The following is a 142,706-nucleotide window of genomic DNA, read 5'->3' as shown; positions in this document are numbered from 1 at the left end:
CTCAAGTCCTCGAGCTTAAAACCATGATTTTCGAAATAGAGCTTAACTTGCATCTTTGGTCTAAACAAGGGGTGTTAACTCTTTGGTAAGATGTTTAGCCAAGCGGTCTTGGCAAAAAGCTTACCGAGGGCTCGTGGCCTCCTATGTGTTCGACAAATATTAAAAACAAGTTGGTTCGTCTCCGTTTAATCACATCTTTCGTTAAACGAAGTCATTAAAGCTAAGTCAAGGGTTATAATTGAGAAATGGTAACGGCTTAAGTCAAGGGTTAGACGATCCCTAGACTTGCCTCTTTTAGTTTATAAAGCTCGTATCTAAATTGTTGCTTTAGCCTTTCCACCGTTAAAAGCAAAACCAAGTTGGCCGTCTTAAATGCCACAATCCACCATATAAAACCTACAATCCGATTAAGTTATATTCGAATTCCCTGTGGTACGATCCCGGACTTTCCGGTTATTATGCTACCGACGACCTAGCCCTACGCTTGGGGTTTTCAACCTTATATTTGAAGGCGAGGTTTGAAGGCGAAGCACCAGTCAACAATCCAGTAATCTACCTCGTATTTCCTCTCAAGCCTCAAATGATCCTACAAAGTGACTAGTAGTATGCCTTGTGACAGTTTCTGGGACTGTTTTTTGCTAATGCTAGGTACATTTATTTTAGTAATGCCTTAGCTTAGCTTGTCCTTTTTGTTAATGCCTTGTGAATGGCTAATGGCATCAGACATTTATTTTGGTAATGCCTTGGTGTAAGGCTTATGACTTGATGAATGTAATGCCTTTGTGTAAGGCTTATGGCTTGATGTTTGTAATGCCTTAGCTTAGCTTATCCATTTTGTTAATGCCTTGTGAATGGCTAATGGCATCAGACATTTATTTTGATACTTTTGGTAATGCCTTGGTTTAAGGCTTATGACTTCATGTTTGTAATGCCTTTGTGCAAGGCCACTGGATTCTGATTTTGGTAATGGCAGTGTACAAAGCTTATTTGCTTTAATGATATATTGTAATGCCTTTGTTTATCCTTTGTTGGGCATTTTCAAGTGAATCTATAATCATAGGAAAAGAGTGACGGTTAGTAAGCCATTCATGTTAATACAAACCACATGAGTGGTAACACAAGTTTACCATAACACAAAGCACATATTTCATTGCATTAGGGTGATTACATCTTCCACAAGTTCATGGCAGGTACAACATCCCACCATAGGTGTGTTTCCAATTAGCCAACCAAAGTACCAAAAGTACACCTATAACTACCATGCCCAGCACATTGCATTTCCACATCACTTCATTTTTCTTCTTCAATTCATTGTTAATTCGCATCAGCTTGTCCATCTTCTTCATCATCTTTTCCAGGTCCTTTTCCATAACTTCATTCAGCCTCTCCAGTTTGTCTTCCTTTTTTTCCAGCTCTTTGATCTTTTCCTGCAAGTGTCTACTGTAATCTAGTCCTCTAGCGCAAGTAGGAGGATCAACCCATATGAAAAATTTGCATGCATTTGTCTCCTACAAACCCATTAAAAATAAAAAATTTAGGACAAAGATTTCACAAAACTTAGGGCAAAGATTTCAGAGAAAAGAGAAATTAGGGGGAAAATTGGATTGTTATAGCTATAACCCACCTCGTAGTTGATACACCCCAAGAATCTCCTTCCAGGGTTGGCATACGTATTTGAAGTCCTCAATGGGGCTTTTTCCCCACAACCACAATATGCATCAACCCAATTGGAGTTGTAGTTGTTACTGCGGCTATGGTGGTTGTTCTTGCTGTTCTTGCCAGCTTCCATGGCTGCTGGAGAGAGAGAGAGAGAGAGAGAGAGAGAGAGAGAGCGACTGATGGAGAGATAGAGAGAGAAAGAGCGACTGATGGAGACTGAGGTTTGAAAGGGGAAGAAGAATCTATATATTGGTGTTAAAGGGTATTTTCGTCGAAAAAAGCTTAAAATTGGTGACATGTGTTCTTGCAACAAACGGAAGGGGTCACTTGGGTAACGGAAGGGGGCAAACTGGGTAACGGTTATATATGAGGGGGTAACTATGGTCGTTTTTAAACGTTAGGGGGTGTTCGTGTCCAAACCGTATAGATGAGGAGGTCTCCGTGTAATTTCACCAAAAAAAACTACAGACCTTTTGATTTTTTTTTTCTGGTGAGACCAAATAAAAAGGAATTTTTTCATTTTCATTCCAACGAAACCTTTTGTGATGAATGATGATGAATGTGTTAGAAAATGGAATTTTACCAAAGAGAATTTGGTGGGACCCACACCGTATGAGGTGGGCCCAAAAGCAATGGACAAATTTCATTAAGAGATAAATGAAAAATTGTCTCATTATGGAAATTGAAAAAGTAAGGTACGCACACGCGCTCATCGTCGTCGAACATCTAGATGAGACCTGGGCCTGGATCGGGACTCAGGATTTTTGGGCTCGCGACGTGTGGTTCGAGGTCTGTGGTCTGTGGTATGGTCTAATATAGATTGGTTTGGAATTGATTGTGCTTTTAATGGATCTGAACCATTCACATTTGGATGGTCCAATTACAGAATCAGTTGTGCGCAGTAGAATGCCTAGAATAAAATCTACAATTTCATTATGGGATTAATTGGTGGATTAATAACTGCATGAGTTTTTTTTTTTCAAAAATTGAATGGATATTGAATTGACCCTATTGAATGGTAGGCTCCCCATATTGAATTCTCATATTCAATGAGAAGGCTCCTCCTCGGCTATATAAAGAGAGCCTCTCCTTTTGTCTCAAAACACCAAAAATCCGAAGTTCTTCGCCTTCTGTAATATTGTTCTTCCTTCTATGAGAGAGATAGTATAGACACAAGTTCGTTCGACGGGTAGTCTATGGCGATGCTCCAGCAGCTAAGTGGTAATCGAGTCAACCCTGGAAGACAAACGCCAACACAACATCCAGCACCGATGAGGCGGTAAATTTGTCTTAATGGCATCGTGGAGTAACACGGGTCTCGATTTGCATATTTCTATTCCTTACTTACAGTTTATGTTTATATTTATGTTTCATATTCTATCATTCCAATTCATGTAATTTTTGTTCATTTGTAAATTTCCAGATAATTACTAAAATTCATTATTGTTTTTTCGCACTATTTTCCTAAAGAATGATGTGCCCAACAAAGAGATATGTTGTTTTGACAAAAGTGTGAAATCTAGTCACCTAAAACAGAGAAGAATGCAACTTAAAAAAAAAAATCAAGTGGGTTACGTACAGTCTACAGAAGCAAAAAAAAAAAGAAAGGAAAAGGAGTAGTAAAAAAATTAATAAGAACATACACACACAGAGAAAGAGAGGGAGGTGGGTATCATGTGAAGTTTGCTAACCTGTCCAAAATTTAGTCCCCAAAAAAGTCACGAGTCCCATTAAATGGCTTCAGATCCTCTAAAACGAATTTTTGCGCCAACTCTCTGCACCAACAATAATCTTGACACAAGTCCACAATTTAAAAGTTATAATAATGTGATAGGGGAGAGTAAGAAAGAAACAATAGTGTTATACGTGATGAGATTACAAATTTTAAAATGCTATCATAGTTTTTTTTATTTTTTTTGACATGGTCATATGCTATCATAGTTTAGGATAAATAAAGTCACGTGAGAAATTTGAGTGATAATACCCCAGCAAATAACGTGAATCCTTCAATCACATAACAAAGAAAAACATGCATATTAACTCAACGCATCAAGAGCTAGTGGATTTACCCCCCCAAAAAATGCATCAATAGTGATGAATCGATTAAGCATCTTCTATTTGGTTGTCAATGGGCTAAGGCTATTGGGTTTGGTTGTAGTATGTAACTGAATACGTGATCATGTTGTTTATCGTACGAAAAGTATAATTAAAAACAGAATAATTACAATAGTGGCAAGTACTCCGAGTATCATCCTCAGGAAATACGAAGGCTAAGTTGCAGTTAATTTAATTAATTCCTAACTTAATTCGAAAAAAAGGTTTGATTATGTGATTTCCTAAAATTATGCAAACTAAATCAATATAAAGCAATTAAAAAGTAAGAGAGATTATAAAAGAAAAAACCTAGGGTTTCGAATTCACTTGATCCCTCGTAATAAAATTTATGCAATGATAAGGCTATCTATTCAAATCAAACTGGACACCGTAGGATTCGCGGCCCCACGGGGGTGTCACTTAAAGATAATCGCAAATCATCGAATGACATGAGATATTGCCGCCTAGCACGAACCATTTTACTAGTACGATCCGCCTCATATGCACAAATTGTCTAATAGCACGGCATCTACGAAGTATAGTCCATTTCACCCAATTATCACGAATTAGTAAAACTATTGTATGAAGTGCTTGAAATCTAGAAAAACAAACACAATAGATTGAATGGAAAGAATTATCAATAAATAAATCCTTAATTCAAACAACCATTGTTCGAATAGAAAAACCCTAAACAAAATATAAACTACATTACTCGAAGATCTTGCTTCATCTATGCCCTAGGAGATGGTCTAGCAGGACATCGGGGTGGAAGGCATAGAAGTTGTCTGCTTCAAACGAATGTGATTTTTGTCCAAGGCCAAGGACTGCCTTTCCGTCCCGAACCCTTGCCCACTTTAGTAGGCATAAAATTGTTATATTATCTAGGGAGGGTTTAATGTACTAATTACATGAAAAGTCCATTGAACTTCATGCAATAACAGAACAATCTTTCAATTTTTAAACACTTCGCACTTGACTCCAAACTTCTTTTAACTTTCGTTTCTTTCCAAAATATTAGACAATGAGCTCGAACAACCTATAAACACAAAAGAATAAAATAAATATTAATTAACAAGAATATATGACTAACAAATGTAGTTTGGAGGGCCAAAATTGTAACGCTCCGATTTTTAGAAACATTAATTAAATCTTTTTTAAATGATTTAATGTTTTTAAAATTTTATTTAGTAAACAAACAAAGTTAAACAGCGGAAGTCTTTAATCATTAAAATTGAAGTCGACATAATTAGGTCTTATATATTACCGAATAAAATAGAGTTTGACAATTGTGCAAGCATCTTTGGAATTGAAATTATAATACTAAAAATAAACAGAGCTTCTTCCAGTAGTTCACCCACGATTCTACAAACTCTCCTTCTTGGTTCGGGAGGTCTTCGACGGGGTACTGTTCCTCAAGTTGAACATACTGCTCTTTCTCAGTACCTAGCATAAAAATATTGTGAGTCAACACTCAGTAGATAAATCCCTACCCTAATAACCTTTTATTTTACAACTAAGTAGTTGAATAATACAACAGTTGATATTAAAATAAGGTACAGAAATGTTGGCTGCTATATCCTCTTGTGCTGCTTCATCCTTATACTTGATCTTTGTTGCCCTTTGGAATGGCTTGATGTCAAGCTCTATCATATTCTTCACCCCAAGCCAAGCTCGGCTGTCCATGAAAACACTAGGGAGAGAGAGAGAGAGAGAGAGAGAGAGAGAGCGCTACCAACACTACAAGAAAAATGAAAATTGGTGACGAAAAAGTGGCGATGAAATTTAATTTCGTCACTAAATGAGTATATTTGGCGACGAAAAAATAAATTCGTCACTGTTTTGACAACTTTGGTGACGAAATTATTTCGTCACCAAAGGTACCCATTTGGCGACAAAATACATTTTTTGTCACCGAAAGCTTAAAAAAGGTGATGAAATTATTTTTCGTCACCAAAGATTATCATTTGGTGACAAAAAATATACTTCATCGCTAAATGAGAGCAATTTTGCGACGAAAAATAATTTCGTCACCATTTTAACACTTTCTACGACGAAAAATATATTTCGTCGTCAAATGGGTACCTTTCATAACGAAATTTATAAATTGCGCTTTGTCACTAAATGTATTTCGGACATAACTCTTTACTAAAATCTCCGATTGAGATAATTCAAATTGGGTTTGAACAATAACTCAATTGCCTACAACTTTCATGTTTATCAAAATTGCTAATTTTAATGTTTAAAGTTTCAAAATTACATTCGAAATATATTTTCATGTTAAACATATGTGTTATAAATTAGATATTTCAAATATTTATTGAAAAGTGTATGTAGTACAGTTGGCCGGAGCTTGCTCGAAAAATTCAAGGGACTCGGGTTTGAAACCCAGCAGGAGCAAGAAAGACGGATTTCTTTTCGCATATGAAAACATCTTTTGCAACGAAAAATTTCGTCACCGATTTCTTATATTGGTGACGAAAATTTTCATCACTGATATGACCCATCGGTGACGAATTTTTTCGTCGCCAAAAGGACTAATTGATGACAAAAAAAATTCGTCGTCAAAAGCACAATAAGCGAGGAAAAAAATTTCATCACTAGTTATTCACTTTTTGGTGACTAAATATTTCATCATCAAAAGACACTATAAGTGACAAAAAAGAGATTTCGTCACCAGGTAGGAATCCTTGACAACCTTTAGTCGACAAATTTGTTTTTCGTCACCTATATTATTTGTGACGAAAAATATGTAATTTATGACGATTTTCATTCGTCACCTAATTGAATTTTTCTTGTAGTGCAACTGAAGACCGCAGACAGGCCTTAAAAGAACTATTCGACAGATAATTCATCCAGACAGAACTATAAAAGAAGAAAGAAGTATTGAAATGAGCAGTGTGTTTAATCATATTCTTTCCCTTTGTTTTACTTTTTGGGTTTTGTTAATGTGTGCCCCTAAGGCACATGATAATGCATTTGATAATGTTCATTAAATGAGGACAATTAAATTCCACTATTATAGAAAGTAGTGAAAGTAGTTGAAATGTTGGATGAAGAGAAAAAATTATTTTTGAGACCAAAATACCCCTTAATTTTTCCCTCCACTCTATTTTGTTTGTGTTCCATCCTTTTTTATTTATTTAACTGGGATAAACAAATTCAATATTTTTACAACAAATTTAACCCAAAATTACCGGAGACATTGAAGAATCATGGGGAAGCAAATGTAGGAGTGTAAAAAAGCAAATATCGATTGAAAGAACGTGTTTGTACGTTGGTGCACATACAGAGCTTGTTCTCCTTGGGTTTTTTTTTTTTTTTTTTTTTAATACTTTTGAACGTTTAGATGTCATTTTAAAAAAAAAATTGGGTTTATTATTTTGCGCTAATTTTTTCTGGATTCGGTTAAAGCACGGGTTTTGAAATTTATCTTGAATATTTTGGAAAATATTTGGGTAAAAGTCAAGAAGGTAAAAGGGCAAAATAAAAAAAGAGGGAACCCAAATGAAATGGACTGGAGGGAAGATTAAAGGGTATTTTGGTCTCCAAAACAAAATTTATTCTTCATCCAATATTTCAACTACTTTCACTACTTTCTATAATAGTAGGGTTTAATTTATCTCATTTAATGAACATTATCAAGTGCCTTATCATGTGCCTTAGGGGCACACATTAACAAAACCCTTACTTTTTTAATGAGTTCAATCGCATTCCAAATCCATGATCAAGAAATTGTTGAAAAACAAACTGCTAAACCACATCCCAATGTTCAACATGTTCAGGTCCAAAAATAAGAATTTCAAGCAACCTATGTTTAAATTTGGAAGATACGAGCATAATAAATCCTTCAACTGATATAAGTTGCTTACTAACCTACATAGACCTTTTCAAGTACCTCAATTACGATTTTCGGACACTAGAATTGCCTGCATTTGCACTGTATATATATATATATATATTCAATAAGTGTCATCCACCTAATAATCATGTCTGTTACTTTGATTTTCTCAGTACCCATGCAAAAAGGGGGTAAATTTCAAATAAGATGCTTATGTTAGTTACTGACACTATCTTTACCTTGGAAATATGTGAATAACATCGAACATATAGACATCTAGTCGTGTTCTAGATGTCCTTGGGATCTCCCTTGTTATAGGGAATAAAAGTAGCTGATACCTATGCACATTCACTCCAATATCCGAATAGTAGAGTCCACCTATGACCTAGCACATATTTTTTTAAAAGAAAGCAATTGGAAAGCTACTAGAAAACAAGAAGACCAATCGAAAAAAATTACAGGCAAGAATACCAACAGAATTTTCATAGCAAGAAAGAGAAAGAAAACCTTTTATTTAATGGGTGTTCAAAGCAGTTCGATCTATCAGTAATGACTATGTTCATTCAAACCTATTCCCCAAAACCATTGGATTTTGGGACGGGTGACAACTACAAGGAGGTATTCATCGGACGGTGACTGCAAATGCCAAGAGACTAAAGAAACAAACCGCATACTGTGCCATCAACCATTCATCTTTCAAAAAGTGAAGGCTCAATTTGAGCAAATTTTGATGCACTGCCTCAACCAATTGAAAAGGCAAATATATCTAGAAGTCTTGTTGATTTTTCTCTTTATCTACTCTCTAGTCCTCCTGCTACCGAAATGGTATTATTGCATTAAGAATTGTTATCCAACCCAGGGGCAGCAATCAAAAGGCACTAAATAGCCATTTCCAAAACATTTTACTAATATTGAAAGAATATTGCCTAAACCTATTTATCTATGCTCTAGAGTGAGTGTTTTAAGATTACATTAGATCAAAGCCTTCAGACTCCATAATTACATTATGAAAATAGTACTCCGTATTACTTACCTTTAGCGATACTTTGCGCGCTTCTTGCAACTCATCATTGCTCTTCGATCATTCCCTTCACTGTAAGAATATTATTGAGCAATTCCAGTTGTTCAATGTATTTGTCCTTTTTCTTTTGAATCTTGGTGACTCGTATCCTTCTTGGTCTTGTTCTTGCATTCCACGTCTCCATCCCTCTTATCCTTAAGCCTCAGTTCCCCATCTTCATCAAACTCTCTAATGACTTTCAATACCAACTCAAGTACAATACTGGAATCAAGTTTCTTTTGCAGTGCAGCAACCCTTTCCTGGAGCTCTTCTGTTTCTATCTGCAATAGAAAGCCATCAACAATTTATGAAATAATCAAAATTGGTAGAAAATCGACTACATAATTGTTGTTTTAGTTATGTAGCAGGCCAAGCTCAATTGTGATTCCACCACGAACCACCTATACCCTGCTTCCACCGCCAGCCGCCGCCGCAAGGGCAGCTTACCCATTCCTTCTAGGCTCGGCATGAGCCGAGGCATACCAGTCATCGGCTCTGCTTTTGACTTGCGTTCGGCGACGGAGATGATCCACGCCAAGATCGGCCACCGTTTGGGGGCGGTCCCATGGACTGTTGCCTAGCCCGAATTCCCTTCAGGCTCGGCTTCCCCTCAAGCTTGGCAACCGGCAGGTTCTTCCGGGAACGGCCGCACGCCCACCCACGTGCAGAGGCGGTTATGCCAATGGATAATCATGAGCGCACATGGGAGTGCCAGCTCACCCCCAAAAACGGTTACCAGATTTGTTCGGTGACGTCACGGTAACGTCGCCTGGCACGTGCCCGTGCTTGGAGAGCAAGTCAGGGAGCTCTATAAATACCAAAGGATAACGCCTCTGGAAAGGTACGCACTGATATACTCGACTACCCACTAAAACCCTAGTTTCTTCCCTTTCTTCCTACACAAACTCATCCTCTCGCCGGAGGGCCTTGCCGGGCAACCCCCGGCCAGGTCTTAGTCGTGCGCTCTCTGTGCAGGCTAGGAGAAGAAGTCTCAATAACCATCAAGCCACCAGCGGAGGAAAAGATCGAGGATCACGGGCCACACAATTGGTGAACCCGACGTGAAACGCTTCTGATTCAAACGGCTCTCACATCCTCACAACCCCCTGACTCCTTTGTGAAACGACGACTAAACCACTCACCATGGGTGGAGATCAAACGGATGTAGCCATCTCAGGGACCAAAGACGCTAGCGGAAATGTCATCCCCACAACACCCCATGAGAGGCACATGTCCATGTCCCTAGCCCCAGGATTCGGTCTCTCACCAGTCGCGGACGATGTAACGGCAGCCTATATCCGTTTGCTACAGCGTCGCGACGACGAACGCGATAACGAGTTGGTTGCGCTAAGGGCGGAGGTAACCCAAATGAAACAGCATATGCACCAAGACACCACCCCCGCCACATCCAGATCTGGTGGAGGGGGAGGGGGGGTAAGAGAAGGCGAACATCACCTCCACCACCACCACAAAGGCGTCAGAATGAGGGAGGCCAACGCGAATCCGTAAAAGACCGCCTAGGCTTCAGCCCGGCACCGGGCGACGCCAGAGAAATAATCCTTTACAAGCAACCCACCGCATCTAGAACACACCGCTCAAAAGAACACCACGATCGAACCAACATTAGGGATACCGAGTCGTTTACAAGCACATACTCCACTGGCCGCGCAGAATTCTCTCGTACAACGGTTTCCCACCGTAGCCGAGATTCCGTGGAGACCAGACGCCATGTATCTGAACGACTCGGGGAAATCCCTGCAGAAAAGTTCGACAACAGCAACCAGGCTTGACGGAACGGAAAAGGAGTGCGTATTGACGAACCAAACAACGAGACCAAATCCCGTAAGGACAGAGGAGAAACGGTTGACGAACATCGCCGGATGACAGCAGATTTACGAGACAAACTTCGGCATCGAAACCGCGAAAAGTCTCCAGATAGAGACTCCAAGAGAACAAAGACGGATGAGCACGGCAGGCCGCCACGCCCTGGTTTTGAGCGGCAGCTGAAGGATCTCGGCGTTTCTCCCTTCACACCCCACATAATCAACACGACGGCCGAACCCAACTTCCACTTGCCAAAGTTTACGAAGTTCGATCCTACCACATGCGAAGCCTACACCCACCTTATCCACTTCCGTCAAACCATTGAGCTATGCACCACGAGGGACGAAATCAAATGCAAAGCGTTCCCATCCAGCCTCGGCTCCCTTGGACTCTAGTGGTTCAACAAATTGCCCGCTGGATCCATACGGAACCTGGCCGACCTTGAACACGCTTTCAACACTCGCTTCATCACCAGTAACAGGACAGCCAAAGAGCCTGAGTCCTTGTCCCAGATGAGGAAGCTCCCAAACGAAATACTCAGACACTACGCCGAGCGTTATTGGCAACTTTTCAATGAGATCCCCAGAATCGACGAGTACTGGGCCCCGCGCACCTTCAAAAATGGGTTGGAATCTGGCAGCAAAATACTCGACGAGCTAGCTATTTGACCTCCGCACGGCATGGGAGAGTTGATGCGTGTTGTGGAACGATTTTGTGCCCTTGAGGAGTTCTACGCGGACCGAGCCGCTCAGGGGATCCCCAGTTTAACAACCTACCTACCGACAACGGCTCCTCAGCTGCAGACACCAGTCGTAACTCAACAATCCCAGCCAAAGAAACATATCAACAACATCAAAGAAGGGAAGAAACGCCAGCCCAAAGAGCACGACTACGTGGCCGAAACCACCCATTTCAAAGAACCCATCTGGTCCTTCCTAAAAGAAATCATGAGGCAACCATGGTTCGAGTGGCCGCAAGGCAAGCTCGGCACGGACAATGGCCAAGCGGATCAGAACCCGAGGAAAAAGTGTTCCTACCACAACGAACTCGGCCACTACACGACAGCCTACGCACCATACAAAGCCCTCCTGGAAAAACTCGCAACTCAAGGTCACCTCGATCAATACATCGATAGATCAAAAATGCCCGCCCGGCAGACAAATCCCAACCCCAACGAACAGCGCCCACTGATACACGTCATCCACGGTCTGGTGATGAAGGCATCCGAAACCGCCCTCAAGGCCGACATCGATCACGCTTCGACATCCAAACAGATACTCTCAGTTGGTTGCGGTTCCAAGCGTCAACGACCACAGGACGTACCCAAGTGGACGATAAGCTTTACTGAGCGTGACCTTGAACATGTTCAAACTCCACATTCGGACGCCCTCATCGTCACCATCCAAATCGGCGTCCACGACGTAAAGTGCGTCCTCATCGATCAAGGAAGTTCAGCAGAGGTCATGTATTACGACCTTTTCAAGAAGTTGGATCTACCAGAGTCAGCTCTACAACCTACCGAAGTACCCCTCATCGGCTTCAACGGTGCACCTGTCTGGCCACTTGGTCGAATCTTCCTCCCAGTCGTCGTCGGCTCAAAAACTCTGACCGTCGAATTCATCGTCGTCAACGTACCAAGCCCATACAACGCCATCTTTGGCTGAACTTGGCTCCACGGAATGCAAGCCATTGCTTCTACCTACCACCAGGTCGTCCACTTCATCGGCGCCACAGGAAGACAGGAAGATTTGCGAGGTGACCAAGTAGCCTCCAAAAAATGCTACGTCTCTGCCGTCCACAACTCCGCCAAAGCCAAACAAGTACAATGGGTTGAAGTCCCCGACATGACCGTAATCGACGACGTCGGCCAAAAAGGCGAAGACAAAGCAGAGGAGGACCTCGTCCAAATGCCAATCAACGAGGATGGCTCCCAATTCTTTCTTATCAGCTCTTCCATCAGCGAGGCTGACCGCGAAGAAATGTTCCAATACCTCAAGAAAAATATAGAAGTCTTTGCCTGGACCCCCAACGAAATGCCGGGGGTCGATCCCAATTTCATCAGTCACTCCCTCAACATCAAGAAAGACGCTAAACCTGTCATCCAGAAGGCACGGCGTTCTGCAGCCGAACATGCCGACGCCGTCATCGAAGAGGTCAAGCGTCTGCTGGAGGCCAATGCAATCCAAGAAGTACAATACCCGACATGGCTATCCAACACTGTGGTCGTTAAAAAGAAAAACGGCAAATGGCGAGTTTGCGTGGATTATACCAATCTCAACGACGCTTGTCCAAAGGATTGGTTCCCACTGCCGAAGATTGATCAACTCGTAGACGCAACGGCAGGCCATGCTTGGCTTAGCTTTCTGGACGCCTACCGTGGCTACCACCAAATTGCCATGGATCCCGACGACATGGAGAAAACTGCTTTCATCGTGCCATATGGCATCTTTTGCTACCGTGTCATGCCCTTTGGACTTAAGAATTCAGGGGCAACGTTCAACAAAGCAATATTCAAGATGTTAGAAGAACAAATCAGCCACACCGTGGAGGCTTACATTGATGACCTGGTCATCAAAAGCAAGAAGGAATCCAACCACCTGCGAGACTTGGCCGAAGTTTTTGAAATCCTCAAGCTACACAAGCTACGGCTGAATCCCAAAAAATGCGCGTTCGGGGTGATCGCTGGGAAATTCCTCGGACACCTGGTCACACGAAGAGGCATTGAGGCCGACCCCAACCAAATCAAGGCTGTTAAAAATTTGCGCCCACCAAAGACAATCAAGGAAGTACAAAGGCTCACTGGGATGGTAGCAGCTCTAAACCGATTCATTAGCAAATCCTCAGACAAGTGCCACGCATTCTTCAATGCCTTGAAGGGAAAAAGTCGACGCAGCTTTGAATGGACCCCGGATTGTGACTCCTCTTTGGCCGAACTAAAAGACTACTTAAATTCAGCACCGCTGCTAGTAAAACCTAAAGAGTTTGAAACTCTATATCTCTATCTCGCCGTGTCCATCCACGCAACCAGTTCTGCACTTGTACGGCGGGAAGGTACCGATGACAAGCCCATCTATTTCACAAGCAAAACACTCCTCCCAGCTCAAACTCGCTACCTACCACTTGAAAAGTTAGCCCTTGCTCTTGTTTCAGCGGCTAGGAAACTCCTACCCTACTTCCAATCACACCCTATCGTCGTCTTAACAAAACACCCCCTCAAAGCTCTCATTCGGAAAGTAGATCTCTCCAACCGGGTCTCGAAATGGGCCGTTGAACTTGCCAACTTCGACATTAGCTTTGCGCCACGAACGGCAATTAAGGGCCAGGTATTGGCCGACTTCATAGAAGAACTCACTCCAGCAGACACAGCGGCACTCAATGCTCCAACCCCACCAGACGTTGCCGAACATAGCTCCGTGACCATTCCATGGCACCTTTTTCAAGGCGAGACTTGGCGACTTAATGTCGACGGGGCTTCCAACAGCAACGGAGCAGGAGCGGAAGTAGTCTTAGTCTCACCCTGTGGAACACTTCATGAAAGCTCCATCACCATCGACTTCCCAGCCACCAACAACGAAGCTGAATATGAAGCCCTCCTTGCAGGTTTACGCTCAGCCATCGCGATGGAAGTCACCAACCTCGTTGTCTACTGCGACTCCCAACTCATCGTCAATCAAGTACTCGGTGACTATGAAGCTCAGGACCCTCGAATGTTGAAATACCAAGCCACGACAGCTAAGCTCATCTCTCAGTTTCAAAATTTCGGCATCGAACAGATCAACCGCGAACACAACGCACACGCGGACGCACTTGCAGGCCTCGCCTCAGCATCCACAGCCTCTGAATTCAGAACCATCAACTTCGGCAGCATTGACCGCCCGTCTTTTGAGCCAACTCCAGAAGTACTTACTGTCGAACTCGGTCCCAGCTGAATGGATGAGATCATTGCGTTCCTAAAGCACGATACCCTGCCCACAGACAAGAAGGAGGCTTACCGTGTGAGAAACAAGGCCGCTTACTACTGGCTTTCTGAAAGCGGCCAACTATACAGGAAATCCATCTCCGGACCGTATCTCCTCATTGTCCACCCCACCCAAGTGCCTGAAATTCTGACAGAACTTCATTCAGGCAGCTACGGCTGCCACTCTGGCGGTCGGTCCCTTTGTCAACGTGCCATGAGCCAAGGCTACTTCTGGAAGAACATGAAGAAAGACTGCGAAGAAGTTGTCCGCAAATGTCGATCGTGCCAGCTGTTTTCACCTATCCCGAAACAGCCTGCTCAGAACCTTTCCCCCATCACTAGTCCTTGGCCCTTTGCCCAATGGGGGCTTGATATCGTGGGAAAGCTGCCAACGGCTCCTGGAGGCTTCAAGTTTCTGATTACAGCAACGGACTACTTCTCCAAATGGGTTGAAGCTGAACCCCTCACAACAACAACTGAGGCTGATGTTCGAAGATTGGTCTAGCGAAACATTGTTACCAGGTTCGGCGTCCCATACGCCATTGTCTCAGACAACGAAACTCAGTTCGTCGGCAAGGACCTCACCAACCTTTGTGCCGAATTTGGGATACGTTTCTTCAACTCCACACCAGCCTACCCCCAGGGAAATGGCCAGGCAGAGGCCACAAACAAAACCGTCTGCGCCGGCATCAAGCGTCGGCTGAACTCCAAAAGAGAAAAATGGGCTGAAGAATTGCCACGCGTTCTTTGGGCATACTGTTCTACCCCAAGGCGTTCAACGGGCCAGACACCATTTTCAATGGCGTTCGGCATGGAAGCCGTGATCCCATTGGAATCCAAATTTCCAACTCTCAGAACAGAAACATTTGACCCCAAGACAAACGACGACACTATGGCGCGAGAGCTGATTTTGGCAGAAGAGAAGCGTGGTGACGCTCGCCTACACCTCGCTGAATACCAGCAGCAGGTGGCCAAGGGATACAACCGCAGCGTGAGAGTCAAAAAGTTCAAGCCAGACGATTTGGTTTGGCGAAAAGTTGTGCAAGCCAGCAAGAAAACAAAATTCAAGCCCAACTGGGAGGGACCTTTTCGTACTGTCAAGATTGCTGGTAAAGGTGCCTACGTGCTGGAGGACATGAATGGGAAAGTTCTAACTAACCCATGGAATGCACAGAACCTCAAGAAGGCATACATGTAGCCGAAACCCTTATAGTGTGCCTCATGTTCGGCCACTGACCATCCTATTTTTCTTTATTGGCTTCTGCCCAAGTCTTTACATTTCAACTTGTACTTCATGTTTGAGGAGTCAAAGAAATTATATGGCAGTTGTCATTTGCAATTCCAAAGATCCTTTTTCTTACTTTATATTTAAAGTAGGCTTAATTTGTCACACCCCGCCCCGCAAACGACACCCAAAGTGGGCCCGAGTCGGCGTGGCCACGTGGCATTCCACACAAAAGACCACACCACACTCTACAACCAATCAGAATACAACTTAGCGGAAGACTTCTCACATAAAATAAAAATGAGTCAACGCCAAAAACTCAACTCACAAGTCATAATAAATATCCCTCTCTTCAATTAATTACAAAACATGTAGGTTAACTTCTAGACGAATCAGCTACACAACAATCTAACCAAAAGACATCACCCAACACGAGTCCCAGCACTCTCCAAGGCATGGACCAGTAGTGGACCCACGCTAAGCCACGTGCTATCTGGCAATCCAAAAAGGACAACCAGAGTGTGTGAGACATAGAAGTGCTCGATAAGATATCACAATACCCGAAGGAATATCAATAAGAATATTCACCACCAACATAACTGCAATACCCATATGAGTATATTAGTTATAACCACCACATCCGCCAAACATAGCAATATTATCAAATAAACAACCACATAACAATAACTGAATTAATGACAGCATGAATGTAAATCACACAAGCATGCAATGACACGTTTGCCACATTCCCATGTACCCAAGGCATTGTGTCCCGCAAACCATGCTCCCAACTTCCGTTAATTAGACGGAATGGCATACGACATGGCGTGACTCACTCCACAATCCTTTCGCGGGTACAATCAACATACAACAAGCACGCATACCATTGGCTAAAATAACATATAGCATGATATACAATTTCGACCACATATATCCATATCAATAGCTAAACCTCGATTAGCATGATATCATTGATATACAATCACCTCCACCGCATTATTTACATATCGATAATCATAATGAAAGCTAAAATACCATTAGCAAGATATATACATACCACCATAGCAATATCTTATTGAGAAGAACTATATCAGACACACTCACCTTCGATTCGACTGGAGTATGCCAAACTTACGGTTTTGACACCTCCCATCAGACCATCCTGCTACCTAGTCACAGGCTAACTCATATTAGCATACTTCTCCATTGGAATGATCAAACAAAATGTATGATAACACTCCAAAACATTTTACTAAGCTAACACATGCCAAAAAGTTAACCAAGTCACCAAACATCCCTAAGGCATTCAAACGAATGTTTAATATCAAGTTGTAGAGCTAACTAGGTATTAAACATTGCCCAACAAATACAAACATGTCCATCTCAAAGACCCATATGTGTATCAAAGCATACATAAAGTTAGAGTAGCACTTAATCTCCAAAATCTATATGGAAACTTATAACCATTTCACCATATTTTGACCATAACTTCTTTTAGGATTAGAATTGGGTTTTGAAACCTCCACCATTAGAAAGTACGTTTTGAGTACATCAATTTCGATATATAATTTGCCCAAAAAGGAGTTCGGATGAAAAAGATATGATCGTCCGAAGTTCCACAACAATTGCTGAAAAGTTACCCGAGAGGTACGGGTACCACAAAACTCAGTACCGGTACCCACCCCAAAATCGACCCAAATGTTTCAGCTCTGATCCGTCGGTACAGGTACCACCAAAAAGTGGTACGGGTACCGACTGGGTTTTCAGCGAAAATTCAGCTTGTTCATCCTCCGATTCCTAACTTTTTCTCAACTTAAATTTCATCTAAAACTCACCAAAAATTTCACAAAATCATGCTCAAACTCATACATAACAAAGAGCTACTCAATAACATCAAAACCCACGAATCAAATCAAGTTCTAAACGCCAAATTCAAGAGACTTAAGACTCGATTCCTAATCTTTCCAAGAACTCCAACTCACATCCAAATTAACCCAAGCCCATCTATTCTAGGCACGAATTCAACCCCCAAACATATGATCTCAACAAATTAAATACAAGAAAACATGAATTACCATGTTAGGACTTCAATTCTAGGAAAGAATGATCATCCACAAGCAAATCCCCTTCTCTTCTCTTTTTTCTTTTCTTCTCTTCTTCTCCTTCTCCTCTTCTTTCTCCCAGTGTCTCTCTCTCTCTCTCTCTCTCTCTCTCTCTCTCTCTACGAAAAATATCAGGGAAAGGGGGAGGAATGAGATATTTAAGAAATATCTCCCTTTGAAAAATTATGTGGTGTAACCACACCACCCATCCACTTATGCAACCGACCAATAGCATTTAGTTAAATTCCCATCAAATAATAATTAACCCTGTAAACACATAATTCAATTAAAATATGAGTTTAAAATACTAAATATCCGGGACGGGTATTACATAATTGTTGTTTAACCTCGGCTCAATTGGCCAACCACAAACGTTGACCTCGGTCACACCCACAAACGGCTCCTATGCCCCTGCTTCGGCCGCTATTACTGCCCAAAGAAGCAAAACGGACATCAGGTCCACCGAGCCCAAAGACACAATATGGCTGGAATTTGGGCTCCGGTTCGGCTTGGCAAGACTCTGAGGTCGGCCACAGCCGGGTTACACTCACATTTTGGTGAGCAAACCACCCACAAACATTACAACACTTCACAACCTTGGCTAGGGGCTGGCAACTCGACCGAGCCCCAAACAACAAGTAAGGATACTCCACAATTTTTGGCGACTAACCTAAGAATCATCCACTAAACTAGCAAAGTAACCGAGCACAACATCACGCTCGGCACACTCTCCACTCCATTCTTCTACTCTACTTTGGTCCAGGCTTGGCAATACCTACAGCTAGCAACTTCAACAATTGGACAAACATTACTACCACTAAGCCGAACCCAAACCAAAGTGGGGGACTACGGATAAACTTCACATGAAAAACAAGCTAGACCATCAAAACTTTATGAATACATGAAAGCAATCAATCAAGCTCAACTCAAATAAAGGCGTTGCAAAAGAAGCCAGGCATTCCACTTTCAAAAAAGAAAAACAAGTGTTACTAAAGACCCTAAGCTAAGAGGTACGGCGTAGTAAACCGTTCGGTGCCGACCCCTCATTAACAATTACACCTGGCACGGCAAAACTCCTAAGTTCGGAGCCGTCCAGTCCAACAAAAATTTTAAAAGTTCAAAAAAAGGAATTCTAATCTTGTGGAACGACATCAGCAACGACATCAGCTGCCTTTCCACTCTCGACCTCAGCAACCTTCTCGCCATTCTTATGGGCTTGCTCGGCTGCCTCAGCCACGCCACCTTCAGCATCACCTGCCTTCTTTCCACTTAAGCCATCCCCACCAATGCTGCCCCCAGCGATGGCGTCGGCATCAACTTCTGTGAGGTCTTCAATGTCATCCTCGCTCTCGAGAAATTCCTTTGGCGGGAGAGGTGCACACTCCTCTTCAGTATATGGGAGGACGAGCTCGGGAGTTACAAGAGCTGGAATTGATTTCGTCAAATTCATGTCAGCCTCCAGCTGCATAAATCCACAAGCGGCCTTCACGCCATCCTTGTATCCCGTTCGGTAGGCGATGGGGATCCTCATCCTGATGGCGTCATTTACCATGGATCGAGCCTCCCGCATGTACTCAGCCCCAACTCTATCAAAGCCAGCCTGATACGCAGCCCCATCAACCTCCTTCATCTTTCTCTTCTCCCTCCTCAGAACTTTGGCCACCTTGCGCTCGGCCTTCTTCATTCTCTCCTCCATCTCATCTCTGTCCTTCTCTAGCTCGGCGACCTGCGTTTTTACCGTCTTCAGACTTCCCTTGTAGCTTCTCACTTTCTCTCGCTCGACCTTCAAGTCATCATGAAAGCGAGCGCGCTCGGCGAGGACGAGCTCGGCATCTTTTGATGAGCGGAGCAAGGCCTGTCCAGCCTGATAAACAAAGAGCGTCGGCATGGAAATACTCAGATCAAAATGATGAAGTAAAAGGACCAAGGTCAGATATTACCTGAACAAGATAAGCACCAGCATGAATCAAGCTCGGCTGGAGGCCCTCAGGGATTTTTTGCATGTCCTTCGGCAATGCTAGACCTTGGAGAACGGCAGTGGCCAGCCCAGGTTCAACTTTCACAGAGTCCTCCACCGTCACGACTCTGCCTTCAGCCAAGGCATATGAGGGAGCGAACTCCTGAGCAACGACACGGCCAGTCGAACCTAGAAGTTGTTCGGCTGCCTTTAAGCCACCAGCGGCTGATGACTCGGTCTTCTCCTGCTCGCTCGGATGAGAACTAAACGGCTTGGTCGGGAAAAAGTCGTGGGTGACTTTTTGCCTCTTTTCAGCAGGCTCGGCGAACCCGGATTCCTGGCGGACCGCTTTGCCATCCCTTATATTGACACGGACGACGTTCCGTCGGCCCATTTCACTGGTATGATCGGGCACAAGTGTTTTTAATGGAACGTTAATGCCCGGGTGCTCGGCTTGCTGACTCTCTCCGAACCAAAACTCGGCCGGCTTTCTGAACGTCGGTAACTTTACTGTAGGCTGCTTGCTGCCTCCTAACGGCCCGGCCTTCTTCCCTCGGCTCTGACCCTCTCTGCTCGGATTAGTCTCCTTTCCCCTCCTCATCAGCTTTCCCTTGTAAGACGGTTCGTAGCCAAGCAGCGTCGGTGCGTCTCTACAAGCTTGAGACAGAAGGGTGCCAACGTGCGCCTCAACAGACAAAGATTGCTGAGTCTTTGTTATGGCTCGGTGATCTGCAGGAGAAATCAACTATTAAAAAAATCACATGTATTGACAAAAGTTGACGTCGGCAAAAGCAAAAGAAGCTTGACTACCTCGAAAGTCTTTTGTCTTCGGCACCATATACTTACGTACGGTTTGGTCGCCGAACTCATAATTCCCGCTCACTTCGACGTAGAAATTGGCCCATTTATCAGTATCGGGTAGCCCATCTATTAAGGACTCCTTATCCCTACGTGTTGACAAGTACCGACGCTCGGTCTGGCTGTGCTTGGACATAATGTAGGTGTGGAAAAGGTCGGCGACCGTAAACTCTACGTTGTGAAGCTCCTTCAACCTGATCACGGACATCACTATCCTATAGCTGTTTATAGCAAAAAAGTGTGGGACCAGACTGAACCGAGCCAGCAGTTCTCTCAAAAATGGGTTAAGAGGGAACCGCAGCCCAGCCTCACAGATGGCCATCAGGGGGACTGTTATATGTTCGGGACGGTGCTCCTTCTGGTCTCGGATGCTGTTGCTGGCCACTTGGCTTACTACCACATCGTCGGGAATGTTATAGTCTCGGCAAAACTTCTCATACTCACTGGGCTCTCCACTAAAGAAATGGGCGTAAGGGCAAACTTGGCCCCTCTCGTAGAGATCGGTAAACTCTCTACCCTCGGATTGGATCGCTATGCCTTGACCGAGAAGACGTGGTGGTTTCGGCCTGAGGGTTGAATCTCGATTCGGCTTCTGGCCCCGGATGGGGTTCGGCCTCAGAATGGGTCGACGATGTGAAGGTTATATCAGGCTCGGTATTAAATCCATCGGCGCCGTACTCATAGTCACGTTTGGCATTTGAGTCGTTAGAGTCAGAAGACATGTTTGAGGCGATGGACAATATTTGGTGTCGGCGTCTATGTTTTTCCAACCACTCGCGGAAAAATGAATCTTCAGAATCTTCCCCCGAGCTTTCAGAGTCGGAAGAAATGACTACAACTGGGTGAGCCAGACCTATCAACACAAAGAAATTGATGAGGAACCTCGTCGTCGGCGAAAGGCAAGGATCTCACTACGTTCGGCTACCCTACTGGCTCACCCGATATCACTCTACAAAAACTCAAACTCGGGAATTTCTAACACTAAAGATAAGGGGTTCGGCCAACCCCATCGTCGGCCAAACCCACCTACAAACAAGTGGGGCTCGGCCAACGCCACGTCGGCTGAGCCCAAGGCTTAGGTTCGGCCAATCCCAACGTCGGCCAAACCAACCACTGCCTCTATTGAAGCTCGGAAGAACAGGTTGAATCTGGAAGATGAACAGGTTGTTCATCCCCAGCGTGGCACTATTCATACAACACAAAAAATCCCAAAAACGAAGGAGAAAGCGCATAAAAACTACAGAAAGGTGAAGAGAAATAAGAGTCGAACATATACCTGAAGTTTTTAGGAAATCTGGAGCTGGATCGAAGCTGGAGGTTGAAAGGGCGTGAAATGGAGCTCTGGCTATGGAGTTCTAGAGAGAGAGACCACGTCGTCCTTTATATAAGGCTAAGGTTGGGAGTTCGAATTTCCCGCCCATCATTACACCGCCGAACCAGTAGCCAGTAAGAGCTCGACACGTGGCAATGATAGGTTAGCTTTGCAGAGCTGCACGCGTGCCAACCGTCCCCTGTCAGCCGTACTCAACCAGTAATAGACACCTGGCGCACCTCCATTGGTTCTTGTCCATGGCGGATTGTTGAAAGTGATTTGGGCTCAGCCAAAATTTGCCCAGTAACCGTTATTCATGTTCGGCGTTCGACAGACTCGGCCAAAGTTTGAAATCAATCCCAACCACGTGCTCGGCGACGGCTGAGATTGAGGGGCTATTGTAGCAGGCCGAGCTCAATTGTGATTCCACCACGAACCACCTATACCCCGCTTCCACCGCCAGCCGCCGCCGCAAGGGCAGCTTACCCATTCCTTCTAGGCTCGGCATGAGCCGAGGCATACCAGTCATCGGCTCTGCTTTTGCCTTGCGTTCGGCGACGAAGATGATCCACGCCAAGATCAGCCACCGTTTGGGGGCGGTCCCATGGACTGTCGCCTAGCCCGAATTCCCTTCAGGCTCGGCTTCCCCTCAAGCTTGGCAACCAGCAGGTCCTTCCGGGCTCGGCTGCACGCCCACCCACGTGCAGAGGCGGTTATGCCAAGGGATAATCATGAGCGCACATGGGAGTGCCAGCTCACCCCCAAAAATGGTTACCAGATCTGTTCGGTGACGTCACGGTAACGTCGCCTGGCACGTGCCCGTGCTTGGAGAGCAAGTCAGGGAGCTCTATAAATACCAAAGGATAACGCCTCTGGAAAGGTACGCACTGATATACGCGACTACCCACTCAAACCCTAGTTTCTTCCCTTTCTTCCTGCACATACTCATCCTCTCGCTGGAGGACCTTGCCGGGCAACCCCAGGCCAGGTCTTAGTTGTGCGCTCCCTGTGCAGGCTAGGAGAAGAAGTCTTAATAACCATCAAGCCACCAGCGGAGGAAAAGATCGAGGATCACGGGCCACACAAGTTACAACATAGTTACAAGCGGAAAACAGGGCATATTACCTTTCGGGTTTCTGCCAAACTTGAAGACTTTTCAAGTTTCTTTTGTAGCACTTCAGCTTCAGCATTCCTTTCATCGGGCGCTTGTTTTGCTTACTACCAGAGAAAGTCATAAAAAGTTATACAATAACACAAAACAAGTAGAATTGAACTACATAATCATAATCTAGTAACAAATAATAAAATAGAAACTGGGCATATCACCTTATGTAATTTTGACAGCCTTAAAAGTATTTTCAGCTGTTCTCTTTTCGTCCAAGATTGCTCTCTCATTCTGGAAACAAAATCAAAAAAAGGGACAGAAGTGCACGTTGGCTTTATTTCACAAAACCGTCAGCTATGTCCCAGGTAATCAATTGCGCGATTTTTCTTTTAACCAATCCAAGTATTAAAGAGTCCGGTACTTATTTCTTCTCGGAGTCGAACTGCTTTCTCTCCTCTTCCAACTCTTTTTCCCGTTTCTTAAGGTCTTTGTCATAAGCTTCTAATTAAATGTTCTGTCATCTTTACGTACATGCCCATTGAAAATCTTTTCCAATGCGTTCTTTTCCATCTTCCTCACATCTAGTTAAAATTAAATTCTACAAAACAGAACAAGAAAAACATCCATTGTGAATAAGTAAATTTAAATGAAAACAAATTCAAAAAAATAAAAAAGCAATTATCATAATTATCGCGCACCGGAGACAATGTTTGAAAATTTTCCAACCGAGGGCTCGCTCGCATCTTTTTTGTGAGGCTTAGTCGTATCCATTGCAAATTCTGACAATTACACCATCACAATAAAAGATATATGAACATTTCATACCACTGTAACAACGAATAGTACTATTTGTTTCCGTTTAAAGAGAACAACAAATATTCAAACTCTTGGTCATGAACTACAACTTTTGTTTTTTTCCACCATATTTAATTTTTTTACTGAAACCGAACATAAGACATTTCCAAACACAAATTAAGGGAAAAAATTACAGGTATAGTGGGTTGGGCTACAGCCCAGGTCAACTTTGGAAAAACAAAAAATTTATACGTAAAATTTAGCCCATATAATTTTAGCTCAATCCATTTCACCCATCAACCTATTTTAGCCAGGGCAGATTATATTCATGGTTCCACCCTTACTCGTACCACGTAGAGAAGTAGAGAGATATCCTACCGAAAAAGAGAACAAACAAACAAAGACATAAAAAAACCCATTTTCAAAACGTACATCTTATTTAGTTTATTGAGTTATTTAGCTATTACCCCTTCATATCATACAACTTTGTTCGGTATAGTATTATCAGTTTCATGCATGCATGTCGATGATCATTGATCAATATGAATTTTACGCAGAGACCATATGCCTCATTGAGTTTTTTCGGTAGTACTAGTAGACCCAAAACCATGAATCTCTATAGACTAGGGTGGAGCATGCTAGAAGAAAAAATTAAAATGGTGGTGAAATCTCACCTCAACCGAGAAGATATACTGTTTGGTCCAACTCCGATATGCCTTCGATCTTTTTACTCTCATGCACAAAACACAGTCTCTCTCTCTCTCTCTCTCTCTTTACTCTCATGCACAAAACACAGTCTCTCTCTCTCTCTCTCTCTCTCTCTCTCTCTCTGAAGATCATCTAAAAGCATGTCCCTGGCTAATTCTCTCTCTCCTCTTCCCCTTTAGTCTTTACCGTCCTTAAACACACGTGTATGAAATATAAGAATACGACCCCATTCTCTTGAATTTAACTTAAACTTAACTTAAATTTGAAAGTTTTGTACTTATTTAATTTTTTTCTGCATTTGTTAATTTTGGGAATCAAACTTTTATAAGTTGGGGAGGATGTAACAACCCTGATTTTAATTATACATAATACGTGAATATTTGGCATGCTTTAAGTGAAGTTATTCTAGTTGTACGGGGCGAATCATATTATATGCTTTGGATATCACCAATTGGCCAAAACTTGATAAGGAGACACGACGACACGTGTACATGGGATAATTTTCCTAGGAAGATAAAAATAAGACAATACGTGTATTGTTCCTGTTAACCTCACCGCTTCTTCACCTGGCATGAGAGAGAGAGAGAGAGAGAGAGAGAGAGAGAGAACCGTAGGAAGAAAGAAGAGAGAAAAAAGAAGAAAGGGGGAAACTAAAGGAAAAAGGTTTGATTGTTTAATTGAAGCTTTGCTTTGGTAAGTTCTGCTCCTTGTTCTTAATTTCTTCCCTAATTTGTAGATGTGTTCATAGAATTTAACTCTTGAAACTTTGCAACCCTAGCTATGGAGTTGGTGATGAATTTTTCATAGAATCTCCCTCATTTTTATTGATTTTAGTAGCATGTTTTCATATATGTAGCATGTGTACATAGCAGATTTTCAGACAGCAAACTGGATCGGATCTCAATTTTTGGGTGATTTCTTAATCGTAAACTTCGAAGTAGTTGGTTCCTTTGTATGATAGAAAGTAGACTTAAAGCGTGTTCTTTTGCCGCTGGAATTGCTGGAAACCATTGAGAATTCAATTTATAGTGATTTTCTGAAATTTGGGTTGCAACTAGAAAATCTGCTCTCAGACAGATTTGCGAAATTGCTGTATTTGCTCGTTTTCTCATCCTTAAGGTTAGAATTTGACTTTCGTTCCTTTACAACTTTTGAAGTACATTCTATTCCACAACTTGGGTGCAGGATTCTTCGAAAAGCGCACGCTGACTCGAAGACCCGGGACCTTGGCTTAGCAACGAATGAAAGGAAGCTCTTCGAACTTTTTCCACCAGCGGCTCATGTGTAGCATCTCAATATATGACATTAAATCTTTGTCCACATCCCGTACAAAGTCAATCTTGGCCCCATGGTGGACCTCAAACACAAAGCTTGTATCAGTCATCCTAAACATGCAATTTACAGATTAAAGAAAAACACTCTTTAGCATGGAAAATACTTAAACATGCAATACATATAAGTCAAAGACTAAAAAATTAAATACAAAATAATTATTCACCATTCCCACTAATTTTGGTGGGTAGGAACATTTATACATGCATTTGGGACCACATCAAACAAAAAAACACAAAGAAATGCTCTCAAACATTGACTACACCAACTTTTCTAAGTCATTTAACACTCAACTACTTCTCTAAATCATTGAATACTAGTGTATACAACCAAATAATTCATCTTTTCGATAAAAAAAAAGTGACAAAAGTCACATACCTTTCAACTAGATAGAGCAGCAGCTGAGCACTTTTAAGGTTAGGAGCCCACAATTGCTTTATATATTAAGAAAAGTGCAGGGAAATGGAGCACTATTTTGGCGCGGGGTAAAGGGAATTTTGGCCCACATGTATGTATGAATGTATGTTGCAAAATCAAAGGGGTAATAAGGTAATTTCAGCACTTCTGTACGAAAAGTTCACGATTTCAAAGATTGGTAGTTAAAGGGGGTTAAGTATTGAATTTTGTAGTTAAAAGAGACAATGTGTGGCTAGGTAGTAGTTAAAGTGGGATTACTGTAATTTCTCGTTAGTTATTTTATAACAACTTCTTTTATTTATATATGTTTAATCATATTTTTACTTAATGTAATACTCTAGGTTAAATGGTACCTTTGTGTAAAAATAAAATTTTAAAGTAAAAATAATATTCTTTTAATTTACATATATTGTTTTAATAAAAGGTACAATTTATTTATTAACTCTATTATTTTTATTACTAATATTACTATTATTTTGTCATCAGTTACTTACTATAAAACTCGCCATTTATATTTATTATAAGTATGATAGCTATTATATCAATCCTATTTCTATTCAGCAATTTTATCATTTTTTTCAATTATTCTAGCATATTCATTATTTTATGATATTAAAGTTGAGTTAATGTATTCATATACACATTAATATCAACTAAATTTTTTAATCAAAGTCAATTTCATCGTAACATCCATTTATCATCCTAGACATTAATATGTAACAATTAGTGGTAAAAATAGGTCACATATTGTTTTAGGTTCAAATTTAGATCTAAAGTAAACATAGGGAGGCAACTGTAATTTTAGTACATAATTTTTAAAAACAAAACGTTACTGCTACAGTAGCGTACATTTTTTCATTTCTAAAACGAAGCACGTATGTATTCAATGGTTTTTGATGCGTAGATGGGAATGGTCCAGCTAAGATGGTGGTGAAGAAAACAGCAGTGAAGATGGCAACCAAATGAGATTTGTCTCTCTCTCTATCCTCTCTTATTTACATTAATGCCATTGGGTATTTTATAACTAATGAATTTGGGTAAAAATTTTGTATTGGCATGGGAATGCTCCTACCCAAATTTGATATTTGCTCAAAATTTGACTCAAATTTGGCAAAAAAAATGGGTTAGGACCTGAGATGCTGCTTTGCCATGTCTGGTGACAAGCCATCGGCTTGTCATGCAATGGCTAGACCGATTAAAAGAGCATGTCATTTTTTATCTTTTTTTCGAGCATTACCCACGGAACTCGAAAGCACGAGCAATTAAAGGCAAACGGTCAAGAAAATCTAGTTTTTTGCTTGATAGAGTCGTCATGACTTGCTTTGCCCAATGACTAGCAATCGGCTTGCCATGCCTTGACTAGAGCGGTTAAAAGAGTATGCCTAGCATTCCAGTCCTAACCCATTCTTTTTGTCATATTTTGAGAGAAAATTCAATTTGAGTAGGAGCATCCCCATGCCAAAATACAATTTTTACCCAAATTTATTAGTTTTAAAATACTCAATGGCAATAATGTAAATGGGTTCTTCTGGTACGATCTTGCGCACAAATGCGTATAAGTATTTTTCCACGAAGTCCTATTGCGCACCTGTGTAATATTTTTCTCTTCTCTTTCCTCTCGTTGTCACCACACACGTTGTCCTCTCTCGCAGTCCCCCACATATTATTTCTTCCATGGTAATAGTGCTCCAATTATTAGGTGATTGGTTGATACTGTAGGGTCCATGTTGTTTTGTGGGACAAATTGTCAAGTGGCAATTTTTGAATAGTGTGTATTATTGCTCCACCACCAACAAATGGAAGATGATACATCCACCGCGGCTCCCCCACCGCACCGCCCACCGCACGCACGCCGGATCCATTCCGGCCACCGGACGGCCGATCCGAGCGGTTCAAAAATTCTAAAAAAAAAAAACCGAGTGTGTTTGTGCGAAAATCAACGGCATCCGACGTATGTAGGTCTTCGATCCGAACTTTCAAAAATCAGATGATCTAAGACGTTAAAAATAGAAGTTCGGATCGAGCACTTACACACATCGGATGCCGTTGATTTTCGCATAAGCCCACTCAGTTTTTTTTTTTTAGAGTTTTTGGACGGCTCGGATCGACCGTCCGGTAGCCGAAGTGGGCCCGGCGTACGTGCGGTGGGAGAGCCTCGGTGGGTGTATCATTTTCCCCAACAAATAGCTTTTCCAGAGAGAGGAGGGACCGCGACAATTGAATGCGGTGAGGAATTCAATGGGCATTAAATGCGTGCAAGAATAGGAAGAGGCATGTGGGGGTTTTGGGGGAGGGCCTAGTGGGATATGAAATTTTATGGGAAGAATCCCCGAAGCCATGAAGTAAAAAAATAGGACTAACCAAGAATTATCTCTAATGTAAATAAGAGAGGAGTTATAGGTAAATTTCACGAACAAACCGTAACACTCTTTTTATCTCTAATGTAAATAAGAGAGGAGTTATAGGTAAATCTCACGAACAAACTGTAACACCCCGATCCAAAATTCATACACAACTCGATTAAATGTAACGACAAAGTTGTGACTGACTCAAAAATTATTTAGTTTTATTTTTGAAACAAAACTTGAAAATATTCTCACATGGTACGCATAAAAATAAATGTATATATAATTAGACACATTACTAAGAAGGCATATGCCACATATATAAGTAATAAAGTAATGTGCCGAAAGAAAAAAGAAAAAAAAAATGAAAGCTCGATTACTTTCTAGGAAACAAAAAATGCCATCTCATGCTTAGAGAATGACACCTAGACATTCATGTGCCCAAATTAGATTAATTAGGCAGCCGTGTGTCAAAACTAGACTAATTTGAAAAGTCTATAAATAGGGGTTCTCCTTCAATAGTATGGGTCAAAAATAGCAAGAGTCATAAATCCATGCTACTTTAGTGTACGGAAAAAGGGAAGAGAGAGAGAGAGAGAGACAGAAGTGGGAATATAAGACAATACTAATAAGTATTACAGGCTTAAAGCTAGCAAAAAAAAAAGGGGAAGGAAAGAAGTAGTACTTTAGCCGTGTACCACTTTTCGGCATCAAGCTATCACCACGTCATCCGGAGTTTTGCAAGTCTCAAAAGTGAGATGCTTATACTTTAGTTACATGAAATTTTTTTTTTTATAAAAGTAGCATGATTTTGTGTTAAGAAAAGATTACGCGTGCAATTTTATTTAAAGATATGCCATGGAGAACAATGTGATAAATTTTTCATGTTAAAGACTAGAAACACGTCAGACAAAGGTGATGACACTGTAAAGTTTAAGCTTAGAAAATGAAAGCGGTTAGACAAAGGAGATGACTTATTGATACATCCAGACAGTTGTCCCGAGTTTAAAGGACACTTAAAAAGATACCATAACACAAAAGGGAGTTATACGAACGGAAAAAATGTGGCCCTAGTGGCTAGTGACTTGATCATTTCACACAGCAAGAGGGGTTGCTTCTCTACAGAAAGATAAAACTGTTGGATGAACATCATAAGATTATTTGTTTCAAATTATGCAGGTATTTATGTTATAAAATGTTTCTATGGTAAAAACATGCAACTTTAGCATTTGTATCTCATACGAGCATTCGGCTTATGAAAATTAATATTTTTCCGAAGATAATGAAGAGTAAAGACGGAACTTCTATTGCCCTGGGACAAGTTCGTTCTTTTTTAAATATTGTAAAAATACCCTCTTTTGTGAATAAAGACAACTTTGTAGCAAGAGTTTTTGGAATAAATTAGTTATGTTTTTCTAGAGTCATCGTCGCCAAGTATTTATTTTAGAAAAGAGGCCTAGATGAGCGATAGGACTCATCTGTCACGGTGACTCGACCAATCTTAGGTTCGGAGTTGTGACACAAACCCTAGGTATGGCCATGGATTTCGGTGTCTCCATCCAATTGTTCGTAAAATCTTGATATCATTGGGTCGTGAAATTTTGATATTATTTGGTATGCACAGATTTGTAATTTATTGGGTCATCTTTCTTATTATGTTGTTAGACTTAATTTGATTTGGGGAAGATCGGCATGCCTCCAGGCCTTCTACCCAGCCTTCCTTTAAGCAGGCCTCCAGGCCTTCCGCCCAGGCTACCAAGCACTATTCTAAATAATTAGGCCTTAGCCCCATATGATTGCAACCATGTCCAAAAATAGGAACTATTTTGTTTCCTTTCTCTCTCTAATTTCAAACACGGGTCCAAGCCGTATCCTTCAGATTCTCTTAATTCAAATTACGTACATATCTTTTTTATACTTATATTTATATTTTGTGTGTACATTAAATTGAATTTGGTCCACTGAATTGATTTGAATTTGGCAGGATTTCAAATTAGTCGTATTCTTGATTTGAAATATCTATAAGTGGGGATTTTGCCGTTAGATACAAATATTCGTGGTGGGCTTTTTCAAATATTTCTTGGTTATTATATGCTGATATATATCCTTCGTAGATATGTTGTATGCTCTATTGACTTTGTAGCACAAAAGAGATCAAGGCATTAAACCCTTCTGATTGTTGAGCCGTAAAGAAGAAACACATGAGTAAATGAGATGAACGGTCATCGGAAGACTTTGTGGAACTCATTCATGGCCATTTATAGAGGAGCTATCTTCACTAAAAACCAAGTCTTGAAAGCATTCAAAGGATACAAGTCTGATACATTCATCGTAGAATCTAATACACTCTTTGTGTGCGAACTTACACTTTTATATTCACCATTTCTTAGAGGGAATGAATCACACCACTTAAACTCACCTTGTGAGAGAGAGAATCCAATACATTGTGTTGTCAGTTAGAATTTTGTCCATTCAATAAATTGGGTATATTCTGAGTTTGTATGCTAGTCTGTGTGTACCGATGTTGAGAGTTGGTGAACTACATGTATCAGAGTTGTAGTTGTAAAGGGGTGTTGGCTCCTTTGAAATTCAACCCTATTGTAAGTACTGAGAACATAGTGGATACTAGATACCAGTGAGTGTTCAGGAGAACATCACTGAAGAGTGGACTAAGCAATTAGCCGAACCACTATAAAAATCTTTTGTCTCATCTCGTATTTATTTTTAGTACTTTCATTATATTAATTACCCATTGATTTGCTAATCAATCTACTTGCAAAAGAAAAATTGTCTATTACAAAAGTGAGAAAGAGCTCCAGAGGAGCTTTTCCCATTCTCGTTTTCTCATTTTCAGTTTCCATCCACACCAAAAGACATTCCTACCCTCTCAGTTTTGGGATAATTCCACAAAACCCTCATTTGGATCTCCAGAATATCTTGTATTCACATGGCTATAGAGAGAGAGAGAGAGAGAGAGAGAGAGAGATCAACAGATGGGTATGAGTTGTTTTGCTTCTTGAAACCCCTTTCTTGCTCTTTCGCACGATTTTCTGGGAAAAATTTACAGTGTACTGGTTAGGTAGCAAGGAGTAATTGAAAATTGGGTTTGAAACCCAGTGTGATCATGAGTATTCAATAATTTCAGTGTTTTTGCTCTGGTATTCACTAATTTCAGGGTTTGAAATCCAATGTTTTTCTCTGTAAATTTTTGTTGAGAGGAGAGAGAGAGAGAGAGAGAGAGAGAGAGAGAGAGAGAGAGAGAAATGGTGGAAGAAAAGAGGAAGACAGAAGAGAGAAGAGGAGGATGAGAGCGAGACGCAATGAAAATAATCCGGCCCTCTGCCCCAAGGGCAACATGGTAAAAAATCAACTCATAATATATTTTCATCACACATCTCCCAAACACTATTCTTGTTGCAAACAGTATTCTATACATATCATCCAAATACTCTACCAAATTCAAATTACATTCTGACTATAATTCAAAAAGCCAAAAAATTAAAAATGAAAAGTCAAAAAGTAGGCTCCCAAACACTCCCTAAATCTACTAGAGAGTTAGGAAACTAAGATTCCTAGCAAAATATTAAAATTGAATATACTAGTTTTTTTAATAAAGTATTATTTCAAAATAATAAACTGAAATTCACTATATTTATAAATTATTGGTCTGCATCATTCTCGTCTGCTTGAAAAAAACTCGTCCTCGAGTTTATATAGTTGAATTCGCCAAAACTTGTCCGCATCAATCTTATACTTCAAATTAATATTCTCAAACATAAATTTCAAAGACCAATCTTCAAAATTAAATGGAACAATATCACCAAAACAAGTCCAAAACACTTCAATCGGAGGCCAGTTTGCCAAAGGCTCAAATAAGTTGTTAGCATGTCGTTACTTGAAAGACCCACCACCCATATGGAACTCATTATTCAGCGAGATGAATTCAAACTCTCATGTACCATCGACGATTTCAGTATTAATTGGGTATCCCAAATTCAAACCAATAAAATCCACTAGATCTTCATCATCTACTAATCCAACATTTGGTGTAAGAAGACTATAAATTTGCACCCAAAATAAACTCCCTGATGAATGTCCTCTCTTTATCACCCAATCAGAATTTTGAGCGGGCAACAGATTTATGCATGTTTCCTTCTCACCGCTTGTTGCAGGATGTCCTAAAAACATCCCATTAATGGGCTGCAACTTACTAGCTGGCAAAAAACTGTCAACAACATGTGGATTAACCTTTTCACCATCACTTATTCGAGTAACTTCTTCAGTAGCAAATGATTCTTCATCAAAAATAGGTGGATTATTCCAATCCACAACTGGATCTGGAATAGATTTTAATGTAAAGGGCCACTCACCAATAGTATTGTCCACTGTATCAACTTCTAGGATTTTTTCTGGGGCCATACTTCCCTGGAACAAAAGAAAGTTAGTCTTTGAACCAGATTCCCAAAGTCATTGATCATGATTACAAACCACGACTGCCTTTGTCCTCCCTTTCGACTGATGGTTACCCACTAAAGGATTGGTGATAGAAACATTATCCGACACCTCCTCCTCTTTCAAAAATTGAGGTTGAACTGGATGACGGCAAGATGGGTTTCCACCAGCAGACAAGGCAGCAATCTGATCCATCCACTGCTCAAGTTGTTGAAACCTCTCATCCATTCGTGTTTCTCGTGCAACTTTACTTCGATTATACACATATTTGCACTACTAGAATAATAGATAAAGATCACAGTAAAAACATTAGAAAGATCACAGTTTTGATGAAAACGTGATAAAGAGATGTGAGGTGAATTTTTAATGTCACTTTGCTAATAAAACCATGATAATTAATATTTATTATCACAGTTTTAATAGAACCGTGATTATAACTTTTTAATTTAACCACATTTTGCTACAAGCGTAATAAAAATGTGTATTTAACCACATTTTTCTATAAGCATGATAAAATGTGTCTATTGAAATCACGGTTCGTTACAACCATGATAGAACAGTGTCTATTTTAAATCACACTTTCTTATAAGCATGATAAAATGGGTCTATTTGAACCACACTTCGTTGCAACCGTGATGAAATTTTTCTTGTTTGATATAACTACATTTTTTAAAAGCTTGATTAAATGTATTTGCTTATTTTAATACACTTTGATTACAAGCGTGATAAATACTTCATGGGCGCCAACAAGAAACCAAATTTGAATCCATGAAAATTTGAAATTATTAGGGTTTTACTTTCCCCCCAAAATAGTCAGTCGCCTCTTTTTTAGGTAAATATATATGGTTGCCCTCTTTCTTCTTGGCCTCCATACCATAGATCTTACACCCCTCTCTCTCAACTTTCAGGAAAACTGATGTCGCTCATGGCGTAATTCCAAGCACAACCCTTCGACCTCCAATCGGGCACAACCATAGGCTGATCTCCACCCGATCATCGGTAAATCGTTTAATTTCAGTCTCTATCTTTTTTTGGCTCGGCAATTTCAGTCTCTATATATCACCATCTCCTTACGGCTTGCAAATTGATTTTGTTTCCTCTTAGAATATCATAATCTTGGTCTAGGATCGAAGGGCCTTTTACTCCCAATTTTAATACTCTTTGTTCCCTTTGAATTGGCAGCGTAAGAGGTGGAGACCTTAATTAACTAAGCATGTACGTAGAAGGATGGAGGAGGTGAGATATTTTGAGCCTTTTACATGTATTCCACCTTTAGATTCAAGACACAGCGTTCTTTCTTTGTTTTGATTTTTTTTTTTTGTATTCGCATATTCTAATGAGTTCCCCATTTTTATCGAATGCAGTACGTACCTACACTTGTGACTTGCCATGCGATGCAAACTTTCTGGGTTGAAGAAGAAGTTGCTTGAGTTGTTATAATTTTTTTTTTAAATTATGTTCTTATAGCTTTTTAGTTTTGTTTTAGACCCGAGTTATTGTACTAGTTGATATATATTGTAAATGTACCATACTTTGAAAGATTGATGAGTTAATCAATAAATCTTTTCCTTTTTGTATAGCTGTTATTCGTATGTATCATGGTGTGATCCAGAGAAATTTCTTTCAATGCTCTAGGTGTAAAAATAATGCGGTCAATTGGGAAAAATTAATAATCAGGGTACAGAAATCATTTTCCCGAAAAACAAAATCCACCATGGTTATTAAACAATTGTAGTCTTTTACGGGTAAATAAGCACGATGTTTCTATAGAGGCGTGATCTTTTACTACTTATAATCACGGTTCTTCAGTTGACTCGTAATCTTAATACATATTCAAGCACGGTTTTACACGAAACTGTGATCATATAAATACAAAACGTGATCTTATATTCTCTTTAACCACAGCTCTTAACACAAACCGTGATCTTATTTCGTGTATAATCATGCCTTTTTAGTTTTAATATCAGTTTAAACCAACTTTTAATCACAGACAAAAAATGTGATTGAATCTCGCTGCTTTTTTATAACGGCCCGATCCATCACAGTTTTAAAACCGTGATTATACTATAACTATCACGCGTAAAGCCCGTGATGTTTTAAGGTTATTCTAGTAGTGTTGGAAGCAGCAACAACAACCATAAGGAACTCCTTGTCGGGCCATGATTCGGAATAGAGCGCAATATCTTATACCAACCGATGCAGGAAAGTGTGTTGAAATAGAAAAACGCGCAATAAAGACAATTACGAATAAATTTGAACTAGAGATATCCTCTCTACAAATAAACGATATTGAAAAAACTTCTCAAATTTTCATTAATTCAATTATAAATAACTGATTTGCCCTAAGGCTACAATCTTATTTATAATAGAAGGAACCCTAACAATGAAATTAGAAACTAACAATTCTTCTTGAGCAAGCAAAAATTAAAAGGAAACTAAATCAACTAGAGAATTAGAAAATTAATTACTCTAGTATACTTATTTTTTTAATTTGAAGATTCTAAGCAAAATATTAAAATTGAATATACTAGTTTTTTTTAATAAGATATTATTTCAAAATAATAAACTGAAATTCCTATATTTATAAATTATTGGCCTGCACAACCCTCCCCGCTAGGTTGTTTTATCAATTTGGTTTGTCCTAAATTTGGATAAAGGAATAGATAAAACTCAATATGGAGAAGGACTTGGGTAATGCATTAGAGATGAGTTTTGAGGTTTTTGCTCAAATTTTAAATTTGGGTCATAAAATGGTTAAGGATTGAGAATGGTCCAAGAACATTTCCAACCCAAATTTGAGTAAAAAGTTTGGTCAAAAGCTTTATTTGGGTATGTCTTATAAAATATTATACCCTTTTTTTTTTACCCAAATCTTGTGTTTTTTACTCTTTCCCTCCAAAATTTGAATCAAAATGGCACATTGATTAGTATTAAGGACTGAAAAGAGGTGTTGAAAAAAATTGGTTCGGGTTTGGGTCTTCCAAAATTTGGATAAGGAAAGAGTAAATCTCAAAAATGGGTTGAAAAATCAGTATAACATTGAAGATGAGTTTTAAGTATTTTTATCCAAATTTTGAGTTTGGGTACGAAAATGGGTAAGGATTGAAGATGCTCTGAGGAATGATATCAAATAATAGATTTTTACTCAAAGGGTTGGAGATGCTCTTAGACTGTGTTTCTCTCAGGGAAGGATCCTGTCAAGTTTTCTACGGTTCATTCTTGTTCATTTGCAATTTTTTTGGGCCCCGTCTCGAGCCTACAACAATGATTGAATCCGTTCATTTTTTAGAGCTAGTCGAGACCTTCTACCATGGAAAAAATCATGTTTGTCGGTTAACAATCGACGCCTAATCGGAACATATTTTCTTTGAACAAATGGGTCCAAGTGATAAGTGCACATATTCATAGAAAAATGTGTTCCGATTAGGCGTAGATTGGTAACCAACGAATATGATTTTTTTCAAGGTAGTCGGTCTCAACGAGCTCTACAAAATGAACGGATCCGATCATTATTGCGGACCTAGGACAAGGCCCAAAAAATTACAAATGGACGAGAATGGATCGTAAAAAACTTGACCAGACCTTCTTTCTCTCTTGTCCTAATGAAGGCCGGAGCTCACGACTAAGGGTCATCATTGGGGTGGGCAGGTCAGCCCAACCTGCCAAGTCACTACCTAAGCCCATCCATGAGCTGGGCAGCTTGGGCTAAGGTGGCTTTTTTTCTTTTTACGAGGCGGGCTGGGCTATGTATCTTAAGTTGAAGCCCAAGCCCACCCCACAGACTAGCCGGTGGGCCAACATTCGTGTGGGTGGATGGGTTGTGTACACCAAATGTACACTGCTTACGTGGCAATGCCTTGGTTAAGGAATGGAGCCCACCCCTCTTTTTGATTTGCAATTCAAAATTTGAAAAGTCTATGGGTAAATACACGTATACATACATCATGTACATACGCGTTTTGGATCCATATCGGGTCCCAAAAAATTATCCGAGCCACTCATTTTATTTAAAATAGTTTGTTTAGGGTTCTTACAAAAAATAAACTCAATCCAAATATCATTAAAAGTGTTTACAAAACATCTAACTTTGCTTTATAATCTAGGCCTAGTTTATGAAAAAAAGTGGGATGTTTCGTGTATGTCTTTACCAATTTCAGATAGAGTATTTTTTACAAGTGGCCCTTAAACAACCCATTTTGAACAAAATAAGTGGCTTGGATCAATTTTTGAGACCCAAGATAGGTCAAAAACACGAACGCAATCTATGTACCTCTAACAAAGCTCTTTAAAATTTGACTCACTTGAGCATCTCCAACAGGCTCCTCACTTCCCCATTTTCGTCTCTTAGACGAGGCAAACCATCCAAAACCCTCGCCCGACAACCTCGTCAATAGCCTCGTCTCTCAGCCAACTGCTATCACGCTAGCCCTGCCGAGGTACTGTAGCGCCCCCCCCCCCCCCCCCTCCCTTCCAATCTGGGTTTTCAGTACTCCAAATGAACAAATCTCTCTCCCTCTCCCTCTCCCGCTACAATCTGGGTTTTCGGTGCTCCAAATGAACAAATTGATTTGGGTTTTTAGTGCTCCAAACGAAAAAAATCAATTTGGATTTTCTGGGTTTTCCAATTGGCGGCTAGGTTTTCCGTTCACAAGTTTTTCATTCTGGGTTTTCAGTTCTAGTTTTTGATTAGAAGGTGGGAGTATGGTTGAAGTTTTGACGATGGCTGTATAGAAATGTATAACAGTTTTTTTTTGAGAAAAAAACTGTAATAGTCATTGTAGTTAAGTGTTCGTGTCAATTTGGTCCCTGTAATTATAATTGGCTCGATTTACACTATGTACTTTCCATTTTGTTTCAATTCGGTCCAATTACTAACTTCCGTTAGTCCGCCGTTAGTCCTTTAAATAGCAAAATCATATGGCCCCCTTTTTTTTGGGTTAAAACAGACCTATTCGGCTAAATAAGCCAACTTCCTTATTTTTTGTCCTTATTCAAATTTTTTTCGTATTTATTAGTTTTTGGTCAATTTTTTGGGGGTTATTGTATCATCATGACGAGAAGAATCTAAAAAGTAAAAAATTATTATCGAAATTCAATTTTTTTTTTGAATAAAGACGAAAAAATTGGCTTAGGTTTATTTTTTAACATTCCTAGTCAGGAATCAATGCATGAGACAAGTGTAGGAAGATGAATGGAATGACAATTTTTTGTAACCACTTGGACTGTTAAGTTAGGTTTATTGTAACATAGTTGAGTGGTTTGTTATGTCTATGTATTAGGTTATGACATGGTAAATTTGGAATTGAGTTTATATAATATTCTGACTTTTGGACATGGTTATTTATCATATTGTGACTTTTGGATCTATATCATGTTGTGACTTTTGGACGTAGTTCTATATGCATTTTTAGTACTTTGCAGAACAATAAGGCATCTCAGTATTTGTCCACAAGTTGAACATGTAAACAATATCAGTGGTTATGATGCCTCATGGCTGATCATGAAAATGCTAAATTCGATGGCCACTTTTTGTAGAAAATTATAATCAAATTTATTCCCAAGTGCCTCTTTATCAATGGAGAATGGAAGAATGAGCTGTGTTTTGGTTCAGAGGTATATTAGGGCAAGAGGGGAATGAGTAACCTTATTCAGCTAAATAAGCCAACTGGCTTATTTTTTTGTCCTTATTCAATTTTTTTTCGTATTTGTTAGTTTTTCGTCATTTTTTTGGGAATTATTGCATTGTCATAATAAGAGGAATTTAAAAAGTAAAAAATTACGATCGAAACCTAATTTTTTTGAATAAAGACAAAAATAACTCAATAAATCAATTTTTTCGTCTTTATTCAAAAAAAATTAGATTTTGATCATAATTTTTTACTTTTTAGATTCTTCTAGGTTATGATGATGCAATAACCCCAAAAAAATTAACGAAAAACTAACAAATACGCAAAAAATTTCAATAAAGATAAAAAAATAAGCCAGTTAGCTTATTTAGCCGAACAAGTCTATTTTAACCTCAAAAAAGGGGGCCATATGATTTTGTTGTTTAAAGGACTAACGGAAATTAGTATTTAGACCAAATTGAAAAAAAATGAAAAGTATAGAGTATAAATCGAGCCAATTACAACTACAAGGACCAAATTGACACAAATACTTAACTACAAGGACTATTTCAGTTTTTTTCCCTTTTTTTTTTATCTGACATGGATGTGTGAAATTGATTTTGTGATTTTGATACCCCTTATTTGGATGTGTATTATATGCACCATCATTGAAACACATCAAAATGTTATGATTCCCAAAATGTTATGAATCTATTGCTAAAAAGTTACGAATCGTATTGATAAAAAGTTACGATACGAAATAAAATGTTATGAATGACTGGTTCTACAAATAACTTTTTATGAGGTGACACAATATGAATCACACAATAAATATTTGTGGTACACACTTTAAAGGAACATGTATCGAAGACTTTTCCTTCTTTTTTTTTTAAAGAGTTTTGGAACTTGAGTAGCCATTTGCTTAGGTCGTTGAGAGGGGTGTATTTTGTTACTCCGTACTAATCAAAATAGAATTTTGGTGTCAATTTGCTGAGAATGCCATTGAGGTTGTTGTTGGAGTCTTGGAGATGCTTTAAAGTTTAAACTACTCATACCCAACACCCTCCAGACGCCATTTTCGCCGACCCCTGTCGACACCGGCCACCACCACCACCATCGACGTTGGCGATTTCGGACTATCCCGAGTCACGAGGCTCCCACTTCGGTCTCTACCTCTGTCACTGCTCTGCTTCTCTCGCTCTCTCTCTAACTGTAGGTTTTACGAGGAGCACTCTTGCCGGCAATCAACGCGGCCCCCCCCCCACCCCACCCGGGTATCTCTCTCTCTCTCTCCCTTTTCCCTGTTCCTCGCTACCCAAATTCAATCCGCAGCCATACGTGTTATCTAGTGTCGGAGCCACTTGGTCTGATTTTCCAATAATCCCTGATTCTTTTTTGGTTTGGCACTCAGAGTTTCTTTTCTCTAGAAATCCCTGATTGTTTTCATCTGTTAATCAGATTTTGTTTGGTGCTAGGAATCCTTGAACTTTCATCTTAAGAAAGTATGGAACGAGAACCTAGCTACCCTTTGATTGATTCAATTCAGCATGGTATAATACACAGACAGAAAACAAAAGCTACGGATGCAAACATTCTCGCGTACATTGTCATTGCTACTTTCTCCTTTTCCGTTATTTTTAATAGCGGTTTATCATTTACTCTTAGTACTTAGCAGCATGGCATTTCATCCTGACTTGGTTCAACTGCTTTTCAAGGTATTAAAAGGCCCAGTAAAAATAAAAGTGTGTCTTGAGCTTCCGAAATGTGAAATGTAAGGACACCTTAGCTCAGAAATTGTTTGGGATATCGTTGCGCTATGTTGAAACTATTTTGAGGGATTTCCTTTCAATTTTTGTTGGAGGGTAGGCATTTTTTTCCTAGCTAACTATTCCCATTGATGCTATAAGAAATTAATGGTCAATTCATTATGAGCCAGCTTGGTGAGAAGTAAGTAGTTTAATGATATGTTTTTTCAGAGAGTTAATTCCAAACTTTATAATGATCTTTCAGTGTTAGGTTGGGTGATGCCATTTCTAAAATGAAACGACCAATTTTTTAATATTTGTAGTTTCTATAGAATTGTGATAGGCCTAATTGTTTGTGATATCAGTAATTGCAGGCCTAATTACTTGTCTCCTTTGCTGTAAAAACTGGGCGGTGTTTTAGTGTAAAACCAGATCCTAGCTATGAGGACATGTGTCTGAAGTAGCCACTATGCACAAATGGTGATGATTTGAGGTGTGGGTCTCCTTTCTTATGCCCTTCATCATACTTGCTGATATAATATGTTCTTGTGTAACTCAGATGATAAACTTCTTCAGTTAATATTTTTGATGCTGCTGATAAATAAATAAAAATTTGATGCAATTTATTTGGAATAAAAAATTTGAATTGTCGTGCATAGCTGGTTTGTTAGATCTCTATTTGTTCAAAACTTTAAATTGTTAGGAAGGTAGTCTGAACAATGATCACTCAATGAACATAATTGACCATGGTGGCGAACATGTAAAATAGAGTACAAAAAAGTACATGAGACTTGGACTCAAGATCTTCTGGACCAGCAATGTCATAACACACTAGACAGTAACGATTTCGAAGTCATTATTCATGGATATCTAGGAGTCATACTATGCTTTATTGGAATTTTGACATGACAATATGACATCTCTTTGAGCAGCCTATTGGATGCTTCAACTAACAAACATCCAATTGATTTGTAACTTCCAATATTGATTAGGTTAACATGGTTCACTTAATAGGAAACATCCCTTACGTCCTATATTTTTTTGTCCCGCAGGCAGTGATAGCCATAAGATGATCTCATCACAACCTCGGTACCGTGGCACTACTTCTATCGTAAACCAAGTGTTGGCTGTGATAATCCAACACAGGCCATTTGATGCCCAATTAGCTGCCTCAGCTATCACTGCTCTCAACAACCATCCATGGAATGTTGAAACTATTTCTGAGGTGTTGAGATCCATACCTAGATTCTTATTCCAATCCACTAGGTCCGTTGGTCGTCAAAAAGGTTTCAGACACCGTGCTCCTCTCAAACAAAGAAGCCTTAGAGAAGAGTATAATAAATTTCGCAAGGGGGTGATTGTTCTTGGTCCCGCTGCCTATAGAGACCCTCTGAAAGTCAAATTAGGTTTAGACAAAGCAATGGAGTTCTACTATTGGGTTGAGACCCATTTTGGGTTTACCCATAATGAGATTACTTGCAGGGAGATGGCTTGTGTGTTGGCCAGAGGAAATAAGTTGAAGGACCTCTGGGAGTTCCTCAAAGAAATGGCTTGGAGAGAGACTGGCGGGCTTGTAACTACATCTACAGTAACTTGTTTGATGAAAGTTCTTGGAGAAGAGGGATTAGTCAATGAAGCATTGGCTGCATTCTATAGGATGAAGCAGTTCCATTGTAAACCAGATGTTTACGCCTATAACACAATTATTTATGCTCTTTGTAGGGCAGGAAACTTCAAAAAGGCAAAGTTTTTGTTGGAGCAAATGGAATTACCAGGGTTCAGATGCCCACCGGATACGTTAACATACACGATACTGATTAGTTCTTACTGTAAGCACAGCATGCAAACTGGGTGCAGGAAGGCCATTAGGAGGAGGATGTGGGAAGCAAACCACTTGTTTCGTATCATGCTATTCAAGGGTTTTGTTCCTGATGTTGTAACTTACAACTGTTTGATTGATGGTTGTTGTAAAACTAATAGAATCGAGAGGGCACTAGAATTGTTTGATGGTATGGTTAAAAGGGGGTGTCTCCCAAACCGGGTCACGTATAATTCTTTGATTCGATATTACAGTGCTGTTAATGAGATTGATAAGGCTATTGAGATGCTGCAGAGAATGCAAAACATGAATCATGGAATGCCAACTTCAAGTTCGTACACTCCAATTATCCATGCACTGTGTGAAACTGGAAGAGTGCTGGAGGCCCGTGATTTATTGGTTGAGTTGGCTGATGGAGGCTCAGTTCCTAGAGAATATACATATAGGTTAGTATGTGATGCGCTGAACATGGCAGGAGAACCTGATTTGCTGGATGAGGGACTACGGCGGAAACTCAAGGACGGTATTGACAGTAGATGTAGGCAAGTGATGAAGGTGAAACCAATTATGTCCGAAAAGTTAAAATTTAGCATGGGCAGAGTTCAATAATGGAAAACATGATATCCTTCACCTTCACTCGGAACATCACAGGGCAAAAGCATATGAGGTAAATGTCTTTTGACTCAGGTTCCGAGTACATCTGGAAATTCACTTCCAAATTCTTATAAATGTTTGTTTCAAGTTTCTGTTAAAGGCGGTCTATAACTGTTGATTTTTTTTCCTTTTTTCAGCTGGGTCCCCTATATGTTGTTGAATTTGGTCTGCCTGGAGGGTATGCTTAATGAGTTAATACTAATCCTACTCCAGATGCACCTGCTTCCTTTGTGTAATTCAAACTAAGATCTGAACAGTAATATTAGTCTCATACCTTGTGAATATTCTTAAACTTTTGTTCCCTTCCCAAGTGGGCGATTTTTTTATGCTATTAGACGCCCTTTATGGATGAAAATTCTTTCCAGCAAGTATTATATGCAGTTGAGGAGCATTGTTGAATAGTAAAATGGCGGGTAGGCAGAATTACATATAGAAATATACGTGCTCACCAAGTAAATAGTTATGGGAGTATTTTCTCCTTATGCTTGCCTTCACCAATTTATGGAAGGAAGTATTATGTTCTGCAATGAGGAAAAATTTAGCATGCAACATTTTGTGCCCGATCCGACTACCAGATTTGTTTCTATTATCGTTTTTGTTATTTCGGAAGTATGGTAAGTTGTCTAAGATGGTTTCATCCCACTACCCTTACTCTTCGTTTTACCTTTTTCCAGCTGTTTGTGATGGAAAGGTATTGGAGAGGCAGCGTATCCAATGTCCCATGTGGAATTGTAGAGAATGGATCTGGAGTCTGGACTACTGTGTCTTCTTATGTAAGTACTCTGAGTGCATACCTTGATTTGTGTACTTGGTCTGAGATGATTGATATGAGGGCTCAGTACTGCAACATATTGGGGTTATCTGTTTTCGTTACTTTTCACTTGTCAACTGTTGTCTCGGTAATCAGTATACTATTAGCCTAGGAAGCTATTAGGTATTAAATTTCTTATATATATAATGATGGGGCTTATTCTCTGTTGGAAACATATTCCTCTTTGATGGGGTCTGTGATTGCCGGAGCAAACACCATCTGTTATGTTAAATTCAGGTGTTAGATTCAGTGGCTTCACCTAGGGATGGTGAGATAAGTAGTTGATGCTTTCTTTCGGGTTCCTGCCTCTTTCACCTCCCTGGTTCCTATGGTTAACTGTATTTCAAAGAGGTTGTTTGTCGAACTCCTAAAGTACGTTCTTTGACCCTTTCGTGGAGCTTCTTTACGTAGTGAAATTTGCTAGTGAAATTTGCTAAGTGTAGATCACTTTGTGGTTGAAGGAGATGATGCGAGAGTCCTAGAGTTTATTTATCTGGAGGTGTTGTTCTTTGCTATTGTTTTTCCAGATTGGATTCGTTAGCTTATCCTGTTCTTTATAGTCTATTTATGTTTGGCCATTGGGTAAAATGAGATATTTCAACAAATTGTTTTACTAGCTAAAGTATTTATATGTTTCAGCTTAGAGAACTCCAATACGAAGTTCAAATTTGTATTTAAACTATTAATTCATTGTACGTGTTTTATGATATCGTACATTGTGTTGAAGGGAACTACTTATTAGTAAAACCCATAAATGTGTTACGAGCTTGTTGGAGTAATTTATTTCCTTTGGAAAAAGGTTAAAATCTGCTATGAATCAATTCAGTATTATTTTTTTGGTAACTTAAATTCATTGAAAGCACAAAACAGAACCCACAGGGCATATAGCCCTTATGAAAACAGCCCAAACGGGGACAGGGCAGGGCTGCATATAGCAGACTACAAGCAACAAGAAACAACTAAACAAAACAGGAAGCAATCCACTAAGAAGCAAAATGCTGAAAGGAATCAATTCATTACTTATTTATGGAAAATCTAGTTATCTACTTAGCCTTATATGATACGACGTAAGGTTTCAAAACGTATGTTGAAAGAAATATTTTTTGCTTTTGTACTTGGACAGTGCCCCTTGGCATCTTCTTTATCTTGATTTTGCTCACACTCATTGATGGAATCATAACAAATAGGAGTGCAGTTTTACTTATCAAAAAACAAAAACAAATAGAAGTGCAGTTTTAGATCCTAGTAAGAAATTTCTTCTTGTGGTGTTCCCTTCGCCCAACAAGTATTTGGATCAAAACGATTGAAATTGCCTATGAGACTGGTAAAGCAGCTTTTCCAGGTGGTGAAGTTATGGGACACATCTTGATAACAAGTTGGTCATTACCAAGGAACGGACATTTGATTTAATGCGTGAACATATACCAAGTTTTCCTTAATGTTTTATTTGATTGCTGACGTTCCGTAAGTAAAAAAGTTCTGTTTGATTGCTGACATTCCGTAAGTATATAAAACTCGAATTCTCCAAAGGAATCCTACCCCAGCCCAAGCTCTCATGGATTCCAGCTGTTCATTTCATCGCTCATGAAATCTCACCAATCAGACATCACAAATGATAATATGTTCAATCTGTGGCAGTTTGTGGATGGATCACTTGTGGGTTCAGCACCTTCAATTGGAAGATAACCCACACACAACCACATTTACACAAAGAAAGTCATCATGTCATTATTCAAATGCTCATTTTACAGAAAGAGGCATTGCAAACCTGAAGATGTGCTAATTCGCCGCTTCATCATTAGAATTGGAAGTTTTGACATTGGTATTGTAAGTTAGAGATGCCAGACAAATCAAATCTTTCCCTTATGTATCTCAAAAGTCCTTACCCTAAAATAAAAGTTCAACTTTGTTCTTTGCCTTCTATACCAATCATTTTTGACGGAATGCCTTTGTGGGTGAATCTGAGGAATTTTTACACAATTATTTGGTTAGAGATGAAGTCGAGAAACCAATTTTATATCACTCCATTGGGGGGTCATGGATGAGTGTGATCCATAGCATCCATTGCCCTGTTAAGGGAAAGCAATCACCCGCTATGATTTTGGGGGTACCCCGATCAAGGTAAGTGATTACTCTAGAGGGAAGTGAGAGAGTAATCAAGTAGTTTAACGAATAGCTGCTTTTCTCCTCAGAAGCATCATTCTAGAAAAACATTAACGTGGACCATAACTACAGATTCTGTTGTTAGCAAAGTATTATCTTCTTGTGTGTCTGAGAATGGTGGTTTTTCGGCCATCTCATGGAAATGCTTTTCCAATATGGTTTTAGAAGATACAAGAGACCATGTTCGGGGGCCTCAAATAAGATTGACTAAAAATTTGATGGAAAACTTTGTATTTCTATTTAAATACGCTGTGGTTGGTTCCTTTATGTTTGGAATCCACAGGCGGATTATTCATGTTTTATTCATCTCGTTTATGAAAACGCTTCAACAAAGTCAATCATACCATGATTTCTACCAGGGCAACTTTCCAGGGCAAAGTTTTCTACCATGATTTAGGCTGTGTTCTTGCACGACAGGAACAATGACCATAACGCACTTGTTCATCGGCTTTTCTAGTATCTAACTGAGGTCCCCATTTTTTTACTGGTGGATGCGGGAGTTTCATAAGTTGGCAATGAAATGCAGTTACAGGGTTATTAGCGGTGCAGAACATACCAATTGGCAAGCCTGGCGACTTGTGCTGATTTTCTCGGTAGAATTTGCTGCTGGTCGATTCATTGATCTATTTTTTCCCCTTGTCCTTGTATTTTTCTGCTACTGCCAATGGCATAACTGCTTCTTAAAGCTACAATGTTATTCCTATGACTTAACGATTTTTACATTTTCCGACTTTAATAAAGTACTTGTTCAATCTATTGGATAGTCGGTGTATGCACTTTTATTGGCGTTTTCGGCTTTCACAGTTGAAAGTTCTACGTTTAGTTTGGTGACTTGTCCATCTTTTTGCCAACATTGGAGTCTTAAGTTAATACCCAAGTATAGAGATGATCATATTTTGATGACACGAGGGTATATACATGTAGATCCATGAAAGTTCCCCTCAGCAGGTCTTGTTCTGTTCCTCCTTTGAATATAGGAGGGAAAAGAAGCTTCCTTTGGTTAGAAGACCTGGAATTTTCTATTGAGAATCTGCATTCCACCTGCCGCGGACTGCAAGCACCAGGACCTTGCCGTGTGGAAATTGTGGTCCTAAAAAGCTTGGAAGTTTGTAGTATCCTTGTCCTACGGGGGACAATGTTTTCAACTGCTTTGAACACACAGCCTCTCTCTCTCTCTCTCTCTCTCTCTCTCTCTCTCTCTCTCTCTCTCTCTCTCTCTCTCTCTCTCTCTCTCTCTCTCTCTCTCTCTGTGTGTGTATCTGTGCATATATAAGTCCATTCTCAATAGTTATGGTGAGAAACAAGTGTTAGCAGATACCTAAACATGGGTTTGGCAACCAAGCGTTTCATATTCCTTCTGGTTGCAGTTCTTGTAGCCTCAACACCAGAGGCTAAGAGGCCCAAGGTCACCCATATTGAGTTCTACATGCACGATATAGTTGGTGGTCCGAACCCGACAGCCGTCCGGGTTGCAGGCCGTGCCTCCAACTTCTCGAGCTCAGACCCAATCGCGTCCATGTTCGGGTCCATCTTTGTGATGGACAACCCGCTCACTGCCACTCCGGACTTGAACTCAACTCTGCTGGGCCGGGCCCAGGGGATCTATGCCATGTCGTCGCAGCACGATGAGTTTAGCCTCTTAATGACGCTTACATATAACTTCATTAGTGATGCTTACAACGGTAGCTCGTTTAGCGTGGTTGGTCGAAATCCGGTGATGAGGGAGGTTAGGGAAATGCCGATTGTTGGAGGTACAGGAGTGTTCAGGCTCGCCCGCGGATATTGCTTGGCGAGGACATTTTCCATGAACCAAATGGATGCGGTTATTGGATACAATGCTACCTTAATTCACTGAGAAATTGTACGAAAAATTGGCGATACAGAATTTCTATGTCATGCGATATGAAATAATACATAGATTTTGCGAACTTTTTTTTGTCGTTGCGTAAGAGTTTGAACGTTAATATACGCTAATAAAATCTCTATTCCAGTGTTTTTTTTTTGTGTGATGAGAGTATGCAATAGATTTGAATTTGTGTTCGCATTTAATTTGAACTTGCCATATATGTATCTCCTCAATTTTCTCTTCTTTAACACACTCGTAAAAGTCATTATATATATTGATAAACATTTGTAACTTCCCTTCTTCATGGAGTCTATTTTCAAATTCAAATTGCCATAATTCCCCCATTCATCCATCTGTCCAACCTTTTTCTTCACTTGTCTTTCATCATTTCAGGTGCCTCTCTCTCTCTCTCTCTCTCTCTCTCTCTCTCTCTCTCTCTCTCAAAATGTGCACTCCATGGACGATAAGGGATTGGGCAACATGTTTCTCTGCATGCAAGTTTCCAGTAGGTAACCAACACCCCCCGAAAATCTAATTTCATGCAGAGTGAGAAAAAATTACATTACCCAATTATATTTTCGTTTCTGTTGAAAAAAAAAAATTTTCCTTTCGTTTTTTCTTATTATGTTATTTTGAGTGCTTGAGCATAAGCTTAATTAGCTTAAACAGTTGAAAGGAATGGACTACCATGCATCATGATTATATCAAATACTCCGTATAACAGTTTCTCTCATGATCTCTGTCTGTTCGATCACGATCTCAAAGAAACCTCCCGTTTTATATGTATAATAAATCAAAAGACCAGATTTCTTTTCTATGAAACTCGAAAAATTTATTTTTTTCGGTTTTTATTAAATCATTTCAAAGTGACTGCCATTTGCCTTTACTTGACTTTACTCGAGTATAGAAAATGAAGAACCCGATACTACTACATTTTGCTATTCATCAGCTCAAGTTCCCAATGGAGCCATGGGTTTTACCCGCAGGAGGAGCAGTAATGACAACAAAAGCCATGGAATCAACAAAACGGGATTACATGAAAACAAAAGCGATCAAGAGAGAGAATCAACAGAATCCACCGATGAAGATTACATTGTTTTCTGTTTCAGAGAGGATGGAGCGATTCATGTGGTCAAGGATGGAGAAACGGAAGCATCCGATCAGATCGATCGAGTGAACCAGAGTTCAACAAGGCATGTTAATCACAGGGTGAGCAACTAATTACCATGTTAATTACAGTATTCAAATGTAACTTATACAAATTGAGCAGAGATTAATACTCAATGTTTCAAAGACTGAAGGCAATTTTTGGTGTTATTTGCTTGGGCATTTTCAGAAAGTTTGCAGCAGTAGCCATGATTCTATGTTAAATGAAGATGAAGCAACGACAAGTGAAATAGACTCTATCATCTGCAATAAAAAGGTGAATTGCCTCTTGATTTTTTTTTTTAAAAGTAATTTTTTTGAACTGGAAAAAACTCCCAAATTAAGGCAATTGCCTCTTGAATTTGTTTTACACTCTTTGTTCATGTCACAGAAGAAATTATGCTTCTTGATAAATTGAACAGAAGCAAGGGAGACTGTTCATAGGATAAAACACATTTAGAAGATCCCATAATGAACACAGGTAAAAGAGTCCATGTAACGATATTAGTAAAACTCTAAACGACAGTAAGTACTAAGTACTGTGAGGTCGCGGGTTGAAATCCTATGAAGAGGATCAGTTTGATATCTATTGTGATTGGTTGGAGTGGGGTTAGCATAAAAATAGGTTCTTCTATCATATATTATGTAAATAATAGCCATCTGTTTTGATCTCTAGCGCGTTACACATATCATGGGTTAAGCTATGTAACAGGATCCTCTCTCTATATTTTTGCACCTAAGTAAACTTGGAAAAAAAGTATACCTTTTTTTTTTGTTTTCCGGAACAATAATTCTATGTACCTACCCAACTTATCCCGAAATTACATTAATGGTCCGCATGAATTTCCCTTTTTGGGGTAAGTTTTATGGATATGTAGCATTGCCTGGAAACCAATTAACCAAAACTCAAAGAACACCAATGAAAAAACAACATAACGCGAGCATGATAAATTACTATCATATAAGGTTTCACATGCGGTCTAGATTTATTAGTTTGATAGCTCGGTGTATTTTGGACAACTTACGTTACGGGTATCTCCCAAAGTAGTGTAAGTACAACTACACGGATGATGTTATGGTGTCCCCGGTCATTTTGGGGACACCGTAATTTTTGGCATAACTTTACAATCATGAGTATAACTAAAACCTATTACAAGCATAACAGAACCCAAACAAAACATAACCAAGGAATATCCAAAAAACCAACCAAGGCGTAACCAACCCCAACTAAGGCATAACAAACAAGTTATGCCTTGCTATGGTTTTTGTTATGTTTTGCTATGGTTCTGTTATGCTTGTAATGAATTTTGGTTATACTCATAATGGTTTTGTTATGCCAAAAGTTACGGTGTCCTCAAAATGACCGGGGACACCAAAGTCATTCCCGGCTATAAACCGGAGCTTCGTGTACAGGGGAAAGAAAAATGGAGCATTAACTTGGACACGGCACCACCAACGGCTGCGCTCAGTGGGAAGAACCATATTGAGGAGATTAAAGTGTGCGAAACTTTGACTGCAAATTCAAGTGATTCTAATCAATCAGATAGCAGCTCTGGTTCTTTTGCCTTCCCAGTGTAAGTTACAAAGTTTTCCAAAATCTATATCGCGTATACATTTTTAATCTTGTGACGCTATATAAATGTAGTGTTGGGAAATGTGCAGATTGAGCTGGGAAGGGATGGAGAGTCCTGCGCAAATGCCAAAACCGGACGCCCTCCAGTTGCGGAAGCACCACCAAAAGGCTGTCCGGGCTGCGCTTCTTCAATGTTGTAGATTCTGAAAGTCGCATCTCTCTCTCTCTCTCTCTCTCTCTCTCTCTCTCTAGATTGATGTATTTTCTTGCGTTGAAGATTGAACCAACAGAACATGAAGTAGCCTGTTGATACAATCAGACTCTGTTTTAACACAAAACTACCTACCTCTGTTAATCCTGTTTCAAGTGCCCTCTTTATGTATGTTTGGTAGCTGAGAGTTTTTTGATCATCACAGTTCATGGTTAGGTAAATCTTGCTAGAAAATAGTTGAAAATTAAGAAGATAAAGGGAGAAGATGAAACGCTCCAAGAAACTGGTTTTGTTAGATGCGGCAGCTGTCATTATTTTGCAAAAATGCTACTCACACAACATCTCCCACACAACAACTCACACAACCGCTGATGTCATCGAAAAAACGACATCGTTTTGCTAAAAAAAAAAGAAAACATGTCGCACTTTCCCGGTTTCCTCTTTCCCTTCCCTTCGCTCCCCACATTCACAATCAGAGAAGAGGATATCGAGAGAGGGGGCCACCACCACCACCGATGACAATGCTTCCCACCTCCACCAGCGACCACGGTTCCCACCTCCACCACCAGAATCCAACCCCAGCGCTCCCTACCACCGGCGAACACCACCACCACCGACTTCTGGGCAGTCCGACGTTGCCCCACCACGAAGGTCTCTCTCTCTCTCTCTCTCTCTCTCTCTCTCTCTCTCTCTCTCAATTAGTATCCTTAATTGAGTTGTTGAGTTGCTGGAAAAAAAACCCCTAAATTAAGTTGCTGAAAAAAAAAACACTAATTCGAAATTAGGGCTTCAATTCGAAAATTAAAGTTTCATTTTTTCTGATAGTGAGAGTTTATATTTTGGATGGCTGTTTAATATCGAGATATGGTTGAAGACCGTGCTTGATGATTTTGGTATAGTGGAAGACAATATTGGTGGCATGCAATTGGAAAATCCTCTTATCAATTTGTTTTGGAATCATGCTAGCATTATCAATGGCTCTCATAAGTGATACGAGGATACCAATAGACGCACATTAACACTTACTCCATAAGGAAAGCAAGAAATTACCTCCATGTTCTTATAAGCTGTAATCTAAAATTCTAGAAGCTTGTTTCACGCGAGAAGCAACCTCAAAATCCTTTCTATTTAAACGTTGCTGGAAGAGTCGCTAAACAATTGTCAACTAAATGATTGGCAAGGTGAGCAAGCTAAGCAGGAGAATGCAACTGATGGTAGTTTTCATGCATTCCTATTTCTTTACTTCTATTAGTATCGTAGGAGATCAGGTTGACTTCATTAACTTCATTTAGCTAGAAGCAAATCCCGTGGCATCCCCTCCCGCTCCATAGTCAAAGCAACAATAAGGTTCTCCGGGCTACCTTTACTCCGTTTATCTAGCAGTTGGCCCTGTAGTTGTTGAACCGGTGGAGGACCTATTCATAGCCACCTTACTATGCATCCCTTTAGATTCTTTAGCTTGTTCGAGATTTAGTGCCTGTACGACAAATCTGCTTCATGGATTTTCCCTACTAGTACACTTGTAATGCTCTCTTTCTTCACTTACAAAAGGGAGAAGTAAAGTCTACACAACCAATTTTTATGCATAAAAGAGAAGTAATTTTTTTGTGATAAGTGTGAAGCAATACTATCACCTCATAGGGAACTTTCTTAGTGGATTTTCTTTTCCTTCTACAGATAATTGGACATGTGGGGAGCAGGACACTGCCAGCCCGATACGTTACTTAGCATCACTCTATCCAAGCAGGACCTGCAGGACCTGCCTACATGCAGCCGAACTCCCAAAATGTAAGCAATGGAGGGATTTTTACTCTGCTGTCATGTGGTTTTATTCCTAGTAATTTTGGTGTTTTCTTTATTGCCCATTGTTATTCTCAAGTTCTAGTTGGAAGATTGGGAGGGTAGCTTGATTACATGCATCCAATTACTCATGTAAGATACGGTCATTGTGTGAAGTTGAAAAGATGATAGACTATTTTATTATTTTGGATTCACTTTGGAATTTCACACCCGAGCCAGAGTAGCCATTGCTTATTCCTACCCAAGAAGAGTTTTTGTTTGGAAAAATCTGCAGCGACCAAGATGATTCATGAGTTTAAATAGAGAGATATCGGCATAGAGATGACTCCGCTTGGCAATTCAACAACTTTGAGATGCCACAAGCCGTTGAAAGAGATTGAAGCTATTCAAGTGAATCAAATGCCAAGAAAATGATCAATTCTAATTTGGAATATGAAGTTGTAATTTGTTAGAATATCAAGTTGTAGCTTTATATCGTGTCCTGTGTCCTGTGTCCCCTTTTGTGTCCTTGTAATGACCTTTCATGAAGTAGATGTTTTGGAGATTTCTGTTTCAAGTTGACTTCTTTAATTAGATGCATTCTACTTTTGTTCATAAAATTGCGCCACTTTAGTTGTTGACGATGGGTTATTGTTTTTGACTAATGGAAATGGACATAGGCATATTAGAATGTCAAATTGGTTGTTTGTATTCTTTTTGCTCCTGTTTTATGTTGAGATCATGATATTTTATTATAGAATCATACTAGTGTATTTGGTTCTAAAAAAATTTCGGTATAGTCTTCTCTGTTTTTCGGTCCTAGCCCGACGTCTCACGTCTTAATCAGTACAACAATAACAACAATAGAAATAACATGAGGTTACGCAGAAGCCCATGCCGGGCATTTCTCATTCTAAATCACCATTCACAAGCCACATTCATAGGCTACAATTGAAGTTAGATTTTGCAAAACTAAAACTTGAAGCTACAACTTGATATTCCAACAAATTACAACTTTATATTTCAAATTACAACAATTGATCATTTTCTTGGCCTTTGATTCACTTGAATAGCTTTAATCTCTTTCAACGGCATGTGGCATCTAAAAGCTGTTGAACTGCCAAGCGGAGTCATCTCTGTGCTGATATCTCTCTATTTAAACTCATGAATCATCTTAGTCGATGCAGCTTTGCAGGCTCCAAGCATCCGTATTTAGGGAAATTGGGTCCAAGTTTCTTTGTTTGCTGCGAGCACTAACAGTTCTTTCTCCTCGAGTCCTTTCGGTGGTTCCATGCTACTTGAGCAGGATTTTGCTGAGAGATTTCTCTAAAAACACAAAACAAGATTTCTCAAGTACCTCTGCTAAAAATTCTGAGGCTAGAACTCCATAGGTGGTTAGTACAACATCATTCTAAGCAAGAATTGTTGCATCCTTTGGTCTTCTTTGTCCATAATGAATATAGACCAACAAAGACCCAAGCTGTGCATGAGTTTCAATCTCTGTTGTAGACACTCCAATCTGGGCCTCCGAATAATCTTTAAGTTCCCCGATGATGAAATAAGGAAAAATATACCTTCGAGACATGGATGATGCTCCTTTGTTACTCCTTCTCTAAACTTCAAGAAAATCACTTTTCCAAACATATATGGTGGCCCCCGGTTCAATTGCAAAGAGAAAAATGCGTTTGCTTAGTCAAAAACAACTTTTTCCATGACGCACTGATAGTAAAATGGTCAAATATTTCAATGTATAAAACATCTTTGAATGAAACTAATTGGGTTAGAAAGAGAACTTGACAAGCTTTCCAACGCTTCGAACCACGCCCAAATCCGAGTTCGGGAGTGTCCGGAGCGCCCCCGCGAAATTCAGTGTGCTGAGCTGTCTTGAAAAACCGCGCGGCATTTCAGAAAATTTCAAAAAATTACTCCACCGCACGGGATTTCAATATGCAGCACAGCATTTCTCATTGTGTCGCACGACGTTTTGGAAAAAGTTCTGACAGTTGCAGAAAGTTATCGGCCACGCTTGCAGGTGCAGAGAATAAATTTTATTCGGCCTAGAAGCCACCTTCCCTCTTTGTAGTGTTCATCTTTGGCTCTCTTGCCTATAAATACACCCCCCCTCTAGTGGAGAAATACCCCTTCAACTCTAAATAAAGTTACTTTGTCATTTTCTAGACTCTCACTCTCTCTCTCTAAAAATATCCTCATTCTTCTTCTCCTCTTAAGTTCAGTAAACTACTGACTTAGGTGGACCTCCACCTCAAAGCATCCAAACAACCTCACATCCTTCAATCACCATTCAAGTATTTCAAGTCCAAATCAACTTCCATTCCTCCATCTTCAAGCACATCCAAGCTTCGATCCAAAGGTATAAATTCCTTCGGCTAAACCACGTTTAGCTTTGAGGGGAGTCGATCGAAGTCATTCTCGGTCTTTCTATACTGAGTTTGGGTCTCAAACGAGCTTTATATTCAAAAAGCACAAAAAAATAATTTATGCACTGGATACGCTATATCGTGCGGCATTTTACAACACCGCACGACGTAGTGTATTATACCATGCATTATTTTGTTTCTTGTACATACTCCTTCTTATGTTATTATGTTTAATTTGTTTATTACTTTTTTGTGTGGGTACATTCCGTAGTCAAGTTTCATGTTAAAAGTTATTTTTTTTATTTTATTAAATCTTTTAACATTTCAAAGAGCTTTTAACATTGCTTTACATGAGAAAATGAACAAAAGGGTCTCGTAAATCATTTTTCAGAGATTCGGGAAATCTAAAAAACTATTTTACGGACCTATGGTTTGTTTTGTCATGTAAAAGCGAACTGATACTTGAATGTGTAGACGGGTGCACCGCACGATGTTTTAGTTACACAGTGCGACGTATTCGAGTCGTCGTGCAGTGTTTCACATGATATTGGCGAACTGCTGTAATGCTGTTATTTCATTTTATGTACATTGCTCATCCATTTCATACTGTACAGTTTGCACCACAAGCACGCCAATATGTTATATTTAATCCCGTGTCCCTTTCCCGTACATGTTTCAAAGTTAAGTTTTTCAAATGATATTAACTCCCCCATTTTAAATGCTTAGTAGAGACCGGTTTTTACCGGGCGAGTGGGGTGCTTTTTCAACAAAACCTTCCTCGCTCGTAACGTGGCTCCCGGATCCAAAATCTTGACGTTTTCGCTAGACCAAAGCCTTTTTTCTCTCAAACAATCTCTCGGTTTCTCGGATCATCCATCTCAAAAATCCGGATAGCGACTCTTTGATCGCGCCGGGCGGGAAGCCCACATCTACCTATCAATAGACAACAAGAAATAAAATATCAGACTTCCGAATGAAAACCATCTCACTGTAATCTTGACACATCCATTTCAGGGTGTCGTGGAAAAAGTTAAAAAGGAATGTCAAAATGAAGTATGTGCACCTTCCACTGGCCCAGAAGCATCATGGGACATGCAATCAGATTGCCACCACCGATAAGGGAGTTCTTTCGCTTCACAAGGTTATCAAAACCAGAAAATTTTGTTTCTTTACTCAGAAAAGTTGGAGATTCATCTAAAATACCATCGGTATTGCTATTTTCCTTGAAGGCTCTACTCGTGGAAGGACTATCTAATGATCCACCTCTTTTTGAATGAGCAAGAAGGAGAGCTATGGTCATTATTGTCTTCCCAAGTCCCATAGCATCTGCCAAAATCTAAGATGTGCAATAAAGTCAAAACCTCAAGAATTAGAGAACTATCAATTATTGTAGTACCAGATGAACCAGAAAGATTAGAGAACAAAATGAAATATCTTATTGGCATAAAAGGAGATCATGTTTAGTAGTTCCCGAGTGGATTAAAAACGTATGTGAACTTAGAAAGGTGCTCTAAAAATCCATAACAGGACATGGTTAAACAATGTTCTGAATGCAGCATATCCAAACAAATAGCAAGTAAACACAGTCACCACCACATTGTGCAAATCAGAAACAACCATGCAAAATTTTTTTGAATCAAAAGGCATGCATGCATAGGTGATAAGGGTCGAAATCTAAATCCTAAAGAAAACGAACAACAAATATTCTTCCTTAGAACAACCAAAATCCTAAAGAGAACGAATACCCCAAGCCACTAACTGTGGTTTGGTCTAAATGTACAAGTTCTTGCAAATCATTCATATAGACCGACAAAATGGTACAGTATCAATTTACAAAGATTATCAACACATTAAACCACTATTCTGGGGGTTAACAACTCCAATTTAGGGTTTCTCATATTTTCGAATTAGGGGTTTCTCAAATTTTCGAATTAGGTTTTTTTTTTTTTGCAGCACAACAGTTTAGGGTTTCTCAAATTGAAACCCTCTAATTGATGAGGATGAGGAGTAAATAGTGGGGGTAATCTATCTATCTGAAACAAGAAGAGAAAGGGAGAGAGAGACCTTCGTCGTGGACAACGTCGGGGTGCCCAGAAGCCGGTGGTGGTGGCGGTCGCCGGTGATGGGGGAGCAGCTGGGGTTGGGTTATGGTGGTCGCCGATGGTAGTGGTGGTGGGAGCCCCTCCCTCGCTTCTGTGGTTTGTTTTTTGATTGAGGGAACGAGAAGGGGAAAGCGTCCCTGTTGTTTGCGACCTGCGCGCTTTTTTTTTTTCTTCAAAACAACGTCATTTTGAGCTGACGTCAGCAGTGGTGTGAGTTGTTGTGTGAGTAGCATTTTTGTTATTTTAGCGGGTTCGATTTCGATTTTCGAATACCTATGTCTTATAACTATCGGTATATCATTTTGTAAGGTAAATATTCGATTTTTTCGCAGGTCTACTCGCTATAGTTTTTTTTCTCATTTTTTAAAATAACTTTTTAACATTTTAATTTTTCACGTTTTCATAAAAGAACGTTCAAAAGCAATTATTCTTTTCAAATGTATACACATGCGCAAAAGTTTGTGAAAATTCATAAAAACAATATTACTAATTTACTAGGGGTTCTGTTCCCCATACCCAACTAGGCTTGAAAACTGAAACGAAAGAGAGATACTTAAACTGTTTCCCATACAGATTGCACAAGTTTTCCAGATTAGTTTTTCTCTATTCATAAAAACGACACGAAACGGTAAAAGTGCTCTGTTCTATTCTAGGTACTACTTCAACTCTAATGCTAACATTAATCAGATTGCATTTCGATAGAAATTGTTGTGATTGCAAAACCGCATTAGTTCCTGTTTGGGCCACATTTGGACCTCTCCTATTCCTATCAAGGAGATCCGTCCAAGAAAGTAAGGAATTTATGTGGATATACATCCTGATATTTCCTGACACAGATACCTCCATATCATAGCAGCAGCACAATACCTTAACCTTCTGGAAACAGATATCAGATATATCTCTTTACACAGATACCTGCCTGTTGCCATGTCAACATGATTTCTCCTGCCATGATACCTCATGAAAACAGATATCTCCTGAAGTATGTGAGAGAATATCTATAACTGCTTTTAAATTCATGGGGCTTAAAAGTTAAATTAAGGAAAGTGGTTGAAATAATGGGGATCTATAGTGGGTCCATTTTCTAGATCATGTTGAGCAATTGGAGAAAGTTACACAAAAAGAGGAGAACACGGGACATGTGCAGGAGATATTTCGGGGCTGTTTTCCTATATTAATTCCTATGTTTAGGAAATTAATACTATATTTTAGTTATGATCATGAATTAATATATTTTAGTTATGATCATGGAAAAATAAATGATCCCACCCGCTAACAATATATGGTTGAAGGAAGTTACTTGGCAGCTCAAGGTTCATCTTTGGTAGCAAATAAAGAGGATGGACTTGGTCAAATGGACACATGACAGCTTAGGAGAACTTCTTTAGAAAGTGGCAGGAAATGTGCATCATGGGGTCCAATGTTTTCTCAGCCCACTCAAGGAGAATGGTGCCTGTAAATATGAAGCTTAGTTGATTTCGCACGGCTCCTTGCACCAAAAGCTCACAGCAGCCATATATAATTATATATCTTAAAATCTAGCTGTTCAAAAAAAAATAGGGGGCGACTATTCGCAGCCCCGTATTTTCTCCCTTAGCCTGTTAAAAATTTCCAATTATACTCGATAGTTAGTTACCGAAATTGAAATACATTTTCAGCATACAATTACCGAAATATAATATTTTTTTCAACAGCTATTTACCGAAAATGTATGTTCAGCAGTTGTTTACCGAAGGTTGAATATATTTTCGACATGTAGTTACCGGAATATAATCTTGTTTTTAACAACTATTTACCGAAATGTTATGTATGATTTTCAACAACCGTTTACCGAACTGTAGTGGGCTAAGGGAGAAAATACGGGGCTACGAATAGTCGCCCCAAAAAATATCTTAGAATCTATTTCAAGCCTCTCATGGCTTTTGATTTTAGTTTAATTAATATCATCCTATCCTATCTAGGTAGAAGAACCAATCCAAGTAGTTAGTTATTTTTTACTCCTTCCGTCATTTTTTAAGTGTTCATCTTCGTAATTCCAATTTATTAAAGAGACACAATCATTTCACTTTTCACATGAACTTTTATCTCCACTTTTCCTATTTACCCTCTTTGAAAATATCATAACTACTCTTCTACTCATTAACTTTTTAAAATGGAATCTACTTTTAAGAATAAAATGAAAAATACACCAACTTTTACCTACTAACTTTACAAAAAAAAATACTTATAAAATGACAGTCCAAAATAGAATACTAAATTTTTAAAAAGGGATGAAGGGAGTATTATCTTCTTCCATTCAATGCAAGTAGTTTATTTCCTTCACACTTTGTTAGTTAGTTTCCTGTTAGATTAGAAATTCTCTTCATTAAGGCAAGAAAAAGAAGTCACAATGCCTGAAGGAGATTCAGATTAGGTGCAACATTCACCATCAACACTTGGAGCAGTCTAGCTCCTGATACGCCCGCAATATCTCCTGCAACACTTGAAGCAGTCTAGCTCCTGACACGCCCACAATATCTCCTGCACCCGCCACAAGGCATCCATTCTCTCACACGCTGACTCTCATTGGAGCTATGTTTCTCCTGCTTCTTGGAGAAAAAGCGTGTCAACAGTTCCGAATATGGCTCACATCCTACATTCGTACTTAACATTTTAAAGCGATAATGAACCCACATGAGAAAAGCTTGACACATAAGTTTTGCACTAAATATCTGAAACACATTATATAAATAACTGGACAACAAAGAGTTCATTCACTAGTGAACAATAAACACACATCTACAATCAGCAGCCAGCTAAACTAAAGTACGTTCTCAAACTAGGGACCTCCCATGAGCCCTGAAAACAAAGGACTGAAGATATATCCTTGCACTGGCAGCAGCAGCAATAGAATCTTCATCTTGCTTTTCTCTTGCGGTGGCAACAGCAGCGATGTAGGCTTCTCTGGCCTCCTCCATCTCCGGCACCTCAGCCTCGTCCCAATCATCCTGTTCAAACAAACACTTAGTTTTTCAGCCAATCAATAGTATAGCAACCTAAAACACATAACCACGAATTGGTGGTTGACACACATCAATTGCTATGACCTTCGAAAAACAGCTAATTGCATCTAATAAATTCCAGTCCATCCATTTCAAGTTTTATGCTGTATATTTTCTGCGGAGTCAAGTCAAACATAAGCCATAGGCATAGTCCATGTAAATAGTATTGGTTTGATAAAATTCCAGTAGCAACAGATTCATACAATATTTTATATTCATAGAATATCAAAAAAAAGCTAATACGAGTAAATTAAGATAAATGTAAAAACATACTATAATGCAATAGATGTGTGTTTGTGCGGTAATGTCTTTTTAGTTGATGAGTAGCTATAACAGTTATCTTATCCAAAGAAACAGAAAAATTAAAGAATGTAGTGATGGTGGCTAGGAGCTTACTTCCTGATGGAGATGACTAGAATAATATGGTGCGACATCATAATCTTCAGCGGACACGGTCGAAGGATTCTTTGCCAAGCCTTCAACTAACAACATAAATGATGAAATCTCTCCTCGCGTGGAATCTAGGTCTTCTTGTAGCAGTTCCACTTTCCTGTTGGAAGTCATTGCTTCCCACTGTAATTTTTCTAGTGCTGCCTGTTTGTCAGCCAACTTAACCTGCAGAAAAGGATGTCCACATTCTCCAATGAAAAAGCTGTGCATCATTTGAGAGAGAGAGAGAGAGAGAGAGAGAGAGAGAGAGAGAACAATCACTTACATTGCAATGATTGCACATACTCAATGGCAAGGAATTTAAGTAGATGGGTTCACCCAATTGTTGATAGGGAAAAAACTTCTACACTAGCGGACAACTAATATTTTATCTCCAAGAATCCACATTCCAAAAACTAAATAGTGGGAATGGTTCATACGATGAGACCCGAGAGCTTTTGAGAATCTTCCGAAGGGGTTGGGGGGATTGGTTAATTGGAAAAACATCCCTAGTGACAATTATTTGGTTAATGGGGAATGTCTCACATGATTTCATCCTTGGTTAGATATTCTGATCCATTTTTGAATCTGCCAAAAATTATCAAGTGCTTTGCAAAACCAGGGTCAAATTTTGAAATATGTAGATAATAGTACTAAAGTATTTGATTCTCCTGTTCCTTTCGCCCTGCACATACTACGCAATCATCCGCCAATATCCTTAAGAGTTTTCAATTGTGAAGAACAGTTTTTTTGAAGTGAAAAGAAAAGACCCAATAGGCTGTTCGCAAATAAGTGGGTTCCTCAAGGAAGTGGTAAACGATTGGTAGAAATGGAGCTAAGAATCCTTTGTTTTCTGAGTGTTCCTAAGCTCACTTCCCTAAATAGGAAATTCCTATCGAAAGTGTTGTTTATTGATAGTGTACAAGTGCTATCCAAGAGAAAATCATTTGAAATGGCCACTCTTTTTGAAAGAGAGAATCATCACTATGTACTAAAACTTTCTGAGAGCAACCACTTGGTGCATATGTTGTAAAAAATTAGGTCTATCTCCGGTCCTTCCCTGCCCATACCTCCAACGATTGAGGATTACATGGGTACTGCTAGTGTTGTTGCATTGGTGTTTAGTTGTAAATTAAAGCATTAATTGATAGTGATACTGAGCGAAAATGAGTGCATAACCAAAACTAACTTGGCTGACTGTAAACTAAATTCACTGATGTATGTGGAAACTTCAAGAGAATCAAGACAAATGAAACTATGGAAGAGCAAAAACCTAACATAAACACGTCTATGAGGTGCTTGATGACAACTCATCTGTGCAGGCTACACCATCATAGGCCTCTGGCGTGCACAAGAACCAAGCAAAATATGCCTTACAAAGAACTGAAGCTCTCTATGCTTCATGCGATGCGGCCCTTAAACACTGCTAAAACCCATGAAATATGGATAGTTCTAAAACCATGTCGTACTTGACCAATAACGTACTGGGTACTACTGGTACTTTATAAGGTACTTGTACATGTTTATTGGGTGCAGAAAACACGTGCTAAAAATTTTTCCTTTGGTTTTTTTATGCAGCCCAAAATTAACCTATTATGCACTATTGCACTTGATTCGTAGCCCATCTAGAACAGTATTTTATTTTTTATAGTGAAGAAACTAATTTGATAAGATTTTTATGTATACTTAGCACGATTGTAGACATAACATTTTGGTCTATAGATTTTTTAGTTTAATGACAATAGACGCAGGTTTATGCCTTAAGTTTGGAGTTAAACTGCGGTCTGCGGTTTATATGTTAAATTCTTAATCACCTACCAAACCAAACCAAACTAGGCCTTGTTGTCCCAATCAATTGGGGTCGACTACATGAATCCTATTTTACCATTGAGCTTTGTCTGGAGCTACCTCTTCGCTCAGATTTTATTTCTTAATCACCTAAAGTCATTTAATTTTGTCCATTATTTTATATGCAATTATTACATGTAATCTCTAAGAGAAAATTTCTTTTATATCCCTTCGACTTTGACCAAAAATTCATTTTGGTCCTTCACCTTTCAATTTCGGCATAACAATACTTCGACTTTCCAATTTTTTTCAATGTCATCCTTTAGGGATATATACACATATACACGAAAAATAGGGTGTTTGGATCAAGCACCCTACACACATCGGATGCCGTTGATTTCCGCACAAGCCCCCTCGTTTTTTTTTTTTAGAATTTTTGGACAGCTCGGATCGGCCGTCCGGTGGCCGGAGAGAGCCGAACAGCCGTCGGTCCCTATAGTAGGACTCAAAGAAGACAGATTTCTTCTAAAGGATGACAATGAAAAAAATTGGACAGTCGAAGTATTTTTATGCCGAAATTGAAAAGTGAAGGACCAAAATGAATTTTTGGTCAAAGTCGAAGGGATATAAAAGAAATTTTCCCAATCTCTAACAATAAATATAATGCCTTTGCTCACTTACCATTTTTGAGAAAATTATTTTACTCTCTGCACGATTCACAATAAGTTTGTCTATGTAACTCTCTCTACTTATTACCACTCATTACATCAAAATTATTTTTCAAAACTTAAAACCAAACAAAGGCATTGTTTACAGTCGCACTCTGTAACCGTCTCATATTTCTTCAACCTTTGCCATATCGGATACAACCTTTGCCATATCGACGTATCCGTGTCATACCCGTACGCTTCATAGGCTAAAATCAAATCAATCTATCTTGCCCGGAGATTCACCAGCTGGCAAAAAGGGCCAGTGGCTGATTTTGAGGCCAAACTGGAGAAAATAGTGTAGGTTTGCAGGTACTATGCTATCAAACCACGGAGTTTAACAGTAACATCCGCAAATGAAGTTACAGAAATAACCCATAAATAAAAACAAAAATATGGAATTTTACTGCATTACAACTCTAGAAACATGAGAAAACTAATTCCTTGCCAAACCAAACTAAGCCTTAAGTCAAAATTTCATCCTACACAAACCAAATGTCAAAGCTTGAGAGATAATCTGTTACCTAATGCCTGAAAACAAAGATTAAAATTAAGAGAAAGCACACAAGCATTAGACATGTACCTTTGTATCAGAGAGTTGTTGTTGAGTAGACTTGATTAAAGAATCCTTCTCTGCAGCCTGGAGCTTCAGCTCCTCAAGTTTTGCATGAATAGAACTGAACTGGGTCTTCAAAATCTCTGCTGATTTCAGAAGTTCATCTTTCTCTAATAATTTCCTTTGAAGATCTTCCACTTGTTCTCTCAATGCAATCAACTCTTCTCCGTCCTTATCTGATTGCAATGCCCTTGATGAGAAAATTGAGAAGCTATCACAGCATTCATCTTGGTTATTACTTGAGTTCCTTCCTTGGTCCTTGTCTGTGGGGTCCCTTCGTTTCTTAGTAGGAATAGATTGAGCTGCATTCCTTCCTTTTGCATCACTAACCTGCAATGATTCAAGCGTCCAACTTCAGCCCACACTTGAAGGCACATGACAGAAATCCAATTCACCTTCCAAGAAACTAGGAGCAAACAGAAAGTTCACCACTTGCAAAGAAACACCAATTTATGAAACAAAGTTAACGTCAATATGAAGTCTTGGGAAATTCTACCCCACCCGAGCACGACAAACAAGAAATTAAGCTCGCTAACAACTTCTCTAATACAAACAATTTGGAAGTTATTTAAACTTCTCTAATACAAATCAACAAGACAACAAAAATCCAAACGAATATCAAAGGGGGGAAAAAACATAAACATGATTACCAGCTAATGTGGCCATGAAAGTGGAGCTAGCAACAAGCAACCTAGAAGCCAATCATTGAACAAAGAAAATTGTAACAAAAGTTTAGTACATTACTAGGGAGAGGGTAATGAAAATGAGTATTTAAACTCTTCTCTCTTTCTTTCTTGGTTACATAAACTTCAGCAGAAGAACCTTGGCGCCTTGATGTGCCCAGACCTTTTTCTTCTTAACCTTATGCCTATTAGTTTCACCAACAAACAAGTTCTCCTCTTCCTCTCCCAACCACTTTGTAATTAATCATCAAGCACCTCTTTCCCAAAGGAGGCATCCCAAAAATACCCCATGGCCATCAATATGGTCACGTCAAACAGTCATTTCCAGGTTACTGAGACAAATCAAGTTTCTATTTTGTAAAGTTATACAAGCACAATAATGTAGGAAATACTTGGAGACACTGCGTCTAGTACTTTATTGGGTGTGTGAAAAATAAAGGAAAGCCTTTATTTGTAGAATTGAAAATCAATTAGGATTAGGGATTTAATGTTCTACGAGATAGAAGACGACTTCTCTGGTTTCTATTAGGAGATGATACATGCAAAAGTTCAGATTCATCCATTCTCTGGTTGCATGCTACAGATTATATGAGACAATTAGACAACTAAGGATTGGGTTGCACACCATTGAATCACAGTGGGTTACCATTATAGATTTCCCTTATTCTCTACTGCTATTTATGGATTCTCTACCATAACTCAACACTATTCTATACATAGGAGTCATCTCAACATAACTAGGAATACCTGAGAGTTTACTCAACAGTTATGTCCCACTTAGCAAGACATGGGTTTTCCTTTTAGCTCTTGATGCTATTTAGCTTGTTTTCTTCTCTTTTTTTTGAAACGGCAAAAAGTTCATTAAACCAAGGGTTGGATTCTTTGCAATTATTTCATTATATCCTTACCAATTGTGGGACATGAGTCAAAGGCACATTAACAAAACACCATATTTTTAAGCCAGCATTTCACTCGATGATTAGAAGTCATAGGTATAAAGCATATCTGTGCGACTTATTGAAAGGAGTATATCAATGTAACTTAAGGTGCACATCCTTATGACCTCATCAAGGCCAAACCAACTCAAAAAAGGCATTGTGGCATTTCCAAACTTGCTTCAATGGATTAAATTTAGGGAATTCGTAGTTAAAGTTGGATACAATAGTTGCAACAAGCTTCTAGCACAATTAGATCTTTAAACCTGAAGTACACTGTGTTACTTCATCATCATACATAATTGGGAAAAACAGGCTTATTAACTAGAAAAAGTGCTCTTATTTCCCACTCTTGCACGGAGGAGATATTATACAGCCAAAACTTGACACAAGCAAAACATAACTGCACTCTCCAACATAAATAAAGCCCAAACTCTGGGAAAATCCGAAAAGCAACCTTTTTTCTGAATATAAACACAAAATTAAACAAAGGACCCAAGTACCTTCCTGTAGAGGGATTCTCTCGAAGGTGTCTTAGTATAGATCATTGTACCACGACGGGTGAACGATGAACTCACTTTCCGATCCTACAAATTTCGATAAAACAGAGACATAAAAATGCGCCCGAGTTAACAAACCTGTTACAGAATTAACCCTTGCTCAAATTCTAATCTTTTAAATCCAAGAGAGGGAGACAGGGGCAGCTGCACCTATATAATTTGATTTTTCTTGCATATTTTGGCGCTGAAATTTGTGATTATGTAGATAATATACTCAACAATAAAAAAAAGTAAATTAGGTCAATTCATGAAAATAAATATGTTTATTTTATATATACAGTTTTGTAAGCAAAAAATTTCTTCATGTTTTTGTCCCCGCAGAACTAAAAAACGCCCTTGGAAAGAGAGAGAAAATAAAAAAACCAACACTTATCAGCTGACTTGCCAATTTCACTTTTAACCCAATCAGATCCAAAAGTTTCTTTTAATTTCGTCTCAATTCCCAATCCTCTGTACAAAACCCTAAGAAAATAAAACAAAGCTAGCAAAAACTTGAGAGAGAGAGAGAGAGAGAGAGAGAGAGAGAGAGAGAGAGAGAGAGAGAGAGAGAGGTTACGATGAGAGACTGGACGAGGGGGACGATCTCGACGAGGTCGTTGAAGAGGACGCGGTCGACGTTACTGGGAGCGGCGTTGGAAAGAGAAGACTGAGTTGGGTGGGCCGATGGGGAGAGAAGTACTTCTCCACAGCCACTAGAATTTTCCTGTAAATCTGCAAAATGCTGGGGCTCGTACATTTTTATTCAAGACCTAAGTGAAGATCCAAGTTTTGAGTTGAATTAGTTGGGAAGAAAGTTAATGGTGTGTTTTGATTTGGTTGGAAGAGCTGTGAGAGTGAGAGTAGAGAGAGAGAGAGAGAAAGGAAGGTTTTTGAAATAGTCAATTTTCCGGCAAGGGATATTTACAACGGAAAACCGGACGGATTCGGATTTACGAGAATGACCCCGGCTTGCAATTTACGGCCCCTAGATTTTGGGGTTCAGTTTTTGTCCAGTTTTTTTTTGGGTCCAGTCCGGTTCAGTTGTGGGCCTATCACGGGCCCAAAATAATGATCGAAATCGTTCATTTTGTAGAGCTCGTTGAATATGTCATCCATGCCAAAAATTAGCTTGATCATATAACAATAGGTACATGGACGAAACAGAATTGTACAAGAAAAAAACAATGACAAAAATTAAGTTGAAATTAATAATTGCCCATTTTTTTCATGTACAAATCTATTTCGTTCATGTACTTATTGATGTTCGATCAAGCTAATTTTTGGCATGGATGACATATTCGACGAGCTCTACATCATAAATGATTCTGAACATTGTTGTGGGCCCGGAATGGGCCCACAACGGTCCAAAATTGGACCGGACCGAATTGAACCGTAAAGAAACTGGACAGGAACTAAACCCTAGATTTGGTATGTGGCCTAATAAATTAAATGTTTTTTTATTTGTTAATTTTTTGTCAATTTTTTGTGGTTATTGTTTCATCATAACGAGATGAATCTAAAAAGTAAAAAATTACGATCAAAACTTTTTTTAAATAAAGATAAACATAAGCCAATAAACTAATTTTTTTGCTTTTATTCAAAAAAATAGATTTCGATCGTAATTTTTTATTTTTTAGATTTTTCTCATTATGACGAAGCAATAATTAATAAAAATTTAAAAATTTAAATTTTTTAAATAAGAACAAAAGAAATAAGCTATTTGGCTTATTAGGCCAAACAACTGGCTTGTAAGTGGATTCACCTCCAAACCGGGGTTTATCTAAAGCCTAAAGAAGTGATCCAAACCCTTAGTAATCACATGACAAATGAGATATTCTAAATTACAATTTCAAGATCATATTGGCCGTTTATTTTTTTTTTAACAATCTTTTTCGGTCACTGAGCTTGCGGTATTAATCGACCTGATTTTTGCAAACTTGTTTAAGTTATTGATCTCAACAATGTGAACGAATCGGGCTCAGGAAGAAACTCGTGTTGAACTCAAAAATAGACTATTGTGTACTGATCGAGTACATAACAAGAATCTCTCAGCCTCGTCTTAAATCTTCTCTCAAGTTTATAGCTTTTCCTTTCCATTGACCATAGAAAACAAATTATGTAGTTTAAGTCTAAATTAGTAAAATTTAACACATTTTAAAAGTTACTCCCTCCGTCCCTTTTTAAGTGTCCTGCTTCGTAATTCCAACTTATTAAAAAGACATCATCATTATACCTTTCACATCAACTTTTTCCTCCACTTTCTCTACTTATCCATCATCATTACACTTTTACTCACATACTTTTTAAAATGGAATCTACTTTTAGGGACAAAATAAATAATTCACCAACTTTTACCCACTAACTTTACAAAATGGACACTTATTAAGGGACAGCCCAAAATGAAATACTGGACTATAAATAAGGAACGAAGGGAGTATTTTAGTTGGGCTTTCACCTCATTTCAAATGAGTTTACAGCAATCAGTGTGAGATTTGAGTTACAGAGATTGGAGCGACAATAACTTGAATATTTATAAACTATATATATATATATATATATATATATATATATATATATATATAAGGGCGGTTCCGGAAACACCTAAAAAAACACCCCATAGCTTCCGATCAAATTTTGATGATCCGAGTCACTCAATGTGATCAGAACGTGATTTTAAGGGTACCCCTAAAAATCAGGAAAAAAATATGTAAGCGGATCAAACTCAACAAATAGTAGTATTCGATTATTACAAAAGGCAATGACAAAAAACGCAAGGCAATGAGAGTTGATAATGCAAATTAAATAAACAAACATCTGACGTCTTCGTTGCAAAGTTGTTTACGGACTAGGGGCACCGGTGGCCTCTCTCGCTTTCTTTCTTGCTTATAAAATTTTTTTAATGACCCATTCATTATTCTAGACCGCAAAAGTCGAGTCGAGCTTTAGAATGTTTTGATATGATCTTGTTCCTTCTTTAAATTTTTAGCTGAGCTTGTTGATATTGTGTCGTGTTGCGCATCTTCGAGCCTTCGGATCATGCATCCGACGGTTCGGATCTCATCTTGGCAATTAACGAACGAGAACCGTTTCGTTCATTGCTGAGATGAGATTCGAGCCGTCAGATACACGATCCCCTAATTGCAGCACGGTACTGTGCACACCACTGCACAGAACCATCCCCCAATTCTATAAAAGGGAGAGTGGTTACAACAAAATGCACACCAACTAATAAAGAACCAGACCGAACTAAAAACACACACAGACTCTGGCTCAAAATAACGATCACCCACACCACAGAACCAAGCTCGATCGCCCTCTGCAAAACAAAACATGAAGAAGAGAAGAGAAGAGAAGAGGCAAATTAAGGAAAACATAATTATTAACCAAGTCCTTACTACCACCGATCGAGCATCTTCCAATGCAACGCTTCCCTTTCCCTCCAGCAAGTGGGGCATATATGTATGCAACCCAAAAATTAAGGACTATTAATTAATTTACTTGGTTTAAAAACTACAGTATTAATAAAGGCGCCTCTAATTAATTAATACTAGGTCACAATAATTTTTCCTTGATACTGCAGTACCTAACAAGATAAGATAGAGTGTTAATTTTAGTACTAGCTACCATTTTGATGCGTGCTCTTTACCAGCTTCCTAAATTTACAAAGCAAATCGCCTAAAACTGACATTTTGTTTTTGGAGAAAAATCTATGAAAGATATATACATAATACTTTCCTCACCTTCTCCTTTCTCTTGTTAAATCTTACTGTAATAGTATCTAGTTCCCAAGAAACTAGAAGGCTTGCTAGGTTTTAGTAGGGGTGGGCATCACGTCGTGTTTGGATAATGCCACTTTTCATTTGAGTTAAAGTGTCTGTTAATCTAAATCGACTTGAATGTAATCGTATCGTGTTCAAGTTGATATGATTAATAAATACATAAAAATGTAGTATTTGATAATACTTACATGGATACAATCCAGTTAACATATAGTTTAGTAAAACAAAGACTGTTTTTATACTTTCTAAAATTTTATCTTTATTGTTCATTTAAACTTTTTTCAACTTCGATCCACGTAAGTATACTTCTTCCATTCAGCTCATGGAGTCGCGTAACTAATCTTAAAACTTTTTGACAAAAAAAAAAACTGAGCAAACTATAACTGAATTTCAATAACATGTGTAATCTTTACATACAGTGGCAAAACTATGTATGTTGTAAGATGTGCCATGGCACCCCTTGTCTTGATAGAATTCCCTAGGACCTAGTTGTAATTTATTTTGTAATGCACCTAACTTCAAAAACTCTCCACTTTGGCACTCCTTATCATTTGGTGAAATTGTACTGTAATGATCTCAAACTATCTTTTCTAAGATAATGTCTTGACATTTTTATTTTATTTGTTAGTCCTTGCGCAGCAAGCTAGCGTAATATATACTCCAAAACAATATATAACATTTATACCTTTGTTCCATCAAAATTAATCCTTATATCGATCCTGAGGTACATTTCCCTTCCATCCACAAGTTATAAATACCGTCGTAACAACTTACGATGTAATTATATTCCTTCAATTTTTTTTTCTCATTTTGCGACAATCCTGTGACAAAATCCAAATTCTGCCCTTGTTTACATTCGTAAAAATTAAATTACTCCAAACTCTGCCTTAGATAAACCGAGTAGCAAGATTAGGCTCACTAAGCAGTAGTATTATTATAGGAGAAAGAAAAGGCTAAAATGCCGGCGAAGGTCGCCGGGATACCATGTCTCCGGCGCTGAGAACAAAGTAGAGACTACAAACATCAAGGAAAGGGAAATATTTGGTGTCTACCTCCTAAAAGGAGACACCGTTATTTTTGGTATAACCGAACCATTATAAGTATAACCAAAATTAATTGTATGTATAACTAAAACATAACCAAAACCAGAAAATTGGTTTCGGTTATGTCTTGGTTATATATATAATTAGTTTTAGTTATGCTTGTAATGGTTTAATTATGTTAAAAATTACCGTGTCTTCAAAAGGAGGGTAGACACCGGAAGCAATTCCCTCGAGGAAAAGTGGACAATTAATGCTTTCAACTGTCTGTCCATTGTTTGTTTAACAGGAAAAAGAAGCATTAAAAGTGAACTAAAGTAATGCACTTTGAAACCATCGCACTTGTACTTCTCTTCTACAGGAGTTCATTAACTTCGTTTTGAGATCCCCAAACGTTCCCCTCTCTCTCTCTCTCTCTCTCTCTCTCTCTCTCTCCCTCCATAAATTATGTTGTGGGAGCTTGTGTCCATGCATGTGGTGATCACAAAACTCTTTTGTTTCATTGTTTTGGATCCTCAGGATTCTGTTCTTTCTTTTCTAGCTACTAACCTCAAAGTTTTGTGTCCATGCGCGTCTATTCCTATCTACAGGCAAAGCTCAAGGAACTTGAGTTCTAAAGTTTCTTCACTGATTAAAAAAGGTACTTTATTCAATCATTTAATTTATCCATGGACGATTCCTGTACGATTGTATGTCACTTCCTAGTCATTTAATTGACTACAATTTGTTTTTCTTGCGTGACAGAATGCATGAGATGTATCCAAGTTCATTAATATGGTTTGTTAGACTTTCTCTCACATTGCTCGCGAATTGGTTTCAGATTGGAATCCTCTAAATAATCTAAATAGTATCAGAGCTAGGTCTTAGATGGCTTCACCTCACGTGGTCTAGTCTCCATCACCCAAGTCAAATCTATTGGTCTCCTCAATTTGTACCTCCAAGTACATCCGGGCTGCACATGAGGGGAGTGTTAAATTTTATCACATATTGTTTATCTAAGCCACCCAAGCTTGGTTAATATATACTTAAGGCTATTTGCCAATTAGTTTTAGGTTGGAATCCTCCAAGAAATCTAACAGCTTGCTCATAAAATTTTATAGAAAATGGAGGAAAAAAAGTTTTAGGGCTTAATGATCTTTTGTTGATGATTATTTTCTTCTAGATAGTAACTTTGTAGTAATTGGATTAGTAGAGGCCGTCGCTACCAACTCTTGTAGGGCTAGTCCACAGGGGGCTTAATTTGTTCTGCTTTAAATTTCCCCCGCTAGTAGACCGTAGGATTAGTCTCCAGAATTAGTCGTGGTGGCATAGGCTGGCCAGACATCTAGTTATAAAAAAAATATATGAATTTGATAGGATGAAAAGGTCCATGGAATCACTTCAGAAAGAGAACTTTTATTGGAGGGATTTTAAAATTTCAAAGGACAGTTGAAAGACTTGGTTTGAACTTAAATCTTGGAGAAATCCTGCACATTGATCGGCTCATGAATGTTGTTTGATCATGTGTTAGGTGTAAAAACATTGATTTCATGTGATACCTAAATGGCTAGAAATATAAAAGGGAGTTTAGTTGAAGGTTGGAAGAGTTTCAAGTTCTTCTTTCAGTTGGTAAGCTCTCCTTTTCATGGGTTACCTTTTGTTCCTTATCATGTTGTAGCCCTATTTACTCAAATGTAGATTAATTACTTGGACTTGCTTTTTAATTGAGTTTGGCCCCAGCTCTATTGTTGCCATTTGCAGTTTTATTTCCTCAATGGTACTTGAGTATTCCTCTTCATTTTCTTTGACTTTAGAGGTTGAAAGGCTGTAGCAAGGCAGCATTCATTGTCTAATGATGAGTGGGTATTGATGTTTAGTTTTGTATCCGCATTTGAGCTCTTATTCTTAGGCTGTGATTGGACCATGCATATGTAGACCAAAAGATAGAGGTACACGGAATGATACTTTTTGGATGACATCTGATCTAGACGGTATGCTATTTTCTTTCATTCCGTACTTTCCTGAAGTGGAAATACTTTGGAATTTTAGTCTAATCTTTGTTTCTTTCTGTGGTGTGCTCATTTCTTTCCTCCATTGCTAGATTATTGTTTCTTTGTTCAAATAATATCTGTAATTTTGTTCTTTTTTGTCATGATCAATAGTAAGCTGTTGGTTGCCAGCAAGAAAAATATCAAAGAACTACGACTACTTGGAGCAATATTTAAATTTTTTCTATATTTGCTTATCTATAGATGTCTAAATGACTTGAAATGTTCTCCAAGTAGAGAATTATAGTCGGACTATCCTCTGTTTTTGTAAGGGCACTTCAGTTAGGCATAGAGAAGGAGGGCTATTACAGGAGGAGGACGATTGTAATAGCACTGCCAAGGTGGTAAATGACAGAGCGTTCCTAACAGTACGGATTTGGGTGTAAGCTATGCGCATGCTGATCTGAACAAAAAGGCTCAGACTTTTTCCAAGAGTCTTTTGTTTTTGATTTCTTAGTTTTCTAAGTATGATTTTTTAGTTTCTGCACGGAGCACTCATGAAATTTTTTCCAAGTACTGCAGATTGTTCTGATATGTGCACCGACTAAGCCAAATATGCAGAGAGTCTAAAGCATAATTCGTAGCTTTACCGATATAGATTTCTGTCGACAGATATAATCTGCAGATTTTGTAGCTCCTCAGGTGGAACAATTATCTATGGCTTGTGTTCTTGGAGTTGATAAGCCTCTATAATTTTCTTGTCTCTTCAACCTTTTAGCGTCCATATTTCGTTAAACAAACAAAAATTTTGTTTCATTTCCATCCAAACAGCCAAAAGGATTCTTTTTTTCTGGTAGATCGAAGTGAAACAGTAACTGAATCTGCGAAGAGTTTAGTATTCCTAGCTAAACAGAATCAACATACTTGAATGAAATTTTGATCCTTGATTTCTTTACCATATATTCAATTTTTTTTTTCTTGTGCTTATGCTTTTATATGTAAGTTGCTTCATAGATGATGGACATCTATGACTTTTGTATTCATAAAATTGCAGCTTTATGCTCTAGCGCTGAGCAATTTTTCTCTACCTTACATATAGTGAAGGCACATGTCTTGGACGATGGAAGAATTTAAGTTGGAGAAAGAGACTTGTCTCGAGGATGAGAATATAAGCAATTGGCAGGAAAATCAAGTGAACTCAGATTCTGATGCAAGCTTTGTGGATTGTGAAATGCCGGAACTTGCTATTTTTGAGCTAGAGAGCGAATACCAGATTGTCAAAGACATTTGCATCGACAGGGAAATTCCTTCCCCAGCTAGATGTTCAGTGGAAAACTGTGAGTTGGATCATAGTATCATCTCCTGCTTGCTCAACTCTGACATGGAAACAAATGGTAAATCAACAGAGAAAGCACTGACCAGAGTGTCGTCCATTTCGAATTCATCAGATTTTCTTTCTGAACACGTCAAGCATTGTGATTCCAACGAGGATAGTACATGTTCAAGATTGCCATTGGTCGCAGAATTTTACGCACATATTTCCAATTCAAATGGAGATAGAGTTGAACCAAAATATAACAAGGTAACTCCTCTGATGCATCTCTTGCGTATCAGTTAAACACTACAAGTCAATGTGTGCATTAGATTCCAATAAAAAAAAAAGTGTGTGCATTAGGTTGGCATGATGTATGAATGTCGTTTCTTGGTTTATACAAGTTTAATATTAGTTTTAGTTGTTAATTGGTAGATGTCGAGATTAGTTGGTTGTCCAAGAATTTTTAGTTATGAAACCTTAAATAATGCAAATGTGACTTGTTCTTCCCCAGTTCTTGCTCCTCTTTCTACTTTAGTTCTCCTTTATTGTGAGAATTAACGAGTGGAAACGTTGAAACAAATTCATGAAGTAGCAAAGAAAATTAGTAAATTTTTCTGACAAATACATTTAGATTTCAGAACAAAATAAACCCAATGAGAATTAAGCCTGGACCTTACTGAAACCAAATGTGAAGCAAAAAAGTTCACTGCTCTGCTACTTCTTACCATTAATTAGGAGAAATGTCCCAAATTCAGGGTTTCATTCTTAGGAGTGTGTAGAAAATGGATGCATCTCATTGACATTAATATGTTCCTACTAGATTTATGTTTCGTTTTTTACTTCTTAAAAATTGAAGGTTCCCATTGAGGGGTCAATCTCCACTGCTACAGAATCTGATCAGGTGGAGGCCGGAAGCATCACTTATGATTGTGGTCCGTCCTTAAGCACAATTAATACTGGGAATAAGGAAATTCCTGGAATTACAGAAGACCACAAGCAGTCAAGTTACGCTGCACCTGGTCCTGTTTTAGGTCCAATAACGAAATCCGGTAGCATATCTTTCCGGTCAAATAGCTGCAATAGCACTCGCTCCTTCACCTTTCCAGTGTAAATTTCTCCCACCTTTTACTATGCCGTTTTCTACTAATCTCAAACTTATTCATCAAAACTGTTTCCCTAGTGATTTTTCTGCTAACCGAACAGATTAGCTTGGGAGTGGAACGACAGCCCTGAAAGAATGGTGGAAGCAAAAAGAAAAGTCTTCAAGAAGCACAGACGCTGGAAATCGGTTGTTTCTCTCTGTTGTAAATTCTAACTGCCATATAATCAATCCTTCTTCTTTTCCTTCCTGTTTTCTCAATACATGTACACAAATGAATACGACCTATATCTCTATATATAATTACATATCAATATCTTGTACCGGCAACCTGGAATTGTTGTGCACATTGTAGAAGAAATGCATCTTTTGGCTTAAATGGTCATAATTAAGTTGGCTCCAGATTTTATTCTCCTGTTGAATTCTACCTTCGACATTCAGATTCATGTACATTCCCCACAACGAGGCCAGAAGAATGGCGTCACTTGTATCTCGCAAACTTGGTGGAGGAATTTACAGAGAAACAAACTTAAAAGTGTAAATGAAGAATACTACTCCATTAGCTTCACGAATCCATTTTTTTCTCGTGCCTTCTAATGTCACTCGATATATCCAATAACCGAATACAATTTTAATGTCGGGGCCACAGAAGGTTTCGAATAGGAGATTTAAGGAAGAATTTTGCATAAGTCCACTATAGCAGTTTCTAAATCCATCTAGTCCACTTTTAAGTTTCATAACCCACTAAGTCCACTAATAATTTTAATGACAAAAATACCCCACCTAAGAAACAAGGGCCTCGTTTGGCTAAAATGAAAATATATTTTTTTCATTTTGTTTTTGTTTTTGTTGCAATCAAGCCGTCGCCGCTGCCGCCACCATTGTAGCCGCTGCCATCACGCCACATATAACGTTATATGTATAACAAAAAACGTATTTTTTCATTTTTCTCGATTTTTTTATTGAACCCGCTGTACTTTACATTTAACGTTATATATGTAACAAATTTCTCTTTTTGTTTTTTCCTATTTTTCTTGTATTGATTTTTTAACGTCATACGAGTGATAAAAAATTTCTAACATACAACATTATATGTGGCAAAAATTTTCTAACATGCAACATTTTTTTCTTCTTCTTGTTTTTAGTTTTTAACGTTATATGCTGGTCCATACAAAAATATAACATTATATGTGAGTTTTTGAATATCTAAATATCGCAAAAAAAAAAACATAAAACATTATATTTGAGCTTCTGTAGTTCTAAATCTCACAAAAAAAATAGAATATATAACATTATATCTTAGTCAAATCACATATTTTCACGTATAAGTCGGAGAGGCCGCTACGTGGACTAATTCAATAAGTGACCAACAACGGAGTATATACCGTTATATATGACAAAAACTCATATATAACATTACACGATACAAAAGGTCATATATAAGGTTATATATAACAATATAACGTTATATATTATTATATCTCTCTCTAACTGAGAATGTTTTAAAAAAATGACATTAAATAATAACAAAAACACACAAAAATATTTTTTTTGTGTGACACGAAAAACACACATATAACCTTATATATTTTTTCAAAAAACACAACCTATTCCAACCTTATATGTCTAGTCCTAAAAAAAAAACACATATAACTTTGTATATTTATTCAAAAAACTCCAAATATATTAGAAGTAAGTCGGAGAGGCCGCTGCGTGGACCAAATCAATAGGTGATTGATAAAAAGCACAAATATAATCTTATATATTTATTCAAAAAAATTAAGATCTCTAACCATAGAAAAAACACAGATATAACCTTATGTATTTATTCAAAAACCTCCAAATCTGATGATAACGGGACACGGGACACACAATAGACCGGATCAACCTTCTTATAATATTATATTTTTTATTTTTACTACTCCAGATTTCTCTCCAGTAAAACAAATAAATGACTGGATCAACCTTCTTAATACGATAGACAAACCAACTTTAAAGCGCATTTATGAAAAAGCTGAATAACGTTTTATGATTGACTGAAACTACAATCGGAGGAGGAGCGCCTCATTCCGTCTACCTCAAAGGCCCATTTATGAGGCTAATAGTCTGATGAGAAAAAACTCCACAGTCAAGAAAACAAACCTACCCAATTCCCCTCAAGTCGGATTTTATTTGCACAAAAACTAAGAATAAAAACTCTAAAGGCAGATTCCTTCCCCTCAATTCATCATGGATTCCATGTAAACAAAGATTCTTTCAAAATTCCCAATACCTGAACGTATTGTATGTACATACATGTGAAAAATACAAATATGGAGATGGAGGTTGAGAAATTTTGAGAAAGAAAACAGAGATGGAGATACCAAAAGGTTTATGGCCTAACTTTTCTATCTGGGATGTAACAAAACCTCATCGCCGTCCTCATGTTAGCCACGCTCGCCACTGGTTTGCTCCGCCTCATCATCCTCTTTTGATCCACTAGAAAGCAGAAACAAACCGAGGTCGTGCTCGGGGTTATCGCAGGGTCCAGTGTCGTCTTGCTCACCGTCGTCTTTCACACAGATCCGTTCTGAGAGAGAGAGAGAGAGAGGAGAGAGAGAGGGGAGGCTCAGATCTGTTTTGTGATCTAGGGTTTCTCTCTCCATATGTTATATAGGAGGGTTTTTTGGTCTTGAAAAATATATCTTTTTCAATAAATTGGAGTTATTATGTTATATAACTATATTAGTGGACTAGAGAGGTTATGAAATTTAAAAGTAGACTTAGCGGGTTATAAACATACTATAGTGGACCTCCCACCAATTTTTAGAGATTTAATTGCTTTTTCTTGCACCCCGCTATCAGGAATTAGTATTGTTGTGGTTGGCCTTCCCAGATTTAGGCACAGCGCGACATGATCTGAACTCAATTTTATTGAACTTTCCTTCTTCCATATTGGGGCCAAGAATGTGAAAGACACGATCTCATTCGTTAGATTGACCCTATCAAAGCCCGTTGTTCGGGAATGTTCTTTACTTCTCCAATGTTTGCCACGTATATATTTTCAGATGCTAAGCTCCCTGGCCTTATTATGTAGATTTTACTTTTTCGTAGTCACCTTTGATAAAATACATCAACATTTTCTTATCTATTCTATGCTTTTTGAATGTACAAACTTGATGAATCGATTTCTAGTGAGTTCGCTCGATCGATGACCTGCAAACAAGAATTAACTAAGGACACCAATATGATGCCGGCTAACACTTCTCTGCTGCCTAAATCAGTCAATTTGGTGAGAGAGAGAGAGAGAGAGAGAGAGAGAGAGAGAGAGGAGGTAAAGTAAAGCTCAAGCAATTATGGTTCATACCTATCAAAACTAGTAGTTTGAAAATCGCCAAAGCCTTTAAGAAACTGCATGCTATGTTGTATGTGAATTGAAAGACCTTAAAATTATAGTGCATTTGTTAAAGTCAAATACGTTTAGGACAAAACCAATTTTTCCAAGGTAAAGTAATGTCAAGACTTTAAAAATATAATACTCCTACTTCACCAATCTATGTTGGATCATGTTCCCTAACATACAATGGGAGCATGCACGTGACATGAGCACGGGATGTTTATATTTACAGCTGTAGTTAATCCTGATGATTAGTTTAAATTAATTAAATTTGGGAATGTTTCTGGTCCGTGATTTTCAGAGTTGTGGCCCCGGGTTTACGTCATTCTATTTTGTAGTACTATCCCAAAAAACATGCGGGATACGGGCTTCCTTAGTTTTTTACTTCTAGATTTAGAAAATAGTAAGTAATTTCTATCAAATTTCTTCTAATTAATGAAACACTAAAATTCTATGAAAGTGTCTAAAATTCTAAACCTTGAAAATGCGTAACCCCTAAGGCATCCTATGAAAGTGCTTAATCTCTAGAATACCCTATAAAAATGCCTAAACCCCTAGGATATCCTATGAAAGTATTTAAGCCGCTAAAACACTATAATAGAAAAGTGCACCCTAAAATCCCTGTGAAAGTGTCTAAACCTAAACCCTAGGGGGAACCTTGGGATCGAATTGAATGTTGTTTGGTGATGTTTTGGGGTGTGGGAACTGATTGGAACAGTTGAATTGGATTTTGGTTGGGTCGAGGTACGAAACCCATTTTTTTCTCTCTCTAGAACTCCATTAACGGAGCTCCAAGCTTTCTGCTTTTCTCTCTACCTACTTTCTACGAAATTTACAGTGGTGATGGTGGTGTTGTGGTGTGGGTTCGTGTTCTTTAATTTCGGATGAGGAATGGAGGGATATTTATATGGGGTTGGTGGAGTGAGGAGCAAGGAGGGAGAAAGCAGAGAGAGAGAGCCGACTGGGAGAGAGAGAGAGAGGGGGGGGGGGGGGGGGGGAGCGGGGGGGGTGCAAGGAATGGGGTAGGAGGGATGGAAGTTGAACAAGTGGGCAGGGTGAATGGTTTTCTTGGGGAGAAAGAAAGAGTTTAATGGAGAGAGAGAGAGAGAGAGAGAGAGAGAGGGGAGGGGGGTGAGAGAGTGGAAAACAAAATTGATTTGGAAAAAAATTATGGCTAATTTACTAAAATAATCATACCAGAACAAGATTCGTAATTCTAATAAAAAAAATTTGGGTTGAAAATCTGGATCATTACAGTCAAGGCTGGTAATCAATACCAGTCTTGACCCTAAGGCTAGAAGGTTTCAAAAATCGTGTGGACAAGAGATTAGAGCGCGCCACTCTGTGGTTGCACGCGCAGATCTTGCGTGTAGACTGGGACCTATCCGGGGCCTTTTTGAACCGCACACGGGTTTGGAACTTGTGCGTACGGGTTTGGAAATTGCACACATAGGTTTAAATGCGCACACTCCATTTTTGGACTAGCGCGCAGATCCAGCGTAGGGTTAGGATATCTGTTTTATACTTTATTTATTGTCTATTCATCACTGTGAGCATGCTTAATAATCAATTTACTGCTTTTTCATGTTAAATTTGCTAGTTACTTTTTCAATACTCATTTCTACTCATATGAAATATCCTTGGGGTTTTTCTGGACATGTCCCGGAGCCCAGATCATGTAAAAACAAGCACTAGTTAGAAAGATTAAACTCGCGCGCAACAGTGGTCTACCCACGCACGCAGGTCCATCTCCAACCAGTGATTGGCCTTGCATGGGTAACTAGGTCTTGATCTCTATTTTTTTTATCCCCACATTGTTTATGAAGTGTTTTATTTATTTTGTGATTTTATAGCCAATTCTGTCACACTTTCGATTTTCAACATAAATAATTATAACATTTAATAATTAAAATCCTCGCATTTGTACAAATATTACCCCAAAAGACAATTCTTTCTTATAATCACAAGATAAGTTCAAAGATTTCATCTCCGACTCAAAAGCCCCAAATTGTTACGATACAAGTACTGAAAGAGAGGATTAAAATTTACAAGATTCCATAGTCAAAAGATTTTAACAATAATCGAAATTACAATTTCCTTCTTCGAAAAAGTTTTACTAAGATGTCAAGTAGTCCCCTTGTAAGCTTTCAAAAGATGAAGTCAGACATGCACTTCAAGCATTCCATGTCAATGACCTGCAATGTACCTGAAAATGATAGGTTGAGCTACACTAGCTCAGTAGAGAAATATATGCACAAGTTATAGGAAAATATGCCAAGTTATGCATCTAGAGTGAATGAGAATAGACAGATATGCCCAAGGTTCATATGGTTATCGACAAGCAACTCACCATGGCCAAAGGATTCTAGACAATCCTAAATGCGATACCTATCATCTCACACGCCATACTAGTACCACAAACATTCCCACATCAATCACAAATTACCAATTTTGGTTTATCAACCGATTCATCGCATCACATATGATTCCACAATCATTCTCATCCTCATAATTATTCTCCATTTCCTTATTGTTGGTCATCAACATCCTCTTTCTTATGAATCAATCTCTTTTGTTTTCAAATAGGCATAATGTAGAGAAATACATGACCTATAATAGTCAAGCTCCGTTAATTCGAGCTTGAATAGCCGGAGTCCGTTAATTCTGTGCACGAATACTGGAAACCATTGATTTGCTCAAGAATGCAGGAGGATTTTTATATCAAAAATCCTTTTTTTTCTTTTAAACAATCTGATTTGGTAAAAATGAATTTTTCTTTCTTTCTTTTTTTCAAGATCTCATATCTAATCAATCAAGACCTTCACATGTATCGCATGTACCTCAGGACACATCACATATAAGTGATGCCCATTTATATACCCCGGGCCCGAGACACATCACATATAAGTTATGTCTATTTATATACCCTGTGACACATCACATATAGGTGATGCCCATTTTTATACTTCGGGACACATCACATATAAATGATGCCCATAGCGTCATATCTCATCATATCTGTACGTGTCGATCAATCAATCACAATTTTATCATCCTAAACAATTCTATCACAACATCGATTACACTTTAAGCATCCTAAACGATGTACCAATCTACCACGTTGATTACATTTCAAAATGTCCCAAACTATCAATCATATCGTGGCTCCGACTAATAAATTAATACACGTGATTCCCTTTAAGTATTCCACAATACCACATGTAGAATACCAACCCATCATCATCCTACGGCATACCCCTCACTAGTATCGACACCTAGACCTCATGGAATAAGCACCAAAGAAATTTAAAGAAAACAATAAGACGAATCATGAGTACATGGATTTCAATCTTACCTTTCGGATCACTTGACGGACACCCATCTACAAATTAACACTCACCACAAAGCCTCGCATAACCTACGACAACCTTAAACCACTTTACGATACATCCTCCGTTTACAACGATATTAGAGTTACGTTTTTACGAGTGTCTTGGGAACGAAAACATCAATGAGTCAATAGAAATCGAACAATCAAGTTTAGAGAAGGTCTGAAGACGTTTAAGAAGTGCTAGAAGTGATCATGGGTTAAAACGATGAAGTATGGAACAAAGTAGCAAAAACTGTCCATAAGCTCCTGGTATCGATACGGCCAAAATAGTAGTATCGATATAGCAAGCAAATCAGAAATTCTAAAGCTTCTGTTTTCTTATGGTATTGATATGGCAAAACGCTCATATCAATATAGTGAGGTTTCGAGCAGATTTTATGCAGATTTTCGAGTACTCAACTGCGATAACAACAACAACAATCATAGGCACGATCAAGGTGCAAAATCAACACATAAACATATAACAAGTGCAAGAAATTCCTACCTCGATTATCAAAGCCGAACCCAAGAGATTCTCCGAGCCCTAGACTCCAAAAGCTTGAATCAACCGAAATACAGATCCTCCAAGCAAAACCCACAAAATTCAAGCTCACAATTACGATTGAGGGATGGATTGGAGATTAATCTATGAAGGTTTTGGTGAAATTTGGAGTGAGGGAGTGAGAGAGAGAGAACCCAAAAGAGAGAGGGACGGACGGACGGGAGAGTAGAGAGAGGAAGGAGTTGGGATTTTAATCCCCTACACACACACGCACACTCTATATATACTAGGACATATACAAATCACACTTGCACTCCATCCACTAACAATCCTTTCATATTAATCCCAAATCAAATAAATTCAACAAATTTCATATTTTCCTTGTTTATAATATCGAATAAACCTTTGAATAATTTCTGAGAGTCTGGTCAGCATGCAGTAACTTGATCAGCGTATACTAGTTTCTTCCCGCGCACGTCATTCTAAAACAATGGCCCTCCAGTCTATTTTAAACTCCCACAGGAGTCTGTTTTCATCATATACTAAATGTTTCAATAAGTAAGCATGCCATCTATCACATCTTGCCAAATCTGTTACAGTTTTAATCCCCTTAAATTGTTATCTCGCCCTAACTGGCTAAAAATTGATTAATGAGAGAGAATCGCAAGCATTTACAAATGCCCGAGTAGAGGCCGATCTCCAAATTGGGCGAGAGGGGTGCCTTAAAATCCTTCTCTTCTCGTAACCTGGCTCCCAAACCTCAGATATCAAAGCGACAACGGACCGGTCTGCAAAACTTTTTCAAATCAAATAAACGTAGCAAGCGTTTCAAGTTCGGTTTTTTGGGTGTCGGACCTTCAAACCTAAGTGGCAACTCTGAATTAAGCGTTTCGCCGTGCTTTCCAAAAAGGAGCGCACCCGCTTATTGCGGTCAATTTTCGGGGGCGTGTGTCCACACCCATATTTGATGTGAGAGAGTATGTATAAGTATAAATGTGTGTGGTAGTAGCATAGTTGATGTGATTTTAGAATTCAATTACTTTGACTTTATAATTTTTTATACTCCAATTTTACTTTATGTGAAATTTAAAGTATTTTTGGAAAATCTCTCCAGAAAGAAATACTCCTCTTGTAAAATAATCTTATGTTGCCTAAAGTACACAGTTTTGGCCGAGAAATTCCCCACTTGTTCAATCACTAAAACCGCATCCATGCGCTTGAACAATTTTTTAATTTTTATATTATTGTCTATCTTGTTAATTATTTTTTTCGTCAGTTTGCCAAGTACATGTCAATTTTTTTGGATTAATCATTTGTTCTGACCAATGAAATTTAATTTAATAAAACTCTGAATTAAAGTCCCAAAAAGTCAGCAACTAAAGATCCTTTTAAACAAAAAAAAAATTCATTATTTTTATTTTTCTGAAAAAATCTTTAGATAAAATGATCGTTCTTCCAAATTGGAGAAACTATTAAAGTATCACCATTGTAATAAACAAATGAGTGTGGATAAGTAAATTTAACAACAATGCTCAAAAAAACACCATACATTGTAATAAGCAAAATTACAAATCTTTTAGTAAATAACCAAATTCCACCCATTCTATAACCAAACTTAACAATTTTTACCAATAACCAAAACTCAAAACTCATAAACACCCCACATTGAAATTGTCTCGTTGAGACGAATAATTTGATGTGGTCGGGTGTATGATTAAAACTTGTTTACAATTGGACAAATGTGCATTGTGTATTGTGGAGGATTTTTTGGTTAGAAATGCAAAAATAACCAATGTGGAGATAAATGTTATTAAGTTTGATTATGGACTAAATGAATAATTAAATATTGACGTGACACATTTTGATTATTGATTTTGATTATTACCATTGCGGATGCTCTTAGACTTGGCCAGAAGGGAGATCTTAAATTAAAAGAATAGCCCGTGTGTGCAAATGTGTACCGGGTGTAAAAAAATTCAAACACCAAAGAATGCAAATGTGTACCGGGTGTAAAAAAATTCAAACACCAAAGAAAATAGTGTAAAAATTAGTAGCCATAAAAAATAAAATTAGCTTGGAAAGATAGCAGTTCGAATTATTTGCATTATCAGGGTATGGTGTGCCATGAGGGGAGATGATGCGAGTCCTCAGCTCATTGACCTGATCGAAGTAATTCATTTTTTTGAGTTGATTGTTTGGAAAAAAATAAAATTGAATGAGTATTGGACTTGGATTCTCTGTACTACATTTAATAAACTGAAGGGTCCAGTTGAAGCCGGTTTTTCGGCTCTTTTGCAAGCTCATCTTGTTAGTCAAGATTGTTCCCTTTTTAAAACTCGTCTAACGTATGATTCACACTAAAAATTGCATTATACTAATAACGTCTTATATAAATATCATATTCGTGTTCCGTGTTATAATTAGTCGACTCTAACCCGTTAATTTCGTGTCCGATTCGTATCGTATTATCGTGTCCTTTCATAATTCTCATCATGCTTCTTGTCGTGTCATTTTTTGTTCATGTCAAAAAAAATTCAACCACTAACCCAACATGTTTAGCTTTTCGTGTTATCGTGTCATGCAGTGTTGTCAATTCTGTTCCGTACTGGACATATAAACGGTACATAAGTAGGTGTTCTGTACTGCCTCAAATATCGGCCTGTATCGATCGATACCCGGCGTACTGGTCTGTATCGGACGATACTGAGCTTGTACCGAAACCTCGGCCGGTACGAAAAAAATTGTGTGCTTTTTTTTCTTTTGCTTAAAAAATGCTCGAATTTTAAGTTAATTCAACAAAACTTAGAGTCTATAATATGTTAATACCTTAATTTGTTTTTTGGACTAAAATTTTATGGTATATTCAAGTGTTAGAATTTATTTTATGCCTCTACTTTGAGTTTTTTTTATTACATATATTAAAACTACGTAAAATATATACTGTCAATCTGGAACGGTACCAAGATATACACCGGTACCGATACGTACCGTCTCAGGAGAGAAAAACAGTATGCTTGCTGGTACAAGATTGATACCTTTGGTGTTGTATCATATTTGTGTTCTGTATCAGAAATAACCAACCCTAACCCGCTAACTTCGTGTCCAGTTTGTATCGTGTTATCTTGTCATTTCATAAATTTTCACCCCGAGTCGTGTCGTGTCATGTCATCTTGTGTTTGTGTCAAAATTTTTTCAGTCTTAACCTAACCTGTTTGGCCTTTTGTATTATCATATCGTATCATATTCGTATTTTATGTCAGAAATAACTAGCCCTAAGCCGCTAACTTTGTGTCAAGTTTGTGTCGTGTCGAAAATTCCCACCCCTAAGACTCTCCAGGGAGAGAGTGATATTCACTGCATGTAGAGGACTAGAAAAGCAAATACAATCAGGTCTTCCCATTCCGGTACCTTCGCTTTCATTGCCGGTTTTAGCGTCCACAACACTCAAGCATCCATTGACTGATTGACAATTGACACAAGAGGGGGGGAAAACGCGTTAAATTTTGAGAAAACCAATGAACCAAAATGCTTTAAAAAATATTAGGCTTACAACAAAATTCTATGAGTTTTTTTTTTCTTTTTATCCCCCAAATTATACACACACATATTTTCTCTATTTAGTTTCTAAACTATTAATTTAATGATTTCATCCCATCAACTATCATACTGTTATCTACTTAGTCCAATAGATAACGAAAATTAGAAATTTGGATGAAAAATGTCATGTAAAGCCATGTTTAGACCTTGTAAAGCAAAAACTTGATTATGAGAGTCTTAGAGATAAAAATTAATTATAACCCTTTAGGATAAAATGATCAGAAAAATAAGATATTCATACCGATTCAAACAAATTGAAAATTGAAATACTTAATTTTTTTACAAGGTTCATATATTAGAATCTTACGCGGCATTTTATAGAGACTGACACATACATTTTTTTTTAAAAGACTGAATTCTTTATATAGAATTTAGACTGTTTCTATATTAAAAATATGGTTAAAAATTAAGCGATCCAATTTTCAATCAGTGTGAACTGGTTCGAGGATCTTATTTTTCTGATCATTTTATCTTAAATGGTCATAATTAATTTTTATCTCTAAGGCTCTCATAATCAAAGTATCTGCTCTAAAAAGTCCCAAATAAAAAGAAGATATTTAATTATGATAAAAATTAATCATGACTTTTTAGAATAATATGATCAGAAAAATAATATATTCGCACCATTTCAAACGGATTGAAAATTCGAGCACTTAATTTTTTTTAAAGGTCTATATACTAAAAAAATATGGTTAAAAAATTAAGTGCTCCAATTTTCAATTTGTTGAAACCGGTGTGAAGGTCTTATTTTTTTATCATTTTATCCTTAATGGTCATAATTAATTTTTATTTCTAAGGCTTTCATAATCGTATCTGCTCTACAGAGTTCCAAACAGACATTACATGGCATTTTCCGTCCAAATTCCTAACTTTCATTATCTATTGGACTAAGTAGGTAACGGTATGATAGTTGAGGGGATGAAATCGTTAAATTGATAGTTTAGGAATTAAGTAGAAAAAAATGCATAGTTTGGAGGATAAAAAGGAAAAAAACTCAAATCCTATAACATACTTACAACATCATTTATGCATTAGCACTGAGGCACACCATTGCACAATTTTCTAGGTGAGTGGGGCCCACTCGATGTTCCACATAAATAATCTAAGCTGTTAATTATTCTTAAAATAGCTTACTAACGTTATATAAAACTAGTTCAATTGATTTGAGGCTGAGTTTCTCTTAAAAAACTTACATTTTTTTTTTGTCTTTGTTTAAATTTTTTTCGCGTTCGTTAATTTTGCGATTAACTTTTGTAGATTATTGGTCTGTGTCAACGAGAGGAATCGAAAAAATACAATATTACAACTGAAACTCAATCTTTTGGGAAAAAAATACAAGATATGGCTTTCTTTTGGAAATTTTTGACAAAAATAGATTTCGGTCATAATATTTTACATTTTGATTCTTTTTGTTGAGATAAATCGATAATCACCAAAAGTGAAAACTTAGCATGAATATTTGTAATCGTTTGATCCAATCTTTCAAATTTTCATTAAAAAATTACCCTCTTGAATTCTGAGTGAAAACTTTTGAATGAAATTGAAAGATTAAATCAAATTTTTTTACCAATTTGCAAAAGATTTTTTTGAGGAATGGATTTTTTAAATTAAAAGAGTACAGTACATTAGTTTAAGTTCTTCTCGGGGTAGTATTTTAATTGGGGATTTCAAAGTCAACCACGCCACGTGGTTGCTGGACGAAAACGCTTTTCAGCATCCAAAAACTTGGAACTCGCCGCACCAAATCCCACCATCGTGCACCAACTAACCAAACCAAACCAAACCAAACCAAAGGAGCAAGGAAAGAGAAGACTCATCTCAATTTCATAACAGAACGGCACCGTTTCCTCCATTCCAATCACCGGCCGGCGATGGATTTATGGCAAAGAGCTCGAAACTTCGCCGAGGAAGCGGCGAAGCGGTCCCAAGAGCTGACCAAAGAGGCGGCGAAGAAATCGCAGAACCACATCACCATGATCGGATCCTCCTCCGCGAGGCTGTCCGACATCGTTTCGGAGGCGTCCAGGAAGTCCAAGGAGATCACCGCCGAGGCCTCCAAGCGGGCCGACCAGATCAAGGCCGAGGCGCTCAAGCGGGCCGACCTGATCAAGTCGCAGATCCCCACCTCCGCAGCCGCGCTTTCGTCGCTCGTCGTCGACGTCTCTTCGACGGAGGTGGCCGCGGTGGAGGACGGGGATCTCGAGAGGTTCGGGGTTACAGAGGAGCTGAGGGAGTTTGTTAAGGGGATTACATTGAATACGTTTCGTGATTTTCCGTTGGAAGGTATTTTGATTGCTTTTTCTTTGGATTTTGATTTCTGTTTTTTCCTTCCGCTAAAAAAATGTAGGAAAGTATGAGAAAATTAGGGGTTGTTTCAAACATATAGAAAATAAATGAAAGGAAAGGAAAGGACTCAAGGGCGGCTCTACTAGGTGTGTTTATGGGGCTTGAACCCCCTGGATTCGATAATGCACTAAAATTGTGTATTTTTTGACATATAATTTGATGTTTCTAGTGTATTGTCTGCCCTAGATTATTCGAATTTTGTATTTTGACATATAATTTGATGTTTCTAGTGTATTGTCTGCACTAGATTATTCGTATGAAGTAAAAGTAAATGAAAATTTACTTAAATTTGTTTGTAAGTAGATAGTATAACTCAACCAAATAAAATAAATTAAACCGGATAGGTTTTTAACCAAAATAAAAACCTTCATTATATTTTACCAAAAAAAAAAACTTCATTATACACAGTTTTGTGTCACAAAAATTCATGTATAGTTTTGTCACCGCTGAACTAAAATCCTAGAGCAGGACTTGTTTGGTTTGAGATGAAGCAGGAAGAAAATAAGAAAACGAAGAATCAAGCAGATTAAATTTTCCTCCACACTTTCCTCAAAGTTTTCTTCTTAATTATTTTCCTTTTCTTTTCTTTCTTTTCCCCTAATTTCCAAACAGGCCGTAACTGTTTATGCTGATAACGGTCCACTAGTGGTTCAAATGCAAAGCATGACCCAAACGGAAAAGGAAGCAAAATTATAACTTGAATAGATGACACTTTTCACATTTCAAGTTTGAATGGACCACATTTCCATACACTTTTCGTGTATTAGATGATCCTTTCTAAACCTTAACCGTCGCCGAGAGATATCTAGTTAGCATATCCATATTAAATTGCGGGCAGTGAGACACATTGGCTTTGTTAGCGAGGGATTATTTGTTTCTGTCAACTGGAGAATTTGGAAAATATTCATCAGGTTTTGCAGTGATTCAGCGCAAGTATAATGTGTCTAGGACCATGATTCAAATAGCGGGTTTTATGTAAGGTTTTTGGCCTGATGCTCCTACAGCTCGTTTGGTTGCCGAGAAAAAGGTGGGAAAGAAAATAACTATGGTGTATAACATTTACTAAGCCGTTTTAGACCTAGAATTTTGGAATTTATAAAATGCCGCTTTGTGCAACCAACTACCTTGCCAGGTTAAATATCATTCTTTACACTGGTAAACCCCAATTCCGTCAAATAGTATCATGTAATTCAGTTTAGCACTTCGACTAGTGAGACTTTGAGCTCCTCTAGAGTTCTCTGCGGATTTTGGTATGAGTTGAACAGGAATTTGGTTGTCCTTCGTCTGATGTTAATTGGGTTTGTAGTTGACCGTAACATAATTCATGGTTTATGTGTTTATGGGACTAAAATAGGGAGTATATGATATACAGTCATTTAGTGTTTAATTTTTGTTAAGATTGTCAGAGGTGAAATCTTGCTCACTATGATATCACATTTAGCATAGAATATGGTCACACTTACATGTACTAATATATAAACTCTAGGTTGTAAGAAAGCTTGTAATATGGCTTATTATAGTTGAAAAAGCTTGAAAGTTCTTTCTGCCAATACTTTTATGCCAAAATAGCAAGATTGTCTGCACAAATTGTTATATCATTGATTGAATTCATAAGTAGCAGTTAACCTAATGCTCATTGGTACCCATAGAAGTAATTTTTAGAAATTTCCCCGATCTCTTCTATATACTGTTCTTCTAAGTGTTGTCAAGCTCCATGGTGGGTATGTCTTAGTAAAATCTCATCTTGGATGGTTATCTTTATTTTTTTAAACTCTCACCATTAGTTTGGAAAATCATTAAGGTTTAAGATTAAGAGTTTTTGTGCATTGTGGTACAGAAGCATTGATATATAAAAGTCATTTGGTTTGCAGATGATGCAGAAATGTCTGATATTCCCGCGGTCTCAAATGTTAGGCAAGACCTTACAGCATGGCAAGAAAAACATGCCAAACTTGTCCTCTTGACCGTCAAGGTATATCTCTTACTTTGTTCATGCTTAATAAAACCAACCCCTGGAAGGAAGAATGAAAACATCGTGGATCAAATGCCGAATAAATAATTTCATCTTCATTGTTTTCTCCCAAATATAAGCCTATACCCCATGTTTGAGATTTAAATCCTCAAGAAGATTTTTGATTTATACCGCATCAATATGCACACACACACAATGGCGGAGCCAAGTAAGGCCTAGGGGGGGGTCACGTGCCCCTTGCATTTTATCACCTGCTCTTCTTCCTCTCTTTTTTTGACACCTATTCAAAAGATTTTGGAAGTTTTGGGTATTGGGTATTGGGTTTGTTGTTTATTCTTTTGTCGTGGGTTTCCAACTAAATCAATGGACCCCTTCAAGAATTAAATGCTCGTTTTACTGAGGCAAATATTGAGTTGCTACTTTTTGTGGCATGTTTGAAACCATCCAACTCATTTTCTAACTTTTCGAAGAAAAATATTTAAATTTTTGTGCTCAGTATTTCTTTGTTATATTTTTCTGTGAATTTTTTTAGAGAGAGAGAGAGAGACTTGCCCACTCCCTCTTTCCTTACCTTCTTTTTTGACGTCTCAAAATTGAATTTCGAGAAATAAGATGCTTATTGCCATATCCACATTGCAGTTCTATTTTATGGCAACTGCTCTAAAAGGTTAAGCAATAAGGAAGGGTGTAATCTTAAGTGGTCATATTGTCAACCTGTCCACTCATGTCTGGACAAAATTTCTTTTATTATAGTCCAAACTTGTGCATCATTACAATTTACAATTGTTAGTGATCCTGAAACATAAGGGCCTTCTACTCGGATGCTACTTTAACTTGCAGTTGCTCTTAAGTCAGAGTCAATAAATTGAACTTTAAAAGGGCATCTGAACAAACAATGGTGATCATGAATGCATTTGTTTATTCCTTCATGGAAGGAGAATTGGGCCACAATGTGGGGGTGTTTTGATGATTAAGTACTTAAAAATTAGCTCTCAAATAACTTTAGCTTCCAGAGAAATTGAACGTTGTAATCTTCCATGCATTGACACTTGGCCTGTATGAGTATCAAGCTTGTTGCTTTATTGTGCCATCTAACAAGGAATATGAGCTTTCATTTGCAGGAAATCTCGAAATTAAGATACGAGTTATGCCCTCGTGTGATGAAAGAGAGGAAGTTCTGGAGAATATATTTTATTCTGGTTAATAGTCATGTTTCTCCGTGAGTACTTTTCCTGAGGCATGCTTCCATTTTTGTTTTACTTGAGAAAGGTATTCTCATTGCGTTCATACTCTGAATCTGTCTTTTCTTTGGACTTACTCAGAGTGTTCTGAAGCATTTATAACTTCAGACAGTGAATGTTGTTGCTTAATTGCTTCCTTTATGCTTTTCACGCCAACACCAACAATCTCCCCGCGCCCCCCCCCCCCCCCCCCCCCCCCCCCCCCCCCCACACACACACACACACCCCTCTCCCTGCCCTCCCCCCCTTTCCCCCCGCGACGTTTGCCCTCTGTTTCCCTTTATTGTGTCTGTTATGGTGAAACATTCACCTGCATAGAAACTTTTTTTACTGTTTTTACTAGGTCATTTTATATTCAAAATTATGAACATGCCTCATGCTGTGCACTCTCATGCTTTCAATTTTTGAAATTGGGACATGGAGATCTGTATTCTTTTTGGCTTTGTTTGTATTTATTTGTGGCTGTGGTTTCAATAACTATTCTTCTCTTTAGCTTTTTATCGAAGGGCGCATGTGTTTGTAGTTGTGCTGGTGTCTTGGTTCAGTAATCGCATGTTTAATTTTTCAATCTCTTTGGTTTTAGGTTTGAAAAGAGGTACATGGAAGAGGCTAAGCAAAATTCTGCTGAACAAGTGGAAGACGACAAAATGATCGAAACTTCAACAGGTGGAACCACTTCTAAAACAGCAGCAGTGGGGATGAACCAGAAAAGTAAAACCTCATCAGCTACTGAGCAGGACTTGGATGTCTTTCTTCTGGGAGACCTTGGCGATAGTGATGATGCTCCAGGTACTCCCATTAGCACTTCTAGATTTGTTAGCTTTTGTGGCTATTGTTTTGCAACAAAAAAATCACAGCATCTTTTGCCTTCAGAAAAGGAATCCTTTTCTATTTTTTACCTTTGCCCTTCGAAAATTTTCACATTCAAATGTTTCTCATATCTATGATATGGGTTACCGAAGCAAAAGCAGTAGGATGAATGAACCAGCTTTTCCCTTTTTCCCTTGCAGTACATGTTTTATATGTGCATATTCGAATGTCTTTATTCTGTTATTTGGGTTACCGGGAGCTTGTTTATGTTTCCGAAAACACTATTATGACTTGAGAAAGCACTTTTTCCCAGTTAGTTTAATGAATAGCCTCCTTGACTCCTTGTGCTTTAGCTAAGCTACCATAATAGTTGCCGGTTTAAAAAAATTTAGGCCTAGACAGCTTGCAAGTTGACATATTTTCGATGGATTTATCAATGTCTTAAAATTCAGCATATTGATAGTCTATTTGTTCTTTCAGAGGAGGGAGATGAGGACTTGGATGATGATTTTGACAAGATCTAGCTTGGTAAGCACTCTCTTTTGTTGTCATTTATTTATGTTATACATCCTGATTGGCCATGCCTATCGTTTATCATGAGACAGCAGTCGCCAGTCAAGGGACACCAATTTTGATTTGTATGATGACTATACATATCCGAAGTTTTTAGATCCTATTAGTAGTCTTAGATCAAAATGTGAATTCCAGTCCAATTTTGTGAGAATGATATTTTGTGCAAAATGTGTATATGTGTCCGAAGTTTATAGATCCAACAATTACTAGTCTTAAGATCAAAATGTGAAATCCATTCCAATTTTGTAAGAAAGATATATCGTGCAAATCTTTGCATCGTCGATAATAGCTGCGGGCTTGCCTTTGTTACTTTCTGTCCCTAAATCAGTCAAACCATGGATATTTACTGTGATTGCATTTGCATGTCTAAGATTCAACAGGGACATCCTTTCAGATTTAACCAGTTATTTCTCAAATTGATCTTTCTAAATCAAAATATCATCTGGGCTTTGGTTTGATGCTGTTGTGCACCATCAAAAATTGATGGCTTCTATATTTATTGTTGTCGATGACTTCGTAAACTCAAAATGGCATGAATGTGCAGAAGATGAAAAATAGAGAACAACTGAAAATCATACCAGTGGCTGCACACCAAGATAAAAAGCAACTCATGTGTAGATGAGGATTAAATATTGCCATCAATTGGAGAGAACTATTGGTTGGGGTAACCAATAATGATCCTGCTATCTCCAAAATTAATTTTTCCATTCCATTCTCTATTGTTCTAATTCATTTGTTCTTTTTTCCCTCATTCCCCTTTGGGTGAAAAGTTGGAGTTGGATATTGTTGGGGGGTTTTTTGGGGCTGTAAAATGGTCGATGACCACTAGGAATTGTAGGTCAATTTTTATTTTCTGCGTGGCTTTTAAACACTAAGAAACAACAGATGACTATGCTGTACTTCCAATATCTTTTCTGAAGATGCGAGTTGTATACTGAATATACTTGTAAAAAAAAAGAGTACTACTATATACTTAGGGGGTGTTTCCTCCAAAAAGTTATGGACTAATTCTTGTTGTCAAGTTGTTTCCACTAACCCATAAGTTGTAGATGGTATAGGGGCAGGCCAAAGGAAAAATTAGAGGGAAAAAGTGAAGTTCTTTCCACTAACCCATAACTTATGGGTTAAATATGAACAACTTGACGGAAGAAACTTAAGTTATAGTGCAAAATTGTTTGTGGAAAGGAGCCTTAATATGTTTTCCCTTTCTCCTTTTCTGAACAAATGTACAGTGCTTCTCTATTAACGTACCATCAGAACTGGATTGATGTCAAAATAGTTAACAGTATTTAACAAGAGTTGAAGATATCAGTGTTGGAATTTTGATCCAAATCTTTACGCATCTACACCAGATTCATTCTGAGTGGTGAGTGTTGATTTCAGTGGATTTGTTTTTCTGTTTTCGTACCTTGGATCCAATTTGAACAAACTTTCGTACCTTGTATTGTGCATGGATTAGAGAGAGACTTCTTTTCTTTGTCTTTTTCTTTTTCTTTTTTCTTTTTTTCTGGAGAGAGAGACTAATCACCTATATAGATTGTGGAAGCTGTCAGGTATGTGGTCCTGGTCACCTGTCTCTTATGGTGACCCAGTTTTCACTCTAGCCACGCACTCCAAGTACCAGATATTCATTTCTCTATGACAAGGTAGGATTGGGGAATTTCTCTCTAGTTAAAAAGCAACATAGGGCAAATTTTTTTAGAGGTAAATGGTTGACAACAATGGCCTCATACTAAGGTAGTCCTACATGTAGCCATTGAAGAGGGTGTGCAAAATCTGGTATGTAATTGGAGCCGGTAATAAAATTTAGTACTCCGTAACTAATTTAGACTTGAGAGATGAATTAGTTAAGAGTTGAACCGGTTACCGCTTCAATGCAAAATTTCCGATGCTACATAGGTGAAGGCAATTTGCAAAATGATCCCAACTATTTTGAAACCCATTAAGTCCACCTTGACACAAAATACCTTTACATTAAATAGAGATTATTTACCCCTCTCGCCAAATCATCTCCAAAAAGTTGGCTGGAAAATTCGCTGAAAAATTGGTCGGCGCCAGAAAAGTTGTTGGCACTGGAGTTGGTCATCGGCGACCGGCATCGGAGATGGTGACCGGTGGGAAAGAAGATGTTTGATCGATTGAGAATAAGATGTTGACCGGTGATTATAAATAACTATTTAAAATAAATAAAAATATAGTAATAATCCTAATATTAGATAATGCTATATGTCTGTTCTCTATATTTTGCCAATAAGATAGACATATATGGTTATCTTTGAAAATCTGAACTCGGTGTTGTGCCAATACCATCAACAGGTAATGTTATCTGTACAGATATGTTCTCCACATTATGCCACAACACAAACAGATATGGTTGTGTATGAAAATCTGGGCTCTGTGTTATGCCAATAAGATCAACAAATAATGATATTTATCCAAATCTATTGAACTTCATTTATTTATTTTTATTACATAGTCAATATATTCATTGGTTAACATTTTCATCGGTCAACATCTTCTTCCCCATCTCCGGTCACCATGGCCGGCACCGGTCGCCGGTGACCAACTCCGGCGGTGTCAATGACTTTTTCGGCGTTGTCCAAATTTCCGGCGAACTTTCTAGTAATGATGTGATTGGATAATTTTATGAGTGTATTTTTGTCCTATTACAAATAAAGTTGATCTCACACTTTAGAAATTACCAAATAATGGACCCTAAGCCTTGTAAAAAATGTTATTGGACTAGGCCTTGGTTCAAACATCTACAGTGAACCTTAAACTAATTTTTTATTTAAAGAAGCCAAATTACACGACTTCCCTTGCGGGTTTATAGACCTACCTCGTAGCTTATACGAGCCTTCCTTATTGAGTTCTCTTTTACAATTTTACCCTTCTACTTCTCCTAGTTTCTCCATTTCCAATATCAAGCAGCTTTAATTGGCCCAACGGTTGTGTAGTTGGGAGCTGTGAATTTCTCCAAAGTATGACTAAAACAAAATCAAGCGACATGATGTCAAACCCAATATCTCACCACCAAAGTAACCACCACTTCTCCAGTTCTTACTCCAATTTTTATTCGAATTTGAGTAAAAGCTTAATTTGGTAAGAATCACTTCAATGGACAAACTCAAATCTAAGCATGAATTTGAGTACAATTCTCATTATTGGCATAGCTGTAATTTGTGAAGAGAAAAACAAGCCTTTAAAATTTTGAGTCTCCACTTGTACGAATTTGAGTACAATCTGGGTCAATTCAAAGGGTAAGAACCGGAGATACTCTTAAAGTTGCTCGAGTAATGGGCATTTTTAATTAGGGCGAATTTTATTGGCACCACTTGATGTTTTTTCTAATGACGAATACTCTCTTCACATATGAGAAATAACAATGAATTCCTTGTTGTTTCTTGGTGAATTTTGCCGATACCCAAATCGATAATTGTCTGTTTAAACCTTGCCACTCTATCTATGCACTATTGGACTTGTGCCATCCTTTCGTACTTTCGAATGGTGTCAATCCTCCCGAGGATTCAAGCATTTTGCCCAGAGACTTATATCTAAATATCATCCTATTTGATAATAAACAATAATAACATCAACTCTCATTTTTTAAAAATAAAAAATGACTTCTTTTATCCATTGCAAGAGCTGTTTTGATAAAAGGGTAAAATTTAATAATAGTAATTTGCTTTTTAGTCATTGAAAGAAATGTTTTAGGTGGAAATGATAAATTTATTACCTTTAAGTCATAAAAGAAAAAAAAAAGAACTGAGAGCTTTTTATTATTTAGTGTTAACGTAAAAAAGAGTGAATAAAAACTTTTTATTACATATTTTCGGCAAATTACATCACCAGTTAGGTTGAACAGTTGTTGGGTGTCGTTGAAATGAACACTGAAATCGTAGGGGATTTATAATAATTTCTCATACATGTAGGGGTGCTAATCGAGCCAAATAAGCCAAAACACAGTATTGTTCAGACTTGGCTCAACTGCTTATTACATGTGTTCAAGCTTGTTAACTTTTTGAGACTAATTGTTCAAGCTTGGCTCGAGCTTGAAGTTTTGTATTTGTGATAAGCTTGGCTTGACTCGTGAAATATACAAGTTAATCTTGAGCTTCCAAGCATGAACGAAGCTCATGAAGTTTCGAGCTTTCAAACTTGAACTTAAGCTCATTAAGTTCTAAGATGAAATGGGCTAATTCAAAACAATAAAATCCTAGCTAGAAGAATATGATAGCAGCTCCAAATTTTCTCAATAAACTTTTTGAATTGTTCCATGGAAGATTTATATAGAATTTAATGTAGCCTTAAATTTTCACATCTCATATAGGAGGTGGTTTCCTATTTGGATGCAAGAGTACTATAAGTAAAACTGGCAATATGTATGCCGACTCATGTTTCATATTTTGAGATATTTATTATACTACCCTCTATTTTTAGTATTTAAGGACCCTTTCTTCACGAGCATATCAAGCCAAACACTCATATGCTTAAGTTTGGCTTGAATTCATAAACTAACGAAAATACGTGAATGAGCTTGGCTTATACTGTAGTTTTTATAAACGAGTTCAAACAAGCCAAATGTCGAGCCAAACTCAAGCCGAGCTTGAGCTGTTTGGTTCATTTAGCAACCCTACATACATGAAGCAGGTAAATTGCACTAACACCCCCTAAGATTTACCTTAATGACAAATACTCCTTTCACATAGGAGAAATGACTATATACCACTGTGATTTCAATGTTCATTCCCTCACACAACCAATAACTTTTTGACCAAACACGTAATGAAATTAGCCAAAAATGACATATTGACAAATACACCATTTTCATAATCAAATGAATAATAAAAAGCTCTCAATTCTCAATTGTTTTGTACCCAGAACTCCAGAAGTGATAAGTTTGTCATTTCTGATCAAAAACCTCCAAAATATGACTGAAAGCAACATCAAGCTCTCAATTTTCTATATGACCTGCCAATGCTCATATAGAAAATTCCGTAACTCCAATTGGTTGAGTAGGAACAAGATAACAAGTGAGCTTTGTTTGATCGTTAATTTCGGGTCCATAAGTATGTGCATGGAGAGAGACACTTCGATTTCTTTCTGGAGAAATCACCTCTGGCTCTATATTGTGGAAGCTGTCAGGTCCTGGGGTCACCTGTCTGTCCCCTTTGGTGACCCAGTTTTCACTCTAGCCATGCACTCCAAGTACCAGATATTAATTTCCCCAGAAAGTCTGTGGACACAGCAAATCTGTTCACAGATCATGCACAGATTGCTATGTGGTGCCTACTACGGGCTCCACACAAGTGATCCAAGCCGTTCATTATGTTTAAAATATTTTTCCAAGGGCCCAGCGTAAAATCAGCTCAATCCGATACCTATAAGTATTTGATCTAATCGTCTAACTTTTCATTCTCTAAAAACTTGAATGAAAAGTTAGATGATTAGATCAAACACTTATAGGTATCGGATTGAGCTAATTTTTCGCAGAGACCCTTGAAAAAATGTTTCAAACATAATTAACGGATCGGATTATTTGTATGGGACCCTTAGTGGGCTCCACAACGCAATTTGTGCACGGACTTGTTGTGTCAGTAGCAAGACTCCTACGGGTTCCATACAAATGATTCGAGTAGTTCATTAAATGCAAAATATTTTTTCAAGGGCTCTCGCGAAAAATCAGCTCAATTCAATACTTATAGATGCCCAATCCAATCATCTAATTTTCCATTCACCTAAAATCTGAATGAAAAATTAGATGATTGGATCGAACACCTATAAATATCAGATTGAGCTGATTTTTCGCGAGGGGCCTTGAAAAAAATGTTTTACATTTCATGAACAACTTGGATCATTTGTGTGGGCCCCGCACAAAATCTGTGTAATCTTGCTGTGTGAGTAGCACCACTGATTTAGCCATTTAGGATTGGGACAATTTTATTTATCGGCAAAATCAGTTGGGACAATGTTATCTAAAACGACAAAATCTAAGGAAACCGACGGCAGAAATCGACGGCCACGCGGGCCCACTCTGGATCCCGTACGGATGATTCAAGCTGTTCAATAATTTTTTGCAAAAAACGAATGGACCCATGAAAAATCAACTTAATCCGATATATGAAGGTGCTTGATCTAATCTTTCATTTTTTTCATGGATCTGAAATCTAAATGAAAAAAACGGAAGATTGGATTGAGCACCTACACATATCGAATTGAGTTAATTTTTCTAGGGCCCCACTCAATTTTTTTTTTAAAATTATTAAACGGCTCAGATCATTTGTGAGGAGCCCGGAGTGAGCTTCTGTGGCTGTCAATTCCCACCGTCGGTTGCTCCTATCGGTTTCCGTAGCAGAATTGTATCTAAAATCTCAACTGAAAAAACCATTAAAATTAAAATAAAATAAAAACAAATCATTGAAAGGTTGTGATAAGTGTGATCAACCAAAGCAGCACCTCACTTTCACCTCTGTCACATTACATTGCACCTCCTCACACCTACTTCCACCCCATTATGTGGGTATATTCGTGAAATGTAGTCGTGGAATGGAAATTCGGCCTGGACATATATACGACACCTTTGAGCAACCACACAAAGTTGTTAATTTTTTAGAAAATTTGTTACTTTTTTTTTTGTTACAAAAAACGTACTAGCATAAAATTAGAAAATACGAATAAGCTTGGGGTATTTATTTGTTACTAGCAACTAGCACCACACACCCCAAAACTCAACAGTTTTTCAAATATGGCAAATGACGCTTTATTTGTCAAATTTGAGAAGACATATGGCAAAGTTGCCATTTTTTATTAAGAGAGGGAGAAAAATGATAATGGCAAAATGGCATACATGGGTGTAGCACCCTTGCTATTTTTTAGGCAAAATGACATTTTGGCCAAAAATCAAAATAACAAGGGTGAAATGGCAAACATCGGTGTAGATGTTCTTATATGTGTAATAACCTGGGTTTTTTTTTTATAAATAATTTAGAGTGTTTTGTTGTAACTATGCGTGTACATCATAGTTTCTATTGGGTCCGGAGTGCCCCCATGGATTTGGTTACACAATGTCATTCCCTGCGGCTACTTTGAAAATCGATTTGCGGATGCAATATCAAATGCCATAAAAGATTTAATTAAAACCCTTCCTACCACCAATTTGTTTTAGGAGAGATGGTGGAAAAGCGGTCCGACAAGTAGTATCAAAGCCAGGAAGTCATAGGTTTGAGTCGCAGGAGCGTCATCGTAAGAGAGGGATTGTTGGGCCCGGGATGCCCCCATATATTTGGTTACACAATGCCACTTCATGCGACCGCTCTGAAAACAGACTTGCGGGTGCGATGTTGAATGACATAAAAGACTTAATTGAAACCCGTTCTACCACCAATTAGTTTTAGGAGAGATCGTGGAAAAGCGGTCCGACAGTTTCTTCCAAAAATATTACGAACTATTACAATCCGTGATAGCGAGAATTGAAAACCGAAGAAGATGGTTCAACTAAGAGAGTTCTCCCTCCATTTCCGTTTGTAGGTCTTAGTTAATATTTTTTGAAAATGTTGTCCCACTTTAAACAAAATGAGTAATATTCAATCAATTTCCTCTTTTAACAATCCCATTTGAAATTAATACTCCATTCATCCGGATTTAATAGCTCCTCATTCAATTCTAACTGAATAAAAAATGAGTTATATCTTTAAATTGGTAATGAATTTTATATCCAATATGGATCTTGTTTGATAGATCTCAATTAGTTCTATAAGACAATATTTTCAAAATTATCTAAAACATTATAAGTTACAAGATATAATCGATTGACAAATGGCACGAACTCAAAAAAAGGATTATTAAATTCAGACGGAGAGAGTAGTAGTTGTAATACCCCGTATTAAAAAAAAGAAGAAGTTATTTTCATATAACGAATTTATATTCTCATTAGGTATTGGGTTTGTTATGTAGCATTAAGTTTTAAACAACAAAAGTAATGACTGGACTATTTGGATATGTATGCATGGATAGTCTTAGTTGTCTAAAGTTAGGCTAAATGTGTGCACATGGAATAAAATGGTGAGGGTGAGCTGTGGGCATATATTTTCATGGTTTGGCTATATATGCTTATAAGGACCTTAATTACAAGACAAACAATGGAAAGGCAAAGGGCTAGAGAGAGAGAGAGCCGTGAGGCAGTGGCGACTCTTTCTTATGAGTTTCGTGGTGGGATTATATCAGATGACAGGGCGATTTGAGGGTGAGTGTGAAATACATATTTTTTGTACAATATTAATGTTGGGTTAATATTGGTTGTGTTTTGTGCGGTGATTGTATGTCGTGAAACTGTTTGGTATGTAACGGGGTAACTAGGCTAATAAGCTATGCCAAAAGACAAGTTGGCCAATGGGCTGTGGTGAGGCTAGTGAAATGGTACGTTACCCATCATATACCAAGGAGGACCGGGTATATGATTCCATTTATGAAGAATGTGTTATATTTGTAGTTGGTGTTATACGTGGTGGTTGATGTTATACAGTTTATTTGGTGTTGATATTGTACACGTTATTATGTCTCACACACTCCTGGGGTCTTTTTGGACTCCAGCTTGTAGGTTGGTTAGCGGGTCAGGTGCCAGTGGTGCGAGCTTTTCTGAGTTGCTGCGAGAGTGGGTGTTGTTTATTTAGTTTAGTGATGGTTGTAAATTGTAAAGTTTTTTTGGAATAAAAGACAGATTGTAGTCTTTTTTATATTGTGGTACTTGAGGGTCCGGGTTGTTACAGTTGGTATTAGAGCATAGGTGAATAGGTCTTACATGGGATTGTATGGGTGATCAGAGTGCGCAGCGGAAGCTTGGAATTCATATTTTTAGTAGATAAATTTCGGGGACGAAATTTCCAAAGGAGGGGATATTGTAATACCCCGTATTAAAAAAAAAGAAGAAGTTATTTTCATATAACGAATTTATATTCTCATTAGGTATTGGGTTTGTTATGTAGCATTAAGTTTTAAACAACAAAAGTAATGACTGGATTATTTGGATATGTATGTATGGATAGTCTTAATTGTCTAAAGTTAGGCTAAGTGTGTGCACGTGGAATAAAATGGTGACGGTGAGCTGTGGGCATACATTTTCATGGTTTTGGCTATATATGCTTATAAGGACCTTAATTACAAGACAAACAATGGAAAGACAAAGGGCTAGAGAGAGAGAGAGCCGTGAGGCAGTGGCGACTCTTTCTTATGAGTTTCGTGGTTGGATTATATCAGATGACAAGGCGATTTGAGGGTGAGCGTGAGATACATATTTCTTATACAATATTAATGTTGGGTTAATGTTGGTTGTGTTTTGTGCGGTGACTGTATGTCGTGGAACTGTTTGGTATGTAACGGGGTGACTAGGCTAATAAGCTATGCCAAAAGACAAGTTGGCCAATGGGCTGTGGTGAGGCTAGTGAGGTGGTACGTCACCCGTCATATACTAAGGAGGACCGAGTATATGGTTCCATTTTATGTGGAATGTGTTATATTTGTAGTTGGTGTTATACATGGTGGTTGATGTTGTGCAGTTTATTTGGTGTTGATATTGTACACGTTATTATATTTCACACACTCCTGTAGTCCTTTTAGACTCCAGCTTATAGGTTGGTTAGCGGATCAGGTGTCAGTGGTGCGAGTTTTTCTAAGTTGTTGCGAGAGTGGGTGTTGTTTATTTAGTTTAGTGTTGGTTGTAAATTGTAAAGTTTTTTTGGAATAAAAGACAGATTGTGGTCTTTTTTATATTGTGGTGCTCGAGGGTCCGAGTTGTTACAGTAGTAATACTAAAAGGTAACGATTGGACGATACATGAGTCTAGCGTTTCCGCTAAGCGTTAAGCTATGTACTACTTATTGTACTACTTAGTGTGAGTCTAGTGTTAAGTTATTTCTACTATACTGGAGTATAAAAAATGTGTTAGGTTAATTAGAATAAAATGTGTTCAATATTTTAATTTGTGGAAACAACGAAACTTTAGACAATAAATTTTTTTTAAGTTTAGCATGGAGAATTTTAGGTCTATTCGCGGTCCGGATTAGACCGGTTTGCTATGAATCCAATCCTAATTCACGGGTCACGGTTTTTAAAAATATAATCCGTGTTCGGACCAAAAGTCTTACGGTTCGGTTCCAATCCAATCTGTGAGTCACGGTTCGGTTCCGATTTTATTCACGGATTACATTCCATAAACACTAAATTGTGAATCCAACCCAAAAAATCAAATTCTTGCCAAAAAAAAAAACAAGTATTATAATCTGCAATTACATTCACCAAGGTGGCAATCAAATGAAGTTTATCCAGGGTTTCAGATTAGTCACAGCAAGGCAACAACCAAATGACTCCACCAACACAACATGCAAATTCTAGTCAAGTGTTGTCCAAGCATTATCTGCTTATTACATTCCATAAAACCTAACGAAAACTGGCCTACACAAAACAAACAAATAGTATCACAATAATTTAAAATTGCTGAAAAAAAATAAAATCAATTGGTAAAACTTATAATTATGTACTAAATATTACACATATATAATTTTTTATTATTATAGTATTATTTTTAAATATTTCACAGTTTGGTTCGGTTAATCTACGGTTTCGTAATGAAAATCCGTGGATCGAAGGGTATCTTACGGATTTTCAATTTTTAAATTCGTGTCCGGATCATTAATCGCGGTTCTTAATTTTTCTTGGACAGCTCTAGAGAATTTCACAAAAATCAATACTATAATTTGTAGTGCGAAATAGAAAGTGGAAACGGGGAGTGTAAGGTGGAAGAGGCGCGAGAACTCCCAAATCACATCCTAATAGTAAGTCCTAACCACACGCCACGCTACCCGTCCAAATAACGTCCATAGAATCTGACACCTTACCCGCCCGACCCATCAACATCGCCACACTCTTCTCTGCTTTTTCACCGTTCCGACCCCACCCCTCACCGTCATAACGCCCCAACCGACACCCTAACGGACCCTAACGCCGAATCACCCTCTCAAGTAACAGCTACACTTAACACCATCACCATGTGGTGCCAAAAATATTACTCCTACGTACTAAAAACAGTGACAACTGTCACTTTTCAGCCCGTGATGCAAAATCCATCGACGATATGGTATTCCGAAAACTGCCGAAAGACCATTTTGTGCACATGTTGTACACAAATGAGTTTACCGACAGGAAAGGAGGCAGAAATTTTACCATACGAGAGCAATCATATTGTATGCGAGACAAGCAATAAAAATAAATATGCATAACAACGTAAATATATTAGAACTCAAAAAAAAAGTATAGTACAAAATAACAAACCCTCCATAATTAATTGTGCTTTTCAAAAATTAACGGATTATAAAAACAGTAACGACTTACTCAATCTATCTAAAAAACAAGTCATCTTCAATATAGCACTCAATTAATACTCTTTCATCTCATTAAAAGCATCAATAATAGAATCAACATCAAACCCCTATGCAATGTCCTTTATGTAAATGTTCTACAAACTTGCTAAAAGTTCATTGCGGAGTTTAGTCTTCATATGTTTCTATTTTCTCGAAACTACATTCAAAGTCTTGACGATGTGAGATTTTCGTCCAGAGAGAGAGAAAGGTCTAGTACTGTGCCATAGAAATTTTAGGCGAGAGAAAAAAAATATGTGAAACCTTATTAACGATTGAAGATTTTTGTGAGAGAAAAACTGAGAGTTTATTAATGGAATACTCACAAATTCCCAATGGTAACCCTTATATTTTATGTTTTGTTATAGTTTAACCCCTTAGCCTTTAAATTTTAATGTTGGTATCCTCGTATTTCAAATGTTAGTACTATTTGATTTATTTTTTCAAAATAATTGAGGGGGCGAACCTATATACATTCATAGAAAAATATTATTTTTTTGAATATAATAGAAGAATTTTTTTTCTTTGCAGAGACGACCGCCCCTGCTGGCACATTCCTGGCTCTATTACTATTTATGGGGTAAATTTTGGGATTTTGATCATTCAATCCAAATAGTTCATTAATTTTAAGATGCATTTTCAAGTTGTACCATAAAAATAGGGAACTGATTTTCGCGCTCCAAGATTTACTGCAGGCGCTCCACCTTTTTGTTTTTATACTGTGATGTTGCTGGCAACATCAGTGTATATTTTGTTTTTACACTGTGATGACATCACAGTATAAAAACAAAAAGGTGGAACGTCTGCAGTAAATCTTGGAGCGCGAATATCAATCCCTAAAAATATGTTCCATCGAATAACTATAAAACCTTGATCCAATCACTATAAAACCTTGATCCAATCGTCTATTTGTTTTTTCAAATTTCTTTTAGAATTTCAGAATGAAATAATTGATCGACATCCTACAATTATGAGATTTTAGTAATCTTTTACGGAACGAATTAAAAATTAATCAACGATTTAAAGCGATTGTACGAGATCCTAAAGTAGGCCCCATGGACCCATATGTGCTGCAGCTAACTTTTTCCTGGCATGGCATTCATCCGTTTCCGGGTTGCCCGCGAATTTAACGCGAGATATTGTCGGCGTCTCGCGACAGTGGATTCCAATTCAATTACTCCCACTACTACTACTACTAAAATTGATTTGCCCTCGCAAGAAGGCAGGCAGGCAGGCGAGTCCAACGGCGTACGATTCCAATAATACTCCTTCCTACTCCTCCAATACGGTGATCGACTGGAGTGGGGCCTCAAAAGCCGCCACGTGTGAGGCGGTCACGGCTGGATTGTCAGACAAATCTGACGGGACTTAATTCTCTGTGGGGTCTACTCAGAGTTGGCACGCAGTTATTGGATCTTTTGGTTCGTTTATTTAATTAATTAATTTATTTTTTAAGTACTGTAGTAGAAAAAGAAAAGAGAAACCATCTTGTGTTGTGTTGACAACCAATTGGCTTTCAATCCTCTTAACCACACCCCACGATATGGCTAGATGGCATGGCAGGTGTGATGGGACACCCGAGGGGCATTAATTAACAAATTTTAACATTTTAGTTGTGTATCAATTACAGTAACAATTTGTCAACAATAATTTCTTTCTCAATAATTCATCTCATGTAAGTATTCATTTCGGTCATTTTGAACAGTTATATTTTCATCATTTTAGATGGTGAAATACATATCTTACCCTTTTAATAAGATATATACATGTGTATGTATATTACCTTCCTTAATTAGTGGAATTCAACAATCTCCTAATTTAGTGGGATTCAATCATTTTCTAATTTAAACGGGATTTCAAAGTTTTAAAAATTCCTAATTACCAAATTTCACCGATTTATTTTTCATCGATTTGAATTCAAAAATCACATTTATTTTTTCCTATCTACCATGTATTATCATGAAATCTTTTGAAATATGGTGAAATCGATCATGTTTTTAATGAATTATTTTTACAAATTACCATAACAAATATTTCGGAACAAGACATTTTTCAAATTTACCATGTTTTTATGGTTAACTTTACAAATTCACCATCAACTTAAATAATCATCCTCGGAACCCACCCCACGTGTATATCTTATTAAAAAGGTAAGATAGGTATTTCAACATCTAAAAGGATGAAAACATAACTGTTCAAAATGATCGGAATGAATATTTACATGGGATGGATTTTGAGGATGGATATTTAAAAACTCCTATCTTTAAATTGATAATGAATTTTATATCTAATATGGATCTTATTTGATAGATTTCAATTAGTTCTATAAGACAATATTTTCAAAATTACACAAAACATTATAAATTACAAGATATAATTGATTGAAAAATGGCACGAAGTCCCAAAAAAAAACTATTAAATCCGAACGGATGGAGTACTATTTTTATATTGGGCAAATACTAAGGAAAAGTGTTACAGTTTTTTCTCTTTAATTATTTTTTTCAACTACACTTTCTTTTTATCTTCTTTTAATGTGAATTTACAATATATCCCTTCCAAGTGTAAAAGAGTATACAAATGAAAAGTTAAATTTGTAAAAGTCATATAACAAAAGACAAAAAAAATGTGATTATCAAAAAGAGAGAAAAATCAATTACCATATAATTTCACAAATGCGGAGCAAAAATTAACAACGTAATCTAGACTTGTTTTGGCCTAATAATCCTTGGGAATTATTTTTCTCTTTATTCGAGAATACTCGCTTCAATTTTTTGTGAATTATAGGTTCGTCTCAAGGAGACTGTTTTGGATTATTTGTCTTTATTTAAAAAAAATTGTCTTGAACACAAATTTTTACTTTTTAGATTCCTCTCATCGAAACAAAATAAAACAAGAATTCATAACAAATTGACGCAAAATTACCAAATGCAATTTTTTTCGAATAAAGATAAAAAAATAATTTCCAAGGATTTTTAGGCCGAAACATACCCTAGAGAAGGAAGAATCATTCTATAACAACACTCATAAGAGTGTAGGCTCGACACACTCTGAATGTGTGTAATGTCGGTGGAGCTCACATTCTTGTGAGTGTCCAGTTGGGGGTGATTTTAGCATTTCTGGAGAAAGAAACTCGAAAAGTTTTTTTTTTTTTTTTGTGGGGGGGTAAAACTCGAAAAGAAACTCAAGATTGTTGAATGTTGTTGAATTCATTCAATTCCGAAAAAGAAGGCGAGCCCATAGTAGTCGCTGGACTCCGTCACGTTAGATCATGACTCGTTAACTCAACCACGGTTAAGAATCCGAATATACGCACTCGACTATACGCGCTTCTCTCTCTCTCCCTCATTCTCTGCACCGCCCCCTGGCTCTCGCCCGCAACCGCATTGTCCAATTCCGGCGACTCCCCGCGCTTTGCCGCCGGAAAACACGTCACATTTATGGTTTTCTTGGACTCAGATAGGTTGCCAAATCCTACGATCTCTTGATCCAATTTTTGCGTGCTTTACCTAGGTTAAAAGTGTCTTTTCCCCAATCCAGCCTCCCTCGATCACTGAAAAAGACCCCAACATTCTTCGCACTTTGCAAGAATACTACCCCTCTCGTGTGCTGTTCACGAAAGGAATAATCTTCAATAAATCCCAAAAAGGAAAAATCCCAAGTCGTTTCGATCCGTTTTTGTTAATTGGAATTCAAATTACGTTGATTTCGATTTCCATATATAGTCAACCTAGGATCTTGATTTGCTAAGGAGTCTAGGTTTTTAATGCATGGGGGGAGGGGTGGATAGGGATGTGCAGGGTAGAGAGAAAAAGGAGTGAAGAGAGAGAGAAGAGGAGGATGGGGAGGAGGTGGGTGGTGGTGATGGGGCTGAAGACGGGAGAAGGCAGGGTGGAGAAGCTGAGGAGTTCCATGGCGTCTTCGAGGCCCAGGCTGAAGCTGTGGATGATAAGGGCGACGACGTCGGTTCTGCTGTGGACTTGCTTGGTGCAGCTGACGGCCTTGGGGGAGATGTGGGGCCCTAGGGTTTTGAAGGGCTGGCCTTCTTGTTTCTCTCAAGATTCCTCCACGGCTGCTGCTTCTGTTTTGGACCTCAAGTTTTCCCCTTCTGTCCCGGAAAGAATTCTTCCTCCAAAGAGTGAGTCTTTCTGTAATGGTGTATACACAAAAGAGTGAGTTACATGCTTGCTTTTCGATTTAATTACTTTCTTGGGATTTCTTTCGTCAGAATGGATGGATATTATGTGGGTTTTTGTTTTTGTCAAAGTCAATTTGTTTTCTTGATATTGGTAGTTGTTGTCCTTATTAGGCTAGGTCATCTCCAATCCTCAGTTTCTTTTTTTCATCAGATTTGTGGATAAAATTCGGTAAGAAGCTATTTTTGATAGGAAGTTATAGACGTATCTCAACTACCATTTCAGCCATTTTTTGATAAAAAAATCGGTTGCTAGTATCCTTACCCTTTAAGCATTTTTTGCCCGAAAAACCGTATTCATTAATTTGAAGTTTAACCCAAACAGCTCCTACTTGTTTCTTCTTCGGTTGAATAAGTTGTTCCTCAATTCAAAGGTCATTCTGGTGATAGATTGGAGCTTTTGGAGCTTTTTTGTGTGTGCCCTTTTTTCCTTGTATATCAAATAGGTAGAATTTTTGGTGAAGGGTAGGAGTTGACCTCATGTTTCGCAATATAATCCAAATATAATACATAATGCATTTTGTGCAAATTATTTAACTCAAAATTTGTACCGAATTGGTGCACATGTGGAGGGAAAATTGTCATTTCTTGCTTATTTTGTCCATATGCATTTATAGTTTGGAAAATACAAGCTCTGTATAGCAGCTCAGATTGTGTAGAAATTACGTAGTCTTGGTAAGGCTATTAATAACACTGAGGTGTAATGAGCTTTTTTTGCCTTATTGTGGAGCTACAAAAGTTGTTTTGGGCCTTTCAGAGTATCATAATTGGCATTCCCAGTGCCACCTAGTTCTTTTGTTTTGAATTTACAGCATATGACTCCTCTTTGCTCATGCTTAATACTCGTCGTTCTATATCTCCTTTCTTTATCCTCTACAAGTTTGCATGAAATTATCGCTCTCACTTTACATATGGAGTTATCTTTGGGTGTGCAAATCTATTTGGTTGCTGATATTCTTCTGCCAAAGTTTCTCTTGAAACAACATACCAAGTGCGAATCTTATGATGATATTAATTTCGTTGTGTTGCTCATAGGGGTTTATAAGAACAATGGCTACTTGATGGTTTCATGCAATGGTGGACTTAATCAAATGAGGGCAGCGGTGAGTGTTTTCTTTGGGGGAATCTAGCATAGGCTTGTCATTTCTTTTTGTGCATTCGCGTACTTCCTCCATTTTGTTGCTTTCATTGGTTGATCTATTTAATTTCTTTGATTCACTTGTACAGATTTGTGACATGGTTGCTATTGCAAGATATTTAAATGTCACACTTATAGTTCCCGAACTGGATAAGACTTCTTTCTGGGCTGATCCCAGGTGAGTATCAAGACAATTCCCTTATGTTCAGAAAGTTCTAAATGACGACGGCTATATTTTCGACTTAACTCTTCATGCTGTTTAAATGTATGACAGCGAATTCCAAGACATATTTGACATTGATCATTTCATCACATCCTTGAGAGACGAGGTTCGGATATTGAAACAGCTACCGCCCAGACTCAAGAGGAGAGTTGAGTTAGGGATGTTCTACACCATGCCTCCCATTAGTTGGTCTGACATTTCGTACTACCATAATCAGGTTGGTACTTTTTTGCTTGTATCGTAAATTTCTTTCCTTCAATAAGATTGTATGAACTGTAAATCCACTTCTGTTTGTTGGTCGCAGATTCTTCCTCTGATACAGAAGTATAAAGTTGTTCATTTGAATAGAACTGATGCCAGGCTTGCTAATAATGGCCAGCCCATAGAGATTCAGAAGTTGCGCTGCCGAGTTAATTATAGTGCTCTCAAATTCACTTCTCAGATAGAGGAGTTGGGCAGAAGGGTTATTAGGCTTCTAAGGCAAAATGGTCCTTTCCTAGTGCTTCATCTCAGATATGAAATGGATATGTTAGCCTTTTCTGGATGTACTCAGGGCTGTAACCCTGAGGAGGTAGAGGAGTTGACTAGAATGAGGTGAGTTTATTTCTTTGTGCCCTACTAAGCTATGTTACATGGACTTGGATGCAAGTATCAGGTGCGGATGTTAATACATCCTCACATTCCTGAACTTAAAGTGTAAGATATTGGGAAAACATGTGCAAAAGGTTGGTATGTATAGCACAACAAATAGTTGGAAACATGTAGAAGGTAAAGAATCTACGGTTCGTTATAAGTACGGGAGGATCCAACTATCTGAAGTAGGTATGGATTTCAAATGCATCCCACCCTGTCACCCAGTCATCCATTGTCATGGATACTTGTATACATTGGATCGAGCCCACGTAGCATAAAGTTTTCCAAAAATTTGTCTTATTCTCTTTCCTTCTGCTAACTTCTTTATCTTGGCAGATATGCATACCCATGGTGGAAAGAGAAAATTATAAACTCTGACTTGAAGAGGAAGGATGGGTTGTGCCCTTTGACACCTGAGGAAACTATGCTTATTCTAAAGGCGCTAGACATTGATCGCAATATACAGATTTACATTGCGGCTGGAGAAATATATGGTGGAGAAAGGAGGATGGCTAGTCTTGCATCAGCATATCCAAAATTGGTCCGTAAATGAAGCTTAAACAAACTCGTCAAGCTTTGTTTTGTGGTTTTCTGATTTTTGCGTCTTTACCTGGTTCGTTTCTCTCTGTTGCAACAGGTGAGGAAGGAGACACTGTTGGAGCCATCAGACCTCAGGTTTTTCCTGAATCACTCATCCCAAATGGCAGCATTGGATTATCTTGTTGCGTTGGAGAGTGATATTTTCGTTCCAACATATGATGGCAACATGGCCAAAGTTGTCGAGGGCCACCGCAGGTATGCTGCCACTTGTCAACTAGTTGCTTGATTTTCTATGTCAACCGATGTATTGTGACTGTTGCATGCCTTCTAGCTTTGTTTAGTTAGTTGGAAATTTGAATCTTGAGAGATTATACCCCTTCATTTCCATTTTCCTTGCTGCCTTTTTTAAGAAGTAAATTATCTCATTGTGTAGTGCGAGCAATAAACTAAATCTTGTTCCGGAAATATTTGATGGTGAGCTTTGTTCAAGTGAAGTTTAATTCGTGTAGCTGATAAGTCAGATTCAAACATGATGAAATCTTTTTCGTCTAAAGGTAGCATCAAAATTTTCACGGGCGAAAGTGCAAGGCGAGGCGGTTTACCTCTCATTAGGCGATGGCCGCGAGGTATAAGCCTCAAGGCGTTGAGGTGTAAGCCTTTGTAGTTTTTATTATTTATTTGTAAAAAATAACATAAATTAAAAATTACCATAAATAGAGGGGTAGTTTTTGTGCCATATGGAAACTAAGAAAAAAGTCCATAGAATTTACAAAAAAGCATGTTAAGGCCTAGAAAAAGAGAGTATTAGTAGATCCAACCTTTAAAAGCACTCTACGTTGTGGTAAAAAATACGCAGAAACTACAATTTATAATGTTGAACAGAACCACACACACACACGATATACGAATACGAAAAACAGTAAAGAAATCAACACACAGAATTACGTGGTTCCCCAAAACCGGGTACGTCCACGGGAGCGAGAGCGGCTGTCGTTTTTTCTTAGTATCACTGGAGTAGAGTTTTTACACAGTATTTATATTCCACTCTATTCTAACCCTAATCCGGGTACACGGTCTTTTTTCCCCAAAATACCCATACAGTCCGTACCATCGCTCTGCTCCACTCGTTCTGCTTCGACATCTGGCCTCTTTCTAGAACTTCTTAGTATCTCTTCATATTAACATATGAGCCACAAGTTCTAACATATAATGAAACGACTCTTCGCTTAAACAAAAAAAAAAAAGAAAACTGATCGTATGATGTTTCTATTGTTTCATTGTTAAATGATCGTATGATGTTTTATTCATGTGCGTAGAGAAATTTGATCCAAGTTAAGAGTTAGTTTCACGTTGGAATGCTTTTTCAGATACCTCGGCTTCAAGAAGACAATCCTACTGGACAGAAGGCTTCTAGTTGATCTGATAGACCGATATAATGGTGGATCACTGAGTTGGGATGAATTCTCATCAGCTGTTAAGGAAGCTCATGCAGATCGCTTGGGAAACCGTACTAAAAGGATTATGATTCCCGACAGACCCAAAGAGGAGGACTATTTCTACGCCAACCCAGAAGAGTGTTTGCAACGGTCAGATGAGCTGTTGAGTGCTACATGATCTCTTGTAGGGCTGGTTTCATCCATACCAGGAATATCCTTCCGGTTTAGCAAAACGATTTTCTCAACACAGAGATATAGCACTGGAGGGGTTTTGTTCCGATACAGCAATGTAGGAGAATTGAATTTGACAAAACCTTGGAGAGTGCAGTTGGGGCAGTACACTAAATATCTTAATATATCTTCCAATAATACTAATCATGTATAGAAGCTACCCTGCCATTGCAGGGTGATATCGAGTGGACTCGACTGCAGTGAACACAGAGAGGGGGTGTTGCAATTTATAGATTTTGGCATTAAATCCATTTTTGCTTCCATGGTCTTGATTTTTCGGGTATTTCAGTTCTTCCATGGTCTTGATTTTTGTGTAGCATATATAAAATCCAGCTCCTTCTCATTTGCAGCTGTTCTACTTCCATCCACAATTTGCTCATTGTGATTTTGGAGTTTTGAGTCATGAAAAGGATGGCTATGTATAATGCTCCACTATCTCCAATCAGAAAGTGTGTTATGATGTTTAGTTTGGAACCAAACCTTTGTTTAATTGATTTATTTAGAAGAATATGCTTGTTGTCAAACTATTCATTAATCATTCTTTCAAGTTAATCATGATAGATAGAAAGAGATTGGAAGGTGGTACCCACTTGATGGTGTCACATCATTTCTAGTGAAGTAGAGTAGTAGTATATCTAAAGTTTCTACAAGTTTTTATTCTCCTCTTCTTCTTCTTCTACTTCTTCAGGATCAGGATCACAACGAAATGGTTACTAGGATTTTACTATACGACTTTGGATTCCATAACAGAATATTGGGTTAATTGTATATATTCTAAGAAAGGGATTGGAAGGATTCAGCTGTATGGGTCTGGATCTGGATGGGGATATACTCCATTGATCACTCACACACGTGAGATTGTGGAGGTCAATGCATACATACGCCTACATGACCACTATGATATTTTATTTTTTGACCAATACTCCTCCTATGTTTGAGTGGATTTTCTTAACACCTTTGGTAATACTACTTTGGAACACAGATCCAAGTGTAAATATAATCAGAACAGTTCGATGCATGCTTGACACGTTCATCAGATGGTCCTTGAAAAACTCTTAGTAGTATTCTCTGCCGCATTCAAAATTTTAAACCTTTTCCTAATAGATTTTCATATTAGATTCGATAAGCAAAAAGTGTTGGGAACTTTGAGGAAAATAAGAGAAAAGAAAGGGAAAAGAAACAGGAGAAAAATGGAAGGAAAATTTTGATGTGCACAAAAAATTGAATTTGCTATTTTCTTCTCTTCAAACCAAACAATGGAAAAATAAATTTTCTTAAGTTTATTTTATTTTATTTTATTTTTTCTAAGTTCCAAACAAACCCTTAAAGTGATTTATTTTTTATTAAAATTTGAATTTTTTGGGGGCAAATTACTAAATATCAATGAGTTCTTTAATTTATGGAGATAAATTTGAAATGCTTCTACAAAACTCAATTTTTTTTTTTTATAAAAGTTACTGTATATTTTACGAATCAGACAACGTGTTTGGCCAAATAATCTAGTCTCATTAAGATTGTGTGTGTGATCCTGCGATCTTCTTTGGTCAGCGACGGGGATCGTTTGGCCGCTTCTGAATGTTCGAGCTCTTAGCCAGAAATCCATCAATGGGGAAGGAAATACTATGATTTTGTAACGAGTCTCTGTTTTTTTTGTTCGTTTGGTTTGGTATGGCCGTATGGGACTCTAAATTCTCAGGAAAAGAAAAAAAGAAGAAGAAGAAGAAGAAGAAGAAGAAGAAGAAGAAGAAGAAGGTTTGGCATGGGAATATGGGATTATACATGGTGCAGTGGGTTCCAAGTTAACGGAGGTGGAACCGTTTTCGACTTAGGATTCCCATAATTAAAATGAAGGCAGAAGATCTGCCAGTAACCAGAGTGTAATTAGGGGAGCTGGTCCCACTAATTAATGGGGTTATTAATTTCTCAAAATTCAACGCAGTTTTTTGTGTGTGTGTCGATGGATGAAGGGCGGTACTGTGTATGGGCTACAGAAGGCTGTAGCCCAGGTGGTCTAAAAAAAAAAAAAAAATTATATGTAAAAACACAGCTCATACAATGCCTAACTCATTTAGCCCAACCCATTTTTTACAGCCTAGCCTAATTGCTGAGATAAAAACACACAACGCATTACATTTTGTCACTCTCTCATCAATTGTAATCCCCGTTCTGTCATCTATTACACCTAGACAAATGCCCTGAAGGCCTGAAGCAACGATTTCAACAGCGATGCTCGAAGGGTTTGATTGGCGACTGGACTGATACTCCGAACCGGACGAACTCGAAAGCATGTGAAAACTAATTTGCTCAACAAAATGGAGGATGATTTTCTAGTGGATTCTGTAATTATGTACATCGAAAGAGATCTTGTCCTAGACATCTACTCATATTTGATAATAGATGATTTCTATTTTGTGAAACATTTTAGGGTACAACTTCGATAGTGTACGTTTTTTTTGTACTTCTCTTTTATTTATTTTTGAACATTTACGTATTTATATATAAGTTTGCCTCTTTTTGGTTTATATATATGTAATTTGGGTTAGCCCAAGATAGATTTTATTCTTGGTTCCGCCCTTGGATGGATCTGTGGAGTTTTGAGCAAAACAAAAACTGGGAATGAAAGTGAAGGTAGTACTGTAGCTGGGAATGGGAATGGGAATGGGAAGGGAAGACCTGCTACCCTAATCTTTTTCTATTCCTCTTCAATGTTGTTGGACTAATATTTTTTCAATGTTAGAAAAAAGGTAGAACACATACTAAAGCAGGACATCCATCCAAAAATTAACCAAACAATATTTTATGTCTACCTTTCATTTCGTAAACCAAGAAATAGACGTATCGCTCAAAAACACATTCTAAAGCTGTGTTGTTATTACGTGTGGATTCGCATGTGAAGAACAAGGGACCAACCATAGTTGCTGCAATCTCAACACACTGGAACATTTAAACAATGGCAGATCTCTTTTCAAAAAGTTCACCAATAGGGGAAAAAAAAATCTTTAGTTCACTTTTTGGAACTTTTACTCGTAATTCTTTAAATTAAATTTCATATGTCAAAACAAATAATTAATGCAAAAAAGTTGACATGAATGTAAGAAAACATTTGAAAAAATGATTTAAAGTACTGACAATAAGATTAAATCCTTCAGTTACATAGCCTAGCATGTTTATGCTTATTTGAACATGTTTATGGTTTTTCTTATTAGAACATCTTATAGTTGCACCAGAACATCTTATAGTTGCACCAAAATAAAATTATTTAACATGTGCAAAAATATTATATAGTACTATATTAGGTGTAAATGTTGTTTTATTCGATATGTACACTTGTTAACTTATCTGATGATAACCCGACACGAATCTTGATATATATAATATACGGGGCGGTTCTGGAGACCCCTAAAAAAACCTTTAAAAAAAAACCCAAATCTTAATCTCATAGTTCCCAATCAAATTTTGATGATCCAAGCCGCTCAATATGTTTAGAACGTGATTTTAAGGATGCCCGCAAAAAATTGGCAAAATAAAATAACCGGGAAGGGCTTGATTTAAGCAGTTTTTTATTGAACCGTTCAATAAAGTTCAATAAAAAACTGTTCTGATGAAGCCCTTTCTAGTCATTTTTTTGCTGATTTATCACGAGTACCCTTAAAATCACGTTCTGATTACATTGAGTGGCTTGGATCATCAAAATTCGATCGGAAACTTTTGGGAATTTTTTTAGGGGTTCTGGAACCGCCCCGATATAACATCCTGCTTAATTTGACAACCTTGCAAGCAACATACACCGCATGAATCGAATTTGATTTTCCATTTACTATGTTAAACGGCCGATTGCAAGATGCAGATGTCTAATCCAAAATCAACACGCGAAAGAAGTTTGTTTTCCAGTGCTTTTCAATGCGAGTGTGACAGAAACTTGATGAGCAAATAATCTGTTAGAAAAATCAGTAAGCACATCCATTCACTAGATAAAAGGAAATTTTATTCTTACGTACTCCACCAAAACAAAGCAGCAGAATGTTTGGATAGAGCAACTGTTCATAACTTCACATTAATGGAAGCCTTGAATGGAAAAAACAGCTTCTCAGTTTAACAATGGAAGCCTCTACACTGGTAATGACACTCAAATAGGAACATATAATACATGTTTGGTTGCTTGGAAAATCTGCGCAACGTAACCTAACAATCAGGAAGAAAACCTACATGTACAAAGGTGGTTCCTCATCTGGGTAGGCTTGTACACAAAGACTAAAATCCCCCAAACATGAACAAAGGAAATCCACAAGGCAAAAAATGAATAAATCTAATTGGAGGGGAAAAAAATTATAAGAATGCTATTGAAGAATCGTACTAGCTTTTCTTGAGCCTCTTTAGGGCTTGATCTGACTCCTCCTCACTGCTTGCAGCCCTTGAACGTGCCACCACATCCTGAAACAAGAAATTTTGCATAAATGACATAATTCTACACAGTGATGATATCACGACGCTTAAATTTATACTTCGGAACACCCGGGGAAGAAAGGAAGTCAAAGTACCTTAGCTGTGGATGTTGAGGCTGGCAGTCTACCATTTGCTCTCTTTCCAAGATCAATTTGCACTGAGATGCTGGCCCGTGACAAATCTATTCCAGAACTCTGAAGTGCTTGTGTTAGAGTATTTAGCAACCTGTTCAAAATCTTTAAATTATCAGAGCACAATTAATAAGAAGGTTTTCGGACAAAAAGAAAGAAAGTAAAGCTATAATCACACTACAACAACTTTCAGTAACAAAATTAAAAACGAACTGCTTATACCGGACGGGTCATTTTTCTGCATATCCAAAGAAGATAGAATTAATTGCTTAAACCACTGGCACCTTAGAGCATACACCAAATGGAGAAAGTTTGAAGATTATGTACAGAGAACAATATTAAATAAGTCATCTTCCTTCTCTCCTCTCTCTTGTAATGTTTTATTGTTATCAATGAAACATTACTTTCTTTGCTGATCAAACAAACAAATAAATGAGTCATCGACTAATGATGCGCTGGAGTCCTAAATCTCCAACAAGTTCTTTAAAAGTGCGCCTTCTGACAATAGCTTCAAATATTTTCTAAGTAGAACTTGGACCATGAGGGAAATTACATCCCCAGGGTTTGTCTCCAGGGATTTCTGATAGCTTTATGAAGGGATAGAGGTTTACTGGGAAATAAGTAAGATAAATTTAGCTTCTTCACCTCATTATATGCCAATATCTTCCTTTCTCTTCATAAATCACTCCACAAACCCATGATAGAAACACAGCCTAAGTGATTGACATTGTGGAGAAACTCTACTTCTACACTTTATTAAACAATACAAGTTCAGCAATTGCCCACCGTAGCATTTGCCAACATGAATAATACAAAAGTTTTGCGGGTAAAAAAACAGCAGGTTGAATTTCTATTGCTGGTTAAGTTGCCAGAGACACTAAATCCAAGTTACATAGAAGCAAGCATCCTCGAGCCAAAGAATTAATCAGCTTTTGTCAACTGGTAATGAATTTCAAAATATAAGCAGTGTGAACTACGACACAGAGATGAATTCAATATGCAATTCTTAGATAACCGTACACTAACTATATGAATGCTCACGTTCAACAATTAACAAAGAAATCAACTCACAAGTCCACATACCCACAGTTTAAGTTGTGTAAAGACAACCATTGTTAGCCTGACAACATGCAAAAATTGAATGAATTTAGGTCAACATGAACACTCACCCTTGAGAGTATACACTTGAGATGCAAATTTTACCACTTTCAATAGTCAACTCCTGTTCCTTTAGCTTATTACTTGCAACAGTATTATCAGTTGCATGTGATCTGCTCTGCAAGAATGGAGACTGAGGTTGAGACATTACATTATCCATACCGGATGTCACTCCAGCTGGAATTGGAACCATTAGACTGCTACTTCCTGTAGGAGTGAGCATATTTGGCTGCAGGGGCAGAGAAAGAGGTACTGCTTTATTTGTTAATACAGTGCGGAGATCAATTTCTTTCAAGGTCGTAACAGTGCTCAAGTCAGATTCTATGCCATTGTGTCCATTCTGGGGATTAGTAGGTGAGACGACGATGTTATCCTCATCAAACTTTGCAGCAAACATTAACTTTGGACCAGAACCACTATTTGTAGCTTGAGATTGATCAACAAAACCGTCTACAGAACTCTGATTGTTTTTCTGCTTCAACAAACAGCAAAGAGCCATTAATTAGGTATAAGACCAAGCATTTTTCTTATTACAACACAACATGCAGTTAACATTCAAAGAAATTTGTGCTCCTCTGGGCATTATTATCATATATGTGGAACACATAAATTGAAGCCTCATTTTTCTCGAGTACATCTAATCCCATAAACAAACATGTGCACTATTGAATTTAACTAAGCTTTTATCTTAAGAGGCTAGGCTACACGAAGAAACTATTTACCACTCTTAAGGCCGCACTCATGAAATCATATGACAGACTAGTCATAATTCACCTCAGTTGAGAGCATGGCCACTTACAAGGAACTATTTCAGCAGTAATTTGAAGCACATTGGGTGAAGTTAGGTTTTTTTTTATTGATTTTGAGCGACAAAATACAAGATTATGGCGTCAACAAGTACTGAGGCCAAAGGAAATACGGGGCGAACTGCAAAACCAAGTTCAGGATTTACCCATGGCATCAACTTTGGTGGTTCTTGATTCCATCCCTGGTATGACCCCTCATACTTGTCCACTTTCTCTTGCAAAAATTGAATGTACTCGATAACCTGCATACGGATTCGGATTTTCCCTCAATAAATATTTGATTTTTTAGGTTTTTGTCAGTAGAGTAGAAGAACAGGACAAATAATATCTGAAGATAAGGCATCCATGTACCTCTAGCAAAAACGATGCTTTATCTCTCTTTTGGTCACTATGAGGGATGAGGTCTCTCAACATCTGAAACCTGCAGGATGATATTAGACAATCTTGAGGCATTTAAACTAGCCAACCTATTGCAATAACATACAAAAGACATTTAAACTAGTACAACTAATACCAAATGCCCCTTTATGTCTTAACTCTTGGACAATTTCATCTATAGGCAAAAAGAGTGATAGCATTTTTGTATGAGCATATCGTAGGCAGAAGGGACTATAATTAAACTCAACTACGAACCAAAATGGGAAGGGAAACTGTAAAAGATGACTTAAGATCCTGATGATATCATACAGAGATAATACTCAAATAGCTTAAGAAAACTTTGGCATTGGGAAAAGGCTTCAACATGCCTGTCATTGATTTTGCTTCTCCTACGCTGCTCAGTTGCCGAGTGTTTTGATCTTGGGGTGTTAGGCTTCTGATTGTTGCTCTTCCCACCCTCACCTGCCAGTTTTACAGACAAATCATCTGGAAAAACTAGTCAATATTTAGTTCCTGCGGTACTAAAACAGAGATGTAGAGAAGCAGTAGCATGCGGTACTGAAACAGAGAAGTAGAGAAGCAATAGCACGCGGTACTATAACAGAGAAGTAGAGAAGCACTAGCAAAAAGAAATAGTAGAGAGATATATACTTTTGGGGTACAGGGATGGCTCTTTCTTGAGCACAAACTCTTCCTCGTCGTCGTCGTCATCATCTTGGGAAACCTTAGCAGATTTTAGTATATCCATGAAAGTTTGATTCTTCTGAGATGAAGGTGGCCTATAAAATGCAAAGAAAACCCAAACAATAGTCGATAGTCGATCAGTTTACAATCGTTTCAATTGAAGGCTTGATATCAAAAAGGGTTAAGAGGAGAGAGAAGGCAACTAACTGAGAGGAAGAGAGTGAGCTGAAAGTGGTGGTGGCATTGCGATGGTTGGTGGCAATGTGGTTGGAAGAAGATTGTGACGGCCGCTGCCCCGACGTCGCCCATTGTCCTCCTCCTCCTCCGCCGCCTCCTAGTGCGCCTCGTCTAATATTTACCCTTGCCTCTGCCATACACGGGTCAGGTGGAAAAGCATTCAGTTGGATGTTAGAGGTTATTTTGGGCCTTGGGTTGAATGAAATACTTTGTAAAATGGGGCTACCAATCCCAAAGTTGGTCTGTTCAGCTGGTGATCTTGCTCAATCAATATCGTCATCACCGATGTAAAGTAGTTCCCTTGCTTTATCCATCACAACAAACGAGTATGGTCCTATTTTCATCATCTTTCTTGACCTTTCTTCTTGCCAACAACTCTCTTCATTTTCTTGTCAAGTAAGTGTGCCCTTAAAAGAAAATTGTAATTGCTTGGGAAATTCTAAAGAATAAATAGTTTTTTGCCATGAGGAAGTCCTTTTTGTTTCTGCATTTGAAATGTTGGTGTATTGTTCTTTTATAAAATCCTAGATGTTCAACTCAAGTGGTTTTGGCTAAAAAGGTAAAATTGACCTTTTGGCTTGTCTTTATTCAGAAATTTTTTCGCATTTGTTAGTTTTTGGTCAAAATTTTGTGGATTTGATGCAAGCCGAAACCTGCAAGGTTGGGATAGTCCCGGGATGCCACCCACCGGAGGCAACGGAAGTCACTCGACGTTGCTAATCACAGAAGACACTCACACGACCAAGTCACATACTTGATTGTCGGTGAAATCACTCACTCTCAAGCAAGAAATACTTGCACAATATTTTCATAAACTCAAACTCCCCTTCTCATTTCATTAGATTACCTATTTATAGGTATTAAAAATATGACTCTTCAAGACTCCTAATAAAACCTACAGAATTCTCAACTAGATCTTCACATACCTAGACCACTATTAAAACAACAAAAACACAACTTACTAGATAGTCAAAACACATATTTTTAGACCAGAAATTAAAAGACATTGACTAGAAACTAAAAGACACATTGAACTAATTAAGATAACCCTTTGTTTTTCCGATTATCATTAATTTGGTCCTGCATCAGGATTATTAATTCGTCTCAATGAGAGAAATTGAAAAAGTAAAAAAATTTGATCGAAACTCATTATTTTTTTAAAAAAGACAAAATAAGTCAAAAAGATAAAGTTTCATGCAAAACTAACAAATGCGATTTTTTTTTTATACCAAAAAGTCAATTTTACTTTTTTTAGCCAAAACCACCCGTAGCCTTCTAGAATTTTGTTTCTATCATACATGAAAGCACTACTCTTAAATTAGCAGGAAGATCTTGCAGTTTAAAACTTTTGATTTATTGCCAGCTATAATATCCTTGTGAAATCATTGTTCAAACAATTCAGGTAAAGATTGTGCTATAAGAAAGAATAAGAAACGTTACGTGCGTTTTTAACGCCTTCTATTATATTACCAAGAATACAAAAAAATTATATATTCAGGCGAACCCTCAAGAAAATGTCTTTGAAAATAACCTACTTTTCAGGATTTAATAATCCAATTTATTTATCACAAAAGAAAACAAATTTATTTTTTGATTGGCAAAGACACAAAATTAAAAATATACAAAACAAAGTACATGCTTAAGATAACAAATTGAAGGTAAAAGAGGAAGGAAAACAAGATTATTTCTAGTCTCAATAAATCATAAGAATACTCCTGCCTTGCATCATTCGTACATGTTTTCTGTTTATATTTTTCAAGAAAACATAATATTCATATTTTCACAAACTGTTTCTGAAAGCAGCTTCTAAACTTTTTAATTTATTGTGAATAACCTTCTAAGGATGGTAGGGAATACAAAGTTGCTTTGATAACAAGAAAACCACCTTTTATTTATTTATGTTTATTTTTTTGCTCAGCGAAAGTTAGTATTGTTAATAGTTAGATTTCAGAAAAAAAAAATTATTCCCACAAAGATGAAAGCAATTACTATCTGTGAATTTACTCCTTTTTTTGGTTCCAAAACCACAAAACCAAAATGCATGAAAAGAAAACAATACCAACAAAATGCATAAATGGACAAGTAATAAAATGAAGATCATAGTGGGGGAGCAAACAGGATGACTGAGCTTTACCTTTTGACACCTGTTTGCTATCTCCAGAGGCAACATTCTCCTTCCCTGTCTTTCCCTTCTTCACCGCGGATTCTTCCCACAGTGTAAAACCACTTCCTGTGTTAAAAGAACTAGAGTTCGAATTCTCCTCATTACGGTCTGTACTACTTGACTGAGCCACGGTAAAAACTGCAGCGGCCCCCTCCGGCTTCAGAACTGTTTGGTTAAAGTAATTAGAAATGTGGCTTATGCTGTACGTCCCGATGCCCCCGGGGAGGAGATGCTCGCCGGAAGTAGAAGTAGGTGGAGGAGCTAGCGGTGGTGGCTTATCTAACGTCGTGATAATTTCTACTGTGCTATTTTCTTCCTTGGTAATGTTCTTCCCTAACCCCTCTAGTGGTTGTAGGAAGTCATGGGTTTTGAGGTAAGCGCCTGCTTTGAGGTGAGGATGGAGGAAAACAAAAATTACAGAAGGAAAAACAGAATTGAACTGAACAATATACTGTTTCGGTTTTAGGACTAACTAATAGTTTCTCTTTCAATGACCACTGTTCTTTACTTCAAGAACCAGCAATGATAAACTAGGCATCAACAGGTGTATTGTAGACCAAAACCATATCAAAGTACCGTGAGTTTTGTGACCAAAGCAATTGAAAAAAAAGTCAGAGCAGTTTTTCCAGAAATTGTCACTTTAAACTAGTTTTCCGATTAATTGATAACAAGATCAAACCAAAATGTCTACACGAAATGAAAAATGAAAAAACTAGTAACAACAGAAGTAAGAAATTTCATCTACCGTAAACATCTTTTGATATGAGATATAAAAGTAAAACCTAGGATTAGAAGAACTTAGAAAAGTCAAGCTAGCACCAAGAAGAAGTATTTTGAACAGAAGTTAGCGACCTAAATGACCCCAGAAAATGACATTCAAGATACACAACATAGAATTTAAACAGCCTTTGAATAATGATAATTAAATTCAGGTACTTTTCTCAAAAATAAGTGATTTTTGTTTTCTTTTGGGAACAATCAAAGTCTACCATTTGAGCTTCCAACCTTGTTACCTTTTTATGGATGTTCTAATTTGTAAAGTTTAATTCATTTAAAAGAGATATATGGGACTTTTTGGACCTTCATTTGCAACCAAAATGATTACTATAATTTTATGGCTCATAATAGCAGCAAAATGCAGTACTTTTCATAAATTATTCTCATGGATTCTGGATAATTTTTTTCTCATAAATCAAGTTTTTCTAGTGGTGAGGGTACACGATGCTTTTATCCAGACTATTCCTCCTATACTGCATCTAACACCGGGATAGAACCAATATAGCAGGCTGCAGTTTACATATGGGCCTCATCTTGGGTCAAAAATGCAATCCCAATTGTTCATTTTATTTGGATCATCAAATAGGTAATGTGTGCAAAAATTTAGATGAATAAGACATCGGTACCAACTACCAACAGAAACGAAACACATTTGTTTTAAGAGAATTTGACAGCTGGTATGAATTTGAGAATAAACTTCAAGACTGACATATTCATGTTGGTACCGATAACCAATCAACTTAATTTTTTACAAACATTTACCCAACGAGGTGAGCAAAATGAATGATCCAAATTATTTTCTTCGGCTCGGGATGGGAATGGGAACTGGTTACAACACGATCCCCTAGTCTCTTGTTGTGACTATCTTTTCTTTATGTTAACTCCTTGATTTCCTTTCAAACATTGAAACAAACAAACAAACAAAAAAAACTATTTTGATTTAAAAGGATAAAGGAATAGGAGAGAGGATTCTCTCCAGTCAATAGGGACTCGACCATTTTTTTAAGAGCATTTGTGAGCCCGTGATGAGCCCACTTCAACGGTCGATATTTTAATATTTTAGAGTTCGTTTAGCACATGAGGTGTCATAAAAAATCAAGTTGATCGGATATCTATCTACATGATTATAAAGCACATTTATCTCCGAAAAAACTAGTTACTGAAATGATATTCCATTTTTCACAACAAAAAATGAGTCACAATCATATATTCAACAATATCCGATCAACGTGAATCTTGATACAGTTTTTTTCTTAACGTACTCTTCACAAACAATGTTCTCAAAGAGTACTAGAATACGATCGGGCTGATCATCGAAGTGGCCGGAAAAGACCTATAAATGCCCTTAACCAGAGGAAGGGATTAGAATTGTAGTAATGGATACCAAAGGAAAATAAAGAAAAACAAAAATTGTGATGGGCAATGTGACGTAACACCAGTAGGCGGTAGACCTGGTGTCTGGTCTGTAGGGAATCCACGCTTGAAACTTAATGAGGCAGAAAGCAACAAAGACGGAGGACCTGCCCCCACCAACACAGATCAGGAGAGACATTTTGCACTTAAAACCATATATCACGGATCACGTGCCTCTACTATTTAGTTAACATACAGTAATTTTTTAGGGACACGCAGTAAAAAAGTAGGAGTAATTTTTTTTTGTAAATTTCTTAATTTCGGAGGGATGGCTGCTTTTGACCACATCAAAGAAGGAAGTATTCAATTTCCGCCTAAACTGACCAGATACCTTTAACTGCCATAGAAAACATTTTAATTTTATTTTTAATTTTATTTATTTTTTGCTTTTGGGAGATCTGCATACCATGCACCTCCCCCGTAGGCCCGACGAGTGGCGATGACGGCGAGGATGTTTATTGTGTTTATTCGTATCTCATAATAGTAACTCCGTTCTGGGACCCACCCTCTAACTACCAAATACTCCAATCTGACGGACGGTGATAAAAAGCCCCAACCTCTCACCCTTTTTAGATTAGGCAAATGCGGGCCTGCCTACATCGCAGTTATGGCCCACCCTAAAACACATAGCCCAGTTCCATATAATTGAATTGGGGTCACGGGTATAGCTTATGTTGAAATACCCACCACACTCGTATCGACAGACAAAACAACACCATAAACTGTAGTATTAAATAACGTCGCTTGGATGGTTGGATATAGATATTTCCCACCCCACGTGAACCAAAAGTTTTCTTTCCTTTTTGCATTTGTGCTATTCTTAGTTCTGCTGTCCTTTTTCCACTTCTCTACCATGAAATTTTATTCCGGTAACCAAGTGCCCGGACTAGTTTAAGTATTACTCGACTAAGACTAATTCCAAAGTCTGCTGGCGGGGGGCCATGAATTCAACAAGACTTTCCACCGATCTAGATTTTTGATGCAGTGATTAGTTAATAAAAATAAAAGAAAGATGGACGATAAAAGAATTTCATTGATTTTCCACAAATCCACCGAAGTTATGAAATATTTCAACCACTTCTTCACACATTGAAAATTTTAACTTCAGTACGTCACATTTATTAACGTAATAGGGGACGTTAATAAATGAACCAATCAACTAACTATTTTTTGGGGAAAAAATTGTGACGTTAAGTGTCACCAATTAACTGTTTTTTGGATAATTGTAGATCTCTAGCTCAAGCAACCAAAAAAAAAGTCGAGAAGTCCGAAGCCGAAAACTCCCTAGTCGTATTTAAACTCCTGTTTAATAGTATCTTTCCTACACATAAGGAAAAAAAAAAAAAGGTCGAATTTACAGAAACAGCACTTTATTAAAAAAAAAAAGAGAAGAAGAAGCCCAAAGACTCGTTAATAACAACACATGCACACACAAACAGCAACAAATTGAGGACTCCAGTTTTCGTTCTTCATTAAAAATTGAATAGAAAGCATATGTTTTAATTACCTTGAGAAGTAGGCCTTGGATCTTGTTGGACTGGTGAATACAGCGAAAGAAAGTCATGCGTCGATTTCCTTCCTGCAAATGAAAACATAACTGCTAACAATCAATTTGGACCAACACAGCTCAAATAAAGCATAATTCGATTATCAAAATGCGTGTTTTTTTTTTTCATAACTCAGGTGTCCCGATCAGCTTTTGCGCACCTTCGCTAATTTTGGAGACCAATCCACAGCCGCTAGCGGGTCCCAATTAACATGTGTATACACTTGAATTTACTTATTCTCTACCGTTTGTAATTTACCTTCGGCTCCGAAGGGACGGGGTTGACGAAGCTCCATCAACAGCACGCTATTTCCCACGCAATTGTTTTACGATATTTCGAATCAGATCCAGCGTCCGAATTTTCCAGATAAGCAACTGTTTCGAGTTTCCGAATTCTGCTCGCAATTTGAAAACTCGAAGGGGAATTGGAACGTTCGCTCTTCAGATCCGTGGCATGTAGAATGAAAGACAGAGCATCTCAGACAAGTTCTCCACCCTGAGGATCGGAGGCGCATTCACTTCCTCCAGAAAATTGAGAGAGAGAGAGGTCTGTATGTGTTCGATTTAAGATTTTGGGCTGGTGGTGATTCCGATCGCATAGAAATTGAGGCGTGCAAATATATATTCGCGACAATTACAAACTAAACCCTAGATTTTAGTTTTGTCAGGTATCACTCCACATGCTTGTAGTTTTTGCAGTTCAAATCCAAGGACTCTTTATTTAACGACAATGTCAACCCTTCATATATCCCACTACTTAAATTCTCTAAAGACATTAACCGGGCGTGGTCTATCAAACACTTTGGATTGTTGTCAATTTGGATTTAGGGTTATTACATAATTAAAATCAAACCACTTTTGCTATTAAATGCAAACTTCACTTGCAAACCACTGCTACATTCTTCTTGCCTTTCCAACCATGTTGTTTTTCCTTTTCCAATTGTGGCACCTTGATAAAACAACTTACTCATTCTGTCTTAATTTGTTTGTCCTCTTTTTTACTTTGTCATGTTCAAAAGTATCCATCCATTTTAAAAAATAAAAGAACAAATTTCTATGAGTTTTCTCTTTTACCCTTTTCTCAAGAATTGAAACAAGTCCAATCTGAATAGAAGCGCCTTTTTGGGAAAGTTCAAACCTTTAACGTGTAATGTTGTGTAAGTTGGATTTCTCAAAATGGACAAACAAATAGAGATGAATATATGGAGTATCACATATGATCGATAAAACCGTTAAACCTAATTAAAATGGTGGCTTGGTAATCAGATAATGGTTGCTAAATGGATTGTGGATCAGTCAAGCTAGTGGCGGTTGGGTGTTGTGGCTAGCTATCGCGATTCGCGAAGGTCGAATGATCATGTTTTAATCCAACGTTGATCAAAATTGTTTTGGTACACATCTCAGTTGTGAAAAAAATAGATTGATACTCCTATGTGGGATCAAAACTCATTTATTTCATGTCAATTAAAATATAATGACCAGTTGTTGATTAGCATTCAATTAACATGATTTTTGTTGTGATAAGCTTGTCGACAAGCCCTACCAATGAATAATTTAAATCTCACTTGACGAAATCCAAAACTAGATTGGTCCAATTTTTTTTAGGAGGGAGCCGATTCCATTTAATTGTGTTAAAGTCATCTAACTATAATTACCTGAAAAAATAATGGTACTGTAATTTAAGAAAGAAGGAAACCCCATTAATAAAAATGCTGTAAAACAAATGGTTAAACCAAAGGTTGACTTCACAACAGTTACCCGTTGACCCCCCCCCACCAGTGTACAATGTACGTAATCAACAGGGAGATACTACTACTTAATTAAAATGTAATTGATGATTAGGGCACAGATCCCACTAAATTATCTGTGTTAAATGTCGAAGTTTGTTTGGCGCGGATGAGAGAGAGAGAGAGAGAGAGAAAGAGCAGAGGATGTTGGTGGTAAAGGAAGAAAAGTCACGTGCTGCCTCTCCTTGTCCACCGTAGTGTTTTGAAATGTGAAATGAGGTTTTTAGCTTTACCAGGAAACGCGGGACCTCCCTAACCCAAGTTCCCCATGTGCTCTCTCCAGTACTCCAGATTCTCTCCTCCTCTCTCTCAAAATACTTAGGGATCGATGGGATGATGTATGAGTTTTGGGTGTATTATTTATAAGGGGATAAAATAGTAAAAAGTATTAGTTTAAAAAAAAGGACCTACAACGATGTGACATTTATGGAGGGGGATTAAAACGTAGATGATTTGGATGAGGTATTAGAGAGGAGAAATAAAGAAGAGTGAATAATGTAAAAAACTATCAAATGACTCTTTTACCCTTGTGCATTCCAAACTTAATTATGCATTACATTAAATATATAATTGCAAAACCTAATTAATTTAATTAGTTTTGGACAATCAAGCGATAATAAATTCGTTTACTTATAAATTAATTAATTTACTAATTATAAAAAAACTTAGAATGTTATTTAGTTTATAAAACTTTTTTCATTTATTCCAGCCATTCATTTGTTTCCATTTTCCATCCAGCCGTCCATTTTTCATTCTCTTCCAAAACACCAAACCCACTTGCACCCAGTCATTTTCCAGATCCACACCTCACGATTTCCACTGTAGACTTCCACCGTTTTCGGTGGATCAACGACCAGTCGACTTCCACCATAGATCCACCACCAGCCGATGGCAACGGTGAAGCTATAGATCCACCACAACGATGCACCCAACTCTCTCTCTCTCTCTCTCTCTCTCTCTCTCTCTCTCTCTATTTTCCATTTGTTTCAATTGAGTGTGATGATAAGGGAGGATAGAAAGGTCAAATAACAGGTACATAAGGCCGGATTAGTTATTGCAACCTCTTGGGGTGGCAATAAATTAGTACCCCTACCCCCTGTGTTAACGAAGAAGGGGGACGAAGAAATACAGGACGAATCGATCATCCAAACGGTGCAAAACCTATCCAATTAGAACCACTATACCCCGAATTACCTCATACACCCAACAAATACGACATCCGATCGATCCCTTACTGTACTAGTTATATACTCCTACTACTCTACTACCTACAATCTACGTGCACCCGGCCATAAGCATTCATGTTTGGACATATTCACATTTTACAACATCCAGAAAACTAGGTAATCACAAAGAGGGGTTAGATCAGTGGTGAAAATTCAGAACCGAAATTCTATGGACCCGAAATGTTTCTCCAAAAATGTTCTCGACGGTGGAATTAATGATTCAGATTCACTTTGATGTGTGAGACCCAAATATCCAAGTAAAATTTGAATCACTGATTACTCTTTTCGTGAATATTTTTGAAAAAAAAAAAATTTCGGAATCCCTAGTATTGATTAGACGAGGTCCAAATTTGAGTCTTTTCCTAACTTTTTATTGGACCTAAACATCTGTAGAGTTTCTCAGAACTAACGAAATTACTGACATTATTAATCTAAAAAGTAACGAGATGGAGCATAAAGGATTTGTTTTACAGGAAGGACAGAAGACAACAAGTATTTATTTAACGTATCATTTCATGCATGTATAGTGATCTATTTCTATATATACTAATCTAAAGTCGTCAATTATGAATCTCTTAATTAATAAATTAACAAAGCCAATGCGAAATAGGAGTAATAAATAATTAAGTGCGTTGTTTAGCTCCAATAATCACGGCAAAGCATTCACACCGCGGTGCGTAGCTACAACCAAACAGCTTGGCATGACAATGCATCAGACTAATTAATTAAACTTTACACAAATAAAGTCACAAGCAAGCATGGCTTTCTTTCCAGAAGTGCTATGAGCACAGCAAAATAGGAACAATGCACATACCATTTTGCTGCGCTTGCCTTGGGTCACGCAAAGATTATCCGAATCGCTAATTTTTTTTTTAAAAAAATTATGAGTCCCCGTAAAAATTAAGCTGAATTGGATATGGGTAAAGACTTTTTCAGAATTCGTAAGGCAAACCAGTCAGTTTTGCCCTACGAATTAATTCTGAAATAGCCCTTTAGCGAAATCCGAGTGATAGCTGATTTTTTACGCGGACCTATAAAAAAATATTTTTACAAAAATGAGTGGTTCGAATCATGTTTGCGGGACCAAGGAGGGCCCTGCAAAATGATCTGTGCATTATCTGTTCCTACAAATCTGTGTAAACAGACTTTTTTTTGCTTTCTTTCTCATATACTTTGTTTGATTGATAGCTAAGGTTTATGGACTAACTTATATGCACATCACTAACCTTGAGGAACCAATTTAACTGTTCACTAGCGAGAGGCTGATTTAAAACCGGTGCAAAGTCCACAAATAGATGGACCGCACACAATAGTTGATAGCACTTTCTCAGTTTTGCTTCACGTACTAGTTTTAATAATTCAATGGCTCGACATATCAAAATTTAAGCAAGTTCTTGCTAACCCTAATCTTTTTTTTTTTTTTAATCTACAAATCGATAAAACTTGTTGCCGAATTAATTACTCCATGGATGACATATCCGCGGTGTGTTTGTTATTATTATTTAAATTAATTATTGGAACATGCTGCAGTTAGGAAGAATATGTAGAAAAATAAGAGAGAAAATTATGCCCATGTCGAATCATGTGACCTACACTTTGGAATGCATGTGAACCCTAAATTAAAAAATTGCTTGCTTTACTTTGTACTCCTAGTATGCAATACAGATCAGGTGTGGCGGCTTTGACACCGTCACGTCGGAGAAATAAAATAGTTAAATCGGAGCTTTTTTGTCAGCTTTAACCTCCATTACTATATAGTACTGTATAATGATCGGTCATATAGACAATCCATATAACATTTGGAGTCCCACCTTTCTTCAATCATCATTAGGCGATCTTAATATTTTTCCTTAGCATTAGTCTAAGTGCATGTAAACTGACTCAGACATTTGATTATTATAAAATATATTGTCTGACTTTAGCAATGGCAGGACTAGAATTTTGACCCTAAAAGGGCCGGCTTAATAGACATATATTTTTTACCGGAACGTATATTTATTATATCATAAGGTTTTTGTTGTTTAATACATTACATTTGTACATTAAAATGATTCTAGCCTAATCTAATTAAAAAGTATACTAATCATTTTTTTTTCTTTAGACTACTTTAATTGTCATGTGCGTATTTGTTATATATGAAAGAAATTGAGCAATGAGAATGCAAAATAACCAATTTTTGTCATGTAAAATAACCAATTTTTTTCAAATCAAATCAAAATTGTTAAGATTATAAGTAGCTATATACGAATAATTATCAATAATATTCAAAATCAGTTATATACTAAAAAAAAATTTTAATACTCAGATGTTGGGGGAGCCGGGGCCGGCGCACCCGGACCCAACGGGCCCAACATAGCTCTGCCCCCGGGTCACTATGGGTCCACTTTTCTTCATTAAATCGTCTTTAATGAGGTGTTCTTAAATTTAAAATGATGCAGTAATTCAGAACTATTGAATTCTTTCAGAGTGACGTAGTATATGCTAGAAATAATTACACTTGTAAAGTCTGAAGTTGAACGCTTGGTTTGAGACTACTAATTTTGGGGGGATATATACCTTTTTCTCAGAATAATACCTGACCATGTTGTGTGTTTTGTGGATAATATTTAGAATTTTGAAAATTATCTCCAATCGTCAGTTTCAGATAAGCTAATTAATAAACCTTGTTTTTCTCTAAATCTCAGGTGTTCGGACTAGTATACTTAGTATTTGACTAATTTGTGGGAAACCAATCTTACAGTCCATTAGCGAGTGGCCCTTTTAAAGCCGAACAAGCTAAGAAAGCATGCTTGGTGATGGGTTTTGGATGTTGTGATAATTTTTTTTCGAAAATTACCTATTTTTAATTTTTTTTGTTTCAAAAAGATTTTCTTAACTGCTAATTAAGTTGGATTTGAATTATTCAATAGAAAACAGACCAGAAAATTTGAACACATTCCTTCTGAATTTGTGTGAAAATATTATTAAACAGATTTACGTGACAAATCGATCAAGTACTCATTACATGTACCTTAAACTAGGGGGTTGGGTTGGTGGTCAAAACCTGAGATTTAAGAGTTTGATCCCTCCTATGTTACAGGTTTGAAACTCCATATATGCTATCAATTCTTTTGGGGTCGTTCCATATTAATCTTTTGTGGTTTATTGGTTTGTCCTAACAAGAGGAATTAGAAATGTAAAAGAATATTTTTACACTTATTTTAGAAAAATCCAAGAAAAACACAAAGCAGGTCATTCTCCTTTCATACATTAACTAAAATAATGCAATTTAATGGAAATAACTATTGTTAGCAGAAGAAAAAAAATTGTATATAGCGGAGATTGGTAATGTAAAAGGTACTTGAGTTATCTTAGGGAGTAAAAGAAGGATTTGTAGTGCACTCGATTCAGCCATCCATCTCGGCACGGACGACTCAGATTTAATTTGAGTTTCTATAGATTTAAATCGTTCATTGCTAGAATTAAAATTCAAGCCGTCCGTACTGATATAGATGGCAAGATCGGCTGCATAACACGCTCTTCGGCGGGGTGCCCTACATCATCCCAAGGTCCAAGTTAAGAACCAAAAGGCTAAGGGTACTGACCCCTTAGAGCATCCACAGTGGACTAATCAAAATTGGATAATCAAAAGTTGCCACATCACCTTTTGATCATCCATAAGGTTAGCAATGTAAATGTCCACAGTGGCATAATCAACATTGAATAATCAAAACTTGCCATATCACCTTTTCAACCTGTAAAAATCTAAAAATTGTCACCATGTAAAACAATTTTTTAAAGATAGTTTTCAAACTAATAAAAACAGGTTATTAGAAATAAAAAATAATTTTTTTAAAACTTTTATTTTGAAAAAATACTTTTCCGAAAAAGTTTTTAAAAAACAGTTTTTGAAAAAAAGAGAGACAGTTTTAAAAAAAACAGTATACCTGTTTTTGCAAAAAAAAAAAACTTCATTTAAAAATGTTTTCCTTAGAAACATTGTTGAGAGAGAGAGAGAGAGAGAGAGAGAGAGAGAGAGAGAAGATTTTGGTTATTGGCCAAAATTTGACGAGTTATTAAGATGCCGTTAAGTTTGGTTATGCCATTGTAAGCACTTTTTAGAGAGCATTGCTAACTTTAGCAACCTTATGGTTTTGGTTATTCTACTGTGGATGCTCTTAGGTACTGATTAGATACCGATGGAGTGTGGGACGACCCTCTAAAATTTTAAAATGTTTTTGTGAGTGATTCAGTCAAAATCAGCTCAATTGAATATATGTACTTATTTTGCCAAATTTTCCAATTTTTTATTCAGAAGTTAGGATCCTGAATTTTGAATAAAAATTGAAATATTGGATCAAAGAATTTTACACGTTTAATTGAGTTGATTTTCTACAAGGTCACTCAAAAGAATATTTTAAAAACTTTGAACGTCTCGGATCATCAGTGTGGAACCCTTTAGTGGGCTCACACGCCATTTGTACCTAATCAGTACCCCTATGGTTGGTACATAAGTCACAAAACGCATGTGCGAGAGCGTAAAAACGTTTTTTTAAAAACCTCCAAAATAACTAAAATTTGTTGGAGTGAAAATTAAAAGCACAAGCGCAAAACAAAGATTAAGAGTGCGAACGAATGCCAATTTAAAGGATCATGTTACTAAAGTAGGTAGGCATAGTGGGGCTGGTAAAAAAAAAGTCGTATCTGAAGTTTACAGTGGGACTCCTCTGTGTGGTACGATATGGATATTGCTAACAAGCTGAAACAGCAAAAATCATGGTTTTCCCGTTTGTAGTGTGGTGACAACAGATGAAAAACCGTGGGCCACGTGAGCTTGACCCAGCAACTCACGTGCAATACAACGAAAGGACACATAGGAGACCCAGTACTTTGGACAACCCAACTGCTCCAAACTAAACAAACAAACAAACAAACCAACCGATGCCCCGCACCCGCAGTATCAAAATTCTGAATTCAGGATTTTACTCCAAACAATATTTCTAAGCACCCAAAATTATACCACGAAATTACGCCAAAAAGAAAAATTAACGGTATAAATTCACTTTGAATTTACTCAAACAATAATTCTAAGTACCCAGAAAATATATATACCCCGCAATTATCTCGAAAAGGTAAATTAACGATACAAATTCACCACTTTGATTTGGTAAATTTGCACCATTGATTTACCTTTTCGGAGTATATTTTTGGTGTACCTAGCATTGCTCGATGGTACATTTTGTTTTGTTTTGTCTTGACTAGAACAATAATTAATTAAATACTAAAAAACAATGGACCGAAAAATCAGCAGAACAAATCTTAATTAATTACCGTCCCATAGTGGGAGGACAAATGAAAGTTGGGCAAAACTTCTTATGGGATTAATTGACCAGTACCCAACGCATGAATTAATAGCGCGCGCATATTTCGAATATATATATATAGAGAGAGAGAGTCCCCTTCTCTTAAGGACCACCTTAACTTAATAAAATAAGGACCTCCCTTTCCCGATCGAATTTCGATGATCCGAGCCGCTCAATGTGTTCAGAACGTGATTTTATGGGTACCCGAGAGAAATCAGCCAAAAAAAAGAGACTGGGAAGGGCTTCATCAGAGCAGTTTTTGTTTGTTTTTTATCAAACGGTTCAAATTAAAACTGCTCGGAAGAAGCCCTTTTTGGTCTTTTTTTTTTCCGATTCCTCGCGGGTACCCTTAAAATCACGTTCTGAACACATTGAGCGGCTTGGATTATCAAAATTCGAACGGAAAATAATAGAAATGGGGATCGACCACCCAACACATGATGAATAAACCAAACGCTTCCTGAAATACCTTCTTATCACATTCCCAGTTCAAAGTGATCAAGTCAGTAAAACTTTCCCCTAGTCCCTACGACTTAAAAATTTATCTTCTTCGATATTCAAAGAATCAAATTGCTTTAGACGACCAGTCGAAATATTATTGATTAACGGTGATATTTCGACTATATGATCAGATATTTTTGGATCAGCCCTTCTTACCAAAAGAAGAAAACAAAAAAAAAAAAATACACAATTTATGTTCTATAAGGGTCAGCGAGGTGATTTTCAATGGTTAGATTAAAGAAAATGAAAACAATATATATTAATTTTCACATCACATGTTAATTACTGTAAAATCTAAAACCCTCGAAACTCAGTAACTTGAATACTGCAAGTGGAGCGATAACTCAGTAATAGACATGATGTACTCTTGTGCAATTAAGGAGTTCAAACTTCCCTAAGTACAACCGATCACTTTAGCCGCAAAAATAAAATAAAAATAAAAATACATAAAACATTACTTAAAAAACTAGAATAGATTTACGAAAACATTGATGACATCAAAAGTCTGCGTAAGTAGCAGAACTGATAGTTCTAGGTGTGTTCCACTAACAAAAATAAGTACTTATTTTTTGAATTAAAGGTAATGTATTGTTAGAGAGCGACATGTCTCGTAAAGCAAAAAATAAATACTTAAAAATAAAGAACCTTAACGAAATGGAGCCTATAATTTGATTTAATCATATCAAACCAAACCCCCATGCCTCTAATGCCTTGTTTGGAAAGAGATTTGAATATTTTTGGGTTTGGTTTTTGGGATAATAAGAGAGAAATTAGAGTAATAATTTGAGAGATATGAGTAATTAGTGGAGAGAGATATAGAGAGAAATGAGGATAATGATTGGAGGTATAGGTAATAAGTAGAAAGAGAAATAAGAGTAATAATTGAAAGCAGAGATAATAAGTGTTTTTTGAGTTAGAATTTTTTTTTGTTTCCTGAAAAGCCATCCAAACAAGGCATAAACCTCCCACACAAGGATTATTAAGTTAAAATAATAAGTGGAGAGAGAAATAAGAATAATGAATGAAAATAGAGAGATAATGAGTATTTTTTGAATTTGAATTTTTTTTTTTTCCGAAAAGCCATCCAAACAAGACATAAAACACCCACACTAGGATTATTAAGTTAAAATAAGAATTAAGATTCCCCTACATAAAGACAGCACATAGGTTCATGAACACAAGGTGTATTTGCCTTTTTTCGGTATCTATTTTGGTAATCTGCATTCATTATTGGATGTTGATTTTGGCGCTCCACTTTTATATGCAGGCGTTCCACTTTTAACGTGAAGTTATTAGTAATTTCATGTACAAAGTGGAGCGCCTGCGTACAAAAGTGGAGCACGAAAATCATTTTTCTTCAATATTATTAATTACAAAACCATTACTCCCAATTATGTTTTGGGTGCTACTGCTAGCTAGTGTTCTGGCACTCACCTAGCTTAGCCTATATTCCTTCCTATCTTCTAGATAACGAGGCAATTTCTTTTTCCTCTGGCTTGTTTTTTCCTTACAATGGCTTTAATTAAGCACATTGTATTGTATTTTTTTCATTCTCGCATGTACCTAACAATTTTTCTGCCTAGATGATGGCATATGACTGCATGACGTAAGGAAAAATCTAAATTAATAGTATCATCTTAGGCATTAAATGGCCTCAGATGGTATTAAAGAGCAAATGAAAATGTTTCAAACGATGATTAAAAGAGAAACACATAGTACAAAAGTAGGGAAAACAAAGCTTAATTAATAGTATGAATTGGTTTGTCATAGAGGAAAACAATTAAGGAATGGGCTTTTGTTTGGAATGTTCGGTTTAGGGTTTAGGATAATTTTGTTAATTTTATTACTTAAAAGAAATTTGACTCGTTGAAGATTGATCGAGAATGCTATATATAAGGTCAACTATGTTAAATGACACGAAGTGTGAACTATTATGAAACAACATACAAGTAAGAAGTGTTTGGCTAATATGACAATATTGAAATTGATGTTTGATTAAATTTTAGTACAACATAGTGCTAGAGACGAAAACCTTCGCATAATGATTGCAGTGACACTGAGAGAAAATACATTAATATGATTTGCACATGTCTTTGTAGATCGGGATACGAAGGGTGATATGATTAGGGTAATGCTAAGTTGCTAACACTGAGAGAATGAATAGACCAAAATTGATTTTAAATGTGATAGTTCGAAAGGTTTATGTTTTTGGAATATTAAAAGAACACGATATCTTTTACAGAACTCAATAAAGAAAAAAAACAGATTCAACACGTATTAGAGTAGGAATATTTAAGGCTATGCGTGAAAACAAAATTTCGACCCATTACAAAAAGAAATGGAAAAGTGACCATAGTACATATTTTTTACAATTAATATCTAAGTGAAACTTCCATGTAGCTGTAAGATGGACATTCTATTCGTATAGGTATCTGCTTAGGGATCAGTTAACTACACTTCTTTTTGCCTGTCCTTGGATATATAAATAAGTTCTGTCGTCCTATAGATTAAGGGATAACCTCATAACCCCATCAGAAACAATTAAAATAAAACTAATAAACTATATATGGGTACGTACACTGTTTGGTGTACACTAATAAATTTATCGGTATCCGACTAAGTTAATTTTTTATAAAATGTGGGCAACGTGTCTTGAAAAAAGTGGATCGATGAGCGCGTTTTTGGCAGACGAGCGCTCGATTCAGAGTCGCCACTTGGGTTTGAAGGTCCGACACTCAAGGAATCGAATTTGAAACGCTCGCTGTGTTGTTTGATTTGAAAAATGTGAAGACACCAGTCCGTCATAACCATATCTGGGTTCGGGAGCCAAGTTACGAGAGGGGAAGGATTTTAAGGCACCCCTCTCGCCCAATCCAGAGATCGGTCTCTATTTAGGCATTTACGAAAGCATTTGCGATTCTGTCTGATTAATCAATGCTTTAGCCATTTAAGGCGGGGAACAGTTTAATGGGGATTAAAATTGTAACATTTTGCAAAATGTGATGGAATAGCATGGATGCGAAAGTAGTTAGTATAGGATAAAAATAGACTCTTGTGGGAGTTTAAACAAGCAGGGAGGTCCCTGTTTTGGAGTGACGTGCGCATGCGGAAACCAACATGCATTAAACAAGTCACTGCATGCTGTTCATACATGCGCGCGCCACTACAAGACATGCGCACACCAGTGAGCTCAAACTCAAACCCACAGCTTTGTTTTTACCCTTTTCTAGGCTTTGGAAGGACCAGTGCACACCCAGAACAAACCAAGTAGTTCATATAGTAGTTGATAGGCAGATCTAAATAGTTTAAAGGCTGAAAAGCCCTACAAATTAACAAAACACCCCATAAATAGTGTGAGGACAAAACAACGGCCTAAAGCCAAGTTACCCATGCAAGGCCACTCACTGTTCTGAGATAGACTGGCGCGCGCGTAAGGCGCTACAGCGTGCCCGCATTGCGCCCTGGCGCGCGCATCTGTCATTCAATCAGTGTTTGGTTTACTTGTTTCTGGGTTTTGGAACATATCCAGAATGATCTCATGGGTACTCCACAGCAGCAGGTATGCATATTGAAATACAGCTAACAGTTTTATCAAAGAAAAACTGTAAACTGGTTATTAGCATGCTTAACAGTGGTCTATATACAAAGAAAAATATAAATTAGCAAGACACCAATCCCCACGCAGATCAGCGCGCGCGAATATGGGACCGACTCGCACTGGTTCTTGCTTCTACAGTTTTTGAAACCTTGTCAGCTTTAGGGCCATGACTGGTATTAATTACCAGCCTTGACCCTGCCAGCCCCCCTCAAGGATCAGAACAGAAAACACTAAGTATGCTATACCTAGATTGAGTTTGAAAGAGATTGAGCTTTAAGATTTGAGGCTTGATTGAGGTGTTTGAACAAGCTATGTTCTTGGAAACTTTGAATTTTTCTAACCTAGATGTGTGAGAGTTTGTAACCTTTTGAAAATTTGGAACCCAAGGTGTATGAATTTTTATAACCCTTTTGAAAACTTGAAACCCTTTGAATATATTTTTTGAACCCGTTTAATTGATGAATCATGGGGGTATATATAGGGAGGGAGGTGGTAGGTTTGATGGCAAAGAGAAGAGTTCAGCAAGTCCACGAGGTCTGGTTGAAATTGCTTGGTGGTTAAGCTTACCAACCCATAAAGGTGATAGGAACAAGTTTTGACTAGCGTGCGCAGGTTGCACTTTGAAGCACCCGTGTTGCATCCTGGCGCGCACATGTTGCGCCTTGGCGCGCGTGGGTCAACGGTCAAACTTTGACTGCTGACCACACCTAGCAGCTTAACCCGCCCACACGGGTTTGGGAGCAGCACGCGCGTGTACCACCTACTCACGCGTTGGTCAACGGTCAAGCTTTGACCATTGACCAACACCTGTCAAGTTGATTTGCGCGCATAGGCTCTCAACCAAAACGTGCCAGTAGGGTTTTTGGCTTTTGAAGTGGTTTCGGCTAGATTAGGTTCAAGAGTTTTGCAAACACTTAAAACTCAAACATTCGACATTCCCGGGGTGTTCTTAATCCGTTTCATCATTAGGGAATCAAAAACCGAAAGTAAATTAATCTGGAAGCCCAAATTGAGGTGTTTACATAAAAATTGTTAAAAAAATATTTTAAAAAAATTAAGTGGCTCTGATCATTTATATAGAACTTTGAGATAAGTCTCACAAAATACGGTGTACATTTGGTGTACACCAAATGGTGTACTCATAGCAGGGCTCAAATAAAATGAGGACAATAAATAAATTAAGGGTAATAATTTTGGTACTCCACTTTGTTATGATTATAGTAATATTTTTTTTAATGTTCTTACCATTTGTATTTTGAACACTAAAAAAATAAGTATTAAAGTGTGATAATAAAAAAAAAGTGAAGTATAAAAATCAATTACCTAAACTAAAACTAATGGTAGAGTATTGACTTTATTGATGGTGTGTCGAGTCGACACGTAACAGCTAAACCGAGGAATGCGGGAAGCATCACGTGATTAAAAATGTTCTGCCTACCACATCGCTCGCCTCCCAAATCACGTGGCCAACTCAGGCTGCAATATGGTGGACCCTCCCACCCCACTATACCCGACCCACTCCTATTTTTACTTTTTCCTTCTTTTTTTTTGCTCTTTATATAGTAGTAGTAAACTAAGGCTCGATTAAATGCGATATGAGTTTTGAATTTTATTTATAGATAGGGATAAAATAGTATATAGTATTATTTATGAAAGGTGTGCCTACATTGATATGATAGAATAGAAATAAAAAAAAGTAGTAGTTAATTTGGATGACGTATTGAAAAGGAGGACAAAATAGTACTCCACTTAGTTTGGAAGAGGAATAAGTTGTTTCGCAATTGAAATGTTGGGGGAGGGGATGAGGAGGGCCTCATCCGCCATTATTTATTAACAGTAATTGGTTGAAACTAATCCATAATAATACCCTTCGGACTCAACAGTGATTTTGGATGACTTAGTTCGGGTGTCAATTTTGTTGCCAAACCAAATCAAAAGTGTCACATCAACTCTCATCCTCCTCATTACTTCATCCCCTCCTTCATCCACCATCCAATTGGGGTCTAAAGAATAAAGATCCATTTAATTTCGAAAAAAAAGGGACCCGTTTTAATGAACGGATATGAGCATCAAATTATACTATATTACAGGATGGTGACATGATTAGTATTTTGAAAAACTTTTTATTTTAATTAACCCCATCTTTAATTTTTGATTAACAAAATAAATATATTATGAGAACGTACATATAAAACTTCATCCCTTCTAAAAGCCATGACAATGAAAAGCTTTGGATAATTGGATGGTATACCGGTAAGACCGGCATCTCCACTTCATCTCCTATTTCTCCAAAATGCACAATTATTTTTCCAAAATAGGAAATTAATGTACTTTTTTTCCAATCGATAAAAGATACTGTATCATTTTACATTAGATATAAAGTACAAAGTACAAATCCGGGACACTACATCAATTGTGAGAGTTCACGAGACAACCAAGTCCAACCCGGGACACTACATCAATTATGAGAGTCCATAAGACAACCAAGCCCAACCAACTAATTCAAGAAATAAACCAATTATAAGGTAGATGGTACAAAGAAAGAAAGAAAAGCCCTCTAAGGGAAGAATAACCACACGCAAATGGAAAGACTCGAACTCCTGACTTCCTAATGATAAGAGTCCTGATCAACTGAGTTAGCTCAAATTGATTAAATTAATGTACTTTAATTGACTTTCTATTGTCAAAAACATAGTTTGTTATTTTGAGTCTCCACATTAGAAATTGAGTGATAGATGGGTTTTTTGTTTTTGTTTTTGTCAATCGATAGAAAAGATCATTTTATATCAGATATGAAGTACAAAGTACAAACTCGAGACACTACATCAATTGTAAGAATCAACGAGATAACTAAACCCAACAATTCAACCAATACAAGAAATAAACCCATTATAGGATAGAAACAAATAAAGAAATTAAAAAGCCCTTCAAGAAAAGAACAACTACACGCAGGTAGGGAGACTCGAACTCCTAACCTTCTATTGAGATGCAATAGTCTTGGTTAACTAAGCTAGCCCCAGTTAGTTAGTGATAAATGGGTTGGAGATTCTCCAAAGCCACAAAATTAATTTCTTCGATACTTCAACTAATTATATGAAGAATCACGCATGAATAGGATTTTGGGTTTTGGTAATTGTTTTTCTGAGGATAGGAGAACAAAAAACCAAAGAGTTGGGGAAATTGACGCTTTCTTTGTCAAAATGTCATCCACTAAAGTTTTATTCAGGTTTCAAAAAGAGTATCATGCATGGTTAATTCTTTTCTTTGGCCCAGACCATTGTCGTTCACTTGTTCCTCTCTCTTTTTTCCACGCAGACAATAGAGTTGCTCGCAATTATCTCAAAACAATATGGTTGTGGATTTTGAAAATTTTTGGGTTTGGTTTTTGGGTAATGAGTAAGGCTCTATAATATGATAATAATTGTGGATAGGGGTAATAAGTAGAGAGAGATAGAGAGAAAAAATGAGATTAATGATTGAATATAGAGGTAATGAGTGGAGAGAGAAATGAAAGTAATAATAAAAAATATAGGTAATGAGTGGATTTTGGTTTGGAAAAAATCCAAACCCAGAAAAAGGGCTAAGAGTTTTTTCTTTTCTTTTTATCCTTCAAACTATGCACATTTTCTTTCCTAAACTATCAATTTGACGATTTCATTCCCTTAACTATCATACCGTTACCTACTTAGTCCAATAGATAACGAAAATTAAAAATTTAAAAAGAAAATGTCACGTAAGGCCTTCTTTGGGACCTTTTAGAGCAGATACTTGATTATGAGAGCCTTAGAGATAAAAATTAATTATAACCCATTATAATAAAATGATCAGAAAAATAAGATATTTACATTGGTTCAAACAGATTGAAAATTGGAGCACTTAGTTTTTTTACAAGGTTCATATATCAAAATCTTGCTAAGGCATTTTATAGAAACTGAAACATACATTTTTTTTTTAAAAGACTGAGTTATTTATATAAAATTTAGTCTGTTTATATATTAAAAATATGGTTAAAAATTAAGTATTTTAATTTTTAATCCGTATAAACCGGTATGAAGATCTTATTTTTTGGATTATTTTATCCTAAATAGTCATAGTTAATTTTTATCTCTAAGGCT

At 37.6% G+C, this 142,706-nt stretch overlaps 10 protein-coding genes and 1 long non-coding RNA gene across 32 annotated transcripts; 8 read left to right on the top strand and 3 right to left on the bottom strand.

Annotated features, from left to right (window-relative positions):
* Positions 1-1,136: 1,136 nt before the first annotated feature.
* On the bottom strand, positions 1,137-1,789 carry LOC131298652 (uncharacterized protein At4g04775-like). The gene is made up of 2 exons (XM_058324128.1): positions 1,625-1,789; positions 1,137-1,508 (listed from the first exon to the last, which is right to left on the bottom strand). Exons 1-2 carry the CDS (start codon positions 1,787-1,789, stop codon positions 1,182-1,184), a joined length of 492 nt encoding a protein of 163 aa, XP_058180111.1. The 3' UTR covers positions 1,137-1,181.
* Positions 1,790-33,319: 31,530 nt separating this feature from the next.
* LOC131336450 (uncharacterized) lies at positions 33,320-34,620 on the top strand. Its single transcript, XR_009202830.1, has 3 exons — positions 33,320-34,040; positions 34,224-34,277; positions 34,406-34,620. It is a non-coding gene; the product is annotated as an uncharacterized LOC131336450 (long non-coding RNA).
* A 5,692-nt stretch (positions 34,621-40,312) lies between these two features.
* On the top strand, positions 40,313-46,595 carry LOC131336216 (pentatricopeptide repeat-containing protein At1g77405). Of its 9 annotated transcripts, none has more exons than XM_058371968.1 (5): positions 40,313-40,885; positions 41,445-42,878; positions 43,003-43,043; positions 43,540-43,638; positions 46,199-46,595. In XM_058371968.1, exon 2 carries the CDS (start codon positions 41,462-41,464, stop codon positions 42,818-42,820), a length of 1,359 nt encoding a protein of 452 aa, XP_058227951.1. In that variant the 5' UTR covers positions 40,313-40,885; positions 41,445-41,461; the 3' UTR covers positions 42,821-42,878; positions 43,003-43,043; positions 43,540-43,638; positions 46,199-46,595. The 9 variants fall into 9 exon arrangements, with proteins under 9 accessions (XP_058227951.1, XP_058227952.1, XP_058227950.1 ...); XM_058371969.1 differs by having other exon boundaries at positions 43,003-43,097; XM_058371967.1 differs by having other exon boundaries at positions 43,003-43,121.
* Positions 46,596-47,088: 493 nt separating this feature from the next.
* Positions 47,089-47,824, top strand: LOC131336219 (dirigent protein 23-like). The gene has a single exon (XM_058371976.1). It carries the CDS (start codon positions 47,164-47,166, stop codon positions 47,692-47,694), a length of 531 nt encoding a protein of 176 aa, XP_058227959.1. The 5' UTR covers positions 47,089-47,163; the 3' UTR covers positions 47,695-47,824.
* A 127-nt stretch (positions 47,825-47,951) lies between these two features.
* LOC131336218 (protein BREAKING OF ASYMMETRY IN THE STOMATAL LINEAGE) lies at positions 47,952-50,880 on the top strand. 5 transcript variants are annotated; one of them, XM_058371971.1, is made up of 5 exons: positions 47,952-48,194; positions 48,593-48,894; positions 49,022-49,108; positions 50,245-50,405; positions 50,494-50,869. In XM_058371971.1, the coding sequence occupies exons 1-5, from the start codon at positions 48,131-48,133 to the stop codon at positions 50,609-50,611; spliced, it is 732 nt and encodes a 243-aa protein (XP_058227954.1). In that variant the 5' UTR covers positions 47,952-48,130; the 3' UTR covers positions 50,612-50,869. The 5 variants fall into 5 exon arrangements, with proteins under 5 accessions (XP_058227954.1, XP_058227958.1, XP_058227955.1 ...); XM_058371975.1 differs by having other exon boundaries at positions 48,672-48,894; positions 50,494-50,868; XM_058371972.1 differs by having other exon boundaries at positions 48,635-48,894; positions 50,494-50,867.
* A 247-nt stretch (positions 50,881-51,127) lies between these two features.
* LOC131298651 (uncharacterized) lies at positions 51,128-55,336 on the top strand. The gene is made up of 4 exons (XM_058324127.1): positions 51,128-51,266; positions 52,293-52,403; positions 53,029-53,102; positions 55,247-55,336. The coding sequence occupies exons 1-4, from the start codon at positions 51,131-51,133 to the stop codon at positions 55,334-55,336; spliced, it is 411 nt and encodes a 136-aa protein (XP_058180110.1). The 5' UTR covers positions 51,128-51,130.
* A 4,234-nt stretch (positions 55,337-59,570) lies between these two features.
* On the bottom strand, positions 59,571-66,532 carry LOC131298015 (protein MICROTUBULE BINDING PROTEIN 2C). Its single transcript, XM_058323276.1, has 5 exons — positions 66,190-66,532; positions 65,577-65,660; positions 63,423-63,785; positions 60,312-60,530; positions 59,571-59,861 (listed from the first exon to the last, which is right to left on the bottom strand). Exons 1-5 carry the CDS (start codon positions 66,367-66,369, stop codon positions 59,688-59,690), a joined length of 1,020 nt encoding a protein of 339 aa, XP_058179259.1. The 5' UTR covers positions 66,370-66,532; the 3' UTR covers positions 59,571-59,687.
* A 4,227-nt stretch (positions 66,533-70,759) lies between these two features.
* LOC131336379 (uncharacterized) lies at positions 70,760-75,214 on the top strand. 6 transcript variants are annotated; one of them, XM_058372180.1, is made up of 5 exons: positions 70,760-70,908; positions 71,022-71,071; positions 73,498-73,980; positions 74,570-74,820; positions 74,917-75,214. In XM_058372180.1, exons 3-5 carry the CDS (start codon positions 73,507-73,509, stop codon positions 75,026-75,028), a joined length of 837 nt encoding a protein of 278 aa, XP_058228163.1. In that variant the 5' UTR covers positions 70,760-70,908; positions 71,022-71,071; positions 73,498-73,506; the 3' UTR covers positions 75,029-75,214. The 6 variants fall into 6 exon arrangements, with proteins under 6 accessions (XP_058228163.1, XP_058228165.1, XP_058228164.1 ...); XM_058372182.1 differs by having other exon boundaries at positions 71,022-72,401; XM_058372181.1 differs by having other exon boundaries at positions 71,022-72,840; positions 73,453-73,980.
* Positions 75,215-87,388: 12,174 nt separating this feature from the next.
* Positions 87,389-93,571, top strand: LOC131298022 (uncharacterized). 2 transcript variants are annotated; one of them, XM_058323286.1, is made up of 6 exons: positions 87,389-87,940; positions 89,875-89,975; positions 91,097-91,194; positions 91,800-92,005; positions 92,507-92,554; positions 92,635-92,767. In XM_058323286.1, exons 1-5 carry the CDS (start codon positions 87,529-87,531, stop codon positions 92,548-92,550), a joined length of 861 nt encoding a protein of 286 aa, XP_058179269.1. In that variant the 5' UTR covers positions 87,389-87,528; the 3' UTR covers positions 92,551-92,554; positions 92,635-92,767. The 2 variants fall into 2 exon arrangements, with proteins under 2 accessions (XP_058179269.1, XP_058179267.1); XM_058323284.1 differs by lacking the exon at positions 92,635-92,767 and adding an exon at positions 93,144-93,571 and having other exon boundaries at positions 87,393-87,940.
* A 13,489-nt stretch (positions 93,572-107,060) lies between these two features.
* Positions 107,061-112,743, top strand: LOC131336248 (rhamnogalacturonan I rhamnosyltransferase 1-like). Its single transcript, XM_058372031.1, has 8 exons — positions 107,061-108,142; positions 109,235-109,302; positions 109,427-109,515; positions 109,612-109,777; positions 109,865-110,154; positions 110,530-110,734; positions 110,831-110,988; positions 112,101-112,743. Exons 1-8 carry the CDS (start codon positions 107,797-107,799, stop codon positions 112,345-112,347), a joined length of 1,569 nt encoding a protein of 522 aa, XP_058228014.1. The 5' UTR covers positions 107,061-107,796; the 3' UTR covers positions 112,348-112,743.
* Positions 112,744-116,368: 3,625 nt separating this feature from the next.
* LOC131336249 (transcription factor BIM1) lies at positions 116,369-126,729 on the bottom strand. Of its 4 annotated transcripts, none has more exons than XM_058372032.1 (11): positions 126,397-126,729; positions 126,099-126,170; positions 122,372-122,782; positions 120,208-120,367; positions 119,968-120,095; positions 119,685-119,811; positions 119,290-119,359; positions 119,085-119,180; positions 118,144-118,607; positions 116,939-117,068; positions 116,369-116,831 (listed from the first exon to the last, which is right to left on the bottom strand). In XM_058372032.1, the coding sequence occupies exons 1-11, from the start codon at positions 126,431-126,433 to the stop codon at positions 116,754-116,756; spliced, it is 1,773 nt and encodes a 590-aa protein (XP_058228015.1). In that variant the 5' UTR covers positions 126,434-126,729; the 3' UTR covers positions 116,369-116,753. The 4 variants fall into 4 exon arrangements, with proteins under 4 accessions (XP_058228015.1, XP_058228016.1, XP_058228017.1 ...); XM_058372033.1 differs by having other exon boundaries at positions 118,144-118,604; XM_058372034.1 differs by having other exon boundaries at positions 119,685-119,802; positions 126,397-126,727.
* Positions 126,730-142,706: the final 15,977 nt, after the last annotated feature.

The sequence above is a fragment of the Rhododendron vialii genome, chromosome 8a (assembly GCF_030253575.1).
Source record: "Rhododendron vialii isolate Sample 1 chromosome 8a, ASM3025357v1".
NCBI lineage: Eukaryota > Viridiplantae > Streptophyta > Magnoliopsida > Ericales > Ericaceae > Rhododendron > Rhododendron vialii.
Note: the sequence above shows the minus strand (reverse complement) of the source record. Positions and strands in the feature narration are given on the sequence as shown.

What these genes read in the sequence shown, in the direction of transcription:
- LOC131336219 (XM_058371976.1), top strand. Translation starts at nt 47,164, where the DNA reads ATGGGTTTGGCAACCAAGCGTTTCATATTCCTTCTGGTTGCAGTTCTT.
- LOC131298022 (XM_058323284.1), top strand. Translation starts at nt 87,529, where the DNA reads ATGGATTTATGGCAAAGAGCTCGAAACTTCGCCGAGGAAGCGGCGAAG. An exon ending in TCGTGATTTTCCGTTGGAAG is followed by an intron (nt 87,941 to 89,874) that starts GTATTTTGATTG and finishes TTTGGTTTGCAG; the next exon opens with ATGATGCAGAAATGTCTGAT. An exon ending in CGATAGTGATGATGCTCCAG is followed by an intron (nt 92,006 to 92,506) that starts GTACTCCCATTA and finishes TTGTTCTTTCAG; the next exon opens with AGGAGGGAGATGAGGACTTG.
- LOC131336249 (XM_058372032.1), bottom strand. Translation starts at nt 126,433, where the DNA reads ATGGAGCTTCGTCAACCCCGTCCCTTCGGAGCCGAAG. An exon ending in TCAAGTGTATACTCTCAAGG is followed by an intron (nt 117,069 to 118,143) that starts GTGAGTGTTCAT and finishes GATTTTGAACAG; the next exon opens with GTTGCTAAATACTCTAACAC. An exon ending in CCTCAACATCCACAGCTAAG is followed by an intron (nt 116,832 to 116,938) that starts GTACTTTGACTT and finishes TTCTTGTTTCAG; the next exon opens with GATGTGGTGGCACGTTCAAG.
- LOC131298015 (XM_058323276.1), bottom strand. Translation starts at nt 66,369, where the DNA reads ATGTACGAGCCCCAGCATTTTGCAGATTTACAGGAAAATTCTAGTGGC. An exon ending in CCCTCGTCCAGTCTCTCATC is followed by an intron (nt 65,661 to 66,189) that starts GTAACCTCTCTC and finishes CGAAATTTGTAG; the next exon opens with GATCGGAAAGTGAGTTCATC. An exon ending in AACAACTCTCTGATACAAAG is followed by an intron (nt 60,531 to 63,422) that starts GTACATGTCTAA and finishes CCTTTTCTGCAG; the next exon opens with GTTAAGTTGGCTGACAAACA.
- LOC131336216 (XM_058371968.1), top strand. Translation starts at nt 41,462, where the DNA reads ATGATCTCATCACAACCTCGGTACCGTGGCACTACTTCTATCGTAAAC.
- LOC131298652 (XM_058324128.1), bottom strand. Translation starts at nt 1,789, where the DNA reads ATGGAAGCTGGCAAGAACAGCAAGAACAACCACCATAGCCGCAGTAAC. An exon ending in TGGGGTGTATCAACTACGAG is followed by an intron (nt 1,509 to 1,624) that starts GTGGGTTATAGC and finishes ATGGGTTTGTAG; the next exon opens with GAGACAAATGCATGCAAATT.
- LOC131298651 (XM_058324127.1), top strand. Translation starts at nt 51,131, where the DNA reads ATGACAATGCTTCCCACCTCCACCAGCGACCACGGTTCCCACCTCCAC. An exon ending in GACGTTGCCCCACCACGAAG is followed by an intron (nt 51,267 to 52,292) that starts GTCTCTCTCTCT and finishes TTCCTTCTACAG; the next exon opens with ATAATTGGACATGTGGGGAG. An exon ending in GAATGTCAAATTGGTTGTTT is followed by an intron (nt 53,103 to 55,246) that starts GTATTCTTTTTG and finishes TTGAATGTGTAG; the next exon opens with ACGGGTGCACCGCACGATGT.
- LOC131336379 (XM_058372180.1), top strand. Translation starts at nt 73,507, where the DNA reads ATGTCTTGGACGATGGAAGAATTTAAGTTGGAGAAAGAGACTTGTCTC. An exon ending in TTGAACCAAAATATAACAAG is followed by an intron (nt 73,981 to 74,569) that starts GTAACTCCTCTG and finishes TAAAAATTGAAG; the next exon opens with GTTCCCATTGAGGGGTCAAT. An exon ending in CGCTCCTTCACCTTTCCAGT is followed by an intron (nt 74,821 to 74,916) that starts GTAAATTTCTCC and finishes CTAACCGAACAG; the next exon opens with ATTAGCTTGGGAGTGGAACG.
- LOC131336248 (XM_058372031.1), top strand. Translation starts at nt 107,797, where the DNA reads ATGTGCAGGGTAGAGAGAAAAAGGAGTGAAGAGAGAGAGAAGAGGAGG. An exon ending in CATCAGCATATCCAAAATTG is followed by an intron (nt 110,735 to 110,830) that starts GTCCGTAAATGA and finishes CTGTTGCAACAG; the next exon opens with GTGAGGAAGGAGACACTGTT. An exon ending in GTTGTCGAGGGCCACCGCAG is followed by an intron (nt 110,989 to 112,100) that starts GTATGCTGCCAC and finishes ATGCTTTTTCAG; the next exon opens with ATACCTCGGCTTCAAGAAGA.
- LOC131336218 (XM_058371971.1), top strand. Translation starts at nt 48,131, where the DNA reads ATGTGCACTCCATGGACGATAAGGGATTGGGCAACATGTTTCTCTGCA. An exon ending in TGCATGCAAGTTTCCAGTAG is followed by an intron (nt 48,195 to 48,592) that starts GTAACCAACACC and finishes ACTCGAGTATAG; the next exon opens with AAAATGAAGAACCCGATACT. An exon ending in CAAGGCATGTTAATCACAGG is followed by an intron (nt 48,895 to 49,021) that starts GTGAGCAACTAA and finishes GGGCATTTTCAG; the next exon opens with AAAGTTTGCAGCAGTAGCCA.